The 120,123-nt window shown below is 41.7% G+C and overlaps 15 protein-coding genes and 1 non-coding gene across 28 annotated transcripts; 10 read left to right on the top strand and 6 right to left on the bottom strand.

The window, feature by feature from the left end:
* The first annotated feature begins 951 nt into the window (after positions 1 to 951).
* Positions 952 to 13,848, top strand: ccdc134 (coiled-coil domain containing 134). Of its 3 annotated transcripts, none has more exons than XM_086170827.1 (7): positions 952 to 1,180; positions 6,235 to 6,365; positions 6,515 to 6,636; positions 8,270 to 8,354; positions 9,206 to 9,387; positions 11,725 to 11,796; positions 12,750 to 13,848. In XM_086170827.1, the coding sequence occupies exons 2-7, from the start codon at positions 6,236 to 6,238 to the stop codon at positions 12,873 to 12,875; spliced, it is 717 nt and encodes a 238-aa protein (XP_086026953.1). In that variant the 5' UTR covers positions 952 to 1,180; position 6,235; the 3' UTR covers positions 12,876 to 13,848. The 3 variants fall into 3 exon arrangements, with proteins under 3 accessions (XP_086026953.1, XP_086026954.1, XP_086026952.1); XM_086170828.1 differs by having other exon boundaries at positions 1,045 to 1,180; positions 6,232 to 6,365; XM_086170826.1 differs by lacking the exon at positions 952 to 1,180 and having other exon boundaries at positions 6,107 to 6,365.
* Positions 13,849 to 13,862: 14 nt separating this feature from the next.
* On the top strand, positions 13,863 to 17,077 carry LOC147220800 (uncharacterized). Of its 3 annotated transcripts, XR_015107962.1 has the most exons (3): positions 13,874 to 14,054; positions 14,578 to 16,520; positions 16,965 to 17,077. XR_015107962.1 is itself a non-coding variant. In XM_086170825.1 (2 exons), exons 1-2 carry the CDS (start codon positions 14,033 to 14,035, stop codon positions 16,398 to 16,400), a joined length of 1,845 nt encoding a protein of 614 aa, XP_086026951.1. In that variant the 5' UTR covers positions 13,863 to 14,032; the 3' UTR covers positions 16,401 to 17,077. The 3 variants fall into 3 exon arrangements, 2 of the variants coding, with proteins under 2 accessions (XP_086026951.1, XP_086026950.1); XM_086170825.1 differs by having other exon boundaries at positions 13,863 to 14,054; positions 14,578 to 17,077; XM_086170824.1 differs by lacking the exons at positions 13,874 to 14,054; positions 16,965 to 17,077 and adding an exon at positions 14,081 to 14,212 and having other exon boundaries at positions 14,578 to 16,723.
* Positions 17,078 to 20,956: 3,879 nt separating this feature from the next.
* Positions 20,957 to 43,090, top strand: srebf2 (sterol regulatory element binding transcription factor 2). Its single transcript, XM_086170509.1, has 20 exons — positions 20,957 to 21,295; positions 25,760 to 26,130; positions 26,900 to 27,092; positions 27,268 to 27,428; positions 28,937 to 29,089; positions 29,457 to 29,738; positions 29,873 to 29,987; positions 30,069 to 30,220; positions 31,188 to 31,392; positions 31,524 to 31,699; positions 34,179 to 34,428; positions 34,595 to 34,764; positions 34,870 to 35,041; positions 36,567 to 36,684; positions 36,764 to 36,873; positions 37,615 to 37,747; positions 38,801 to 38,972; positions 39,580 to 39,756; positions 40,130 to 40,241; positions 41,104 to 43,090. Exons 1-20 carry the CDS (start codon positions 21,196 to 21,198, stop codon positions 41,319 to 41,321), a joined length of 3,540 nt encoding a protein of 1,179 aa, XP_086026635.1. The 5' UTR covers positions 20,957 to 21,195; the 3' UTR covers positions 41,322 to 43,090.
* Positions 43,091 to 43,792: 702 nt separating this feature from the next.
* nol12 (nucleolar protein 12) lies at positions 43,793 to 46,012 on the top strand. Its single transcript, XM_086170698.1, has 6 exons — positions 43,793 to 43,970; positions 44,260 to 44,365; positions 44,484 to 44,532; positions 44,613 to 44,758; positions 44,910 to 45,007; positions 45,608 to 46,012. The coding sequence occupies exons 1-6, from the start codon at positions 43,861 to 43,863 to the stop codon at positions 45,798 to 45,800; spliced, it is 702 nt and encodes a 233-aa protein (XP_086026824.1). The 5' UTR covers positions 43,793 to 43,860; the 3' UTR covers positions 45,801 to 46,012.
* Positions 46,013 to 47,349: 1,337 nt separating this feature from the next.
* LOC147220797 (uncharacterized) lies at positions 47,350 to 52,640 on the top strand (the record flags this gene model as incomplete). The annotated part of the gene is made up of 6 exons (XM_086170109.1): positions 47,350 to 47,601; positions 48,554 to 48,696; positions 48,972 to 49,156; positions 49,567 to 51,598; positions 51,723 to 51,840; positions 52,575 to 52,640. Coding segments are annotated over exons 1-6 (2,796 nt in total), but the record flags the coding sequence as incomplete, so codon positions are not given.
* On the top strand, positions 52,626 to 64,582 carry triobpb (TRIO and F-actin binding protein b). Of its 2 annotated transcripts, none has more exons than XM_086170718.1 (13): positions 52,626 to 52,652; positions 56,403 to 56,459; positions 57,204 to 57,272; positions 57,436 to 57,525; positions 57,632 to 57,741; positions 57,931 to 58,381; positions 59,520 to 59,763; positions 59,850 to 59,961; positions 61,473 to 61,632; positions 61,842 to 61,940; positions 62,288 to 62,374; positions 62,697 to 62,891; positions 63,762 to 64,582. In XM_086170718.1, exons 1-12 carry the CDS (start codon positions 52,641 to 52,643, stop codon positions 62,856 to 62,858), a joined length of 1,653 nt encoding a protein of 550 aa, XP_086026844.1. In that variant the 5' UTR covers positions 52,626 to 52,640; the 3' UTR covers positions 62,859 to 62,891; positions 63,762 to 64,582. The 2 variants fall into 2 exon arrangements, with proteins under 2 accessions (XP_086026844.1, XP_086026845.1); XM_086170719.1 differs by lacking the exon at positions 52,626 to 52,652 and adding an exon at positions 53,071 to 53,991.
* Positions 64,583 to 68,306: 3,724 nt separating this feature from the next.
* ndufa6 (NADH:ubiquinone oxidoreductase subunit A6) lies at positions 68,307 to 69,800 on the top strand. The gene is made up of 3 exons (XM_086170818.1): positions 68,307 to 68,483; positions 69,089 to 69,204; positions 69,586 to 69,800. Exons 1-3 carry the CDS (start codon positions 68,345 to 68,347, stop codon positions 69,715 to 69,717), a joined length of 387 nt encoding a protein of 128 aa, XP_086026944.1. The 5' UTR covers positions 68,307 to 68,344; the 3' UTR covers positions 69,718 to 69,800.
* A 66-nt stretch (positions 69,801 to 69,866) lies between these two features.
* Positions 69,867 to 71,321, bottom strand: smdt1a (single-pass membrane protein with aspartate-rich tail 1a). Of its 8 annotated transcripts, none has more exons than XR_015107961.1 (3): positions 71,114 to 71,319; positions 70,548 to 70,738; positions 70,126 to 70,274 (listed from the first exon to the last, which is right to left on the bottom strand). XR_015107961.1 is itself a non-coding variant. In XM_086170821.1 (3 exons), the coding sequence occupies exons 1-2, from the start codon at positions 71,267 to 71,269 to the stop codon at positions 70,604 to 70,606; spliced, it is 291 nt and encodes a 96-aa protein (XP_086026947.1). In that variant the 5' UTR covers positions 71,270 to 71,321; the 3' UTR covers positions 70,126 to 70,300; positions 70,583 to 70,603. The 8 variants fall into 8 exon arrangements, 3 of the variants coding, with proteins under 3 accessions (XP_086026945.1, XP_086026947.1, XP_086026948.1); XR_015107958.1 differs by having other exon boundaries at positions 70,126 to 70,300; positions 70,527 to 70,738; positions 71,114 to 71,318; XR_015107960.1 differs by having other exon boundaries at positions 70,527 to 70,738; positions 71,114 to 71,318.
* Positions 71,322 to 71,754: 433 nt separating this feature from the next.
* On the bottom strand, positions 71,755 to 81,822 carry fam234b (family with sequence similarity 234 member B). The gene is made up of 13 exons (XM_086170816.1): positions 81,679 to 81,822; positions 79,990 to 80,511; positions 77,809 to 77,922; positions 76,876 to 77,043; positions 76,588 to 76,703; positions 76,189 to 76,339; positions 75,938 to 76,079; positions 74,968 to 75,162; positions 73,759 to 73,837; positions 73,447 to 73,614; positions 73,152 to 73,272; positions 72,755 to 72,981; positions 71,755 to 72,390 (listed from the first exon to the last, which is right to left on the bottom strand). Exons 1-12 carry the CDS (start codon positions 81,713 to 81,715, stop codon positions 72,755 to 72,757), a joined length of 2,040 nt encoding a protein of 679 aa, XP_086026942.1. The 5' UTR covers positions 81,716 to 81,822; the 3' UTR covers positions 71,755 to 72,390.
* A 2,955-nt stretch (positions 81,823 to 84,777) lies between these two features.
* Positions 84,778 to 84,931, bottom strand: LOC147220792 (U12 minor spliceosomal RNA). Its single transcript, XR_015107989.1, has one exon. It is a non-coding gene; the product is annotated as a U12 minor spliceosomal RNA (small nuclear RNA).
* Positions 84,932 to 85,327: 396 nt separating this feature from the next.
* Positions 85,328 to 90,803, top strand: poldip3 (polymerase (DNA-directed), delta interacting protein 3). Its single transcript, XM_086170817.1, has 10 exons — positions 85,328 to 85,484; positions 86,007 to 86,107; positions 86,588 to 87,015; positions 87,117 to 87,161; positions 87,306 to 87,383; positions 87,476 to 87,697; positions 88,711 to 88,788; positions 88,909 to 89,038; positions 89,127 to 89,193; positions 89,724 to 90,803. The coding sequence occupies exons 1-10, from the start codon at positions 85,393 to 85,395 to the stop codon at positions 89,932 to 89,934; spliced, it is 1,452 nt and encodes a 483-aa protein (XP_086026943.1). The 5' UTR covers positions 85,328 to 85,392; the 3' UTR covers positions 89,935 to 90,803.
* Positions 90,804 to 91,511: 708 nt separating this feature from the next.
* On the top strand, positions 91,512 to 94,024 carry rrp7a (ribosomal RNA processing 7 homolog A). Its single transcript, XM_086170700.1, has 7 exons — positions 91,512 to 91,587; positions 91,800 to 91,942; positions 92,666 to 92,791; positions 92,886 to 93,009; positions 93,348 to 93,445; positions 93,516 to 93,723; positions 93,811 to 94,024. The coding sequence occupies exons 1-7, from the start codon at positions 91,524 to 91,526 to the stop codon at positions 93,894 to 93,896; spliced, it is 849 nt and encodes a 282-aa protein (XP_086026826.1). The 5' UTR covers positions 91,512 to 91,523; the 3' UTR covers positions 93,897 to 94,024.
* A 180-nt stretch (positions 94,025 to 94,204) lies between these two features.
* On the bottom strand, positions 94,205 to 101,353 carry LOC147220789 (zona pellucida sperm-binding protein 4-like). Its single transcript, XM_086170668.1, has 13 exons — positions 100,974 to 101,353; positions 99,118 to 99,263; positions 98,903 to 99,027; positions 98,333 to 98,453; positions 98,046 to 98,180; positions 97,689 to 97,861; positions 97,400 to 97,479; positions 97,150 to 97,283; positions 96,874 to 97,057; positions 95,845 to 95,983; positions 95,699 to 95,768; positions 95,496 to 95,630; positions 94,205 to 95,418 (listed from the first exon to the last, which is right to left on the bottom strand). The coding sequence occupies exons 1-13, from the start codon at positions 101,018 to 101,020 to the stop codon at positions 95,315 to 95,317; spliced, it is 1,593 nt and encodes a 530-aa protein (XP_086026794.1). The 5' UTR covers positions 101,021 to 101,353; the 3' UTR covers positions 94,205 to 95,314.
* wbp2nl (WBP2 N-terminal like) lies at positions 100,776 to 105,889 on the top strand. Its single transcript, XM_086170665.1, has 8 exons — positions 100,776 to 100,930; positions 101,349 to 101,457; positions 101,575 to 101,713; positions 102,223 to 102,315; positions 103,420 to 103,617; positions 103,988 to 104,095; positions 104,722 to 104,798; positions 104,924 to 105,889. Exons 1-8 carry the CDS (start codon positions 100,872 to 100,874, stop codon positions 104,978 to 104,980), a joined length of 840 nt encoding a protein of 279 aa, XP_086026791.1. The 5' UTR covers positions 100,776 to 100,871; the 3' UTR covers positions 104,981 to 105,889.
* A 163-nt stretch (positions 105,890 to 106,052) lies between these two features.
* On the bottom strand, positions 106,053 to 113,979 carry LOC147220787 (heme-binding protein 1-like). The gene is made up of 4 exons (XM_086170667.1): positions 113,840 to 113,979; positions 110,526 to 110,664; positions 109,454 to 109,634; positions 106,053 to 107,831 (listed from the first exon to the last, which is right to left on the bottom strand). The coding sequence occupies exons 1-4, from the start codon at positions 113,915 to 113,917 to the stop codon at positions 107,654 to 107,656; spliced, it is 576 nt and encodes a 191-aa protein (XP_086026793.1). The 5' UTR covers positions 113,918 to 113,979; the 3' UTR covers positions 106,053 to 107,653.
* Positions 113,980 to 115,239: 1,260 nt separating this feature from the next.
* On the bottom strand, positions 115,240 to 117,223 carry fmc1 (formation of mitochondrial complex V assembly factor 1). Its single transcript, XM_086170470.1, has 2 exons — positions 117,065 to 117,223; positions 115,240 to 115,787 (listed from the first exon to the last, which is right to left on the bottom strand). Exons 1-2 carry the CDS (start codon positions 117,191 to 117,193, stop codon positions 115,584 to 115,586), a joined length of 333 nt encoding a protein of 110 aa, XP_086026596.1. The 5' UTR covers positions 117,194 to 117,223; the 3' UTR covers positions 115,240 to 115,583.
* Positions 117,224 to 120,123: the final 2,900 nt, after the last annotated feature.

Raw genomic sequence — 120,123 nt, 5'->3', positions numbered from 1 at the left:
CAATCAATTGCCTTTTATCAAATTATGAATTGAAAATGATCCTTTAAGCAGGCCTTGCATGTGTGTGTTTTTGTTGTTTTTTTAATTATGTGCCTGTATGTGTGTGGTTTCACGTTCTGGAATATCAATTTGTGATAGTTGGGAAGATGAAGTCAAACAAGAGATTTGGGTATTTGGATATTACCTTCTTGATATTTGGGTTGAGCACCAGCCCAATCTTATTGAATGAAACAAAAACGAAGATAAGGAGCTGTGGGGACGGACAGAGGCAGTCGTGATTTCAAACAAAGGGTATATTTATAAAAGAGTGTTGATACAAGATCCCCTTGACAGGTTATTAGTTGTCCATTGCCTATCTGTACCCATGCCTTGGTCTGTGTGTGTGTGTGTGTGTGTGTGTGTGTGTGTGTGTGTGTGTGTGTGTGTGTGTGTGTGTGTGTGTGTGTGTTAATATCTTTTTACTTAACTACTACTTTACCTAAATGGATTCAAGGTGTTGCTCCTGCAAACTGAAGATAACTGCAACTATTTATTATAACACAAATATAATATTTAATATGAATATTAAATTCATAGCTGTTACTTTAAACCACATATTTTCAGATATGTTTCCATCCATCAAAGCTGGCAAGACTGAAACTTAAAAGAGGCAGATAACCTTATAACTCTCGATTCTTTTTTTTTTCCGAAGAAAATGAAAGTGACAGGGGAAACTTCAAATGGTCATGAATCGAGTTCGAAACAACTTTCTATAAATATAATACAAATATGCAATTTCAGTATAATATAGTAAGTGTAATTAGTATATAGTTTTATTTAATAATGGATTGCAACCAATTTTAATTGAAATAGCCGTCGGGAACGCTGAGGGGAAACGGAACGTAGCTCTGGTGTCACTGTCTAAATCGTCCGTGCGGAAACAAGCTCCTCCTCCGCGTTGCGCGGCAGTTAGCGCCCATTCGTCCGAAGCGATCCACCCGGCGTGATCGTGGCGGCGGAGGGAAGCGGCAGGGCCGCGTGTCGATCGACCGTGTTTTTGTCACCTGATGATCTGCGTGGTTTCCCCGAGAGTTCCGCCCCCTCCTCGCCGACGGGCGAACCTTTGACGCGCTCCGTGGGGAGAAAATAGGAACCGGTCGCTGTTCTACTTTCCGCGCTGCCGTGCCTCCCCAACCCCACGGTAAGTGATCCGCGAGTTTCGTGCCCGATCTCCGGATCCCAGCCGGTCGGATCTCCGGTACCGGCCAACTGGAGGCGGCTGAGGCGACGGTCGAAACCCGCCGCTCGGACATTCCAGGTTCGCGGCAACTTTTGTGCCGATCATTTCGACGCGTTATTGTGGTCGATCGTTTATTTTACACATCACCAGATAAGATGGAATTGAAGTAAATCAACTTAAAATGGTGTCAAGCGGTGGGTGCCGCTGGTCGGTCCGGAGAGCTGTCGTCATTCAAGGGATCTTTAATTGAGGGTCCACATGACAGCCTTTATTCACACTATCATCAACATCACCATCACGCATGTCCACGGATCTGCCTCTGCATGGATGACGACAGAGAGGGAGGGAGACAGAGATGATGTGTCACTTCTTCAATCGGCCCTTCGGACCCCCTCTCTTCAGGGGCCACAGACTGACGGGTCTCAGAAGCCCCTGCTACCTGATAGTGCCCCCCCCCCTTTTTTTGGTAATTAGGGCGAATAAATCAAACGATTGACCGGCTGGACACTGAAACATCAATTTAATGATTAAAACATTCTGGTTATATTTCAGCTCCTCTTTTTTTTTTCTTTCTAGATTTTCTATTTTTTTTCCCACCATTCAATCTATTTTTGAAGTGGTATATTTACCATTTTATTGATATTCAAATTTTTGGGGGGATTTTGGGGGGATTAACAAGAGAAATATTTGTTGAATTTATTTTCAGGGTATCTTGACGATTAACATGAAAAACATAAATAAAAATAAAAACGAACATTTGAGCAACAGTAGGTTTTACTCACTGATAAATCCCAGGGTTTCATCAGTGCAGGGAAGGATTTCTGGTGTTTAAATTGTTATATATCGGTTTAAGGGAGATCTATTATTTTGTGCCCCTGGGGCTCCTTTCATTCTTCATCTCTCTGTCCTCTGTGCTCTATTTTCTCTGTTTTTCCTCTTTTAAATGAACACCATTGAAGCGGCTCGGCTCCAGTTCTGTGTGAGGATGATTATCTGTTGGACTGCAGGGTCCAGGGGCTTCTTTCAGATGTTTCTCAGGACAGACCCCTCATCCAACCAGAATGTAAAATCATGCAGGGGCTTTTGTGCATGCACATGTATGCGTGTGTGTGTGTGTGTGTATAGCCTACAGCAGGACCAGGTGTGAGTGCTGTCACGGCATCAGATGGCAGAGCATCATATTTCCTGCGGCTCATCTCCATCATCGTAATCTGATCCAAGTCTATTGAAAAGTCAAAACGGGATTTCCTTTTAGTAACGATCCAGATTTCTTTAAATGGATGTTCTGGTCAGTTGGGGATTTCAGTCAAACGGTTCAGGGATGCATTGAGACTCATTTTCTATCACAGATTCCACATTAGAGGTGATTAATCCCGCGTCTAACGTCCATATAGTAGAGCTTTTTCAAACCTTCGTCTCGTTGCACTCAGGTGTTGGCAGCTGCTCTCTGGCTGCTGTGACGTCAAATTGTGGCAACGATTTGATGTGTTTGGACTTTAAATATGTTGTTAGAGCCTCATGATTTAACTAATCGTATGAAAGACAAGCTTTCTTCTTTTTTACCTCCTCGGCTCTGGTCTGGAAATACTGAGACTTTTTCCGAGCACAAGCTATTTAATGCAGCTTTTCTCAGAAAGCCTGCAAAGGGAACTGAGGAAGGTTCTCCGAAACCTCAAATGGGCCCCAAAGGGTGATTGTCTTCACTCAGGTAGCTTGAAAAGCACATTTTTCTGCTGATGTTAGAAAAATAGGTCTAGTTTTCCAATAAAAGGTTTCGATGAGCGCGGGGGACTCTTCTAAAAAGACAAAGTCGCCGCTGTAATCGAGTTTGTCCACTTACTTTTCGATTCGGTCATGACAGGCTGATCTGCTGAGACTGGAACCTGTGGATACGGGCCAGGGTATATTGCAGCTTTGTATAGTAAATGTAATATATTTCAGAAACCATCACTGGTGCTGCAAGATGAGCTTCCAGGTGTGTTTCAGAAACTCATATTTTTTCAAACTTGTATATAACGTCAAAACTGCAGGCACGCCTGGTGTCCACATCTTAAGCTACAAATACATCAGAGGACTTTGAAAAGATCTGGAAAAGATCATCTCACACCTGCTCACATCTAAAGACGAGTTTTTAGTCGCAGCCGAGTCTCAGATTGAGATTTTACAGAGACTATGATTCTTACAGGGTGATTTATGACAAGTCTACAACTTGATTATTTCAGCATATTTTTTTCCCACCATGCAACGTTTTCATTGCTCAACTATTCAGTCCATCGCTTTTCCTTCTCCATCGCGATGTGATACGTTGAAGAGTTGACGTTGTGCAAGCCGGGCTGTTCCGCCCACAGCTCCACCATCCGCTCCTCTTTCTGGACGCTCTGTATTGATCGGGACATCTTTTACGGTTTCCTGTTTATCCATATCATCAACAAATACCGTCTCAGCTGCCAATTCCACTCTGGTGATTATTTGTCTACCAGGTTTCCTGTTTCCGGTTTTGTTGGAGCTTATCTATTAGTTGTTGAGTGCGTAACTACATGTAAAGACTGAAAGATTTGTTAAATATTGTCGTAAGGCCAAGACCTTATAGTGAGCGACTGAGATGACGGGTGCGTGCTGCGACTCCAGCAGAACTCCAGTAAAACTCCTAAAATTTCCCTCCAACCTTCAGTTTTTGGTCTGCGATTGTGGATAATCATAGAATGTAAGCCGAGCATTAGTCTAGGCGGAAGTTAGATGGTTCTTTTCGTAAACACAAGACGTGAAAACACTGACTTTATCCGATGAACTTTAACACGTAGATTATGGGAAACTATTGCGGCTGAAACGGCAGATTCAGGCCGCTGCCATTTACTGGCAAAGAACAGCTGATTCTCTGTTGGAAACGCGGAAACATTTCTGATCCGAGCGTGGGTTTGACACACTGATCAATACTGTTCGGGTATTTTGAGAAAGCAACAGAGGAAATTCTCATCGTGGTGTTGAAATTTCATATAATAAAATCCGCTATAGCGTTAGCAGTACTTCAAGGTGGGGGGGTACAATCGATGGGAACGAGTTTCTTTAATTATGAATTAAAACCCCGTCAGTGTTCCTGACAAAACCGATTGATCTCTCAACATCCAAAGGATCCTCAGCTCCGTCAGAGTCGAACGCCGGAAGAAAGAGACTGCAGCTTAAGATGTAAAAAAAAAAAAAAAAAAAAAAAGTTTTGTTCATCTGCTCATTTTCATCAGAAACCCTATTTTCATGAATGCGATGGGACAAGTGCAGCAAATTTTTGCTTTTTCTGGTCAAGGGTTCATTTCCAACCGCCTGCTCGGTGCTTTGAGGGGGCTGTGCTGCTGCAGAGGAGCTTACAATCTGTTTCATATCGTGTCATTCTGACTCGAAAGTTCGCCCCCTCAGAAAATGCAGATGTCCGGAAGCCGGTCGACGGAGGGGAACGCGGTTGGTAATCGTAGTGTAAAACTTCCCCGGACTGACCTTTTAAATTTTTAAAATCACCTTTTAAAACACACAGCTTGTGTTTCACTCGGCTGATTTGATCATTTGCAGAAAGAAATAAAAGAAACAGTCTGACTTCCATCTTCATGTTAAAACAACTTCTTGGTAGACTACATTTTTTAATCTAAAACTATAATTTCAAAAAAAATGTTTTGAAACATTTGCCTGTGAATATTGAGTGTGAAACTTCCAACACAGCACAGTAGCACTTCCTTCTGTCAAAAGCGAGAAGGCCTTTCTGTTAGGAGTCTCCCATGTTCTCTACGTTGCTGCAATGGTTTTCCTCTGAGTTCTCCGCTTTCCTCCCAAACGTGCTGGAGATTCGTCACGGACAGTAAATTGCCCGGAGTGCCCCCCCTCAGTGCAGGATAAAGAGTATATATAATGAATGAATGAGTGAAAACTCCCCGCACTGTTCGATAATCTATCGACGCAGGACAAAAAAGCCTCCGGCGCACTCTGGTGTTCTGGGGTCGCGATATAACTGCTGCGAAGCGCCGATCTGTTTTTCAAGATCGGGCCGAGTCGTGGTGTTGGATTCTTGATGTTCAGCTCTAACCTTAGGGAGCTACTCGTGTGGTTCAGTCCATCGCCCCAAACAGCCAAAGCCTCACCGGTTAAAGATGCTCTTGACGTTTCTCAATTACTGAAGATGATAATGCGGAAGGACAGTCTTCACGAGTCTCAAACCAGTTCAAGATTTCCTTGAATCGTTAGACGCGATGCATGTTGTCACTTTGCTGAATGCTGTTAAATATCTTGCTGTGGTGCTATAATACCCCCCCCCCCCCCCCCGCTCACTCCCCGCTACCCTCTGCAACCTCCTGCATCCCTTTCCCCTCGACACCCCCACCAGCCTCCCACCCCGGTGTCGTCACTCTCTTAATGCACTGACTGAGCACTTGCTAAATTATGCAGGAATTATGCAAATTGTCTTGTAAGTTTTCATTAACATAGCCCCCTCCTTCAGCCGCCCCCCTCTTCAGTCCTTGATAATGTTTTCTTGAAAATTTAGATTTCATTAAATATTCATTTGATGAGGCCCTATTTTTAGCCGTCATTTCTTTTTTTTTTTTTTTTTCCCTTACTTTCATATCTTGAATCCGAAAGACCCGCAGGGGAAGGAAGGTGCAACTGAGGGAATATTTTGAAGGTGGTGTGGACGAAGGGACGGAGGGAGAGATGACGCTAGAAGAGAGAGTCTGGAATAGAGACTTTGGATTTAGAAAGTGCCAGACATCAGAATATTTCTCTGACAGGACCACTTCAGATCTGCTGTGTCTTAGTGTCCAGTTGTGTGTCTGTTTTTCTATAAAAAAAAAAAATAGAAAAGGCCTTCACGAATAATCGTTTTTTAAAGGAAAAAGAATGTGTCCAATATGGCCGCCAGCTGTGTCTGCTGGAGAAACTCCGTCCACTTTCTGTCTTTAAATAAATTTACAACGCTGGGATCTGCCGATTTTTGGTTTGATGGACTGGTGCTTGACCTGCCTGTGTTTGCTCAGTAGAATGCCTCTCTGCTGCCTCCTGCTGACCATGCGGAGTGTGTGTGCTGTTGCCCTGGCGCTCACCGCCGCTGCCCTCGGCTGGGCCGACACCGATGCGCATCGACCGAGGCACGACTCCAACCTGGAGATCTGTATCCTTCTGAGACCAGCGTGAGGAGCTGCTGCCACTGTATGTCTATGTGTGCGTGTATGTGTGTGTGTGTGTGTGTGTGTGTGTGTGTGTGTGAAAGGATTGATGACCCACCTGCAGAGCGTGTGTTTCCTCCTGACCTCCGTTCAGATAAGCGGTTGTTTGAGACCAAGAGGAAAGATCAGCTGAACGCGCTGAAGAACTTGGTGGAGCTGAACGACATCAACCAGCAGTACAAGATAATAGACATCATGCTGAAAGGACTTTTCAAGGTAGGGTATGTGTGTGTTTGTGTGTGTGCATATGTATTGGTAGATGGAACAGCTGTAGTTCTTTTTCAGAGCTGAACGTTCTTGTACTTCCTGCACACCAAAGAACAAGAAGCTTAGCAGCCGAAGGGAGAATCAAAGACTTCAAATCCAGTGATTACATTCATCGGCATGTTTCCTCACATTCATTTGAATGTTAATTTACTGTCGGTAGCTCGGTGTGTGTGTGTGTGTTTGTGTGTGCGTGGGTATATTCGCCGGCTTGGCTCCCAAGCACCTTTGGTTCACCGGAGCGCAGTCATGAGTGCGTCTGTGGGCTCTGCCGGCCTTCGCTGGTTGAAATCCGCTGTCAGCATTTCTAAGGTGCTCTGTGTTCGGCGCCTCCGACCGTAAACCCTCCCCGTCTTCCTCTAGAAAGACATTTCAACACATGTTGGGACACAAGGCTGTGGATAGCCGAGCCCACACCCCTCTCGCCATCGCCAGCATTTCATAAAAGTCAATTTTGAGTGATTTTGGGGGGGGAAAGTTGATTTAAGTGTGAAATAAGTATAAATAATGAATAGGGAATAAAAGCATATATGTATGTGTGTGTGCGTGTGTGTGTGTGATGGCATCTCTTGGATCAGGCAAATGTCTGTCTTGACAGAGGTCTAGAAGACGTTCTTAAGTTAAATGAATGAAAATGTTTCTGTGAGCCGGTCCAGGGCTGATAAAAGAAATTCAGAGTCCGTTCAATCTGTTGCGGGAATCCAGTGTAGAGACTTAAAGTGAGTGTGACGCATCAGGAGCTGAGCTGGAGAATTTGTTTATGGTTTCTTTGACGGGGAAGGAGAGCAGCGCTGTGGTTTGAAAGGGTCTATTAATCTCTGTTGCTCAGAGAGAGAGACGCACTCGCCTCGGAGATTTTTCCTCTAATGATGAAAATCTGTTTTTTGCCTCACCTTGGCACCCAAGACTCCAAATCAAGAAACGTGATCAAAGAAACAGTAATTCCAAGACCTCCTCTCTTTGGAGGCGAAGTGAATGTCGGCGTTTTTTAAATGGCAGTCAGCTTCTCTCTGACGCACCCAACTCGCAATAAGAGCTTCATATCAAAAAACAGATCTCCAACCTTACAGTGTCTGTAGTTTTACTGTGGAAGAGGCGCCATCTCTCCTGATGACAGCGGCGAGTGACAGAATGTACAAATCAAAAAAAGCAATAAATTGATCCTTGAGCCTCCTGACGGGGTCATTCATCGATTTGAAAGATCCATAAGATAATGAGTTAAAGCAGTTCCTCAAAGGCTGACACTCTAGATCTCCATCTCAACATTGAGAACCATAATGTGTGCAGAATGACTCATCTGCTTCACTAAAATTTGTAAAGCGCAGAAGAATCGTTAGACTAAGTAATCATGAACCGACTTAAAATATCTTGAGTTTCAGAGAGGATGTAAGGTATGTGTTTGAAAATGCTGACAGAAAGTGTGATGTTTTTGGTTTTGAATGTCACCAAGTTGCAAGAACGGAGGCAGCCATTCTATTTGCGTATTCATGATACGGGCCCGTGTCGCTTTAATAACTCAACCTCTATTTGCAGCATATGGTGACAAATCAATCACCTGGTAACCGAGTGTTTTGTCTCTTTGAAGGTTCTGGAAGACTCCAGGCAAATCTTGGTTGCCGCAAACATGCAGCCCGACGACCCGTTCCCTCTAGATGATAAAATCAAAGAAGGTCTGCTTCACTTTCACCACCTCGGCTCTTTTGTCGTCCGTCTTCTTTATGTGGCCGTTAATCGAAGGCCCTTCATGGAGACTTTAGCACTACCTAGTGGCTACGGTGCAGATTGCAGCTTCTTCCAGCTCCCCTCTTGGAAGGGGCGTCAGGTTCCCTTCGGGGTCATCCACCCCTGAGAGGTGTTCGTCGACATTCTGTTTCTCAGACGATTCGAGACACTTTCGACCAGCTCTTACTCAGAGCTCGGTCTGTAAGAGGCAAATAAAGAAACGTCCTTGCCGAGATAAATGTATTTTCAGCAAGGACATAATTCAGCATGATGTTCCCACTGAAGTTGTACAACAGGAGACAGATGTCTGGAGGCTGCCTTCTGCTTAGCCTTCGCTTTTATTAATGAAAGGTCTGATTTAATAGAAATGCCAAAATAATCAAATTGCAGTCCTAATTTGAAGCACAAGTGAATTCATTTTGATCAGCTTGACTGGCGAGATGGAAAACAACAATCACTGCATTTTGTGAATTGAAGATAAGGGAACTGAATTGCTTAAGAAGTAACTACATTGTAATACAGGGATTACGCGGAGTATACAATCATTTTATGAAACGTCCAACTTTAAAAATGCATGTCAAGTTGCGGGGACCTGCAAGCGTGCTCGTCGTCCGTATCAGCTGAGGGGTAGAATAAACCAAATCACGCTTGTTGAATAAAAAGTAATAAATCAGCCCACAATCTTCTACCTCCCTCCTTCATCTTCATCACCTCCTGTTTGAGGCTTTTCCTAGCAGGATCTTTGTTTTTCCATCCGCTCTGATCCTCCACCCTCCTCCATGTCCGTGAATCCTTGCAGCGTACTCCCACGTGGTGGAGAACACGGCGTTCTTTGGCGACGTGGCATTGCGTTTCCCCCGTATCGTCCACCACTACTACGACCGGAACACGGACTGGGGCGGCCTGCTGCGCTGGGGCCTGCATTTCTGCAACCAGACGGGGGTCTTCACTGGAGGAGCCCACCAACATGTGCTCACGCTGGTAAGTCTGGAGAATCTTTGACCTCCACACACACTCACACACACACACACACACACAAACCAGGTGGGGCAGTCACCATATCTTCTACCTTTGAAAATATTGAAATCGCTACCCTTGACTGGGAGATTTTCTGTGTTTCTTTCTATTATTGTTGACAATTTTCAAAATGTGGGCTTTTAAATTTGAAGATCCCTGGAGATTTCCTCCAAGTAGAAAGTAAATATATGGCCCAAAGGATGTTCTTTGACTGGTGTTGAGTTTAAGTTTCACAACCTTGAAAATTAAGATTATTCACGTCCTTTTTATGGTCACCGTGTACGCGCGGCAGTTTTATACAAGCAGTTGTTCCTGGCTGTATTTTAAATTGACTGAACCGAGCGAAATGTTAATGATCCATTAAGTTTTTATCGAAAAATGTAGTTTCAGAACCTTGTAGCCAAAACTGGTCACGATGAAAAAAAAAAATGACATTAAAAGTTTGTTTTTTTTTAATTCATACTGTTTTCCACCATCCGTAAGATTCTTTACTTGCATTGCATAAATGAATATTCATTACCTTCATGGATTTTAATTATTGTTGGAAATGGAGAATAAGCTAAATTATTGCCCATACAGTAAATGCCAATGAGACAATTCAAGAGAGACATTTCACATCCAGGACCAGGTCATTTATTTTCAGCAACCTTGAATTTATACTTGCAATGGGAACTTCAAAAAGATTTATTAGACACTTACTCCCTGGGTACCATAGAGACAAAAAGAAGTCCCCTTCATACAACTGTAATAACATAATATGTTTAAAAGGTGAATCTGGTCAGTGTCACTCTTCCCTACAGGTAGAAGAAATTTACTGGAAAATCATATAAATAAAAACATGAAAGTGAATGAGTTAGTCAATGGTTGGATGAATGGATATATATATAAAAGGGAAATGAAGAATGAATCTTACTTATTCATCACCAGTGACTGCTACTTTAATAAATAGCCACTTTAATATATATATATATGTATATCATAGCATGCTTGCAGTAATCATTAAAGTGATTACTTTAATATATATATATATATATATTATTGGCTATTTATTAAAGTAGCTGTCACTGGTGATGAATAAGTAAGATCCATTCTTCATTTTCCTGACGGTGACCTTTTAAACACACAGTAAGGTGGAATAAGAAATAGTGAATAATTATTCCAGTTAATCATTAATTTTAGACCATACACACACACACACACACACACACACACACACACCACTGAACCATTGCACCTACTTTCACTATCTTCAAATAAGTTTGACAAAAAGGATCCACCAATGGAGCAAAGAGGGACAGAAATTAAAAAAAAATAAGCCATGCATGTGTTTAGAAGCAACTTGGGAAGATGGTGGTGCATTGAAACCTGATGATAGCTTATTAATTAATATAACCGCATTCAGGAGTTTATCATTATTGTAGAGGATTTTCACTTTTGCGGTATTTCTCGAATTTTTCCTGATGGGATCAAGGGAATTATCCTATTATTATTATTATCACTATTATTCTGGTTTTGACATTGATGCTTCCTGTTTATATAGGGAAATCATAAATGTGGGCATGTCTTCATCTTTTTTGTTCATTCACCATTAGAAGCTCCAGATGGCCCACAAACATACCAAAGCAGCAGTGTGTTGATGTGTTTGAGCAGCTTTTCAAAGTTCATGTGAATGGCAAGTGCTTTTACACATTTTGTGCGCCGGCTGCAGGCCACCTGTTCAAGCTTGGCAAGGAGATGATGCTCTGGAGTGAGTTACTATGACAACAGAATAGACCTGAAAACTCAAGCTGCATCTGACAATGTCCTCTAAGTCAATACTCAGTCCTCGGTCAGTTCAGTGTCCTAATTCCTTCTTAATTCACACGCTGCAGAAATACCAAAGCGAGGAATGTAAAAATGTAAAAAATGTAATTTTTAAGCTTCCCTCTGATGTTTTGAATGCTTTTGATTTTTCTTTCCTGCCACGATATTCTTCGAGTTGCCCATCAGTCCCACTGGCCAGTAGAATACTGTTCAAATGAGATAAAGCGCAAGAAATACAAATCCTTGATATGAATTGTTTTTCGCAAAACCTCAATAAAAGTATAAAAGGAATCAATCTTTCACCACTCCGTATTTCTGGCGATAACTGAAATGTCAAGTGGTTTTAATGGAATGTCACAGGTTAAAGATGACATTTTTCTTTACTGATGTGAATGTGGCTTAGGATGCCTTCAGGTACTTGGCATTTTACCCTCTTGTGACCTGAAATAATTGTCTCTCCTTTTCCCCTCCCACCTGTCTTCTCCTCTCGTCTGTCAGATGTCACAGGAACTAGGAATAACTGAAAAATCCCCAGACTTTATAAACCCATACCGCACAGAGAGAGACGATGTGAGTAAGACGTTGCCGCCTTCTCTACTTTATCATCATCATCCTGCATATTATGTGACTCTGGTTACTGTTATAAAGCTCTGCCAGCCCCCCTGTTGTCTCCCGGTAACCATGACAACACACTGGCGCCGTGTTCAGAATTGATTCAGTTTAACTAAATATAAGAAACCCTGGTCCCTCTGTGCCTGATCTCAATATGCCAATCATTATGTGGCTTACTGACCGGGAGCTTCTCACGTCTCTGCAAAACACTACACCGACAATGGTTGCACAGATGTGCATGTATGTGTGTGTGCGTGCGTGTGTTCGTTGTGTCTCCTGGCATCTTACATAACCTGAAGCAAAAATAAAAATGCATAGCTGTGGGTCTGTTAGCACAGGTTTCCCACATGGCTTTTATATATTCATGTACAACTTTATGTTATGGTAATACAGACATTTATTTTAACTTAAAAAGAACTAAACTCAAGAACAATTGGTGCTGCAATTTGAAGCCAGTTCTGCAAAGTCATACGAAAATGGCTCAAATGAAATAGAAGTAATTCAGGGTTTGTAAAGTAGAGAAATTCACATCGGCACTGGAATCAATATTTCTAATGATAGGAAGTCCTTTTAACTCTCCTAACGTCTTACAGCATTACAGCAACACACACACACACACACACACACACACATTCTGGCATGTATTTGTTTCTTGCCTGTTGTGGGAGCAAATCTCCAAAGTCAGCACTGCAGGTCTCCCTCATTAACAGCAACATCCAGGTGTTCGGTCAGCCATTTTTTATTTACAGAACACTTTTCATGAGATGCCCGGGGGGGCAGGGTGAGTTTGGGGGGGCTGATGAATCGACAAATTGAAATGACTGCAGGGTTCTTCCAACAGACAGGACAGCTGTGATCAGCTAAGTGTTGATCGAAAATGATGCCCTCTCACAATTTCTAACATGTTTCAGGTGCTTCACACTGCAGAGGCTTTTCAGAAAATCCTGAGGGAGGAGGAAAAGAAGAGGAGGAAGGAAGAGAAAAGGAAAGAAATCCGCAAAGGCCCTCGCATCTCGCGCTCTCGCACCGAACTATAGCCTTTCCCTCGGAGCGGAGAAGCGGGAGAAAGGACAGATGAAGTTCAGCACGGAGAGCTCGATTCATAGACTCTGAGCAGGGACACAAACGCTGTCCTCGTACGGCATTTGGAACGTCTGGTGCTGAACAGAGATTCAGCGAGGAACATGACGGGACACCGATATCGTGGACAAGTGTCTGTTTCTGGAAAAGGACTGGATCCCTGTTCTCCCATCGTGATTCATGACAGATAATGTCAGGGAGCTTTTTTTGATAATTTAGGGATTGGTCTATGATTACTTATAGCCTATTTAGTTAGCTTCAAAACTTTCCAAAAAATTCCCAATGTGCTGTGTTTGGTCTAAATTGAATGTGTCTGAAACATTGACGCTGTATATTTTTGGGTTGCCAAATATACATTTGACTTCACCAACATTAATGTGTCAAGGTTCCGATTAGGTCGCAGTGGAAATCATATATATCACACACGCACACACCATGAAGCCGTTCAACACTGTACAAACAGAAGAGCAGTTTAACTGAACGATTGTACTATTGGTCTATTTAAATAAAACTTACAGGAGAAAATGAATCTTCATTTTAGATATTTAGAACTTCCCATTGAAAGCATTATGTTCTTACACCAGTCCGTTGTTGTTTCACTATGTAACCAAAAAGAAATATATCCAATTGAGAAAAGCAAAAGTGTCATTTCTAAAATACAGTATGTGGCTCTCAACATTCCTGCTACTTTTTCAGTTTTTGTTTTTTTTTTGAATGTCCTGATTTTTAATTTTGAAGCTTTATGTTTTTTTTTTCCGGTGAAACAGAACCTATGTAATGGTTTACTTCTGGATTTGGAATTGATGTGATTTTGAAAATGTATTAGGACTGTTATTAAATTAAACATATAATGAGAGAAAATATTTGCTGCAGAATGAAAAAGCCATTTTATTAACTAATTAATGAAATAAAGCGAGAAAACCTCTAAAACTGTGCGTGTGTTTCCTCCAGTCGCCGGCAGGGGGGAGGACGTCTCCCAAACTCGACGGCTCATATTTTCCGTTTTAGTTTACTCCCGAGTTTAAATTTAAGTTTCCCCGAATTTCATTTCGAAATTGGATCCTATCAAAACTTGACCGCCGGAAAAATATTGTTTTTTGACTTACCGCAAGAAATGTCGAACAACACAGAATCAAGTAACTTTTCACTCTTCCTGCTTTGACTTGACGCGAAGTGCGACGCTGTTAGCTGTTATGCTAATGTTTAATCAAACCGTTCGAGATTGCAATTCAGTATTTCTTGTGAAAAATTCATATCCTCGCTTGTTGTCCGCCGTCACCAACTGAACTTCGGTGTAAGCTATTATTCACCGCTATTTATTCTGTAAATAACCGTTAGTTACTGAGGCTCGTCTGCCGTGGCTAATAGCTCAGTTGTGCGGCTAACGTTTTTGGTGGTTGTAAATGTGTCTTATCATGTTATGACATATGACACTTTTAATGACATTTCTATCGTTAAATCATTTGATTTGATTCATGTGTTCTTCGAAAGCTCAATTAAATTTAAACGGAATATATTAGAGGTCTGCTGACCTTAATTAACTTGTGACGTTTCTGGAAAACCACACTGTCATTACAGAGCAGAATTGCTTTTTTAAATCATGGTTATTTTCATTTCAGCTGATGTCTAACTCGGTCTCTCCCTTTGTTGTTTTTTCAGCCAGTAAGATGGAGAAAACAAAGCTGGTTGATGGAGAGGAAGAGGAGGATTTTCAGTCCAGTTGGAGTGAAGAAATTCGACTGGTCCTGGTTGGAAAGACTGGATCTGGCAAGAGCGCATCTGGAAACACCATCTTGGGACGAAAGCATTTCCTGTCACATATCAGTGCCAGCTCTGTCACCCGATTTTGCGAGCAAGGAAGCGCTGAGCTGATAGAGGAAGAGGAGATGGCTGGCCAGTGTTTCCCCCAGATGAGAATGAGGAGAGTTGGGGTGGTGGACATGCCAGGGTTCGGGGATACTCGCCTGAGCGTGGAGCAGACTCATGCAGAGCTCGCCAAATGTGTGGCTCTCTCTGCTCCCGGACCACATGCTTTTCTCCTGACGGTACCCATCAGTCGTTACACAAATTATGAAAACAAGGCCGTCTGTGAATTAAGCAAAATATTTGGGGAGAGTGCGATACGTCATCATACAGTGGTTCTTTTTACTCGGGGTGATGAACTTGAGGGCATGGAGATTGAAGAGTATCTGAGGAAAACTGCGCCCCCTGAGCTTAACAATCTGATTGACAGGTGTGGAGGCAGGTACCACATCTTCAACAACAAAGACCCCGGTAACTTGACTCAGGTCAGAGAGCTCATGACAAAGGTGGACAAGATCGTGATGCGCACACATCCAGGGTTTTATACCAATACCATGTTTATGGAGGCTGAGGCTACTATCAGGGAGGAGGAAGAGAGGATAGTGAGGGAACGTGGGCACGCAGATGGTGAAGAACAAAACAGAAACAGCGTCGGAGTCGAGGAACATGCCCAACTTTCGAAGAGAAGGAAGTGTGACTTGGAAATGGATGAAAACGAGATCAGTAGAAGAGCATCTCAGAGGCTTAAGAAAGGGGAACAGGAAGGAGGAAATAAAGCGGGCATTCTGGTAGAGAAGCGGACTGAGGAGAGTATAGGCGATGCCTTTAGTCTTAGGAGGCGGTTAAAGGTTAGGCGCAGAAGCAGCACCATCGCCAGGCAACAAGCTGTCCGCACATTCTCCCAGCGAATTAGGAGAGAGGTTGCACTCTCAGAGAAGGTGCTGGAAAGGATTAAAATCTTGGTGGCAGCTGGAGCCACAGGTCTGGCAGTGGGGGCCATATTTGGAGCAGCTGCCCCTTTTGCAGCGGCAGCAGGAGCGTCTCTTGTGGGAAACTCTGTGGGTTTTGCTGCCACTCAGCTAAGTGGAATATCTGCTGCAGGAGGTGCAGGTGTAGGGAAGGCTGTGGGGGCCATAGTTGCCTCCACATCAGGGAAAGCTGCTCTCGGGGCAGCAACCGGGGGACTGTTGGGTGGTTCTATAGGGATGGTTGCTGGTGCTGAGGCTACCAGTCCTGGGGAGGGAGCACTGGAGGCCCTTGAGCACGTAAGCATCATAGGAGCCTCTGCTGCAGGGATTGCCACCGGAGTAGGTGGCATCATGGGGGCTGGAGCAGCACTAGGCGCCACTCTGGAGGGGGTGGCATTGAGCACATCAGCCCTTAGTGGAGCTGAGGCTGCAGCCATTGGTGCAAATGTCTCAGCAGCGGCTGGTTCAGTGTGCAAGACAAGTCCTGGTGTTGTGTCAGGGGCCTACAGCGGTATATCTGACCCCAGTGGAACTGTCACAACACGTATCCTGACTGCAGTAGCTGAGATTGGTAAGGCAGCAGCAGGGATCGCCTTGGCTGGCAGTATGGTGGTAAAAGTTGTTAAGAAAAAAGTCAGATCTGGCAGCAGAACAACAGGAACAAGTTACTCTGAGAAGAAATCTTATGAGATCTACTGGAATAATAAATAAATTTCCTTATCAAGACACAAAAGCTGTTCCCAAAAAATGCTATGTCCCTCAATAGGACGTACTGTGTCACACAAAACGACATAAAACAAAGAAATGCCAGCACTTAAAATTCAGTAATCCCTCATAGTGAAATTTGTGAATCTGGTATGATGAGTGGTGGACACATGTGCGGAGCACAAGTTATATTTCCTGTTTCCATGCATTGACATTTTTGTTAGCACTATTTCAGTGGCTCTGCAGCCCTGATCGGAGGACTTAGGTATTTTGAACTAGGGGACTTTTTTAGTTATTCTATGTATCTAGAAAAAAAAACAAATATAAAACCATTTCTGGTCTGCTTTCAAGCAATTGTGTATGAAGCATTTCATATTTATATTTCTGTGATCTTCACTAAGAATGCAATATTTTCAACTGCAGGAAGTACTTTATTCTATGATGCATCATTCCACTGTGTTGTTTTGTTGTCTTGGCAGAGTTCAATATTTATTTGATTACAAAACTGTTAACTCAAAATGAGGAAGTATTTTTAATTAGATCCCCAACAGTGGATTATCATTGTCCTACATACTACAGTTGAGTATCAGCATTCTTATTTGAATTCAAATGTAGCAACAGTTCATTTTTTGTTTCATTTTACTGCAGATGATTAAGAAAATAAAGGCTTAATTTGTCCTTCACAGTGTATTAGTCCTAATTTCTTCAAAATAATAACACACCACCACCTCTAACAATATTTGAATAATGAAGATTACTGCTAATCCACTGCGCTGTATTAAATGTGAATTGAGTACATATTTTAATTGTATTAATGTTTAGACAGCTATAACAGCAGAATGATATATTGAGTAATATATTTCTTAATAAATGTTTAAAGCAGAAATACATATTTTTACCTTAGTTTACACTTGCAGAAAATCTTGACATCAATTATTTAACTGTGAGGTGCATGATGGTTTTGATTCTTTTCCATGAAAGAATTACTTTATTTAAGAATTACTTTGTTTTCTTCCAGTGCACACCTTAAACAATCTATGAGTGGATTTTGAGCTGTTTCCCCTTGACTCAAAGTCCAATATCTGCCTGCGCATTGATTTTCTGTCTTTGAGGAGCACGACCTCTGATATTTCAGATATTTCGAAAAATAATCCTTGTTACTGTAGCATGACAACCTAACTGACTACTTTCAAATGGAATCAAAATCAGCTCAAATGGTCGAGCATGTTTTTGCACATACAAGGAATTTGACTCCAGCTTCAATACTTTTTAATAAGTAATAACGTGTAAGAACAACAACAACAACTGTACAAGAGAAGGGGACAACTTCCTTCTGCTGTTAAAACTGTAACACTATAAATATTAATATTAACATGTCTTACAAATGGAATTTGTAAGACATAGGGATTTTAGTGTATTTTGATTGATGTTTGCCATGGAAAATTTATTTTGTATGAGTTCAGTGGACAGCACTTTTTGGGATTTCTGATTACAACACACGGGGAATATTATCAGCATCTCTATTAAAGTTACAACAGCTTTATGTGAAACAATGCCGATAATTAGAAGTGTCCACACTGACTCATTTACCCATTTCGGTTGTCTAGTTCTTAACCCTCATGTTGTGTTCATTTTGTGTTATGCAACTTGGTTTTGGATTTCCCAGGCACAAATTACAATCCCACTAAGAGTCACCATATAAATAGTATTGATTCCCATTATCACAAACTTGTTATCTTGGATTTTTAATTAACTTAAGGTCTTGTGAATCTTATATACTTCAAGTGTATAAGATCAGTGTGTGACGTTCTAAAAATCAATTATTTTGAGGATAAGAAATAATCTGATGACACATGACACACTGTTTATTACCTTAGTACTTTGGGTCAAAGTTATCAAGGACATTTGCTTTAAAACCATTTAAATTTTGAATATAGTCACAACAAGTAACCCATAGTGCTCCCGGTCCAAAGTGACCAGGGATATTTTAATTGTGTACCAAAGAAATTATCCTAAAACTGCACTTGACATTTTCACAATATTCCAAGGTCTTCATTAAATAACGAGTGTACGTTCATGCACATGGTGGATAATATGCACAGGTTGTCGCGGGTCTCTTGTAAATATATGCATTGTATTCATGGCGTGTTTTGCTTGGTCTGACATCTCTTAGTGCACACAGACTGCACCGCTTCCTCTTATCCCCTCTCTTTCTTATAGCAAGTGATCTTGCTTCTTGCTCCTGGATCTCTGTTGGTTGCCTCTAAACCAATGGTTCTTAACCTTGTTGGAGGTACTGAACCCCACCTGTTTTACATGCGCATTCACCGAACCCTTCTTTATTGGATCGAGGATCGTTTCGTTGATGGGTACAAAGAACAGGCAGAGTAGCCTTTTCATCGAATCTGGCTCCCTTAACCTTGAATTCAGCAAGCGCTATGTTCTTGTAGTTCCCATCTCCATGCAGCTGAAGGAAGCCTTCCCTAGTTTTGCCGGTGCTGGACTAGAATTGTTCATCTTGTCTTTGCAAATCATGCAGTTAGGACATCGATTCCAATCACGTTCCGTCATACATGTGAATCCGTATTGTACATATTCTTCCGACCACTTTCTTTTTTTGCCCGACATAATTAGTATGAAGGGATTAAAATATTAAGAAAGAAATCACATGACGTACCATCACGACAGTCACAAGTTACTACAACTGAGCGCGCCAAAATGCCTGCAGCACGGATAGGCCAAGCTATGTAGCGTGATCACCTGCAGCCAGTGATGTCATCACCAATGTCTGTCTTGACCTCTGCCGAACCCCCGAGACTGACCCACCGAACCCCTGGGGTTCGATCGAACCCAGGTTAAGAACCACTGCTCTAAACACAAATTTTGAGGAAAAACTTCCCTAACCTGTGTGGCAAGTAAGGCGGGAGGCAGCTCGGGCTTTTCTTTTTTGATCGTCCCTGAGATGATCATTTTTTTGGGCGCAGCTCTTAAGCCAAAGCGTAGGAGGTGAGCAACTTATCACATGTTATGTCGTGTCCCTTGAGACCTGCAGTCATCTCTAGAACCACACGCTCCCCCCGGTTCTTTTCAAGAATACCGTCTGCAGGTTTTCTAGTACAGACCTGCATTTTTGAGGCATAACTTGTCATGGCATCACATGTTGCCCATATTTTTTGCCATATTTAAATGGCTTGCGAGGCATATACTGCTAGAAATGGCTGCAGCCTGCATCCACTGTGACATTTGGACTTGGGTTACAGATGAGAGGCAGTTTGTCTTGTTGACGACGGCCTGGTCTTGTATCCTGGATGTCAAAACGAAGCACCTCCATGACAACATGCGGAACTTTTGGAGTGACGTGGTGACCTGAAAACATTGTCCAAACTCTGCAACCCACAAACTGTTGGTGGATTTGTTTCTGGATCTGTACACACCAGCCAAATCAAAACACCCATGTCTGTGTTGGTGTTTGTCTGGGTCAGCAAGTTCCAATTGCCTTTGTGAACTAATTTCCCCTCCCAAGTGGGATTATCTTGATGACATTTTCAGCTGAAAGCCTACTTTGATTCTTACATGGGGATGCAGACCACTATATGTTCCCATGCTTTGACTTAAGTACAACACCAGCCTCAGCATGGTTTTCCTCTTCATCACCGGGTTCCTCCTCATCAGTTATTCCTTGGTCTAGATTATATTGAGTGTCATCTTCAGTTTCTGACACTTCTCCTCAAATCAATCCTCACTGTGTTTTTCCTGGCCTACTCCCTCCTTGTCAGTGTGGTGACCATCAAATATGTATTCAAGAACCTCACTTAAAGTATATCAACCTGTCATGGTGCTGCCACACAATGGACTGTGAGCAAAGCCTCAAAGTTGTATATACCTAAACTACCGGAAAACTTCAGTGTTCTTGAAACAATGTTACAATTTTCTTTGAGAACTGTCAAAACAAGTGTTGTTTCTGCAACTGACTCGACTGAGCAGAGGTTCCTGCAGTGGTTGCAGCGACCAAGGGTGTGTGTGTGTGTGTGTGTGTGTATGTGTATGTGTATGTGTGTGTGTGTGTGTGTGTGTGTGTTTGCGCGCGTCCGTGCATGTATGCTTTTATATGTACTTGCATGCACGCGCGTGTCCATCTGACAAATTAAGATGCACCCGAGTTCTGTGTTTACACTAAATGTTGCCTCCCCCCATTCATTTCGAATGACCTGACATTTTTGACCTTACATTAAGTGTATAATAGTTAAAAAAAACTCGAAAAAATTGTATTCAAATCAATGCAAGTAATTTAGTGTATTATAATCTTATTTGACAATGTGAAAGACCATTTTCAGAGATAAAACTTTTAACAATACACGGGACACTGGACGGGCCACAGACCGCCGCTCACATCAAGAAGCAGGGGCGCGGTTTATTCAAATGACACACAAGCTTCTGATGGATGACGCACGATCAGACCACGACCGGAGCCGCCTTCTCATTGGATAACGATGACTGGTCTCATGACAACAACACCTAGGTTTGAGCCAATCACAGCGCGGTTCGGCCCTGCGTGTCTGTTTGTGAAAGACGTAATCTGCGTAACACAAGATGGCGTCGTCTTAAGGGTATATCGGTGGAAATGAATATATCGTTATAGTCCGCCTCCTTCGAGGCTCCGGTGTGCCGTCAGGGTCGTACCGGAAAATAATAATCCGTCTGTTTAGTTTGATGTCAGAGGCGTTTCTGGACGGACTGGAAACGTTTCAGTGTATTTCCTATCTCGTGAGTCTCCGCTGACAGCCGGAGGGACAAACCATTGATGGACAGGATGGAAACCGGAGAGTATGTGTCTTCAATGGAGAACGTGGACCCCACTTTGGCGGAATTGGGGGACGAATTTACCCTGGGAGACATCGACGGTGAGTTGGATCGCCGGAGTCCACGCCGTCCGCGATGACTCTCGGATTCCTTACAGTGATGTTGGCCTGTCACTGACGCCTGGGATGCTGGTCCTGCGGGACAGAAGACACTCAGCTGACCTGTATCAGCGATGTGTTTCCACTCTTTAGGGTTCAGGAGGTTATATGAGTCGTTCTTCTCAACAGTTCATTTTTTTCATTGTGATATGACATTTTATAAATATTACAGCCCTGAAAAAATTAAACCGGGTAATGCAGTAAAGCAGTGTTTCCAAGTAAGTCAGGTCAGAAAGTTTTGAAAACGCAACTATAAACAAGTTTCATGTGTAATTTTATTCTTACGTATTTGCAGTAATATTCAGGAATAACTTTATATTTTGGTGGTTGTTGTTGTTAGTGTTGTTGTTGTTGCAAAGTCGCTCGTTGTTAATTGCAGTGACATTGAACGTTCTTATTTTTATGTCAAATGTGGCTAAAACAAAAATTAATTAATGGAACAGTCACATTTAAGGATATGAGCCTTCATGTTTGGACGAAGATTTATGTAATACCCAGTCTCATTGGCTGCTGATCAACTTTATATATATATATATATATATGTGTGTGTGTGTGTGTGTGTGTGAGTAATCTCAAGCAAAGCTAGGTCTTTTAAGCTGTTCTTTTTTAAAAAGAAAAGTCATTGTTATTGCAATACAACTGGCATTCCATGCCAATCAGTGTTAACTGTTCACAATAAATGTCAAATGTAATTTACTTTTTCTGTGCATCACAGGTTAAAGTCTGGTTAGTTTTTACTCATCAGACTCTGCACATTTAAACTGAGGAGAACTAAAACATATTCATCACAGTTGACCATGCAATTCTCAAAAGCCAGACATGGAGTGTTGCAAAATATGTTTATCACTTGTTCAGTTGCATATCTACAACCTGTGTCAATGCAGTAAAGGAAATCTTTCAACTTGTTTCCAAGAAAATTATTTCGGATTGGACTGCAAACTTTGTGGTACAATTTGTCCACACTGCAGGCGGGCCGTGGACACACAGCATTACTTGTACACTGTCCCGGTTATCAAAACAAGCTTGATGATTTGGCAGACAGTGAAAAGACAGGGCTTTTGACAGAACACTAGCCAGTGCAGAGTCACCAGATTTATATTAGACTGGAATTTTACCGAATACTAAGTCACCAGACTGGCTTGGTGTGTGCACTAGTTTGTGTGTGTGTGTGTGTGTGTGTCTGTGTCTGTGTGTTTGTGTGTGTGTGTGTGTGTGTGTGTGTGAGCGCGCGCGTGCGTACATAAACACATATGACATCATAGTTATTCTAGAGGACAAAATTAATATTAGATTTTTTTTTCTTGTTGCTTCCAATGGTAAGCAATAAGTACATGAATAACACAATCAAACAGCTGATAAGGTATTCCATAAAACTTCACCTGGTTTTACTATCTGACACAAGTGGTCCTTTAGGCAGAATGGACAGAAAGCTTTTCTACCACCTGACCACCCCTTTCCAGCCACAGTCATGTAATCCCTCTTAGTCATTGTGTCAAAACAGAGGAATGTACTGTGTGTCTGTTGTGAGAGGCAGAGAGGTGACATCTGAAAGTGGACTGATTAATTTTCATTCATGCTGCAACACACACCCAGTTCTCACAAAATTGTCAGCCCATGGAATTAAATGGTCCTGCAAAGAAACTCAAAACAACGGAACCATATAAAGCAGTGTTGGGCAGTACAGCATGATATATGTATTGCATATAAGATTGGAAAAATTATATTTTAGAATTTTATGTGTGTGTGTACACACACTCACACACACAAACACACACACACACACACACACATATATATATATATATATATATATATATATATATATATATAAAGATGTTTAACTAATGTATGGCTTTCCGAGTTGTGCAGTGGCCTTGTTGCAATGTCCGCAGGAGAAGCATAATAGACATTGAATGAATGCATTATACCGGATTAAAACAGAGCTTAAGAATTAAATGCATGCAAAATCTTGAACTACTTTAATTTTAGAAATAGTTACTTCAATTTAGCTCAGATAAGTTTGTTCAGTGTAGTGACCCTTGAGTCCAGTGTTTAAATAATCAGGTCAAATCTGACGATTGTTGTCAAAAGCCCTTTTCACAGAGGTGATGGAGAAAGTTCCCTGTGTTTCCATAAAACAGCGTTTTAAATGTAGCAGTTCCTCTGCTGCATTTTCTTCAGGTCTATTTCCAGCTTCTAATACTTCCGCTGCCAATTTCTATTTTTTAAGTATTCTCCAAGGCTTTATCAGCTGCTCACACATGTATAACTTGAAGCTACTGAATCATATGTAGTTGGCATATTGGACTCATTTAATAAATAGACAATTATTAAGAGTAACAGATGTTCCTGTAAAAATGAAAAAAAATTATTTCATAGTGGTTTACTTAATTATAGATAGATGCTGGTGGTAATTATTTTCTTTAAAAGGAAGGGTCACTAGTCAGATACCGAGGCATATGTTTTCATTGTAGAAAAGAAGATGGACTGTTGGGCCTAATACATCTGTCAAGGGCAGATCCCAAAAGATAAGCAACCTTTGTTCCTCCATTTGTCCTTGAGTGCAAGGTCTAGGAGGCCCTTTATAAGGTGTCATGCACTTGACCATAAATTCATGCAGAACATTCCCACTCTTCCAATTACTCCCCCTAGCAACTGCTACTCCAGTTACATAACCTATTTTCTTTGCGCTCAGAGGTCCAGGAAACTGTCCCCCTGCGGGGACGGATTTACCCTTTGTGTTAGCTTGTCTGAGGCTCTAGGGACCCAGAGCTTCTTTGTCTTGCTTGTCCTGAACTGTCTGCCCCCCCATGGATGAGCCCCAATACACGGCTTTGAGTTTCTGCCTGCATGAATGTATATGTCAGCTCAGGCTTGTAAATGTGTCTGAGCATAACGGACTGGAAGTGAAGAGTCATCAATGTTAATTTGAGGCTTCTACATTAGGGAGAATTTAACATATTCTAATCTGGAGTTTGTTGCCCTTCTTAATGCTACTGTGAGCACCAGCTGTGCTCCAGATTACTAGAAGCATATGTCTTACCATCTTTTCCCAAATTTCCAAGAAGGCAATATCCGTATTTCCTAATCTGGGCCATAAGTTATCCTTGGGTGTATTCATATTTTTCGTTTTGTTTTTTTCCGTATTGAGGAAAGATGCTGCTAAATATATCAATGAAAAAGGGAATGGCACTAGCCATTGCTATCAGTGTATAAACATGTTGTTGCTACTTACTGGCTCTAATTGATGCCTAAATAATACTGGGCCCTTTACATAAGTTTTTTTTTGTCAGTCAATATCCCTGTTTACATACTACTACTACCACTACTAATAATAATAATAATAATAATGATGATAAAAATAAAATTGGCTGTTTGCCCAGTAAGATTCCAGTTAAATTTTGAAACAAAGTGAGCCCTCTCATATCATCTTTCCATTTTTAACGTAATTGTTAATTACTTGTAATTTGTCACAAACTATCCACATAAACATAAAGTAAAATTCATGTTTTTTAAATTTTTTCATGGGTTACAAATGGTATATTGGATGTTTACCACCAATTCACCAATTTGCTACAGTCGTCTTGATTTGATTGGTATCTTGTGTCTCAGCTTAGAAATTCACGTGTGTTTGGTGTGCTCAGGGATTTCTGTTGTTTAGTGGGACCAAGTTCAAGGTTGCAGGGTTTGTTCAGTGAAACTTTGTTGACCCTCATCTACTATGATCATTGATAAGGATCAGTTATCGCGTCTTCAAACCTGTGTCCCAGCTGTTGAAAATCTCTTAAGGTAGAAATTCTCATCTGACTATGAAAGACCATGAGTGGCCTCTTTTAGAGTTTTCATCTTGCTGTTCTTTTCCATAACAGTTTTCTGTTAAGATTTTATTATTTTTTTAAAAAGGATGGTACTGAAAAGAGTTGAATTTGAGGTTTTTTTTTTGTTCTTTCAAAATGGCTCTTATTTTTACAACTTGGGGAGAAGGACAAGGTTAATATACAAATATGTGCGTATTAGTGTAGTCTGCAGACTGATTTATGACCAGAACAGTAGCTCTGACTTTTGGGTATGTGCACATCCCAAGGCCATCCTTATCCACTTGGCAGCGTCTGGAGTGAAGTTTCAGGTAAAGAGGTTATAAAGACACATGGGAAGGCAATGCAAAGTTTATTACCCATGTTACTGCCAATCTGTAGGTTTTAGTCAGACTCTGTCTTCAAGAGCTCAGAGTAAATGTTAGCAACTGCTGATTGATTAACATGATGTGCTTAACAACATTTATGAAAGAAGATACTAAAAAAAACACTTTTTCATGCTATAAATATCAGTTGCACAATTTTTTGCAGATAATTGCTCATGATTTGTTTGGGTTTTTGTCATGGACATCTTATTTTTTGAACTCCACAGAGATGTTGCAATTTGTGAGCAACCAGGTTGGAGACTTCCCAGACTTGTTTGAGGACCAGATGACAACAGCAGGCTCTCTACAGAGTGCCAGTGTCAACGCCACCCCTCGACCCACCACCCAGAGTCCTCAAACTCCTCAGACACCCACCCCCATTGCCCACCAGAGCCCTAGTGGTAGCCTTTCTGCCCCCCAGACCCTGTCTCCCCAGTCTCTGCCCCTTACCCCTCCCCTCACTCCTGCCCAGACACCCTCCACTGTGTCTTCAGGGCAACAGCAGGTGACCCGTAGCCCGCCCCTCCTCCAGCCACGACCACAGGTGGTCCAGCCCATCCAGCCTCAGCCCCAGCAGACGGCACAGCCTACCATTCAGGTGTGTGATAGAAGTACATAACAAAGTATCACCAAGTGATTAACTAGTCCTGTTGATCCTGTTTTAATTACAACTCATTCCTTTAATCAAATTCTGAATTTCAATAGATTGTGGTGTTTTTTGATCTCATGTTTTTTATCACCTCATGCAGCTTTTCACTCCTCCAGTTGTCAGTCATGATCCGCTTTTCGGTTTCTTTAGCTTTAGAGGTTTTTAGAAAATTTGCATTCAAAGTATCCCACATTAAAAAAACATTCTTTGGTGAAACCTGATTGAATGCAGCCACATGTTTGCCTCAATGTTGTAAGCTCAGACCTGGACAATTGTGCTGACAGGGAAATTCTTTTTGACAAAAGATGCTCATGACTTTAGATTTAACATCTGAGCTGACTGGGAGTGTCATTAAAAAAAACACACTGCCATTGAACCACAAAGGGTTGCTTAAATCACCAAAACGTATTATTTCATTAAAAAAGTGATTTAGCATTGTGTGGCATGCCTAAAATTTTACTTTGTTAAATTGAATCTGCTTCCTCTTCTTGTGGATGCGGCGTAGCTTCATCCCCTTCGACATCAGTAAAGGCTTGGGGTACTGTAAAGAGTAATATGAAGTAGAATCATGTGTAAATACATATGTATATTTCAGTGAGATATATATTTCAGTGAGCTGGTATCATAAGCTAGGCCTACCCTTTTTTTACAACAGTAACAAATAAAATGTAGAGAAAAATACTGCGACTGGGATTTAACTTGTTGTATTTTCATGTAGATGCACACCCAAGGTATCGCAGTGCAGACCCAGAGCTTCCCTGTTCACACTCTGGTACAGACCCACAGCCAGACGCCCCTTCCCATCCAGACCCAGGCAGCCCAAACTGTGATGATTGCCTCCAATGGCGGCCAGTCACGTTTCATCCAAAACCCAGTCATCTGCCACCAGAGCCCAGCTCCTGGTTTCCAAGGTAATGTGAAAATAACTAGAATGCCTTAGTTGAAACAGTTAATTGATTTATACTTTGATGCTGAGTTAGGTATAAAGCTGTACCTGCAATCTCACAGAGAAGCCAGGAAACCCAGAAACAGCACTCAAACATATTCCTAATTTGACTATTCATTATCTGTCTTTTCGTACCATAGTGCTTCAACCGCAAATGCAGAGCATCATGACATCGCCGCAACTCCAACCCGTGACCATTCAGCACCAGCGTGTTCTGACCCCAACTGGCCAGACCATACAGACTCTATCCACAGCACCTGCTGCAGTCCACACTATGCAACAGCAAGTGCAACAAGTACCTGTGAGTGGCATTTTAGTCAGTTTTTTTTCCCCCCACCAAGGTTCAGAAGTGTCATTTAACATTGTTCCAATCAACAGATGACACAGTTTTAAGGCTAATATATATAAACATATTATTCATTGTCTATCCACTTGCACTCAGGGTCACAGTTGGACCACAGCCAATCCTTGGGGTCATTTGGTGGGAGACGGGTTTTAACCTGGACAGGGCACCAGCCGATCACAGTATTGTGATCGAGTAAATCAATGAGTATTAATGAATATTAACATTTCTATAAAGTTTTATCCAAGTTGCCCTAGCAATCAGCTCCGAAACAATTTTTTTGAGGAAAGTTGAAGTTAAATGGCCAGGAAGATCATAATAACTAGTTGTGTAACAGGTCATGTATTAATCCAAGACAGCTATTGTATATGAATGTATTGCATGTAGTCATCCAAAGAATATATTTGGCCAGGGCAACAATTTCACACACAGCATAGCCTATGGAGGCTTTTTTCCCCATAGTCATTAAACACAAAGGTAGTTGGAGAGAAAGGTGCAGCAAAGCAGGAAGGAAATAATGCGATTATTAGTGTCACTGGAGCAGGCAGAACTGCTTCATTCAGAGCAACTGTGTGGCAATACTTGGTTTTAAATGGATGACTGTATCATTAAATAGTGTTGTTAGGCAGGTATCCATAATTTGATTTGGAACATGCTGAATATTCTAATATAGCACTGCTAGTCAGCATCATCCTGGTAACCTGGATAAAGCAAAAGAAATAATGAGGCCAACAACAACTTTTAGCTGTCATCCAGTCTCTATATGTGTGAACAGATGAGTTCAAAGATATACAGCATCTCCCTGTACAGCAGTCAAGCTCGGCCACAGGCCTCGTTACACAGTTCCATTATGTGCAAACACAAGCAAGAGAGCTTCCTAGGCAGTGAACTACAGAGGCTTCAGTCAAACACCAGCTGTTTCACTAACAACGGATGTCATATAATGAATTATGAATTTTATTGCTCCCTATTTTCATAGTGGTGTTTCTCAAGAAGTCAGTGAAAATGCTAGATGATACTGCAACGTCATTGCAAGTTTTGAGTGTTGCATGTAATTGATACTTTTATAGATGCCTTTCAAGTTCATTGCCCAATATACTTTATTGTGTCCCATTTTTTATCAGCATAGAAAATTATAAGTCATTCATGAGAGTGTGTTCGCTTTTTACTGCTGAGTCAACTGTAGGCTCTACCAACTGACGCCGGGGTAGCTCAGTGACACAACATAGAACAGCTTAACTTGAATTATGGTCTATCCCTGTTCAATATAACAATCTAGCATCAGGTACTTTAGATATTTACCACCCTCATACAAGTATTACTCTACAATCGAGACAAATGCCCACCCACAAATGCCCACACTTGTGTTTCATTACCCTTACTCCATTAACAACCCATTGGGTCTTGTAAATATGGTTTTCAATCCAGGTAAAGCCTCTTACTGACTTTGTATTTCTTTCCATTAGGTTCTAGTCCAACAACCTCAGATCCTGAAAACAGATTCTTTGGTTCTGACGACACTCAAACCGGATGGCACCCAGGTTCTCTCCACAATGCAGAGCCCAACTGGGATCACCACCTTAACCACGCCCATCCAGAACACAGCTCTACAGGTCCCGGTAAACAACCAGTTTTAAATTTGGTGTTGCTTGTTAATTCTTTCCCTGCCAGTGCGGTGCTTATAGACACTAACAAGTTTGACTGAAGTGAATAAAAAATATTCAGTCATAAGAAAATTTTTACATAACATATGTCAGCTACTTCTTCTGGACCCCAAAAAGCATTCAACCTGAATTTCCATCTGATCTGGTTTAACCAGCACTTGAATTCAAGTAGCTGCCATCCTCACAATGTAACACTGATGGAAGGAGAATCTCGTTGCTGGTCAGGGATGGTTTTGTCATAAAGAGCAGAAAATGTCTTCAGCATTATGTTCAGCAAGGTTGTCAGGTTTATTCTATGTCCTATGTCCGATTGTGTCCTCAGACGCTGATGAGCAGCAACATCTTGACCACTGTCCCTGTTGTAATGGGAGGCGGGGACAAGTTGCCAATCAAGCAGCTACAACCAGGCTCCGCCAACTGCACAAATGGAACCAGGTCCAGTATAGAGCAGGGCCAGATGACTGCAGGGGTCGTAGCTCCAGGTGGGCTGGTGAAGGAGGGTGAGAGGCGGACCACCCACAACATCATTGAGAAGCGTTACCGTTCATCGATCAACGACAAGATTGTGGAGCTCAGAGACCTGGTTATGGGCAACGATGCAAAGGTTTGTGTCTGTTTTTAACTTTTGAGAATTACTCACCTTTTGTTTGACTGGATTACTTTAATGTCAAATGTGTTGGAGTGTCACGTTGGAATGGCATATCCTTAACATTATCCTCTTTATATATTTTTCTGCAGATGCATAAGTCAGGAGTGTTAAGGAAGGCCATTGACTATATCAAGTATCTGCAGCAGGTAAACCACAAACTGCGACAGGAGAACCTTGCCCTGAAGATGGCAAACCAGAAGAACAGTAAGTTTGACACACTGCCAAATACTGCATACACAGTTTTACGAACCACACATTTTTATTGAGTCTCCTTCACCCTTTCAGAACCAGTGACACTGTCTGAGGATGTTGAGATGAAACAGGAAATAGTGATGATGTCGCCGCCTGCCTCAGACTCTGGTTCTGGTTCCCCTCACCAGTTCTCTCCTTACTGTGTGGACTCAGAGCCGGGCAGCCCCTTACTGGATCATGATCAGGTAAATTACTACTAAAATATGTTCCATTTTCATCTTGTTCACTTATTTTCAAGCTGCCTGACTCAATAACTGTACCAAATTATTCAATAATGTCTAAAATATAAACTCAAAGCTAATTTCTCTAGAATGGGCACATATTCAAAGAAAGATTAGCCAAACACTTGGAAATACAAAGAATAATACCTGTGTACACATCTACCCCAAAACCCATGGTTTATTGAACTTTTATTCCTATGATGTAAACAAAATATTCAACTATATTACTAGATGCTGTAACTGTAAGTATTATGTAATGTCCAGATAATTGTACCTGAGAAAAAAAAGCCTCAATAGTTTGTTTCACAGTAAAATTTCCATCAGTGAATAAGAATGAGCTGTTAAGCAAGAGCCATATTGTACAAATGTATTGGAATCTGAATGTCAAAGTATGTCTGGGCATATTTAATTTATAATTGTTTTCCATTCAGTTTTTGCTTTTGATTAGTGTAAAATAAATAATATAAGTAGCTGAACTCTTAGCCATTCTGTATCCATCTTCATTCCCTTCACTTATATATTTATCTTATAAAAACAGAAATAAACTCAACAATGGCAAATTATACTTCCACTGTGTACATCATATATATCTTTATCTACATAAGACTAAGAAAAAAAGAAAGCATTGATGGAATATATGCAGTAATCCAATATTACGTCCAAATATTACAAGGCTAACCAATTCATATTGACTCACTGCCAGAAATAAATCAGAAATAATCCTAGCTCAATCATCCTTTAAATGTTTTGCAACAATTGAAATAATGGAAGTGATACATTTTCAAATATATGTGATGATTCGTATATAATTGGATTAGCTGTGACTGATCACTGTTATGTGATCTTTGTAAAGTACAGAGCAGAATCACTATGAAAAGCTTATTTAACCTTTTATTTATCCCTGTTCTCTTTCTTCTTCTTACTCTTTCAGGTGAAGAGTGAGCCAGACTCTCCCTCCTCTGTTGGAGTTATGGATCGCTCTCGTCTGCTTCTCTGCGCCTTGACCTTTTTCTGTCTGTCCTTAAATCCGCTCCCCGCTCTCTTGGACTCTGAGTCTTCAGGGAGCCCAAGTCTCTCTCCGGGCCACAGGCCGTCTAGAACACTGTTTTGGTTCGCAAGTCCCACACAGGACTTCAGTGAGTGTCAAGATGCAACTGAAACCATAGAAATAAGTCTTACGTTTGTCTCTTTTTCTGTGATTCAAAAGAGACCTATTGTGTCAAACATGTTGTGACTGGCCTTCTTGTGATTCATGGTCTATCTCTAGCATCCTGGCTGCGATGTCTGTTGCCATGGGTGATGGTCTGGGTGCTGAGTGGGGTGGGTGCAGTATGGGGTTGTGTCAGGGTCCTCTACCTGTGGGAGCCTGTTACACCCCTTCATTCCCCAAAATCTGTTTCTTTTTGGAGGCAACGCAAACAAGCTGACCTGCAACTGAACAGAGTGAGTACATTTCACGTTGTAATGTATCAGAAAGAGCCAGAGGAGAGTTTGATTTCTCACTGATGCTTTCATTCATGAACGGAAAGAATCAAAGAAATTCAAAGCAAATGAGTTTGAAAATAGGGGTCATTTTTCTAAATGTAGAGAATTTCAACCGTGCCTGTACTTGAACCTGATAAACGAAAGCTGGGAAGGCTCTGTAGGATTACATTCCGCCAGAACTACTATTTTCCTCTGAATGCTCCCCTTATGCATTTGCCTAAATGGGAGCGGCACCAATTGCTTTTCAGGGCTCCTCAGTACTTGGAATGAGTTTTAGCCTCAAAATCACTGTTCATGCCAGTCATGCCATGTCAACTTAATTACCAATAAAAATTTCTAAGCGGTTAGTCAATCCAATTTGCTGTTATAAACATACCACAGAAACTAAACAAAAAGTTGTTTATTTGATTTTATTACCTGGGGGGTAGCCAACTATTTTTATGTAACATCTTTCTACGTGTAGGTCCGAAAAAAAGTGGGAGATTCAGATTAGTAATTTTGTCTTCGTTAAAATACCAGAGCCGGTAAAAAGCTCCACAAATCAGCACATCTACACCAGCAGTGTATTAGCCTTTTGCAATTTGTCTGCTTTTATGCACTGACCATAGCAGGTGTATCTGCCAGTCTTTATAAATGATTGTCAAACATTACAGTTGAGTTCTCAAAGGAGGGATATTGAGTTTGGTTTTGTGACACCACATTTAAGATGCAATTTGCACTTTTCTTTCAACTTCCCATCAAGTTAATTCTTTTAACACTGTTTACATTTCTTTGCAATAATATGCTTATACTGCAGTAAGGAGAGAACTGGTGAGGGTAACCAGAACCGGATTAAGCAATAATATGCTTGTAATCTATTCTTGTCGAAATCTGCTTGTCATGACCACCCTTCGACTTAGAATTTATTGTTTTAATTTTTTTCATCTGATCGAGCTTCACTGTGGACAGCAAAATAAGAATTTCACTTTACAAGGAAATGCATTTCCAGACTGTACATATTACAATAAACACTTTGAATCTTCAGTCTTCAGACATAAAGTTAACGATCAGCACTGCTTTATTTTGGTTAATGATGCATTTTAACTACCGTAGACGGCTGATGCCTCAATATTCACGAATCTAAAATTCATCATCATATGGCATTCAATGACTTTTTTATGTATGCTATGAATCTCATTGCGCAAAACACTACCAGAGCATAATCCATTACACAGTAATAAAATTATGATAGAAACACTTTCCTGTTGTTGGGCCGGGTGATGTCACTCCTAATCCATTTCATCTCTGAATTAGTAGTTAGTTCAAGACTATCATTCTAGTACCTTTTATAAAGTTGTTCCTGCATTTTACTCCCACGTGTTTATTAAAGCAAAACTGTTCATGTGTTCATTTTTATAAGACTAATTGATAACTTTTCTTTTTTTTTAATCTACACACCACTTTGATTAAAGGAAGGATAATAGTTAGTTGGTTGGGTAGGTGTTTGTTGAGATGGTTTGGATATGTACAGAGGAGAGCTTGTGAATACATCAGTAGAGGGTTGCTGAGGTTGGAACTCTCAAGGCAGGGGTCTGAGAGAAAAACCAAAGAGGAGATTTTTTGGATGTGGTAATCAAGGGCATGGAGTTAATTGGTGTGAGAGAATAGGATGCAGAGGAGAGGGATAGACGGAAGTGGTTGATGCACTTCGGCGACACCCTGAAGGATGCAGCTGTAAGGACAAGAGGAAGAAGATGAATGTTAGTTGTACTGGATGGAGGCAGGAGACTGGATACAAGTAAATTATATCATAAACATTCAGTCGATAGAGAAGTCCATTTTGATACATTTTTCAGTTGGGCCCGCAGTTTCAGCAGCATCAGCTGAATTACCATCAAGAATCACCTGTGCTGCTAATGGCAAGTTAGTGTACAGCCTTGTTTTCACACTGCTGTCATGATTTCAACACAAACTATATCACCACAGTTCCTGCAAAATATACCAGCAAAATGACACAAGAGTGCCAAGTGAAATAGGTAAATCTTCCGTCAGCCCTGCTGTGTAATATGTGGTGGGAGCAACAGTGTCAGTAGGTAGCCACGTTTTGGTTTTTTTTCTGTACTCAAAAAAGAAGTGCCAATTGCGTTGCTGTTTTTGCTGGTCTGGCAGAAATTTTGAATATGTTTTTATAGCAAACTGTAGCAATATTTCAGCCAAGTCTTTTTGAATAAGCGAAGTATTCACCCGCTCTGGAAAGATAGACTTCTGCCTATTTCATTATTGTCATTAAAGTTTGATTTGTTTTGGTTCTTTTGGTCTTCTTGGTTTTACTCTGAACTTCTTAGTAATCTGAATGTATGAAAAACATTTGATGAAAGTATATATTTTATTTACTTTCCCTCCATATTTGCCTCATCATCTTTCGTGTACAATGGCTCCTGTTTCCTCTGTTCTGCAGGGAGATTACACTGCCGCCATGTCCAGTTTAGAGACCTGCCTTTCGATCTTGACCCGAGCGCTCCCCTCCACCAAACTAGACCTTATCTGCTCACTGTCCTGGAACGTGATTCGCTATTGCTTGCATCGGCCAACTCCTCTGGGCTGGCTGGTCCACCAGGTTGGTGGAAGACATGAAGGGGAAGAGGCTAGGACTAGTGCGAAGGATGCAGCACTGGTTTATCATCGGCTGAGCCAGCTGCAACTAACAGGTGAGTGTTAAGAATAAAGTGTCCCGAGTTTGATGTAACATACAGCAGTTAAAAAGTGACTTTTTCAACAGTATTATATAACTTTGGCTTCCCAAAAATATTACATTATCATAACCAATCTCTTCAATCACATGAAGGTGATAGAATTTTTGCCTTTTTGCTGTAGGAAAGTTGCCACAACGTAGCAGTTTGTGGGCGTTGGCTCTGTCTCTGAGCGCCGTTAACCTCAGTGAGAGCGCACAAGGCAAGATGGCTCCTATCCAGCTTGCCCAGATCTACGTGACTGCAGCAACAGCCCTCCGCACGGTGTTAGGCCATCACTTATCTTGCCTGCCTGTATGTCACTTCCATTGTTCATTCATTGTCGTTCACCACTGGCTGATGATTAACTTACTCGGCCCTTTAGCGTCAGTGTCTTACCCCTCTCTTTCTGTCTCTTAGGGTTACCTACTTAGTTGTGCTGAGAGTGTTGCCCAGCAGTCAGAGTCAAAGCAGATTCCTGACTGCCTTCGCTGGCTCTTCACCCCATTAGGCAAGCAGTTTTTCCTGAGCTGCGATTGGTCAGTGAAGTCTGAGACCAGTGACGGGCTATATACCTCTAAGAGAGACCCAGGTATGCCATCAGGAGCTGGTTCATGAAGCTGAGATGTCTTTTTGAACAATTGTTCTTTCAAGGTCAATTTACCCTCTTGTTGTTCTTCACCATTTTTCAAAACCTGCAATTATTCCAACTTGTCAAGGTCAACAGAGGTTTCCGCTTGTTTCCTCTAACACTACATTTTCTTTCATAAATGAGAGAAATTTCACTACTATGTGCTGAATTAGTAGAGACAGGAACATTCTAGTGATAGATAGAAATATCACAGTCATCATCTAGAATGTTGCCAAGGACACTGCTCCTATCTGTTCAATGCAACCACTAATCTGCTTTTTATCAAGTACATTTTTCAAAGGACACTCAAGTATTAGTTATAAATTGTGTTTATCATAGTCAGAGCTATTTCAGATATTTTCTATAACCTCAAATCTTGTTTTTCTTGATGGGTGTATGATGTCTTGCAGTTTGTTTTTCTGGATTTACTAGGTATTGGTCAAAGATTTTTTTGTCTGTTTTGCAGTGACCTTTTCCTCCCGGAGTGTTTCCAAGGAGGGTCACTGCTAGCTTTAAATAGTTTATTTTTTTCCATCTTAAGTGCGGCTGCTTTAGGGTTTCAAGGCTGCATAATTCAGGTTTTTGAAAGATGATGGTATTATTATTAGTCTTTCAGGCACACAGTTCATCATATGTGTGTGTCTGTAAATGTTTTGGAACAAATCACCATGGTAGTAAACTGAAATAGACATAAAGACTCTTCCTTTAACCGTTGATCCAAAATTAAGATGACTGGAAACATGATGAAGCTTGAAGAGATTTTTTTATGGGAGCATTTTAAAATAGAATATTTTGGCTTCTTTATCGATCAAAACAAAATAGGCAATTAAACTATCCATGGATTGAAGCTTGTTTATCACATACTTATTGTCATAGAAACCTGACTCCCATGAGCAGCATTTGTTTTTTGCTAGGTACAAGGTCCCTGCAGTAAGTCCACTTGCATTTATTCTCCTTGTATCTAGATGTAGAAAGTTTTATTTAAATATTTGACATGATACTTTTGTATTTCATGAAAATATGGACGCAAACCTAATTGTTGTACATTATTAATAATAATAATAATACATACGATTTGTATAGCGCTTTTCACGGTACACAAAGACGCTTTACAAGTTGACGACAGAAAAACATAGAACATAAACATTGTGAATACTGTATTCCCTGCACCGGTTCAACTCAGCCTTTACCTGGGACCACTATAGAACCTGACTAGACTTATTTGATTTAACCTGGAAACAGCTGCCCGCCGTAGTAAAGCAATGTTTCTCCCACCTGTGTGTACAAATGTGTTTACACGTACCTAAACAAACAAAAATCAACACATTTCAACCGCACCCTTATCTGGAATTGGTACTACAGCTTAAGTTTCTCATGGATCGTTTGTTACATAAGACCTCCGTCCTATTTAGAGCTGAGCATCCTTGGAAAAATGACTCCTTTTCTCCTTGACACTTCCTCTCTGTCCCCCTTTTTATCCTTCCAGCGGACCCAATTGCGCAGCTGCACCGCTGCTTCTGCAGAAAGCTTTTGGAGCGAGCTGTTCACACCCTCATCCAGCCTCAGAGTGACTCTGAAGCCGGCAAATGCAAGAACAGCAGCGGGTATGATGGGATAGAGGCACAGCTGCCGGCACACTGAGTGAATATACTCATGATCAGTAAAACTTTTCACTTATTTCAGAGAGTTCTCAGGCGCCCTGGATTTCCTCCAGTTGTTGAATAGCTGCACAGAGGAATCTCCTTCTCCTCCACCTCCCTTCTCTACTCCTCCCAATCACACAACCACACCAGGTATGGGTGACTCTGCACAACCACACCTGATCACACAATCAGCAAATTGCAGCAAACCTTAATTTGATTTAAATGGGACTTCTCGCTCTCTGTTTTTTGTATTTTTTTTATGAGGAACAACCACATAATTATCTGATTTATTGTCAGCATGATGAGATTTTCTCATATCCTGTGGTACAATTAAGGTCTTGGGATGAACTTTTTTATTGGATTATCAGAGATGACTTGATCACTTGAGACCTATTTATTTGCAAAAATTATTAGCTTGCAATAGATATGAATGAAACAACAATCCTTTCTGGCAAGTTTTACTCTTCATTACTGGTCTAATTCACTCTGTCCTGTACATTCATTTAAACAGTCGCGTGAAAGAGTCGCCATTAACAGTCGCAGTCATGCTGTTTTATAGTGATTGATATTTTGTAATTCAAGTTTTCAGAGAAACAAATTATATCATCATGATCCTCCTCATTTAAAGTTACTCTGTGAGGAACACGTGTCACCTGCTTATAGTTAAACAGCCACTCTGGTTTGTCCTGTAACCTTTTCAAATTCAGGTCCATGATAGAAACCGTATGAGCCAATACTCCTTGGTAGTGCATAATATGCTGTCACTCAACCACAGTTGCACTTGTATGAAAATAAATGTACCATTTCTCATCAGAAACATGAACCACCAAGCTGCTCTGTCGACCGTATTTGATAACTTTCTACATAACTGTACTCTGACCTGTTTATCAGTGGTAGACCCAGTCAACCGTTGGTGGGCCCTGGTCCTGAAGGCAACTGTCTATTGGCTGCAGGGGGATGATCTCACAGTGAAGTCACTGTTGGCAGAAGCAGAAAGAATGCCAAGGGCTCTGCACAGCCATGAGTAAGTGATGATATTGGGATTTTAAGCTGTAATCTTGAGTTTTAACTCTTTAATGTGGAACTGCTTTATTCATCACAACCTCAAACATTACACAGTCATGTTAAATGTAAAATTTGTGTTTTTTTTTCTATGAAAAATCATTTATTACAGTCTGTTGAAAAGTTAGGATTCTTAATACTTGCTTAATATAGCATTTCTGATTACAACTTGTTGCTGTTTTAGCATCATAATTGTTGAGTATGATCTGCAATGACAAGTCTCAAGACTGTGTTCACCAGGAAATCGCAGGGATTTGCTTATTTTGTTTCACGAGGAATGATTGCTTTTATGATCTGCACTGACAAGTCTCAAGACTGTGTTCACCAGGAAATCACAGGGATTTGCTTATTTTGTTTCATGAGGAATGATTGCTTTTTATCACATACTGTACAATTTTGAACTTACATTTTATCAGACCTGCATTGGATCCACACAGCCCAAAACAATTCCACTCAAAGTTTCAGCAGGTTTCAGTTTCACCCTCTTGTCTTGTTTTTCTTTTTGATAAAGACTACAATACTGGAAAATAGAGGGTCTGTGGAAGTTCTTGTTAAGTGTTCTATTTGCCTGGAAATGCATCAGAAATTAGCAGCTCTGTCCATTTGAGTTCAAGCCTCGTCTTTTCATTTTAAGCAATGATGGATGTCAGTCTACAGATGATTGTTATTTTTCCATTTAAAAACCATTAAAGGATATTGATAATTTGCTGCTATGTGGGCTACAGTGCTTTGGATTTATGGTGACATTTAATCAGATAGGAAACTGAAGGAAATAACAAATTAAGACACCATGGTTTGAGATGATTTTCTAAATATTCTGTGTTTTCATCATGTCACCTTAACAAGACTGAAGCTTTAACCGAGTTGACACAGTAGAGATTACATTGAAGTATTATAAAACTAAAAAAGTGTCAAACATGGATGGACCTTCTGATCCCCTAGGATGAAAAATATCACACTCCTATTAAATCCTCCCACTTCCTGTCTGATCCCTCTGCCCCTCCCTCTGTTCTAGCCACCCTCTGCCCAAGGCTGTGCTCCTGCTTTGCAAGGCTGTTCAGATGAGTCTGTCACCACTGAAAGGCGAAGGGCTGATAGCCTGCCTGTCACACTCGGACCGAGCTAGCAGTTACTTGCGCTCCAGCATCAGTGTGCCGCTCACCCAGTTTGAGAGTTGGCAGAACAAGGTAGGGAAATATCCCCCCTCTGAACCACCCAATCACAGACAACACCACCTTTCTAAGCTCACTTAGGGGTGGGCTTTCCTCACTAACTCCCCAAAAACCCGCTGTTAGATCATGTTCTCTTGTACTAAATCCATGCACACACTCTGGCAGACGCAGCATATGGAGGCTTGGCGGGCTGATGGGGCTGTGTGTGTGTGTGTGCAGGAGGTGGCTGTGGTGCATTGTAGTTGCATTGCATGATCTTGAAGCTGAGTGCAATGTATCTGTAGTGCAGTACAGAGGCCTCCCTGATCTGCACGCCGCCACCTCACAATCACCACATGTCAGTCTGGCAGGGGTTTTTTTTTTTTTTTGGTTTGTTTCCTTTTGTGTTTGGAAACAAGCTGCTATATCAGGCCTTGAGATTCTTTGAGGCAATGCTCAGAGATGAGAATCTAAAAAGTCCTTTACTGTAAAGAAGTAATACTTAGAATAAATGTATTTATCATATTGAAACTAGAATATGTAATAACCTCCCATCTCAGAATATAAATCAGTGCAGACAGGAGAAGTTAAACAGTCAAAAGAATTTAAAATGTTAAATGTTTCTCACATTAATTTTTCCAAGGGGATGGAGCTCCTGGTCTGTGACCTTCTGTTGACTTTGAGGACCAGTTTGTGGCAGCGGGGAGGCACCAGTAACGGAGAGCCAGGACCAGCACCGGGTTCCCAGTTGGCAGGATTCCAGAGGGACCTGAGTTCGCTCAGAAAGCTCTCACAGTCCAACAGACAGGCACAACACAAGGTCAGATAAGTGTGTGTCCTGTGTCTGCCCGCAATGTTCTTTCTGGTATTGATGACATTGAAATGTTAGCTTTGTAATCAGCAGGAACAAGGCCAAGGAAAAGACCCAAGTCTCCTGTTGGACTTTTTTTTTTTTTGTGAGGTTGGACACGTCTTGTGTTCGACAGTTGAAGTTGTAAAAGAAAATTTGCTAATTCATCCTATTTTTCATGAAGTGGAGGGAAGAGGCAATGTATGTTAAGAATACTAACCAGATAATTTTATTTTTTTCCCATGCCTTTTCCTCATATTCATGAAAACCGAACGACAAAGCTACAGTGTTAACGCCTCATGAACTTATCAGTAGTTTGAGACACTGTGTCTTTGCCTTCTAGGTATTTCTGCATGAGACTACAGTGAGACTGATGGCTGGAGCGAGTCCAACTAGGACTCACCAGCTGCTGGAACACAACCTTCGGAGGAGGACCCACTGTTCCTTCACTGCCGGTATCCCCAGAAGCTCACATACACATTTCTACACTAAATATTTCATCACATGAGCTGGGGCTATGATGAAATGTCCCTCATCTGTTGTAGTGTTGAGAATTAGCAAAAAACTTTCGTGACATCTAAATATAATCAGCTATAATGACACTTCCTTTATTTACATAATAATCATTAGATATCCTTTATTAATCCCTGTGGAGAAATTCGTTCTCTGCAACTAACCCATCTTGGGCGAACCATGAGCAGTAGGCTGCCGTCAACCAGCGCCAAGGGAGCAGTCAGGGGTTCAGTGTCTTGCTCAACAACACTTCGACACACTAGGAGGAGCCAGGAATCGAATCAGGAATGTTCGATTCCAAAGACAATTGCTCTACCTCCTGCGCCACACCCTACCCAATTTGTGTGTTTAATCATTTATTTAGGCTTTTTCATTTTAAAAGTATAAATAAATGACAGCAAAGTTCATTTCTTAGAAGACTCTTATACATCCTGTCCTGCAAAGTCTTGTTCTGGCTCAAACTCAAAAAGTTAGGTTCAGTGACGAACACTTCTGTGATGTCTGTCTTTGGCAGGAGACCAGCTGTAAAATGTAAGGCAAAGATAAAAACTGAGATTTTTGCCCCTGTTTCTATGTTGTTATTTTGCTCAGTCATAGTTCTTATTTGCCATCGTATCACACAGGTGTGATAACTTAGTTCACCTTGAATAGCAGCCCATCACTGCTGGTCCTACAGTCTTTTTTAATGAAAGAATTCCTCCCTGTATCCCTTGAGGGCAGCAGCACAACCCTAAACTCCCACAGATGCGATCTAAAGGCGGTGGGCGCTAATCTGCACTGTTCTTCCTCTCCCCGTTCTCTTAGAAGGTGAATGCGTCCTGGGTGAAAGGGAGAGGGCTCACGCTATCCTGCTGGCCTGCCGCCACCTCCCCATGCCCTTGCTGACCCCACCGGGGCACCGTGCTCGACTGCTTGCTGAAGCCAAACGCACCCTGGAGCGCGTGGGTGACCGCCGATCCCTTCAGGACTGTCAGCAGATCCTGTTGCGCCTCAGTGGAGGAACAACCATCGCTGCATCTTGAAGTTACGGCAAAACAGATACACATAAAGTAAACTTCTAATGATGCACTTGCAGAGAATCATCATTCACATTGGACATTTCTAAGAGCCAAGCATTTATTCCCTGTTGATCGACGACCATGACCATAGAGACTTTTACTGTCTACCCCACTTTCATCTGCTGATTGTTTCCTTGTTCATGATGGTAACAAACACCACAAAATTACCAAAGGATAAACCACCTGCTCCTCTGGTACTTAGTGACATCGGTGCAACAGATCCCCTTCTGGCCATTAATGGCACCATGTCGGTCCACTGCTTCGAAATTAACGTTTGCTGCTGAACAAGGAACTTGAGGTTAAACATGTCCCCTCATAGAAAAGGAACGTTGTCTGACAAAAAATCAGTCCAAACGTTCACTTATTAGTCGCAGGACAGCAAACTGTACAATCATCACTGAGAAGGAATTTCATGTCTTCTAAAGGTTGGGGGTCCCATGAAGGGCATCAAAGTTAAATTTGAACATTTAAACATTTTAAGATCACACAGACTCAGGTCTGTTTCACTTCACTAAGCTGTAGGATTGAGACTTGCACACTGGCTCACTTCGAACCCTTTGATTCTGGGCCGTGTCTCTTCTGAACTACCTCATAAACAGCACATTCTACCACGGAGCTGAACAGGATTTATCCAGCACCGCCTCCATTATTCTGAATTGGAGTCAAATGACCATTTAAAGTGCAGCAAAACATTTGTGAGCGTAATGGATGCAGAAGCACACACACACACACACACACACACAGACTTACTGATATTGGAGTAATGGTTTCATGACATGGCAACAGTCAGACATTCTCATAGAAAGAAATACATTTTAGATATTAAATAAAACAGTTAGATTGTAAATAGATTGTAAATAGGCAGATCAACAAAGGTCTTAAACAGAATGTGCTCACCTGCCACTGGAAGGGAGATGCAATGATGCTCTGACCCAGAGGGTGATTTAATTTGTCTCCCTGTCTTTTAAGACTGCCTTCATACTAAACATGGTAAAGGGACTGATGGTGGGGAGCTACTTGTATCTGAAAATACTTCTGTCCACATATGATGTAAAAATCTTGGGAGCAGAATGAGCTCGATGTTGATGTAAAGGAAATATTTTTATTAAGCTCCATCATTACAGAGGTTGAGAATCTGGTTGAAATCTTTGTCCACTCTTGCTTTTTATTTGTAATTGTTGATCGACACGTGACATGGAATGTCTGTCATTGCTTATATATTTTGTTTTGCTCTGATTTTCTTATTTAATGGTTGTATAAACTTTTTTTGGGAGGAGGAAGGGAAATGAGTTTGTTCTCCATTCATGTTGTTTTGTATCTGTAGCAGCAGCAGGAAGGTCATATAACCGTCAGGAAGATACTAATTTTTTTTTTGCTTTTTCATTATTTTATTTTTATTTTCATTCTTCTTTTTTTTTCAATTTTAAGGTTGCAACATCTTGTCATTTATTTGCTGTGTTTTTAATTATCAAATAGGCTTTTAGACTTTTCCCAAGAGTCCCTTGCAGGTCAACCCACAGTCATGTAACCTCAGTTGAGACTGCTACCTGACCGCTACAAGTGCACAAAAAAGTAATTGTTCGGCTGAATATGTTGCCATTACTGTCATTATCTGTATTTTCTTTTTTTGTTTTTTATTTTCCAGTTTGTCTTCTGCTCATGAGGTGTTTCTTGTCCAGATTTCTGTGTTTATTCTGATGTCTGTTTTTTTTTTAATAAAACAACACTTGACAGTGATAATAATCTTTGTAAAATTATTTTTTGCTACTTTTGGATGTAACCTCTCATGTCATAGACACACAGACACAACATCTGCCTAAACCTGACCCACCTGTCGAGAACAAAAACATCATTTAACATTTACTTCCTCCATCAATATTGGACTTTGATTTGTTTGGCGTCCAGAACAGATCCTTCCAGAAGCTAATTTCACTCTTTGCTGAATAAATTGGTGGATGTTTGCTAAAATGTTCCTAATATTGACTTTATAAGTCGGCATGATAGTCAGTCCAGACGTCAATTTAGCATGTTTTATTGGCTGGCAGTTTTGAAAATTAAATCCCACCTATTTCATGTGATCAGAAGACACTATCCTGAACCAAAATGTTATTTCCGAGAAAATAAATTTCAGCACAATTTTATGTGCGGCTGATTCTTCAATTTTGATTATACATTAACATTTATCTGTACATATGAAAAGTTACAATTTAATATGTAAATATGTTACAATTTAATATGTTGCATGTAAAAAGACCATCATGTCTTTTTGTATGTCGGGATTCCCAAAAAATGAGAGCGTGTGGAATTGTGGGTACGTTTTTCGAGCGTGTTTTTTTTTTTATTATTAATGATGCTTATTGATCATTTGTTTATTTATTACCCTTTACGTTTGGGCGGATCGTTTGACGCCTCGCATGTTTCCAGTCGGACGACTTTACAGGAAGTACCCCTTCGAGGACACGGAAAAACAACACCGGTAGACAGAAAAACTCACGTGTATAACATGAAAAACAGAAAAAAAACCAACAATGTACCTAGAAATGGTAAATTCAAGCCAGGATCGAAAAAGAGAGAAAACAAATGCATCGTTACGTTTAATGATGAGGACAGGCAGTAAGTGTCACTTGCTAAAATCCCTTTTTATTAAATTATTTTAGCTGTTAGCTTAAATGTTGTTTGCTTTCGAGTTGTTTTGCTAAAACTCTACGAGCCCTGTGAGAAAAGAATCATCGTGTTTTTTCCTTGTTGTTCATCGAAAAAGCATATATTTTTTGATGAATTTGAATTTTGTCTGTTTTTACAACAAGTGTAATTTGGACATTCAGGCGAGTGTAAACACGCTAAACACACACAGACACACACACACACACACTTATGTGCTGGTTCTTGTCGCTCCCTGCAGGGAATTCCTCACTGGTTTCCACAAGAGGAAGGTGGAAAGGAGGAAAGCAGCAGTTGCTGAAATTAAAAAGAAAATAAAGGAGGAGCAAGCCAGAGTCAGAGAAGAGGTAAGTGTCAGCAAGATAAAATATTGTGATAGTTATGTAATTTTCTTCCATACAGGCGTATCATAGTCAAAAGCTCTTCGTCATGGACAAAAAAATATAAGCCCATCTTTACTTTCAGAGACACAAGGAATATCTGAAGATGTTGAAGGAACGGGAAGAAGCCCTTAGTGAGTCAAAGGTCATGTTGAGAATAGTTTTACGATTCATTTTGAGAATTTGATTCCGTTTTCATTCGCTTGATCCTCAGATGAAAGTGAAGATGATCTGGAAGATGTGATAACTGTCAAAACCGAGTCTATGCAGTTTGATCACCCAAATCACACCGTCACCGTGACAACCATTAGCGAGCTTGACCTCAGTAGGTCTCACCTTCTCGGACCCGAACCGAAGCAGGTGAGAAACCTAGACGCCTGTTTGTTTGCCTTGCTCTCTGTGTCCTCCATTATTCACAATTATAAATGTGTGCTCCAATGTGGGCAGTAAGTCCAGGGTAAAAATTGAATCTGCAATAACTAGAAAAAAAATATACAATTTTTTCCTTAAGGTCACTGAGGAGATTGAAGATGAGGAAGAGGGGGTTGAAGAGAGAGAGAACACAAAAGCGATGCCCAAAAAAGCTGGGAATCCAATAATGACCAAAAAGTAAGTGGTTCATCCTCCAGGTCCTTCAAGATATATTTTACATTAATGTGTTTGAACACCCATCATTGTGACAGTCTACTGTCCTGTAACAAAAAAAAATGGATACAATGATTGTCACCATAGTGATATGATGATGCTGATTTACAAAACATGACCTCCTCTGTTGTGTTTGTATGTCACACAACAAAAGTCAAACTTGGTTAACACTTTTATTCATTTACCTGTTTATTTTTAGATTTTATTTCCTTGTCACCATATCTTTGGAAATCAGATGAATGTCTCCACTCGAAGGAGTATGAACGTTTTGGAATGTGAACCTTATAGTGAATATGTTCAAGACCTGCCATTTTGATTGCATCATTCCATGGTGCAGGTCAGCTAAAGTGAGATGACATTTCTTGAACATTTAACCTGTTTTGTTAAATGTCCTTTGAGCCTGGGTCATTCATTGTGTGCCAGAATTCGCCCGAAAGAACCCCAAATATTTCATCCACCTCTACACAGATTTTACTGCATTATTCAGTTTTCATTTATTTGCCACTCATCTAACTATACCTGCATAAACTCCCACACCCACCATCTCTCTCTGTGACGGCGCAGGATCCGCTCCCTGACGTCCATGCTCAGCGCTTACACCAGCAAGCGGAAAAGGAAAGGGAAGCAGGAAGGCCGAAGAGGACGTGGGTTTCAGATAGAAAAGAGACCTGCTGTCAGCGAGAGGAAATTCATCCCTATGAAGACCAGCAAACAGCAGAGACGTCGACAGACTGGGAGAAAAAATGCTTGTGACTGAAAGAGAGCCGGATATAAAATATCCGCCTTACATGTTTAGAAAATTTTCATTCTTGTGTCGGAAACCTGGCGTTGAAGAAACGGAGGTGCTTTGCTTTGTTTATGTAAACTAGTTGTTGGTCTGTTTTCATTTTGTATAAACCAGCTGTACTGTATGAACCCATATAACAAATGTTTTGTATAGTGTTTTTTGCGGATTAAAGATTCACCCCACTTTTACATGTATAGTTTTTTTCTGTTATCTGAAAAGTAGCCAGAAGTTTAGGTTAGAGTCCTCTGCAGCATCAGCCCAGGTCTGTTCACTTCGCTCCGTTATGCTCCATGACAACATGACAAGCTCTACATTAGGCAGCCGGTGGATCTAACCTATGTCCGTCCCTCCACCCCGCCCCCAACCTTTTATTTATTTACGTTAACCTGACCCAGCATGTGCCAGCTGTCACAAGAACGAGCACCTCTTTCGCTTTCTAAAGCCCATGATATTTAATACAGTCACTCAGAGGACGGAGGGGCTGGAAACTGGCTCCATTTTGGCTCAAGGTGAGTGTTCCCCTCAGAACCTCTAGCATGTGTGATGGAGCCCCAATGGCTGTCATAGACACCTCTGTTTCACTCATTGTCAGGTCAGCCAATCAGTGACCAGAGAAGGTCCCTGCTCTGTGGAATGAGGACTCCGAGCAAGAGGCATGTGCATGCTGGGGGGTCGTACAGTGGGAGCATCTCTTCTCAGGTAATTCTCATCATTTCTGTCTATTTTCTGAGGACCCATGACAATTTCATTCTATTTTTCTATCCCATGTTCATGAATTCTTTATTCACACCTGGGGTGTGTGTGTGTGAGTGTTACAGATGTCCCCAGCTTCCAGGACAGTCTCTTCAGATGAAACTGTTAAAAGTCTCTGATTTACATTCAACCTGAGCTCCTTCTGTGCTTCCCAGCAACCTTTACCAGGTTGGATCATATTTTGATTTGTAAAGAACTTGAATGGTGCTGCTTCATCTTATCTGTAATATTTTTCACACTGGTTTGTATAACTTTGATGATTTAGGCACTTTTGGCTTACCTTATGTGACTGATGGATCTTCTGAATCATTAACTAAAAATTGTCAGTTGTTTCTTGGTTATAGTTATTATTATCATTATTATAGTTCCTTTTGATAGACTATGAATATAGTGTAGTGAGAGGTGTAAAACAGGTGGCAATAATAGATACTCTGTGTGTTAAATGCAAGCCACTTGTAATATATACGATTTTACTTTCGGTTTCAGAAAGATGACATTTAGAAATAATGTATCTTTTATTTCCCCTTGATAATTTGTATTACAAATGCAGAATAATTTGATGAATGATACTCGAAAAGTTGCTTTACATATGAATTCCATGGAGTCTTTTTTTTCCTAAACATCAAATATATTTAAATAGCCTCCGTTTGAAACCCCACTTGTGCATGTGTTACACAACCATTTTGAATGAGATGTTAAATGTTTTTATTCCCTCTAACAGCTATAATAATGCAATGAGACCCGCCGGACCCCCTTCAGAGCCACCATGCACGTCTCCGGCGACGACCCCGTGTGTCCCAAGTTCCAGCCCAACATCTTCGACCCGTCTCGCTGTCATGACTGCCTGCGTCAGAGGCACCTCCACATGGGCCCAGGGGGGGGCACTGAGGAGACGGCCCGGCCGAAACCCACGGCAGACGCCTGGACAGGGGCAAAAAAAGGAGCGTGGCAAGGAAACAAAGGAGGACCGCTGATGCCCATCCCATCCCCGGGCGAGGACAGAGACACCAGCAGCATGGTGAGGGAAGATGACACACAGAGGGGGGAGGAGAGAGCAGCTAGGAAGCTAGGTTGGGAAGAGGAGAAGTTGAAGTCAGCATGGAGACGTGAAGCCCAAACACTCCTACCGGCTGGAAAATAAAGCTCTTCTGTTTTGATGAAAGAACACGTCACAACCTCCGGTGTCGTCATGAGTCACAACTGACGAAGGTCCCCGAGTTAACACTGTCAAAGCCTTAAACACAGTTAAGGTGATCTATGAGCCTTCAGTCTGGACTCATTTATAAAAGGTCAGTGACAGAGGATGAGAGGTAACGACGAGGAACAAGCCATTATAAATTAACAAAGCTGGATCGCTTACTGCCGTCTTGGGAATGACCTGTAACATGAGATGTCCTGAAACACAAGGGGTTAAAAAAAGTGACAGCTCAACTGCTGTGTTTTTTGCTGCTGCCACCTTGATGTGACTGCAGTCTCGGTGGGGGCAAGAGAGTCTGGATCATATTGAGCATATATAGTTATTACTATCTATTTACATTTCAACAACCTCCTACGAATTGGGCGTAAAAAGCGTTGATATTTACTTGACAATTAAGTCACACAACAAGATATGCTTATCAGAATCAATTACCAGAGAAGGATTTATGTTGAAAAAAAAATGGATGAAATATTAATGAGGATGGCCATAGCCGGGTCATGTTACAGAGGTGTAACCCTAACACAGCAGCGCGTCCTTGGGGCCAGACACTCTTCGACAAACCCTCGACTGATGGCGAGCGAGCAGGAGAGGGAGAGATCAAGCTACTTTTCAAGTAAAATTCCTGCACGAGTCTTCACAGATTGCGTGCCATTAGAGGCCCGACCGACGTTTACCTTTTGTTTGTCGGTTGATTGGGCAGCACTCCTCCGTCCCGTCGTGCCCGCTGACATGTTGTGATTTGCCTGTGCGCATTACTTTGTCATCCTATTAGGACGACTCTGACCGGCTGTCTTTGGTGAGCAGCTACTGCAACGTCCTTGGAGGCTCTCCGCGTTTGGAGGAAAGCTCTTTGTGCATCCTGAGCCCTGACTGTGAGCTGTATATCTGCGACAGTGACGGCGACAGCACGGACAGGTAAGGGTGAGGTGTTGGGGGGGTGAACTTGAGAGGTTTCAGAAAATGACATATCTATTTTGTCAATTTCTAAAGAGCAAACTGATTTTGGAGAATTTTGGGCTGTCCGGGGGCTCGATTAGTCAAAACAGGTTACATAAGTGTCAATTCCCAGAGTCGTGTCTTGGTTCCCTGAGATCTTTGTTATCGCTCTGATTTTAATGCTCTCTCTCTCCTCTCCTCTCTCCACCCATGTTCCCGATCTTCTCTTCTTCTGTTCTCATTGTCCAAAATAGCTGTGCAAACCCAAGAGACGACCGAGAATTTAGCGGCTCTGTCAGTTCAGAGGAGGAATATTCACCGATCCGTTGTCATCCGCTGAAACGCAGGATGACCCGTCTTGACCCTCCCCGCCACCGGCCCAACCCCAGGGCCTGGATGGACGACGCCCGGAGCAGAGACACCTTCAGCAGGCGTTCAGGTACATAAAAACTCGCCCGTTATATTGTTAAGTGCCCTAATAGAGTGATAAAGAAAATCCTTGGTAGGGTGAAGAGTTGGAAATGGTGTTCAGTTACTCATTTTTTGAGACCCGACCATTTATTTAACAGTCAGTTGTAATGATGAGCAAAATCTCACAGAACTGTAGACCGAACTGTGAGTAAACCTATGGCTTATTGCAGATGACCAGTCCTTATCCGGTTTCAGCCGAAGGTGTTTCTTTACTTAGGCGTTCTATTTGACGTGCGTGGCGGAGGTGTCTCTGAGCAATCATCAGTAAGACAATATACTCTGCTTCACTTCAGGAAATGTGCAGTAGCTTCTCCGGTTAGATGACGCCCCCTTCCCTATTTCTATTTCTGTCAAAGTGTGATTCTTCTCTTCTTCTAGAGTTTAAAGAGTGCAGAGACAAGCGTGAAAGTGGCCACCACTTCTCCTCTGTCCGCTCCTTTCACGAGAACGCCGTACTCTCTCCGTTCCGTCACTTCGAGAGAGGACATCCCATCTACAGCAGTGCAAACGTTGAGCCCAAAGACACCGTTCCCTTCAGAAACCCCAACCTCGGCGTTGCCTCTGAAAGGCAGATACCAGAGGATCGAAATGAGGACTTGCCTGAGGAGATCTTGCCACCTGACCCCTTTGACATGGCTGTGGAGGTTGAAGCTCAAATCGGCCCTCGTTCTCCGAGCCCTACGCCGTTTAAGATCGCAGAGTCACTGGCTTCAACTGGGCCAAAAGGACTCAGCGGCTCACACGGCTCTGGCTTTCACACCGCTCCCTTCGGGCAATCCAGACCGATGGAAGCTTCAAGGCAGGGCTCCCCTCGGCAGTCTCGCTGTTCTTCTCCCTCTCGAGGGAACTCGACCTTCAGATCAAGCAACCTCACTGCTTCCCCGGGCTGGCAGAACTTCGGCCGTACTCGAGGGATGGACCCGGGATCCAGGGAATCCCTGCATGGAAAACATGTGCGACACAATGAACCAAAAACGCTGACAAGAAACTTCAGATCATTTGCCGATTCAGTCAAATCCCAATCAAGTGCAATTTCAGACTTCAGGAGCACCTTGCGGAAAACAACAATGAGTGACTCTTTAAGTGGGAGCAGGAGAGCATCCCCTGCAGGGAGGGAATGCACCGCCCCGGGTACGATTTCTCTTCGAAAAGCTGACGTCAGCAGCAGTTTATCACATGGAGGACTCAGCGGTCGATCGTCCTCTCCTTCGACGAGACCTTCAGGCGTTCACCTTGATCGTCGCAGATCTTCCCCGCCAACAAGAAATCAGAGCTCGTTTAGCCGCTCCTCACTTCGTCAATCAGAGTCTCTGGTGTCCTTGAATGGACAGACTCATCACGGACGCTGTGGCTCTCCGATAAGAGAAGGCTATGATATTGAAAGCCAGGCTCTCCTGAGAAACGCGACAACTAGAAATGGACTAAACAATCAAGAAGATGAAAACCCCATCGTCACGAGACCGAACTACAGCACACCGAGTCAGGCCAACCGTCGCGAGACTCGGCCGGCTGCTGTCGGAAGCAGCCGAGGTCTCGAGGGCCGGTCAGCATCTCCTACGAGTAGGAATTATGAAACTAGTAACCGATATCTTAGAAAAACATGTGCCTCGGGTTCACTTAGCGGCTGTGGTCCTAAAAGTCGTCCTTCCTCTCCTTTACGAAGAACTAATGAAGCTCCAACTCAGTCTCCGCTACACAAGTCTGAGGCTCGGAGCTGGGTCGGAGGCGGAGAGGGTCACGGCTCTTTGTCGTCGAGGAAAAACTACTCTGACAATTGCTCGCCTCGGAGGACAGAATTGAGCGTCTCTCTGAGCAGAAAGAATCCCAGCAGCCGTAACTCCTCCCCCTCTGGAAAAGCCACCAGAGACCCACCAGGATACTCCATCCTCAAACATGCCACCAGTGGAGATCTCAGCTGCTCCCTTCAAAGAAAAAACACTTGGAATGAGTCTAAATCTGATCCCTCTCACTCACAAAGCCAGAATCATTCCCGCCATGGCACTTCATTATCTCACGCTGGTCCAGCCTGTAGGAAGACAGCACATGGCAGCAGATCAGCTTCGGTCACCATGGAAATGCCCAGGAGCCCAGGCCGTACCCGGTCTCGGGAGAGGAGACACGGTGTCGAGGATCGCTGCACCTCCCCTTATGACAGAGGTACCTCCCGTCAGATTCGGGGTTCGCCTCCTCCCCCTCATCAAATCCTGACTCAGAGGCATACCTCCTCTCAAAGCTCACTGGACTCCTCTGAGTCCGGCCAGCTGTCAGCATCGCGGAATGGAGAGGAGTATGCCACGTTAGCCGATCCGCCAAAAGTCAAGTCAACGCAGAAGAGGGAGGGCCCGGAGCACGACGGGCATCAGAAGGATCAGCGGCAACTTCGGAAGCAGGAACTTTTTAAACCAGCCAGGTTTGACCCTCTTCATTGTGCATTCGTACAGTAAGATGTGCAGGGGTGAGCTGAAGGCATCAAATGGCTGGCTTTGCTTTGTCAAATCAATAAGGTAGCACTGATCCTCTTTGTGTTGTTTCAGCCATTCTCTAAGCAAACATCCCTCCAGAGACTGGGAGGAAGCAGGGGAGGCGGAAAGGGGGTGGACCTGCAGCAGCAGCGGGTTTCTGTCTCGGGTGCAATCCCCCCTCCCGTTACAGGTGGGCGAGCGAAACTCAGATGTTTAACAGAGAGTTTCTATCACTTTTTTCAAGCAAACAAAAACAGTGTGACATTATCTGCTTCTGTGTGTCTGATATGATTTTATAGACATGAGTGTCAGTTTTACATGTTTTATAAAATGTAGATGATTTTATAGCTGCTGGATGCATGCCGTTTGTACAATCACGATGAAGTCAGATCTCAGGGTTTTAGGGAGAACATTAGGCCCAGAATGGTTTTAAATATTTGCCATGTCAAGTCACACTCATCGGCCTACGCCTTCATATCATATTTATATTTTTCTTAATGGAAGTGAAAACAGTGCTCTGTCTTCTTCACGTATATTGTTTATAAAAGTCAAACACCAGATTTCATTTGGCGATACAAGAAGAAAAGCATGCCTTTTACAGGAGGGGCTTTTAAACAGACTCGGCAGATTTAAAATCTAAATCCACATTTCATTCCAGAACAATTTGACAAATATGCTAAACATTACATGAACGAGTAAAATCAGGAACATTCCTGCTTTTTTTTTTTCTGCAGAAGGATGTGGCTGTGTGCAGAGCTGTCTGCAGCTTATTTAGAACAATATAATCCATTAAGCACTTCAGCATGAGGCGGTTTGCGTTTTCATGAACAGGTTCACGCTGAACCATTTCTTCCACATAGCTTGGACCGGAAAAATACATTCGGGTGTGAGAGCTTGGATGTTTCCTCTGTGTTTCCTCCTCAGAAGTCTGCCAACCCCATGGCAGATGAAGGCGCCAGTTGGAGAAGAAATCCTCACAGATCAGAGTCCATGCAGGAGCAGGTATGAAAAACCAGCTGATCGGGCTGCTGTGTGAGATCTTTGTGTTTCCGTGTCGGGCGAAAAGAGCGCGTCCAGGACACAAATCCTCCAACGGTATAGTATTTCCTGTTGATTCGGTCATCCACAGGGCGACAGGATGAATACCTTCAGAGGTTGAGATATTCGTGCCAAATTAAACCTGGCAGTGGTTCCTTCTTTGCTTGCTGTGCCCTGACAAGAAAATGACCCAAACCCAAAACAAAGTCCTCGGCAGGACGACTAATATTCAGTGACAGGCTCTGACATGGACTGATGGGTGGGTTTAATTCCTCCCAATAACTGCAAAAACAGAAAAACATTTTCATTAGATTTGTCATCTTTATTGCCAGATAAAGATTACACGATTTTCAGTATTCCGGGCTCTGATGCCTCCCTTCTGCCTTGTTCTCAGTAGATTTATAAAGATGAATCGGTTTACCATCCTTCTCCACTGCTGTTTGTCACACACGCTTGTGCGGCCTTCACACACATCCTGCCTGTAACTTTAGTACTGATCTGACGTCTGAAAACCCTGCACTTTGGCAATTCTGCTGTAACTTCTGCATGTCGGTGTGCATCCGTAGATTTCACCTTCACCCCGCAAGGCATTTCATCAGACCGAACTGTCAGATGTGTGCTGGGGCATGTGGTGAAATTCCTGAACTGAAACCAATAGCTACAAGAGGGGATTTTAGTGTGTGTGTGTGTGTGTGTGTGTATGGGGGTGGGGTAAATATATTCAGGGAAGAAATACAGATTTGTAGTTGCAATTGAATGCATGTATTCTTCTTCGGTGGTGTTTGTGACACTTTTTTTTTTTTTACCGGTATTTATTTCCGGGAAGCCCGGCACCCCCCGCCTCTCCCCGCTCGGCCGCCGGAGTTTCCCGGATGAAGGCTTCTACACCCCCGCCTGGGGGTGGAGCTCGGACCCGGAGCTGAACCAAACTGAAGCGACCAAAGCGGCGGGTTTGTTTTCTCACACAACCTCCGTGGACCCGCCCAGGAAGTGGAAGAGAGAGAGAGAAAGAGAGAGAGACTAACTTTTCATAAAGTTGGAATATTACCCGCCACGGACACGTCGGTTCCGGGTTCCGGAGGTTCTGCGGCGGATGAAAACCGACGTCCGGATGAATGACGGGCTTTTTTATCCTAATCCACGTAGCTTCGGTGGCCTGTGGTACGGTTGGCCTTTTGGCGGAGAACTTTAACCGGAACCCAACGGAAGGCGTGTGTGAGAGGGAAAGGAGTGTGTTTGCATGAAGTCTCGGTATTTTTCTTCGGTTCTTCCTTTCGAGCGAACGGAGCCCGTTATCATGACGGTAAGTGAAAGCCGAGGAGCGCGTCGCTTTTCCGGCGTGTCACGTCTCCCTCCGCGCCGGGCTCAGTCCGGTGTAGAAACTAGTCCCTCTTTGTCCGCTCAGGTAGTTTATGTACTGTATTTTCCCCGGTAACCTGAATCACAACAGGGGCCTAGCAACTCACCGTGCTTGTGTAACGTCCCCCCTGTGGTCGTCTTCACCGGCTGGTACTGTAACGCCCTTCTCTTTCCCTTCCCGGTCCCGGTGGCCTGCAGTGCTGCTCGGTCAGTAGGGTTGTGTGAATTCTTGCAAGAAGTCTATACACGTGTTGTTTGTTGACAAACAAGTAAACAGCTTGAGGATGTTTATATTGACACACGACTGCGGCCCGGTTCGGTGATCCGGTCGGAGGAGAGGGCCGTCCTTGCTGGAACAGGCCCGGGTGAAGGTGTGTCCCGTCAAAATGAGGGGGGAGTGAGTTGACTCACCAACTTGACCCTTTTCCTTTTCATGACCTTTCTAAACAACGTCAAACTCTCAGGATAAAGCACACAGCCTTCAAACGTGAATTTCCATTTTCTCTGGAAAGGTCAAATAGCATGTGGCGCAGCGGTTGGCGCCTGGCCTAACAGCAAAAAGGTGCCTGATTTGATTCTGGTGGTCTGTGTGTGAGTGTCCCGCTGGTTGTCTGGTTTCCTTCCGCGGACCAAAAACTCTCAGCAGGTTAACTGGTGACCTTAAATTTACATGCATTTATGAGATTGAACTGTGGGCCTTTTTATGTGCGTGTGCGACTGGCGATCGGTCTCAGGTGAACCCGCTCCTATTGCCCGATGACAGCTTGGACAGCCTCCAGCAGCCCTGCGACCCTCTTTACAAAAACAGTTCTTGCATTTCTTGTAAACAGCTCTTGTTCAGGTGACATGCTTTTGAGCATTTGGATTTAATCTGCACGTTGTGTCAGAGGCTCATGGTTTATTTGTGTTTCAGATTGTGTTAGATACTGTTTCTGTCAATAGATGATTGGAATGGTTTCTTTTGTATTTATAATTGACTAACATTCAGCAGGCCTCTCAAAAAGGCAGATATTGCTTATCACATTTGAGTGGTTTGGTTGAGTCAATTATTGGCAAAAGGCAAGGAACTACAAGTCCTCAGACTAATTCGTCAGACTGACGGCATCATTGCATTGCCACACACCGAGACAGACAGCTGTGGTTTTTAATCAAGAGAATAGTGGAGTTCAGGACTGATATACAGGTGTATGAAGGTGGAAACATAATCACTAAGGAGCTGGAAAAGGAGAGATGTAACGGGTGAGATGAAGGCTGCAGACAGATTTCTGGATGAGGAATGTTCTGAAGGGAGATAAGGAAAGCCAGGAATGTGCAGTGGAAAAGGTTGGCTAATCTGAATGAGGGATCACCTCATCTTGAGGTGCCTGCCGCATGTTTTTCCCTTCCTGTCATCCTGTCAAATCCAGGATTGACCTGATCTTAGAAAGCATTTTGGTGGGAAATGTTCGTTTCAACATCCCGCCGTGTCTTTACCATAGGAGCAAAAAGTTGCGCCGCATCCAGACAGTTGCGTGTTAATTCCGTTACGCTTATTCATAATCTCTAACACCACAGATTGATCCTGGCGTGTACCGTAAGCAATTCTCCACCCCAAGCGTGAGTTGAAATAGCAGTGTCTGGTTTCTAGGTGACAGAAACGATAGAGGGTGAGGAGTCATGACTAACGCGACCGAATCAGGATGCAACGCCGGTGTCCGAGTCTTTGTTCTGGTTCATTGTGCTGCTCGTGATTACCAAGCAGCTGGAAGAGAGTCAGCAGTTTCAATGGTTCAGAGGTTTGTACTCCAGGTTGAGGGGATGCAAATGGGAAAAAAAATATGCCTTGAACAAGTAGTCTCACTGTGACAGCTGTGTTCCTCTTTGCAAATTATCTCATTTTCCATCGTTCTCTCATTATACAAAGCACAATCTTAGCAAACAGGCACTTAACAATTCACATCAAGAGATGCCAGCAGGGCTGGGATGTGTGTAAGTGTCAGGTAAGTCCAGATGTGTGTCAGGTGGTGCAGAAAAGATGGATTAAAAAGCTCTGCAGGGTTAGTTAGTCTGTAAATCCAGGATCAGTGCGCCTCCTGCACTGCTGTCACCAGCGAACTCCTGCTGTAGAACCCAGATGTTCCTTCAGGCTCCGGAGTCTTACCACACTCAGGACTATGAAGGTTGAATGAAACGACAGGCTGGTACTAGTTTTTCCTTTAAATGATCCCTCTAAGAATGTGCTGGTCTAAATCCTTATCTTTTGTTTGAGATCTGACAGTTCTTTACATGGGTTGGAATAAAGGAGGGATAATGTATGTATTTATTCATTAACCTTTTTTTTTTGGCAAATATTCTCTGTTTCTCTCTGCTCTGCAGCCCGACCTCCTCAACTTCAAGAAGGGATGGATGTCAAAATTGGACGAGAGCGGAGAGGTAAAGAGGCACGAAGCAGATCAACCAGAGCTCACTCCCACCTTGGCTCCCCCAGCTAACTTCACCCCATATGTAGTGATAGAATCCGTCTGACCCGAGTGATGCGTGGCAGTGACTTGACTGACCCTTTCAGTCAAATCTTGTGCACTTTATATTGTTTACGCCAACCAAAGTTATGGGTGTGACATCTTCCTCTGGACCACACAACCCACATCTGATCCGACTTCACTTTGTGACTTCACATGCCTCATAGCAGCTGCAGTTGTGCGCAAGTGCTTATGTGGAAATCCTCGTGTTCATGCTATCATCTTTATCGATTATCCATTGAATATTTTCTCATGTCTATTGCCGCTGCCATCACGATGGTGATTTTTATTGTAGAATAATTTACGATAAATGTTCATTCCTTTGTTCAAATAGAAGCAGTTACCACTTTTACTCAGTTAGCAAACTGAATCTTTAGAGGTCCAGCGTCAAGTGTCCTCGAACTACATGTCCTTAAAGCTTTCCATTATTGCTTCTAATAAACTCTAATAGCTCTACACCTCAATGTCCATTTGTCAATGTTTTCTCTGTTCTGCTTTTAAAGCTTGTTATGAATAAGTGAAGAGACAATTATATTCAATGATAACAAGTCTTAAGTCTACTAGTGGTTCACGCTGACCTGCTGTGACACTGTCTCTCTGTGTTTACACTTAAGATTTGTTTGTCTTTGACTAACTGATCCAGTTTGTATTTATTTAGTGGAAGAAACATTGGTTTGTTTTGAGTGACGCCGGACTCAAGTACTACAGAGACTCCAGTGCAGAGGAGGTACGCTTAGCCTTTTTTCATAGATACTTGTGATGTACTGTTTCAAGTGTTTGAGTGTTGTTATTTTATTAAAGAAGTGCATAACATTCAGACATCATCGTCAGTAAGGTAGGTCAAATCCTGAAGAGAAATATAAGCTGTTGCTCATGTGTTTCCTGTGCAGAAGGATGACTTGGATGGCGAGATCGACCTTAAATCCTGCGTTAACGTGTCTGAGTTTGACGTGGAGAAGAACTATGGCTTTCAGATTCAGGTCAGTCTTTGTCCTCTGAGGTGTCTCCCTAGGTCTCCTTCCTTATCAGTACTTCTCATCTCATTTCTTCATGTTTCCTCAACCTGCTTTTTCTTTTCTTCCCCAGACACGTGAGGCTGTATTCACACTTTCTGCCATGACAGCCGGTATCCGGAGGAATTGGATCGAAGTTTTAAAGAAGTGTATTCGACCTAGCAGTTCTCCAGACCTTACACAGTAGGTACACTGTCAGGATCAATGTTAGTCTAGAGGTTCATCAATTCTGGGATTTTTGTTTTCTAAATTCCTAAATTTTATGCAGGTCACATGTTGCCAATTAGTTTGACATCCATTTTTGGTTATTTGTTCAGTGGTTCACATCTTTTTGGGTTAACAGTATTTACTCTCAATCTCAACGCTTTTCAGATTACCTGACAGCAGCAGCGACAAAGAAAACTCCAGTTCCCGCTTTCTCCTCTCCTCGCGCCGCTCCTCACAACGTCATGCTAATGCTCAGCCTGACGTTCCGGCTTCCATCCCTAAGACTCAGCGTAGGTTCGAGTACGTAGAGCTGTCCCCGGTTCCTGCTTCGTCTCGCCCCCTCCCGGTCAATCAGAGGGAGGCGGGGGAGGGGCAGGGCAGAGAGCACAGCCCGTGGCAGGAGGACAGGACCAGAAATACCGGCAGCAGCCAGTGGGACGCTCTGCTGTCCAGGAAGGGCACTGGCATCGGGACGAATCAAAGGCCCCACATGGAGGAGGAAATCGAGAAGAAGTGGGCCGAGTTTGAACGCATGCCCTTAAAGGAGATGAGCTCCTTACCAACGACTGGCTCGCGACTTTCTAGCCATTCGGCCAATGAGGCGCTGCAGAGGGAGGTAGTGCGTGGAGTTGATTTTCCAATTTGCATATTAGATAAAGTGCAAATTAACCCTTCATCTGCCTCAGATGAAGTCAATGTTTCTTTCAGCCCTCTAACACCAAGTCTTCCGTCTATACTCAGATGCTCAGCAGTGTTTCCCTTCACAGATTGAGATAAATAGTAGAAATTGGTGAAATGGGGGAAGAACTGCTGTAACAGCTGTTTGTTTTGATGTGTTTGTTTGGTTTGGCCTGACCTCTCTGTCAAAAGGTCCACACATGATACAGAGCCACTCAGTTCAGTCTCTTATTGTGCCTTTCTTATCAGTGTTGGAAAAGGAACACCTCTATGAATTTTGATCTTCAAATACAATTCATTGGATTTTTCATAGCTGAAGCTTTGAGAATACTAGCATCACTTTGGTGGGGATTGGTGCTTTTTGTCATGTGTTGATCATTTTGCTGAAAGTTGGGTTGCCGTGATTTTCTACTTTCACCACATTTCATGTCATGGACACCAAATTGAAAAAGAAAAACAAGTCTGACTGAGATGTCACTGACGCTGAGTGACTGCAGTCCTCTTCAGCTCCCAATTTTCTATCAAAAATCTTTTAAAACTTGTTTCTAGTAAATAGTGAAAGAATCACATATTTTCACATATCTTATTTTTTTAAAATGTATTTCAAGTTGTGCTAAAAGTTAGTCGAACAAACTAATGTAAGAAACTGAAAAATATGTTCATCATCGATAATAATGATAATAATGATGATGATGATAACCAATATATTTACAGAGGTCTTTCCATAAAAGTGCTGTACAAGATTTACAGTTGCACTGAATATTTAAATATTCAGCAATATTTACTGAATATTTAAATATTTACTAAATATTTATTTTAACTTTATTAACTATGGCCTAAGACACCCTTCTGTTTAATTCTGATACTGATTGAATTTGATTGTAAGCCACACAGTTTCTTTCTGCTACAAGCCTTGTTGGTTAGAGAGCAACAGCTAAGTTATTGTTACTACAGGTCAGGGTTTCACACCCAACAGCAGCTCTTGAGCTGTTCTGTCCTGTCAATCTCATGAAACTGTCCTTTCCATCAACTTCTCTCTCTCAAGGGGCTTTACCTCCATCTTTGTCTCCGATCAGGTGGCGTCACTGAGGCAGAAGCTTGAGCAACTACAGCATGAGAGTGGGGAAGGGGGAGGTGGCGGGGGAGGAGTGCGGGGTCGCTGTGGTCCTGAAGCCCCCTGCGGCCGCAGCCTGGTGGCCATGGAGCGTGCACATCGACAAGCGCTGGAGCAGCTGCAGAAGCAACATGAGCGCCAGTTCCATGACTTGGAGCTAGAGAGAGACAGGCTGCTGCTGGAGGAGACGCAGGACACGGCTCGAGGTCAGGAAGCGAGGGGAATGTCGCTGTACTGTCCTCGCATCACCAAAATCCTGTTCAACGCTGACACCTTTGTCTCCCTGTGCCAGTGATGGAGGCTTTAAAAAAGAAACACAGAGAAGAAATGGAGAGAGAATTGGAGAAAGTGAAGAGACTGAGTAGTGGAGGGATGGATATACAGACTTTTCAAGCACAGCAACAGTAAGGAACTACATTTTGCTGTTTTCCACAGGGAATGCTAATCTCATGCTGTTTCCTTCTCACTGGTATAGCTCCCGCTGAGCTACCTGATCAGAACCACTAACTATACAATTAAACAAGAAAAATAACTCCTGTTCAGAACACTGAACAACAAATATCTGTTGATATAAATACGAAAAATAACCTTGCTCTTCATGAGACATTACTTAAAGAGATAATAAAGGAAAATCATTTGAGATCACAGAAAATGATGCAGTATTAGTAACTCCAGGCTTAATAATACAGATTTTTTTCTCACTCACACAAATAAAATTGGCCATGGTCAGCATTAATGCTGGATTTGTGATTCAGTGTAATATCATCACAGTTCCATCAAGTAATGCTAAATGTCAAAGCACTCTTGAGCAGGAGGTGAAACGAAATGGCGAATAGTGATATCCCGGACATTGCATCAAATATTTTACTCTCAATAAACTTGATAAGATGTTAGATGACAGCTACAGTTTTATGGACTTTCAGATCTGTGGAGAGCAACATGGAACAACAAAAATAAGTTTGTCATAAAAAAATGTTGAATTTTGCGCCCTCACCATCAATGAATAGCTTTTCAACAACTTTTCTTGAAATCTCCCTTTGACAAGCTCCCTGTTAAACTTGTAAAATGACTGCACATTTCCCTCCACGTCACTGATTCTTCTTCACAATTTCAAAACATTCCCTAAAAATAACTCGCACCGGCCTCCGTCAGTCGTGGCAACTGTTGGCACTTCTGTCAAGCCAGAGCAGTTTGACCAAAAATGGATTTTTGGTTTGCAGACGAGGCAGGCCCTTCACCACAGCGGGCCCTGGCTTCTGTCAGGCACTTGAGGAATGTAGGAGAATCTGGCTGTGAATCAGATCGGGCAGTAATCTCCACAAAGCCTTTGACTCAATGCCGTCTCAGCTGCTGCCACTGGAACCTGCATTTTAGGACTTATCTTTTTCACTTATCTTGCAGTTCTTACTCTGTGCATTCTCTTCCTTATTTTTGTGATTAACGGTCATGAGCAGTAGAAGTGGCAGAACGACTGCAGAAAGATGGAGAAAATATAAAAACAAGCCCTTTACTTTTCAGCACATTATCACAACTATATCTACATATTGTATAATATCATTCCGAAAATGCTTTTAAAGTAAGGTGGTGGTGCAGAACGGGATTAAGAAACTTCCCAAAGAGAATGTTGGGATTTGTAAACTCAGCCTTAAACTGGATTATTTTATAAAACAAACGCATGTTCATTTCCAGGGTAACATTGAAGTAATCTAAACATTGATGACTGTAAGATTTATGGTCTCATACCTGCTCTCCACTCTATGCTATCAAGCTGTCAGAAGGTTGTCTGAAGGGCACTCGTTTATTAAAGCTTTTCTTACACGTTGATCAATTTCACGATGAACGTGTTATGATTTGGACGACAGCTTGAGTGCGACGTGACATGAACGCACCGTTGGTTACTTTTGTGTGTCTGTAGGGCGGAGAGTCAGGCGCTGCAGCGAGAGCTGGCCGGCCTGTCGGAGCGATACTCTCAGAAATGTCTGGAGCTGAACCGAGCCAAGCAGAGCATCTCTGAGAGAGAGCGGGAGATCAGTCGCAAGGAGAGAGATCTGGAGCAGCTGAGGAAAGACAACAAGGTTTGCTCACCAAAAATTTGACAAGTTTGTGGACAACAACAGAATTGATAGATTTGACAGAGATCATTTTGAAAAGTAGAACGATATTTTTTATTTTAGACAATTTTATGAGGTGGCTGTATTTATCACCTTGATGCTTCGTGTTGTTATGTAGAGTCCAGTCACAACACTGTTTTTAGAAATCCTGAAATCAAACATTTTCTCCCCAGGATTTAAAGGTCCGTTTAAAGGAGGAGATCAGCCGAATCCGATTGGAAACCGCAGATCTGAACTCTGAAGACAAGGACAGGACGTTCTGTGAATTAGAGGTGTGTATGAGAGGAGATGTGGTCTAGATTAGACTGTCACACCTATTGTTTTGTTCTCAAAGAATTGCTGCAAGGGATCTAGTTCAGGATTCTTCAGTGTTGTAAAAGAACTGGCATCACAACGTAGTTTCAAGCAAGCTTTTCTTTTGCAGGATACAAAGAGAATGTTAAAAAGATTATTTGACTAAAGAACACGTTTATTTGCTGTTTAAATTTGGTATGAAATCTTTATGAGCCCAACATTGACTTTGTTTCATTGGTTATCTTACCGTCATCAGTTGTAGATTTGATTGTGGGTAGGGTTTTTTCGGGGGGTAATGTTTGAAAATTTACTGTTTCTCTCCAAGGTCCTGCTCAGAGTAAAAGAAAATGAGATTGAGTATTTACACAAAGAGATCGGCTGTCTAAGGAACGAGCTGCAGTTTCTTAACACGGTAATGTGTGTGTTCGTACATTTATATGTGTCGATGTTAATGCAAGTTCCCTTAGACAGATATACACGTGACTTTTCTAAGGAATGATTATCCCCATATTAAGTAAGAGTTAAGTATCTTAAAGACTGCAAGCTGTCAGTAAACGGAGTGGATTAATTTTCCATGATGGTTAAGTATTGCAGAGAAGATTTTCCAGGTATTTGATGGAATTGAGCATTACGTTGGATCTATTCATTTTAATCCAAGGAGGAGAATATAAATATAAATATTAAATATAAAGGAAAATGTTGCCTCTGGTTTTCAAGTGGTTCTCCCTTTGCAGGAGAAAGAGCTGGCCGGCGAGCGATACACAGAGCTGCACGATGAGCTGGGCCGAATGAGGGGCCAGAAGGAGCGGGAGGTCCAGAGTCTAAAGGAGCACCTGAAGCTGGCGATGGCTGCTCTACAGGAGGGGCAGAAGCTGGGCAACAGCCTGGAACACTGAGGGGCCGACAGACTCCAGCGGTTGGAGTGACGGGTGAGGAAGGATGGATGGGGCCAGAATGCAAAGTCACGAAAACACAGAGACCTTTTTGACAAATTCTTCTTTTTCTCAGCTTTGCAAGAGAACTAAAGATTCTAATAAAAAACACAGACACACAGACACACACACACACACACACACACCAGGGGTCTTATTTATAACAACAAAATGGTTGTTTTTAAGGGCGTGTTTGGAACCGAACATTCCTGGTTCGATTCCTGGCTCCTCCTAGCGCGTCGAAATGTTGTTGAGCAAGACACTGAACCCCCTAACTGCTCCCCTGGCGCTGGTGGACGGCAGCCTACTGCTCATGGTTCATCCATGATGGGTTAATTGCAGAGAATGAATTTCCCCATGAGGATTAATAAAGGATAAATCACAGTTATTATTATTATTATCAAATTTGTACAAACTTGATAAGACACCATGTACTTCTATGGGTAAATTCTGACTGTCATTTTATCAAGTGATACAGCTGGTGAACTTGTAATTGTGATGACTATAAGGCAGCACAGCGACTCTTAAGTCGTCTCGGCACAGGGACTGAATTCCTGCACCATCTAGAAAATGCAGACATGTCATCTCTGAATTGATGGGTTATTTGAAAGAGCGTTGGCTATTTTTGTCCACAAGTCTCTTATCGAGAGCTTCAGTTATATGCAAACAACCGTGTTATATGCAAACTCCAGGAAAATAAGTCAGCTGGTCACGAGAGCCTTCACACAACAAACAAGCAGCGTTAAATTGTCATCATCATCATCATCAAATTGCAATACATCTGAAAAGTTTGGTCAGTGGATTTCCTATATGGGGTTCTTGACTATGATCTAGACCTGACCTTTTTTTAAATTTGTGCTGTTGCAGACCTGTCTGCAACCTGGTGACTGAATCAAAGAATGAACCATGAAGAGGCAGTTGGACACGGATGATTCTGGCTGTGTGACAATAGTGCCTTAGTTTCTAATCGGTCCGCCAATAAGCAGCATAGAATAGCTGTTAGCAGGTTTCATTACACTGGGCCTCACCGTATATAAAACTGCACTTTTCATTTGTTATTGTAACTTTTAGTGATTGAGAGTAGAAGCATGTTTGAGTGATCATTTGGTCCAAAAACTGGAACATTTTTTTCATTTTCAGGTATTGTGGGTAATACTGTACCAGAAACAGTCAATTTTTATGTTGTGAATCCTGTTTGCTAGACAACAAAATGCTTCACTTCGAGTTGGAGCTTTTTCATTTTTACCTGGAAACATTTGTGCGGTTGTGTTTGTAAGGACTTTTAAAAAGATGCTTGGATTATTGCGATCGCCAGACTTTGTAAGTACAAGCAAGTGGGAGTTTGATCAGTGATCATGTTTCGACAAATTCAGCATCAACTTTCTTTTCTTGCATCAGTGGTTGAAAGCTGACCCTCATCAGAATTTTAAACAGTGATTGAAAACTAGATTTCTTTAAAAACCAAACATTGAACCTCCTGATTTGTACAGGCCCGACTACCGTCACCATGATGAATAACAGGTGTTTGCATTAATGAGCCAATTTTTTTTTATTGACCGTATGTATTGTGATAAAATGACTTATCTACCTTCCTTTTGGAAAAAAAAAATATTTAATGTACTGTAGATCCTTGTATGTTGTAAATAATTCACTTTTGCAATTAATAAAATGAGGTTTACAGAAAAAAATTGGACGGTATTCAGTTTGGTCTCTCACACACCCACACACACACATACTGATCACTACTTCTGTATGTACACCAAAATGATAGGATTTATTGTTATAGTTTTTGTTGTCTTTAAAAACATATTGCCTGTATTTTGCAAGACCCTTCAAGCCATACTGGTGTAAGGCAGCCACGAGACATTAAATAATCTGATACAAATCAGCCGCAGACAGTCCAGAAGGTCTCCAGTGGATCTTCAGCTATCCTGTATCCGACACAAAGTGGATTTTTTTTGGAGGCTTGTTGATGAATAACAAAGAATGGTCAGAACAGTCTTTGGATGTTTATTTTGAAGCCTCAAAAGGTGCAAGTTAGGCAGAGCACAGACTAATCTGCAGGAGAGTACAAAGAGCAGACAGAGAGACAGGTTTTTAAGCATAGAGAGGAGGCACCATCTTGAAGGACGCAGTCAGGAGATGTGTTTGGTTTCATGGTGGTCCCACAGTAAGAGAGGGGGTGCCATCTTGAAGGACACGTTCCATCAGTCAGGAGATGTGATTACTTGTTTTTTTGTATGAGACTGAGAAGGACACATTGTTTGGAAGACAGACAGTTAATCAAGCAAGGACACCTTCAAGGGTGAGTACCTGCTATTGTTTTGACTTATCCCCCCCCCCTTCCAAATGGAGACATAGGCTCAGATAATAAGCATAGTTACCCACAGAACAGTAAAGTCAGAGAGTTACATGAAATATTTCCACAGCGCTCCCCCTTTTGATCATTCTGTGATCAACTGTAATACTACAGACACAGTAAGCATTTTTTTTTCTTCTCTGAAAATACAATCCCTTTTGGGATTTGAGTATTTACTTCCTTAATTCACCGTTGGAAATTACACTGTTTAACTTTTGTCATCAGAGTTTGGGCGCTAGTCTGGTCTGCTATTAGGAAGAGTTTTTCTAGTAATCTGCAGCTATTTGGAAATAGTATTTTGGAGTTTTGACATATGTGACCTAGGAATGTCACCAGTGATTTTACAAATTGGAGTTCAGAGAGACTGGCTTTGTGCCCTTCTTCAGTTCGAGTTTTAATTCTTATTCTTTCTGAAATTTGGGATTTGAGAAAGAATGGTGTAAAGATTTGGAACTTTTGAGGTTCCGGCCTGGACTGCAGCATTTACTGCTTGTAAATCCTGGACGAATTTCCATTCGTATTTCCTTGACTGGGAACACATGAGTAGAAACAGGTGAGTCTGGACAGGGTCTAATTACTCCTGCATTGGGAAGGAATTGGAACACCGGCTTGATTTCATCGATTGCTTCAGGTTTAAGAGGGTATTGGGGTATTGCAATCAGAACGTGACGTTATGAGCTTATGAGTGCTACAGATTGTATAACGCAAACATCATATTCGTGAGCTGCCCATAGACCTTGGGGAGCACTCTTCAGGCATTCCGCGAGGTCAGATATTGAATTCGAAACCACCTTGAGGTGGTTGTGGCTGCTGATTGGGGAGGATTTGAACCATGGTCAGGTGTGCCTTGTGTCTTTGCGTCGCTTCTCTTCCTGTTTCTTCTTTTCCACATGTTATTTTTGGGCGTGGGCGGCATAGCGGTGGAGGTCCTCAAGCTTGGCTCTGTCAGTGTCGATGCAGGTCCTGTTCACTTCTTGTGAGGTGTCTGGCAGAAGGTGTTGCAGAGGTATGTATGCCACAGTTCTCTTTGAACACTTCATACAGTCTCTGGTAGTTCTCTGTCACTCTTTCTGCTTACAATCAGCAATTTTGACCATGTTCACTGATTTAGGACATTTTTTCCTTGAAACAATTGCACAGGGTGGTGTTGACGCTCCTGCTTCTCTTTCCTCCTCATCTGCCGAAGGAAGTGGGGCTGACGGAGGCAGCTGTTGGTCAGGGTTGGAAGGGGGCGGACGTGTGCTGAGAAGAGGACACTTCGCTCCTGTTAGAGAGGGAAACAAGCGAGAGGGCTGGCTTTTATCTGTTTTCTTTTCCCATTCCCTCCTTTTCTGTTTCCCCTTTTCTTCACCCGTTTGAACTATCTATACTTCACATTTCTGAAGTTGCTTTGTCTGTGTAGGATCACATTCAGTTTTCCACATTTTCCAGAATTCCGCACGCCTTTTATTGCATTGCAAGTCTTTAAGTCTTCTTCAAGTTTTTTTTTTAATGTTTGTTTCCAACTGCGCTTATTGTGTTTGACTGAATGACTTCAGCATTTCCCTATGCTGCAACTCCCTTGCTCTGACTGACCCTTCCTCATGATGACAAAGTTCACTAAATCCGCCTCCCCACTTTGTCTTGAAGGTGTTCACCAAACATTGTTTCTATTGCTGATCCTGCCAGGCACAATAAGGAAGTTATGGCCACCAATATAAGACTCTCGGGAGGGGAGCCACCCTCATTACTGTCACTGTGTCTTTCACTTTCAACATTGTCTTCTAGCAGTTACTTTTAGACACAGATTTCTTTGTGGATATGCCTTCGTCTTGGGTACAAGGAAGTAAAAACCCCAGCAGTGAACATTTTTTTATTACTTTCTTTTCACTTTATCTATCTATCTATTTTTTTTTTGTTTGTTTATTTGATTATCCTACCTCAGATAGTCAAAGATATGACTATCCTACCTCATACAGTCATTAATATGACTTTCCTACATTAGCCCCATAATGTTGGATACAAATTTTATCTTAATCTTGGACAAACTATGGTCCTCTAATTTTAGAAATAATGCGTCTCACCGGATCAGAGGTGACTATTTTGAGTTCGTTGGATAGACGGGAAGTTGATCGGTTCGGACGTCGGTCATTTCTTTCTGTAATTCGCTTTTAGTTGAGGTAGAGGAGAATTGTCAATCCTGGTGATCAGCCACCGAACGGTCCAGGTGGTCCCCAACGGATCTTCAGCTATCCCACTACTGACACCAAATTGTTGTGGAATTTTTTGGAGCCTTCTCTAAGAAATTTTGTGAAGAACAATGAATGGCCTTTGGATGCTTAATTCGAGGCCTCAGAAGGGACAAATCATGCAGAGCACAGAGTAGTCTGCAGGTGAATATGAAGACAACACGGTGAGACAGGGTTTTTAATTATAGAGAGGAGGCACCATCTTGAAGGATGCTGACAGGAGATGTGTTTGGTTTCATGGTGGTCCTGCGGTAAGAGAGGAGGTGCCATCTTGAAGGATGCGTTCCATCAAGTCAGGAGATGTGATTACTTGATTTTTCATGTAAGACAGACAGTTGATCAGGGAAGGACACCTCCTTCAAGGCTGAGTACCTGCTATTGTGTTGACTTATCGTTCTCCCCCGCTTCGAATGGAGACTTGGGTTCAGATTTCAAGTATAGTTTCCCACAGAACAGCAAAGTTACTGAGTTTCATAAATTATTTCCACAACGCCACCACCAACAGTAATATACCCCATATTGCTGTTACACGTGGAGAGAAAATTCTCAACAGATTAATATATTTTATGTGTGAACACTTAAAAAGGTAAAAAAGGTTACAAAGCATTGGGCAAAAGTAATAAAGGTACTCATGAGGATCTACAGTAGATTAACAAAGTGTGATTAAACAAATATAAGTCTGAAATAATTGAAATTCGGTCATGATTATTTTATTAAGGGGATCGCAAGCTGAGTTACATGTTGTGGAACGCGTGCATTTCGCGAGTATGCCCTGCACTGACGCTAAGTGACCACTAGGTGGCGCTCCAAGCTTTGACCGGAAGTAGAATCACTAACACCGGAAATAGCGAAGGGGTGTCAACATGGCGTCTTCTGCAGCGACCCGATCAGCGGCTGCTGCCACGAAAGTTGTCAAACCAATATTTAGTCGGGACCTGGATGAAGCTAAGCGCAGGGTACGGGAGTTGTACCGGGCCTGGTACCGGGAGGTTCCTCACACAGGTGTGTGGCTCCGATGTGCCGTTACAAGGCTTTTGGAAACACCGGGCGTCAAGGTCGAGTGTATCTGAACAATCAGCGCTAGTCTTCAGACAAACTTAAAGACAACAACAGTATATTTCCCCACTTTCATATTCCTGAGTAATGATGAACTTCTAAACAATAATTTATATGCGTACAGCTTTAGTTCAAAAATGCTTTTTTATGTCGTTTGCTAATGACGAGCTAACGCTCTTACCTAGTGTGGTAATCAATATTCGTTTGTAAAACCAGCATTAAATTGGAGGATTTTTTTTGTTTAAGGTTTATCTTTTCACCAGTTGCATAATGCTGCACATCCGCTTGAAACACATTTTATATTGTGTTGAATTTTCAGAAATAATGTGGAGGAATACTTAGTGATACATATTCTGGTCTTGCTCTCACTTTTTTTGAGAAATACAAAACATGACAAAAGACCCTCAGCGTTTAACCTGATTTCTTTTCTGCATTTTTAGGAAAGAAATTCTGTTAATACTCAAAACCCCATTCTAAAAAGAAGTATACTTCGGGTTGTTTGATCACAACATAGGTTGACTTGACCTGTAACTTGGGTCCTTTGTCTGCAGTTTCACTATTTCAGCTGGACATCACAATGCAGCAGGGGAGAGACAAAGTGAGGGAGATGTTTGACAAAAACAAGCACGTCTCTGACCCACGCGTGATCGACATGTTAGTCATTAAGGTAAGTCAGCCACCTCTAATGTCATCATTATATCCTGCTAAATCACAAAGTGGAGTGGGTGCATGCTTAGTGATGTAAAAGTTGGGATATATTGAAATTGAGTCATGAAAATCAAGATTCTAGAGGTGAGAACTGGAGGATTAGAGATGATGATTTGAAGTAAATGTATAACATTGCATTTTGTCAATATTATTATAGATCTACATTTTAATAATCATCCAAAAACGCAGTGTTACACTTCCTCCTCTTGCTGTGTAAGTGTTAAATATGCAGTGAAAGTATGAGGTGTAGTGGGAGCAGCATTTCATTCCTGTTGCTGTTTACTCCATTTTTGTCTGGCATTTCAATTTCATTTTTTACTACATTTCATTAAATCCTCAGGGGAAGATGGAACTTCAGGAAACAATCAATGTCTGGAAGCAAAAGACACACATTATGCGCTACTTTCACGAGACCGAGGAACCTCGTCCTGCTGACTTCCTGTCCAAATTCTACCATGGTCATGATCCCTGAACTGTTTCACGACATCCATAACTTTTTACTTGTACTATTTGACCAGTATTCCCTCTTACTGTAAATACAGATATACTAAAATACTTACGATTGTCTTTTTTCCGTTGTCATGGTTGTTTGGCTGGTTTAATCTTTTATTTGCATTTAAGAAAGATTTGTGGGATTATTTTTCTTGATGTAATGATGGATGAATTTAGATGGAAAAATATTTTTTTATGGAAATGGAAATGTTCAGCTTTTAATTGACGGTTGGTTCATTTTGACTTGGGCGGGAAAGACAGGAGTCACAAAAGTGCTCTCTTCCAGTGGGTCATTTTTTTTTTGTTTTGCTTTGTGAAGCTGTTTTATACCAATAACAGCAACTTCACTCACATGTGTGTGTGATTTTACAAATGTGATCCCTCTTTATTAAGATGCAAACACATGCCAGAACAGAACAATACAAAACATCCTGAGACGTCCCCCTGTGAGTGTGGACAACAGTAACAATCCCCAGAGCGAGTGCAGGAAAAACACCAAGGACATGCCGATGAACCTCCAGGTTAAGGCCGCTCCAACTGTGGATGTGACAGAACCAGATAATCTGTGAAGGAGGGGAAAGTGTCATGTTTTGTTTGTTGTTTTTAATCTTTCAAACTGAATTCCAATTTGAGTAACACTGTGATGTGACCCTCTCCGTGTAACACATGGAACAAATTCAGATTAACCTGTTTTTTTTTGTTGTTGTGCACCAAGATCCTTGCCTGAAGGGTCAAATGCAGTGTCAGAAACGACTTCTAGTGTTTCATCAGACCAGAGATGGAACTTACACCGCACTCAAACCCACTCACCAGCCAGCTTCATGAGTGGGTGTGGTCGGTGGTACCTGACTTTATCCCCCCCTCCCTCAGTCATCGTCATCGTCCTCAGGGACGAAGATGTCGTGCTCCTCCAGCAGCGCAGCGAAGTTCTTGCTGATCCGAGTGCCCACGTAGAGGAAGGGGACCACGACCAGGGCGATCCGGAAGAGTCCGAAGGGGGTCTGCTCCCCCCCAGCCAGCAGGAAACAACCAAGTCAGTTTGTCACTCACTTTCTGCAAAGGAGCTCTGAGTGTTTTAAACCGATATTTGTTTTCATACTGCCCGTTACTGTCCTCATTAATGAAGTTATTATCACCTTATTGATAAAAATCAACTTTTTTTGTTGTCTTCAAGGTAATGATCTTGAAAGTTTAAGACTATGAAGTAGTTACAAGACTGGTGACTATACTATTAAACGTCTGAAAATTAAAAAAAGTCCCTCCCATCCTCTCAGCTGGAGCTCTATATTCAGAGAACAAGCTCAGAAATGTCTGATTTCCCACCCTTGGTTCCCCATCCTTCTGCTCTCGGTTCGAGTCCTGCAGTTTACACTCACCTTCCTAGGTTTGGGGAGGATCGCCCCGGAGCCGGTGACCACGGCGGCCCGGCACGGAGTCACCGGCCTTCCCGACCCCCCGGGCCGGACCAGCGGCGAGACTCGGCCGAAGCCGAGCGCCGACAACCCACCCAAACGAGCGAGGGCCGACGCCATGTTGATGACCGTTTTTTGCAAACAGCAATGCGGAAAACGGCTCCCAACCGGCGGAGCGCCGAAGACAAGGGTTCGCAACAGCGCCCCCCAGCGGATCTGGAGCTAAGACTACTTCCAATACTGAAATCACTGTCCTGCTCATGTTGAAGTTTTTGCCCCCAAACACTTCAACATTTAGACCATCGTTGTCTTTAATTAAGATCTGATACATTTATTATATTTTTTATATGTATGCATCACAACCAACTGGTGAATTAATCTGCATCACCTGACAGATGATGGGAAATAGAAGTCCAATGGAATCCTTTTTTTTTTTTGCAGTGTGTTGCCCTTCACTTCAGTCATATTTTTCCGATGCATTTTTTTTTGACCTTAGTGAAGGATGTTTAAAAAAAAAAACACACCTTGTGGTGCAAATTTTTTTCATATTGATCTTGCAGCACTGATAGAAATATTAAAATAAAAGACACAAGAGTCACATTTAATTCATGTTCGTACTTGTAATATATGAAGTTGCAGTTTAGAATGAAATACAATGCTTAGCAGCTATGAATTCTGTGAAAACAAATGATTGATTTTAAAACAATAAAATATGACAGGATTCAACACAAAATATCAAATAAATACTATACAGCATTAAATATTTACACTATTAAACTAGGTGATGGATAAGTGGCTCTTGTCAAGGAGTGAGTGATCTGAGTGCCACATGAATAAGCTGATCACGGAGGATTGCATCATGGATGAATATTGTAAACACATTTTCACATTCTTTATTCAAAGTTATTGTGCTTCACTGCCAGTAACAACAATTTGTTCCTCTCCTCTCGTTGTGTCCAAATAATTATAATTTAAAATTAATCTTGTCCCTTAATGAATGTTTGAAAAAAACATCCTTTCTTTAGACCGGATATAAATAAAGGTCACTATCTACAAATAAACATTTTACAGTTATAGAACATCAATTTTTCAAGCAACAAAATAAGTTAACTATGAAACCAACAAGAAGTTTCAAAGAAAATGTTTCCTCAGTGCAGAATGCTCCACAGCTTCGGCCCTTTTACCTTCAAGCGACTCCCTTATGTTTAAGATCCTCCAGTGATGGGGGTTGGCGGGCCACACTGACAGAAACAACATTAAGGACATTTTTTATTATCAAAAAATCTTCATGACATGAATTGTGTAAACATCATTGAGAAAATCATGATTCATGAAATCATGATTTTTTTTGGTGTTTATTTCTAGTTCCTGAGCACGGTGAGTATTTCATCTATGGTTAAGACAAACTGAGTCACAGTTCCACGCGGGGGATACTGGCTACCATGTTCATATAGAATTGTACACCAGGTAGAACTTGCACAAAGAGAGGGTTGGACCTCAACACTGGGGCCCAGGAGGACGCGGTGTAATACTTAGTCCGGAACATGTGAACCTCCTCTGTGTTCCTGTATATGTTAAGAGAGTATATAGTAATATCTTTCTTACCTAATGTTTGAATGTCAGGCAACTGAAGAATTTGTTGACCTCTGACATGTTGGGTTTATCAGCTGCCTTTGTCGTGTTTCGATCTCCTAGTCTGACTATTCGCCCTTTGCTGAGAGCGGCTCGGAGGCTCATGCTCTTGACTATCCGAGCTCCAGGTTCTGAATGAGGTCTGGGCCGTGAGGACACCGTGATGTAAGAAGCGTCTTTCTGATGATCTTGGTAGCTCACTGTCAGAAAGGGAGACGAAAACAGAATACAGAACGTGGTTATTACATCATCTGTTAACCCATTTCTGATATGACACCGTGGGTGTCATGTGATATCGAAGGTTACCCAGCGTTATTGCCATCTTGTTTTATTTGGAATCCTTAAGAAACAAAATGTTGGTAACTTCTACCTGAAGAGGCGACTGTCGTGTCAGTGGTGCTCGAGAGCTCGGCCAGGACTGTGGGATGGACAGGGTGCAACAGATACAGCTTTCTGATGAGTGGGTCTGCTGCAGCAACACCTGGGGCCACCTACACAATTCATATGGATAACTTTTTTCAATCAAATATTTCATCACAGCTGAGGGAGGAACCAAAAAACAATAGTTTCAAATCTATCGACACACAGCTGATATAGGGCTGCGGTTTGTTTGCAGAGAAATATAGTGACTTGTCTCAGCACACTTTTTGCTCAGGCTGACTCACTGATGCCTTGGTGGTGATATTTTGGTCACGGATTGGCTCGCCAGCCCAAAAAATAAAAGCGGAAAGGCCGTTGGAAGTTGTGATGGCTGCACTTTCCAAAACAAGACGAGGACAGACAAACTCTGCGGTCCAGAGAAGGTATCCTTTTGCCCCGTCAATAACCTGAGCCTGGAAAAACAGTTGCAGGAAGAAAGTAAAACGGTCATATTAGAAGAAACCTAAACATCGGTAAATTATCAGGGATAGACAAGAAATAGATTTCCTGAATTTTTGTGCGGTGTGGGAGAGAATTCAAGAGAATTGCTGAATTACTGTCATTATGCCGTTTGATGAGTGCTGGATGAAGAGATCAAGAATCCCATCGTTGTTGAAGTGGCCGGGGGCTGGTTGGCTGCAAGACCAAACGAAATGTTTCAGGGACTTTTGGCTGCAGAGTTTTCTTGTCAGAATCTATTTTAGATAATGACTCTGGTATTTACACTCAGGACTGGTTGGTGCCACATCTGAAATCCTAAGTAAAAAGCTCCTTTCCTAAATACAGATGTTTGTTGCTGTATTTGTTTAGGAATAGGATGTTAGATAACCTGCGGAAAAATTTAAATTAATGTCCCATCATCAAGATGAAGGCTTAATTTATCCTTATTCAGGCTATTTCTTGCAAAGTAGACAATTTGCTGTTCTTTCTTTTGACCTTGTTAATCTGTTGTGTGCAAAAACAATAATTTCTTCTGGTAAATTTGAGAGAGGTTAATTTTGCAGCCACTCAATGCAAGTAAATGTTCTTCATTGTGGTCAAGAAAACAACTTCACTGTGGCTCCAAATGGGCTATAAGACATCAGAATATCAAACCTCCAAACAGCTTTTAATATTGTTCTCAATGTTCTAAAAATCATTCGGAGTTCATGCTTTTTACTTTGTGTTAAACCGTTTTAAAGTTTAAATGAGAAAAATTTGATTTTGCTCCCTGTTTCTGAGCCAGCTCTTAAAATTTTGAGAAAATTTCCCTCAGTTTCTTCTTATTCCCATACATTTCTACTTTCATTGAATATAGAATGTAAAATCTAATCAAATGTACTAGTAATCCTGAACTGAACTGACAGTCCAATTCTAAATTAACCTGCTGCATGTCTTAAAAAGACCACAAGAGGAGACACGAGAACGCAGGCAGCCACTGAGAGAGGCAGCCTCCGTCGGCCACTGGATTCACATCAGCAGCCTTATTTCTGTGAGGTGAGAGTTATTATAAATTATTTTTGATTCCCTTTTTAGAGTCCATTTGTGACTAATTGATGTAGCTTATTGGGAGCCGTTTGCTGATGACTCGAGATGACCTGCTTCAAGGCAACCTGTCTTGTTAATTTCTATTGTGGTACAAAAAACAAGTGTACAAATATATGACCCCTTACCCCATATTTAAAGCTATATTTTTATCATTTCTTTCTCTTCTGAATAATATGATGCTAAAGAGTTGACGTTGCCCTCAAAACATTTACTACCAGCGGGAGACTAAAAGCTGTTACCTGTGGATGGGTGCTGAGTTAAAGGTCCATTCTTTGTGTATGTCTCTCTGTCTCAGGATGGACAGTTTGCTTAAGCCGTACACTAACATCCAGTCACTTCTGGTGGCGTTCAGGTTGGAAGCGGTGTCCAAGCTGTTATAGCTGCTGCTAAAACCAGTGAAAAGGGGAAGCAGGAACTCCACCTGTTCAGATCCCCTGGAATGATGGAACAAAGTTACTTTAATAACTCTTTCAAAAGGCACAGAATGGTAAAAAATGGATTAGAAAGAATTGCAATTAAAACTAATCTGAAGTTGCAATCAAAAAGATGTTATTGACTAATGTATTCTGTGTTTGAGGGATTCTAAAAGGCATTTTAGAAGTTGTATCTTGACTAAAAAAATCTAGTTGTTCTTCAGTCTCTTTTATTGGGTTTACATATGACATGTTTTCTTTAAATCCTTTGGGGAAAAAAATGCATACATGAACATAAAAATTGACTAGAGATGTGTGTGCATCTAAAATAAGTATTGTAATGGTTTTCCCTGAATCAAGAAATCCACACTTGAAATAATCATTTTGAATGATAGTTAAGTCTGCAGTGGTTGGGGATATTCATTATTATGGCTCTTAAATTTGTTGATGTGGCTAGAAATGTTTAATCTGTTTTGATTTTTAGTGTCACGCACTCACTATTTCTTTTGAAAATTATGAAGAGAGGCAAGTTTGCTTACTTGTTCTTAAAATTCTTTATATCATTCTTTATGACTATGTGTTGAAGCCCAGAGAAGACTATTGGAATCTAAAATAATCTATTTAAAGTGTATAAATGGAAATGTATTCTTAAATGGTTTTGCACTCTACTTTGGAGGGGTCACCACATAAATAAACTCATACTTGTGCATCGGTCACAGGCTATCACAGGCTACAGCTAATGAAGGTTACTAATGATCCAGAAAGTGTCCATGTGGCATAAACCCTGGCAGAGTACCTGTAAATGTGAATAAATGAGGAGGTATTGTTTTTCTTCAGTCCCTCCCAGCCTGGATCTTTCCGCTGAAGTGCTTGAGTTACTGGCAACTTTCCAGTGGCATTGATGTAGAGATCACGTAGAGAAATAGCAGCAACATTACCTGGGTTAACACAGTGGAAGAATGTTGATCTGAATTTTTGTACACAACATACTAGAGCTGACATGATTGCTGAAAGTTGCCCATCCATATTGCTAAGGTGCCTCTTTACCCAGTCCAAACAGGATGTAGAATGCCCCTTGTTGTGTTTCGTGCAGTAAAGGACCAATCAGCTTTCCCTGTCCAGTGAGGTTGAAAGGTACAGGCTGTCCAAGCTTTGCTCCGGTCAAACCAGACATCAACGTCAGGGATAGATCCAAAGCCTAAAAGGTTGGATGAGAAAACAAACAATAACCATCATATTCTTCCCTTTGCGTGTGATTAAAATAAGCGCATGTTAAAAATCCTAAAAGTGGTTCTTTTTCAGGAGTCAAGACACACTCCAGTGCAAATAGCTGACACGAAGCTTGCTTGTGTGCGTGCTTGCAGCTGTGTGTGTGTGTGTGTGTGTGTGTGTGTGTGTGTGTGTGTGTGTGTGTGTGTGTGTGTGTAGGAAGACACGTGTTCTTACCTCATTAGCTGGAAGGGTTGCGATGAGGAGATCTGGTACCGAGTCGCCCTGCAGATCTGGAAGTAACACTGCCTGAGATTCAATGTTCTTGAGCAGGACCAGCCACAGGTTGTCACCTGAGAAAGAGAACCCAGTATGTTGTGTTTTCCTTGCTGCAACAATAAATTGCTGTTGCCAGACAAAGGTGGAACCTATTTGCTCAAATGCAGCAAGAACCTTTTCTACACATTGCCACCGAATCCTTATGGACAAAGATTGCAAGTGAGAGAAAGAGTATGATTTCCTAACCTGTATTCCCGTTGACAGCCATGAGGACAGATTTCCCAATGAGGAGACACACTGGTGATGGCTGGGAGCTGTACTGGAGTCCACACTGGATGTAGATCACGGACTCTTGCATGACTCTCTTCCACAGCACCTCCCCAGTGGCTGCAGAGAGTGCCACCGCGCTGTAAACTGGGGGTGACAACACCGTATTTAATATTACGCACAGCATGAGGATCAAGGAATACCAATCTAGCAATCATTGAGGTGTGATATTTCCGTTATTATAATCAGTGCTACATGTGAAAAATTACCGACAGTGTCATTTGTGTAGATGCAGTGAGATGACATGAGTAAATTAGGGCTACTGGAAAAAAAAGCTGTTATGTCAGTGTCCATAACATTATCCAAACGCAATTAAAAAGATTAATGTGACATGCTGATTAAATCCAAGAGGCAGAAAATCAGCTCAGGGAGTTTCACAGCCCTGATATTTTGCTCCACTAAAATGAATCAAAATGAATTGTTTGTTAGGTCTGCAGAATGTCATGCTAACAAATTTCAAAAAACTTATTCTGAGAAAGAAATCTGGACCAGATAAGAAAGCTTTGCCCAACTATATGCTAAGGCACATTTATAAGTATATTCTATATCAATATTACACATTCTCAAACAAAAAAAATATCTAAAAATCAGAATGTTGGCTTAATAATACTGATAAAAAAAGCTCTGCAACCTTATCAACTCACTTTATCAGCCGCAGTTTCAGCAATCTGATTTTATTTTCTCCCCTTCTAAAATCAATGTCATTATGAATCCAAAAAAACCCAGGTGACTGGGGACATAGTATGCCTAATTTATGTGAATATGGAAGGGGGCAGGGTTCAATTGGGAAAGGATATGTTAACATCATTAATGGCTAGTAACTAAGACATCAAGTAATTAGAAGACACCTACTTTTGCTTCCTTGTGTGGGGTGAGTTTCATTGGTCCACTCAGTGACACCCAATAATACATCTTCCATTCTGTCACCATCAACATCCCATAATGCCAGTGCAGGGGGAGTTACACCTAGAAGGACAAAAAAAAATGCATAAAATAAGAAGGGCCCAGCCACCGGGATTAAAATCTTATTTCTATCCATGGGAACCACTGAGATCTCCAAATGCAGAAATTAGCCTGAGCTGCTGACAGGATATTTAATCAGACTTGATTGTAATAGATGGGAGCATTCAAGTATTTGAGAAAGTAGCTCTTGTCATACTATAATCCAAGAAAATACTGCATGAAACACTTTGTTTTTAGTATGTATACACTTTATATGCCTATAGAATAAACATATGCGAACATATAAAACACAATAGGTAACTGCTGCAAAAACAAAATTCCTTCTCCCATTTTCTAGCCATTTACATGCATCTCTGTAACTCTCCCGTTTTAAAAACAATGACTTACAAAGTTATTTTTTCAGTCTCATTCTTTTGTTTTCTGGCTTGACTTGATTTTTGAAATGCCTTGTGGAGTTTATCATGGCACTGTTATCAGGAACAATCAATCCCATGATCCTTTTCTACAACACTACAACTACAACAGTGCTCCTTCGTAGAGGATTATTTCCACCCAAACTGCAGAGAAAGATGTTTTTTGTTAAAAATATAGTCTGAACAGCTTCCTATGTTTACTCTTAAACAACCTGAAATATCTGAATATATCACTGTGCAAGTGTGTGGTGAACCAGAGCATATTACGGGAAGTGTGTGTGGAAAGAGTTTGTGTTTAGTAGCAGGCTTTTCTTATTCAGAGTCCCAGGGACGAGACGGGTAGGGCTGAGTTCTTGTTTTGCAAGAGCAACTGACTTCATCAGCAGCCAGCTGTTAAACATACAAAACTGACCAGGAAATCTATGCGCTACGTGCACAGACTGTTGCCATTTGACTGAATCAATCTAACTTTGTGTCGTTCTGCAACAGAACTTTCCGCCAAATTAAAACTCTTAATCCTGTGAAATGCATGCTGAATATGACTCTGGAAAGTGAGCTGAAAAGGAGAAATGCTGACACGTCATATCAACAAAACTGTGTCTCACAGAATCAGGATTGATCTTTCACCCTTTGAATGCAGAAGTCTTTCTGACTTTGTTTAATCCTGTAACCTATTGACTGACTGGGCTAATATTTCATTCAGTCAAAAGTCTGTTCCCTCTATTCAAACATTCCATTCTGAACAAAATGGTTAGACATTTGGGGAGCTTTGTTTGTCACCTAGGAAGTAGAACGCAAATGTAATGAAAAGAATAATCAATTTCACCCCTAAAAAAAAATCAACACTGTTTATTTTCAAAGTATCAGTGTACCTGAAAATGTATATATTATTGACTACTGATCGAATGACATGATCACAGCCAATAAACACAAAGCCCATGGAATTTCCCCCCTCACATCCCACTTTACACATCTTGGTTTAGTTTATGCAGAATTGCTCCCACCTGCATAAAACCAACTGTGCTGGGAGGAGAAAAACTGCATGTTTATTTTGAAAGAAGAAACTTTGTTCTAATCTCCCTTTTCCCTAATATTCCTCTCCTGTTTTTTCTCAAGTACATAATATCTCTTTTTGAATGTTTACTCCAATCTTCATCCTGCATTCTCAGTCCCTGTTGTTGTGGTCATATTATTATCTCAACATTATTTATCTTTTTAACAATGACACAGCGCATGTGGATGATTCTTCCCATTACACTGAAGACTCTAGATTGTCCGTAGCTATAAAATGAGAGTGAAAGTTTGGATGTCTTTATGTGTCACTGTGTTTGACAGGGAGCCGGTTCAGTGTGCCCGACCCCTCACCAGATGGGATTGGCTCCATTCCCTCACTACCCCTCTCAACCATGTGAGCAGGAGGAATTGTATCGATAATGAATGACTGAATTGATGAATGATTGATTGCATCCATCCCCCTGGTTTAGGAGCTCAGGGGCAAACAGAAGTAAAGCATTTCTTTCTACATCTTCTTTCTCAGCCACTAAACATGTCAGCATTTCAGTTAGTATAAAATCCATGTATGTATCACTTGACCACAATCATGCTGAAAATGACATGTTACAACAAAGAGCTATGATAAACATGATTATTGTTTTACCTCCGGCGTCTCCCAGAGCTCTCTCCCACTGCTGCTGTCCTCTCTGGCAAGGAATCAAGAAAGCACAAACCAGCACCAACAACATGGCGCAGACCAGAGGCACCAGGAAAAATGCTGTTCGAAAAGCACTCTTCATCCTTATTCTCTTGACCTCCACATCCAGACCTTGGACCCCGAGCCCGCTGCTACCCAACGTCCCGGGCCCCCCTCTGTCTTCCCCCACCCTGTCTCTAGCTGAGTGATTCCAGTACAGCATGCCTTTCACCTCGTCCCTTCCCTGTTGTGATTTATTTTGGGGTTGCTCTCTCCACTCGTCCTCATCTTCCTGTCCTGCATCTTCAGCCGCGACCAGTCTCCCAGATCTGCCGCTGCCCCACAGCTTTGAGGAGCCTGCGCTGAGACAGCTGTCCCTGCCGAGGCCGTTTCGGGGGTAATTGAGCACAAGATCGTCCTCTTCGCTCTCGTCCTCGCTGTCAGCCTGGGTAAGAGGGTCATACTCCCCCAGCTCTGAGCCCTTCTTCCCTGCAGACACATAGGAAAGACTCAATCCCCCTGTGATGTTTAGACATGAAAAACTATTTGGTGTTGTCACTATGACTGTACAGAAACTCCCACTTGTTATTTTGGCTCTGTTTTAAATTCACATTGAGTCAATGACTTACTTATTTCATATTTCACTGCTATTGTGTAATTCCCTGAATGGGATGGACAGCAGATACACAAGTACTAAGATAGAAATCATCACAATGTCAACATATGAGCTAATTTTATCGAAGGTAAAGACAAATATCCACTAATGGAGTCTTACATTTAGCACACTAGTCACCATTATATGCTATATTGTGAATTGTCGTTTATATATTTCTAATTCATTTAAGGAGAAGCACAAAGACTATTGATGATGTTTAAAAAAAATAAAATGCCATTTTGTTCAGAATGTAACAAGTATTATTATGATTGTTACTTTTGATCAATGTTTTTTTTTTTTTTTTTTGCATTAGGTTTTGAACATCAACATGCAAAGATTGCATTGTGATATCCAAAGGGCAGCAGAAGAACTGGGGTGGCTTGGAAGAGTAATGCTGCCCCAATATTTATGCTAGCAAGGCAAATATTGAAGTTTAATCCACGCTTTAAGCGATTTCAGTCTATCTGTTGTGCGTTATCTCAAGCCTGTTTGAAATACAGACACATTAAGCGTGTATAAACATTCATATAAAACCCACAGGCGCCGATGGTTTAGTGATCTCACACCATACAGACTGCGCATTAATGTTTACTATCTGGTCATTTGAAGCTCACTAGCTAGCAGCACGTTTGCGGTATGATGGACAGTAGTGTCACTGCACAACACACACGCACGCACGCACGCACACACGCACACACGCACGCACGCACACACGCACACACACACACACACACACATACACACACACACACACACACACACACACACACACACACAAACACACGGTCCGTCTCAATTGACCCTTTAAACCACACATATTCTGACATGGGCAGCTAAAAACGGAGTTATTATGCGCGGAAAGATGTGGAGAAATCAGAAATGAATGGACAATATGAGATGGTAAAAGATGCGACAGAGACCCGTCACCGAACCCACGCGTGGAAACGAGGTGAGATCCTTATTTCCTGTAAAATCGTCTGTAACGGATGGAGGATCCTTACCGGGCAGCTTGAGGGCACGGGACAGAGCCGCAGCCATTTCTCCACGGCTCCAAAAGGGTCCACGGCGGAGGCTGACGTCTCTCGGCTCCGGCAGATGAAGGGTTGTAACATGGACTGGATGTGGGTTCCCGGTGCATCCTGGGAGATGGAGTTCTCGGGGATTTCAACGCCAACCTGCACCCCGAGATAACTGGAGGCCGTTGGAACTCGACTGCTGGCGGGATAACGGTTGTCTGAGGGTAAAAAAAACGTGTGTTGTTTGACCTAATTACAATTTTTATATCCATGTGGGAAAACCTAGGTTGTACATAGGCACATCTGTCCATGTGGGACAGAACGATTCATTCAGTAATCGAGATATTAAAAGTCAACGTTAAGACGACTTGAAGTGGTAGTTTAAAAAAAAAAAAGTGATAAGACCAGGACATCCTCTGGAGTCAAGACTGGCTTGATGTTGGCCAAGAAAAAAATCCTCACTAAATATAAAGGAATAAAATTGCATTTGTACTTTCCATAAAACTTTTTTTCAATCTCGGTGAACTGTTTACTTGAGTAATTTTACGCATTACCTTCCCCTCTCTACCTAACAGTTTTATTTGCTGTTGTTGGGTACCGTCACATGTTTATAGAACCCCATTCAAGTTGGCATCCTCTTCAGACACACCCTTCGCATAAGATAGTTTGGGCCTTCATTACACAACATATGGTTTCACTGACTGTTGATAAAATGATTAAGATACATTGCACAGTGCAATGTATCTTGATCATTTCCTCGACCTACTCATATGTTGTCTCATCATTGTGACTGCAGGGGTGAAGTACTTTCATCCTCTCAACATCACAACGAAGGAACAGCAAGGGCTGAAGAAGCTTGTTGGATAACTGTGTTCTAGGTGGGGAATGAAAATGTGTGTTTGTCTAGTCCACCGTGCTCTGTCTTGTTTGATTCTGCTCCTATATCGAGTTGCCGTGCTGAGGCCAGTGAGTTTAACAATCAGGCTGATGGTGGACTGTCCAAAACTGAAAATAGTGACCCAAGTTGGAGAGCAGAGTACACCTTCTATATTGCGTTCCTACTGATAAGTAAATAGTGGATGGATGCAGTGTGTGAAGGAGGTATTCATTTTTCCTGAATGAAATCACAAGGGCCAGGGGCTGCATGTAATGGAGGCACACTGGAGTGACATAGCACCAATGATGGTGATTTTGAGTCACACAAGGACAGCTGTTGCAGTCTGATGAACCATTATTCCATCAACTTGTTGTACGTCCATCCTGCTCAGTGCCGTGCCCTCTTGTGTCAGTGTGAGGGCTTGACAGGGAAATAGGCCTGCCTATATATTTCTTAGATTTTCCTGCTGGAAAGAGCATAACATTTGCTTGAGAAGTTATAAGTGATGGCCTCTGGGGTTATATACTTGGTAATTTTTGTGTATTTAGCTACTTTTGACCTTTTCTGTTTTTCTGAATAATTGGAATCATTCAACCAAGTTAGCAACACTTCCTAAATTAGTAATCATGTGATTTGGGTTAGTGACACTGTTGTTGTTATTGCAGTGTAGTTGTAGGACTCTAAAGACTTGAGTACAAAATAGCCCTTAGAGTAAAATTATTCCAACTGGTTTACTAGAACTGATGCTCAAGACCTTTTGATTAATTTGACAGTTGGTTTTATGAGACGATGAGAGGGTTGAATGTGGCACAGAAACATGGCCGGTTTCTTCCACACGGGGGAGACAATTACCTTACATATTACATATTGATGTTCGTGAACCGAATGATTGAAATGTCCAGCAATAACAAAAACTGCCTCCAGAGGTCCTTCCAGCAGTGTTCTAACTGCTGCATTCTGTACTTGCATGTTGTGATGAAGGATGTGATTACAACGACTTCCAGCCACGAAAAAAACCCAAGTTATAGAACAGCAAAAAGTAATGGTATTATGTGTGCACCAAACTCTGTTGACAGAGTTGACACAGATGCACAAGCACCGAGCCCTCTTTCCTGGAGTCAGCTGTTTCAGCCAGCAATTACATTGTAGGCCCAGTAGGGGAAATCAGTGTGGATCCACTTCTCAGTGAAAATCAGAACATTCGAGTTGATCATATCAACAAGTGTAATGTTTTTATAATGTGAACTGTTGAATCTATTGTTCATAATGCAGTAATTATTTACACTCAAATATCTGTTTATTAGATACATTTATGAGAACTTCATAGAACTTTAATTATTTAGTTGTTTACCTCTGTTTGCTGATTGTTGGTTTTGGAACTGCACACTTCTACATTTAGAAAAAAACGCCATTAGGATCTGCCTCTTCCATTCCCCTGTCAGAATTGGAAAATTGGATTTTTAGACGTACAATACTTTGTAAGTCCTTAGATATCACACATAATTGGATAATTCTCTTAATTTTAATTACGAGGCGGCTAACTGTGTTGTTAGTAAAACCATAATTCTTTATTCAATTGTTGGCAATACCCATGTGAAAATAAAACATGAACATTCTAATAAAAGATGAATGCCATTCTAAGCTCCTTTCCATAAAACACCGATTCGAATTTAGGTTCCGTACAAGAGGACAACCATGGCAGCTCATTTCATATTAGCCGGTTTTATATTTCACATTTCTACCGAAAGATATCACACGCAGTCCAATGATCTTCCTTCATTTCAAATTGACAGCCGATGCATTGATCCACTTGGAGGGCAGTCATGTGACCCGGAAGTATCACCGCATTGGTTCAGAACTCCCCGCGTCATCTTCACATACGGATATGTAGTTATGACGTTATTCACTGAAACCCAAGTAGTTTTCATGACATGGTATTAACAGTAAATGGAGTGATCATTTGACGAGGGACAAACGCTCAATTTCCGACTTTACCTACCAACCTTGCTTCCACTATCACTCAATTTAGAGAGAGAAAGGCTCAAATACATGTATACCCGCATTTCAGTTGGATGTTTTGTGAGTTTCCAAGATGAGGAAGATAACATTCACTAGTACTAATGTGTTTCACTAGGGCCCATTTTCTTAAATACCTCAATAAGCCAGGAAACTAAGAATATTTTATATGCATACAATAGTGGGGGGTCGGGGAAGATCCGAGTCCAGCAAAGCATCTCGCGAAGTAAGCGAGTCACTAGAGCCGGCAGACCTTTGCCCTTTCAAAAATTCTTCTCGTAAGTTGTACGAGGATGCGGACGTCACTCCGCATCGTTATTTTCCTTACTCATCAGTTTAAGGCATGCCGAGCGCTGAGTCGAGGGCTTCTTTATCAACAATGGCCACTGCCTCTCAGTTGGAGTACCAGAATCACAGTCTCATAATAAATGTACATGCAAGTTTTTAACATCACTTGCGTTAAAAGTTAACACAAGGTTTTTAGTGACAAATGCTCAACTATGATTGATACATCACTTGTCATTCACAATCGTCTCTTATTTACTGTCCCATTTCAACGCAAAGGATTATGGGTTAGCGTGTACGCTTTACGTATAATGTCACGAGCAATCTATCAAGGAGTTATTTCGTTGTTACGGCGCAATCGTCGCACACTCCACAATATCAGCAACAAGACCGCAGTTGAACGGGAATCACTTTATTACAACATACTGTTTTAAATGTCTTCCAGCTCCTGCATTCTCGCAGCCATTTCATTTGAGTCCATTCGGCTTCCATAACTTGAGCTAAAAGGTTCCCTTTCACGCATGCGCATTGAGTCAGGCGAGAAAATGGCAGACGTCTCTCTGGATGAGGTGATACGACAGCGCGGTATCAACGCTAAGGCGCCCGTTAAACGGTAAGAGTCTTTTTTCCAATCAAAATGTCTACAATATGGTCGTGGCAAGTTTTAGCATTTTCAAGGGAATAACCAGTAGTGCTAGCTTTGGTTTTCCAGCTTGAAAACGCAAGCTGTCGTGAGCCCAATTGAGCCTGTAGCGATTTTAGCCTAGACGTTTGGCTAACTTGTTAGCATCTGGTTCACGTCGGGCCTTTATAAGCGAGGTTCTATACAATGTTAGTCATTTGACGTTATTATTAAAATTCAGGCAATCAGTGTGTATTATTTTAGTGGTTGCTTTGATGGCACTTCAGATATTGGTTGTATTTATCGTAGTCAGATAATTGCAATGACAACTTAATCGCTCACAAGCTAACTTTTAGCTTAGCCGGACATGGTATTTATGTGGGCTGCAGCTCGACGTGTGGATACGTCTCATTGGTGGTTTACATTTGTTCAACTGTAAAACCAAGAATCAACCCAGACTGTGAAAAAAAGCTATAATTTTTCATTTTTGAACACGAATATTTTTATTCGTAGTCCAATGTTCGGACGAGGTGCCGGGGGGATCGGTAGGAGTTTTGACGCTCGGCAGAAGATCGGGATCAATGATGCTAGACAGAGACTTGGAGGAGGAATAGGTAAGACACACAAAAATTCTCGTAATAAACCTATTCCACGAATCAACTTAGGCCTTCGCTCTGAGTGAGACAAGACTGATGTAACTGCTAAATTGCGATATGTGTGGTTTGACTGTTATCTTGTGTTTAAACAAAAGCTAAATATGTTTATTGCCACTGTTCTAACACAATTCCTTAATGATACGAAGGACCTCCTCTTTGTTACTTTACTAATCCAAAAGTCAAATCCCAAGCCCTTGAGCTTACGCTTGTTTTTTTAAATTTATTTATTTTTATTTAAGTAGTGCATGAAAACACTCAAGTAATGCAGAATACGAACAGACTTTGTACAAATTTTCTCCTTTGAAGTTGGACACATTTCTGAAATATTTGAGCTTACATCACGAAGGCCCAGGCTAATTGAAAATACTATTTTTATATGGGCAAAGTAATGTAGTGTATAGGCATGTAGTGAATTTTGTACTTCCTGCTTCCCCTAAGGTTTTCAAGTGAAAGATGCCAGAGAAAAGCTGGGTCAGAAAGATGCCCGCTTTAAAATCCGTGGCAGAGGAGGTGCAGGAGGAGTGCAGGATGCTCGACAGATGATCAACTCACGCAAACAGGGACAGAATCTGTTCACTATACCGGTTCAGACCATACAAAAAACTTCAGCTACACACCAGTTACAGAGCCAGTCACTTGTGCCGCAGATGCAGATACATGGAAACAACAATTTTGCTGGTGTAAATACAAGACCGTTTTCCTCCAGTGTTCAAGGACTGAATATTAGGGATGGCTCAATGTCACTGTTGAACAATAACAAAAGAATGGTGGATGCTCGTGACCGTTTGAGCCTAAAGAGGAGCATTGGAGGGACACAGACACAAGCAGCTGCTGCAACGCCTTTTAAAATAACAAAGACCATCCAGGTGAGGGGACAGTGAATTGTGTTATATGTAGAAGATTGATGTTGCTACTGTCAACACTGGCTGATTTATTTACTTCTTTCCTGCATGTGTTGTGTTTACAGCAGCGTCCAGTAGGAATGTTAGGAGGAATGCGTGGAACCACACAGGTAAATTTGTCTTTTGAGTGTTTTAAGTATGAAATATCTTATTTGTAATTTGACAGATGTATTAATCAGTAAGAAGAGTGGCTTCCTATATTTTGTTTCCAACACTAAATTATGCCTTGAAACAAACTGTCGTGTCTCACTCAGCCTGTCTCAGATGAGCATGATGGAACCCTCAACAAACAAATAAAGATCACCACTGCTAACAATATGCTACAGTCACGGGTAAGACCCCTGGTTCAGCAACTGCATAGATAAATAATCACACCCCCTATACCTTGTCGTAAATTAAATCCTGTTTCCCTCTTTTGACACAGTCTGGTACAGCTGGATCTACATTTTCCATGTCTGCTCCAATCACCAAGGTTGTGAAAAATGATGCTTACACTGCCCCCCGTCCTCCTGTCCCTGTTGCTCCCACGCGGCCAAATGCTGGTGTGGCAGCCACACGATCCTCTGCTGCAGCTGTGCAGCCAGTCTCCAGGACTCTTCAGCAAAACACAGCAGAAACAAGCACAACACCCATAACTCCCTCTCAAGTAAGTACTTATGTTTATTGGCCTGTTAATTTTATTTTCTCAGTACGAGTTTTGCCTGGAAAAGTAATAGGTCAGCTCTGACAGACTTGAGCTTCCTGAGTTGCCAATAAAAATGTTGCAAAGAGTTATGGGATACAGCAAGACACTATGATTTCTTTTCCCTCTACAACCTGTTATTTATTTGGTTTTGTTTTTGTTTTGTTTTTTAGCCGAATGAAATGTGCAGTTCAGCAAAATGTGAACGTGTCAACATTTTCTGTTTTCATTCAAAGTTTTAATCAAAATGTTCAACCCAGCGTTATTAGTTTTGCCAGACAGCAGCTTCTTCTGCCTCGTCATGTTAAATAATTACAGTGATGTTGACACATTTCACATCCACTTGAGGAACACAGGTGACACTCAGTGCTGAGGGATCTTTAGGCCATCTAACCAAGAGCTGCAGTTATTGCTGAGATGCCTAATTTTCTAAAGGTCTCCACCCTGAGGACCTCTGTACTTATTTGACCAGTTCTGACAAACAAGGTCAATTCTTTGGTGTCACTACACGTGAGGAAAGGAACATTCGGTTTGGATGACACAAATTTTGAAATGTCCTCTCTGGTTTAGGTTAGACCTTTAGAAGGCAAACTTTGATGCTATTGATAGCCTTTGTTTAATGTGCATTGTTGAGTCAGTCAGTCATCATCTTCCACCCTCTTAGAGGGAAAGTTACTGGAGGACAGCATTCCAATTTCATTCAGGCCAAGTGTCCTCCCTTACATAACTAAGAATTGAAAAAAGATAAATGTATTTCCCATTGTGCCATTTCTTTGACTTTCACTATGGCTATATAGAAGACACATTCACCGTAGGATGGCGACTACAAGTTAGCTGTTCCAATGATTTTATTATATGGAAAGATTAAACCAACAATCTACGAGGAAGAAGTTTTTTTTTATGCAAATTAACATTATCACCAGTTTGATTTACCCTTCATTTTGTATTTCTGATCTTGGGACATTCTGTTTCTCTAGCCTGCTTTCAGTCCTTTGGAGGGAACAAAAATCACAGTGAACAACCTTCATCCACGGGTCACAGAGGAAGACATAGTTGTGAGTAAATCCCAGCTTCCAATTAGCAGTTTCTATTTTGTGTTCTTATTATGTGTATTTTCTACTGTAGCCATTTTGACTTTGTCACTGTCTGTGATTCACAACCATTTTGCTCCATAGGAACTGTTCTGTGTGTGTGGTGCCTTGAAGCGAGCACGTCTGGTGAAGGTGGGTGTCGCTGAAGTGGTGTTTGTTCGTAAAGAGGACGCTGTGAGTGCTTACAGGAAGTACAACAATCGCTGCCTGGATGGTGAGTGGTATTGGCAAGGACACATCGAGTCATTATGTTTAATGCAAAGATGAGTTTGAGTTACCATACTTTGATGTTCCACCTACAGGCCAGCCAATGAAGTGTAACCTTCATATTCATGGAAATGTCATCACTTCTGATCAGCCAATTCTATTGTAAGTTGGTCTACAGAGCTTCTTCCTTTTTTTCTCAAATAAAATGACCTGTAAACACTTGCACAATCAGATCACTACAGTTAAGGTCCACATTTACCAGCTAATTTGCTGTGACAGTATGTCTTTGAATGACAGATTTCCTTCTATGAATAAGGGTGGAGCATAACGTTAAGTTTTCAAACATGAATCCAAACAAACAGAAGTCCATGTCTGAAAAATTCCTTTGCTCTGAATGGATGGAAATCTTGATACTCCGTTCATTAGAATTAGCTATTCATGTAGATGTTGGTCCTGTCCTGACAGACAGTTGCCATTTTCTCCTGTAATTAAAGGTTTTTCATGACATATAATAGGATCAAGAAAAATTTACATTTTAGAGATGGGATTGATCTACAGGTCTGTCTTTTATTACTGTTTCCCAGATGTTTCATCCTTCATCATTGGGGGGGAAATTGTTTGTGAATTTACAGCCCTGACTGCCTTCCTTATTTTATTTAGCTTGACTGCAAATTATGTTCTTATTCCTCTAGGAGGCTCAGTGACACCCCGGGTGCAGGCAGCGGAGCAAAGAAAGATGGTCTTCCTTCCTCCCGTACCACCGGGCAGCGGGCCTCCAGTCAGCCCACCCCAGAAGTGGACCCCCAGACCATCCTTAAAGCTCTGTTCAAGTCCACCACACAGTCCAGCTCCACCACGGAGCCCCCAAGCTCACAGGCCACTGCCTTTCGCATCAAGATTTAACTTGTAGAAATCGCTGATTCTTGACCACATAGTCAGTGTTCATCTCCAAAGCATTAAACATACACACTTACACTCTCCTATTCGGCTAATTTTTACACATTTGATATATGACTACTCTGAATGCAAAATGAATGAAGTAAAGCATACTGGATTTTCTTTTTGTGGTATCCTCTTGTCACTTTGTCCCAGAAATGGACCAGAAGAAACAGTTTGATGTGATATTTTAATCAAGTATGGAAGGAACTGTCAGCTCCAATAAGGTTATATACCTATCCTTCCTGTGAAGTGGCAATGCATTTGGATAGGTTGTTTTTTTTAGAATTCCACTTTACCTTTGTTAATCTCTACGACCAAAAACAGCAGGACTGGCTGACGGGGAGCAGCGTGGTCCAACGGAATAGGCGCTCTGCTCTGATCAAGTTAAGATGTCTAGAACTTGGTTTGCATGTCTAAGTGTGTCAGAACATCAAATATTGTATCAAACCAAAAACAGGCAGGTTGATGTTGAAATAAATTTGCAGTTATACTTGACAGTGGATTTGTCTTGGTGGTCAGAAGCTGTTCAGGTGTCTTTGTTTCCAGAATAACTGGATTCGTTCTGTGAGTGAATCGGTGACAGGCCAAACATTTAAACTGTTGTAAGACAGTTCCCCAAACACACATTGCTGTTTAGTTTCCCCTTTCATGTGACATCTTGTCTACTGTTAGTGGCTGGTTTTACTTAGTCGTCCTGTTTTAATTCTTTCTAGTATCCATTACAGGAAACTTGTTTTGTACCTTAAATCCTTTTTTTTTCTTTCTCTTGCTATGTATGTCAAGAAGAGACTAGAACTGTCTGAAATGTTGCCATTAAATATTTAGCTTTGTAATTATTGTTTTGAGATTTATTTCCTGAGATTTTACTGTTTTTGCATGCTCTATTTAATATTTTGGGAATCTGTAGAAGTGGACAAATAAGTTCCACTAGCCTGTAATAACTGGGGTAATTGATCACGTTTTGATGTCTTACTGAAACTTAGTTTGAGAATAAGGAAAAATTAAGTTGTTTTTTTTTTGTAGGCGTCAGACTGGCCAACCCCGTATTTTACTTATCGAGCCATCCAGTGACGTCATGATTATGCGTTTACTTTGCTGAACATATACGAAACTGCAGCAGCTTTTATAACAGCCAGGAAAATGTCATAGGCATCACTCATGGTCATTGATATTCCTTTTTTTCAAGAAAGTCACAACTCGAAATAAAGCCTCAACATTCGTCATTAATACTGCGGGAATTAGGGCCGAAGCTTGAGGACAATAACAAGGGGACACACGCGCCCCTCAAAAGCATGTGACTTGCAAACTCGAAGGCGGAAGTAGCTTCTCCCTTCCGCCGCCCAGAAATGTCCCCTTCGGATTAAATAGAAAAGATCATAAAATAACATTGAAATCCATCATTTTCTTTCAATTACTCAAAATTACAAGAAAAAAAATCATAAAGGCTGAGAAACTGAGTTTTGTTGATATCACATAGAATCTGTTTTTAATTAAAGCGAAATAAAAACGGAAAATAAATTGTTTGCTTCCGGTGTATAAAAGGTCATATCAAGATGGCGCCGTCCAGACGAAGCCATGCTAGTAGCAAAGCTTGTATCATTCCAGGAGGATTTACAGGTAATAAAAAAGTATTTCTTGAATATGTCTTTAACTATCTCGCTTGTAATGCAATTGTAACCGGAATAACTCTTTTCTTCGGTTATCATTGGTAAAAATGGATTAATCGGGTCATCGTCATCATCCTGCACTGTGAGCCCCTGTAGTATAAGATAATGGCAATGAGGATCGTAATATATTGGAATTTAGTAGCCATTCTCTGTGTTTTGTAGCTCTGTCCTTACAGTTTGATCCCGACAGCGGCGCCCAACATAAATTGTATGTTAAGGAACACAAAGTGAGAGCGGAAAAAACAACAAACAGACCGCTGGATAGGACCCTGTTTGTCCTCAACGTACCTCCATACTGCCCAAAGGTAACGTACGACTAATATTTCTTACATAATGGAAGATTTGGGTCGTTGTTTGATTCCGACAGAATGTTTCCACGATGGAAGCCACCAAAGTGGTCAGTGATGAAGTATCGTGTAATTACGATTTGATCGGGTTTTTTGGGTGGTGGTACTTTTTCTCGCTCGCTCGCTCTATCTCTATCCATCTCTAAACAAAACAAAGCAGTGGTGCGTAGTCTTGCCATCCCCTTACTTGTAAAATGAAAATCATACCGGAGTTTAATGAAATACTGCCTGTGTTGCGATCCGTGTTTTATCTCCGAACTTCACTTTCTGTGGGTGCATTTTGAATGATGGACATATTGAGTGACGACATTACAAGCATTTAGGTGACTGATTTAATTGCATGTTGGTTTGTTGCAATACTGTTCTTGCCATGGTCAGTGCCCCCTGTTTCAACGTCTGTTTGAATGCGATAATAGATTGAAAAGGTCTGAAAGTAGTTTGCTGTACTGTTATAATTGGTATGGGTATTTTTCACCAAGGCAGTAATTTCTCAGATAAATAGATGGTTTTGACTGTTTGTTTTGTGCTCCCATAAGGTCCTCTGGGGAAGTTCATTTCACCTCCTCAAGGGGGCGTAAAGTAGTCGCTCAGATATTCAGATATATATCTAAACTGTTTCTCAAGTAATAATGTCATTCTAAATCCCTAGCTGTTTTTTTTTCTTGTGTATGTGTTTTTCAGGCTATTCTCAGACAATTGTTCTCACAATTTGGCAACATTCAGTCGGTGGAATTAAGGGACAACCCAGGCTCCTCTCAGGAATCTGAACCGAAGTTATCAAAGTTCTTCTTGCCAGCCGAGAAGCAGGTTTGCCTACACTGACATTTACCTGTTGTACAACTGTGGGAAGCTATTTAGTCTTCTTTTTATCAACTTATTTTCCATTTTGATTTTCTCCCAGGGTTTCAAAGTTGGCTACATTGTCTTTCAAAATGCTTCCAGTATCAAAGCAGCTAAATCCCACTCTTATGATGAGCCACTGGTCATCAGCACAGAAGAGAGTCCTGTGAGGACTGGCATACAGAGTGAGTGACTTGCCATTATGCATTATTATACTATATTTATCCCTTTTTGGAAATTCCTTTCTGCATTTAACCCATCATGGATGAACCATGACCAGTCGGCGGTCATCTAGCAGTGCCAGGGGAGCTGTTTGGGGTTCAGTGTCTCTCGGGAATCAAACCAGGAATGTTCAGTTCCAAGGATGATCGTTTAACACTCTGCACAATGCCGCCCCTAGATACTGTAAATTAACAAAAGTTGAAAAGTAAAACAATTCAATGTGAGGGAGTAATTCTTCAGCATATTCATTCTAAGAACTAATATCCTTCATTACCTTTCTTTTTTTTTTTTTTACTCCCAGAATGGATTCAGCAGTACAAAGAGTCGTTTATCCAGCCCGGCAAACTGCAGCAAATTGTCGACTCCTTCATGAAAGATTATGACACGAGGAAAGCAGAGGTGAGACTCAATAATCAGTCGCTGACTGAGGTTGGACCAGAGCTTGTGAGTTTAGCTTTGTTTTTAATAGGAAGCACAGCGGCTGAGGGAGGAGGATGAGAAGCAAAAAGAAGATGAAGAGGGTTGGGTGAAAGTCACAAGGAGGCAAAAGGGCACCAAGGCCCGCCCCAACAGTGAGGCAGCCAACAAGAGGACTCTACAGAAGGAGATAAGAAAGAAGAAGAGGAAGGAGCTCCTAAACTTCTACAGCTGGCAGCACAAAAACACACAGAAAGAACGTAAGTTGCTGCAATTAAAACCCTCACTTACCCTCACTTTACATCTTTTAATTCCTTTTAATTGCTCCTTTTTTCTTTTTTTTTTAGATATTGCCGAACTACGGAAGAAGTTTGAAGAGGATAAACAGAGAATCAGTCTGTTGAGGGCTCAGAGAAAGTTCAAACCTTACTGATTCAATTTCCTTAGTTTATCTCAGCATTTTGTTATTATAAATGAGCATATTGCCGTTTTAATAAAGTTTATTTGCTTGAAGACGCTGATCTCATTGTCTGCTACAAGATCTGTGTCACCTACTTAGGCGGCTGCTGGATCTCAAAGTAGAAAGTAGACTCACACAACTTACAATTCCTGTCTTTTATTGTATCATCAAAAATTTCTAATGAAATTCTGGGTTACGTTTCATACATGAGGTATTAACCTACATCTTTGGTCTTACATCTACAGGTCTTAATTACAGAATGAACCAAAATTACTTCATACATAACGGCCTTATGTGTTTGTCTTAACAAGGGCTGTTTTGTGTTGCTCAGACTCTGTGTCCATGATACACCCGTGCATTCCATCACACATTACATGTGTAACAGATGTCAAAGTTCTTCCCCTTGAGAGATGTGATGGGAATGTAGACATTTTAGCACCTCATGATGGCCATGTCAGATTTAGGCCCAGATGCTCCCTGGTTCATTTTTCAGAGTCATGTTTTTCCTGCTCTTCCTTCCTGTTGTAATTAGATTGTTCGTTGTTAAAACTGATTTTGCGCCTTTGCATCGTTGCCCCTAAATACCACGAAGTTACATTTCGATGGCCTAGTGGTGAATATTGGTTCATTTTGAGAAAGCCTTATACCTAATTTTTCACCCCTGAATTCTGACTTTCATCCCAAATGCCCAATTTCCAAAAGTACATCAGTTCTTGTTTGATTTACCACACCATTTCAAGAGCCCGTTTCCCCCAAAATATATTTATTCACATTGAAGTGTATGTTAAGAAAATTAGGTCACTTTTTAAAACAAGAAGAACTTCAGAAAACCAAATTAGTTTGAAGAAACAGCTTGCAAATAAGTCAAACTCCTTAGTGTCTAATTAAATATTAATTAGTTTCAGCTGCTACTGAAGGAAGTCTGAACATTTCCCTGCCTTCGGTTTACTTTAGCTGTGTACAACAGTAGGCTTAAAACAGAAGACAGAAACTGAATTTATTAAAAAATAAAACTGACATTTATCGAAGATGTACCAAGAGCAAGTTGGTGGCAAAGATGCCTGAAGGATTACAAAAAGATATACATAAATAAAATCCTAAAACAAACAAACAAAAAAAACCTATAAAAAGGTGAGCAGATCTGTCCATGTTTTCACTTGAAAGGTGACATTCGGCCAGAGTTTAAAAATGACAGATGTTTTACATCTACCTTTTTGATGTGAATTGAATTTGGAAAAAAAATACAGTGGAGAGGGAAAATAATTGGAATTTTAGGAAACAATTTACAGTTACGTAAAAAAAAAAAAAACAAAAGCGCTACAGTCCTGGGTGGTTGAGAATATTAGAACATAACAAACAATGATTATGGAATTGCTTTAATGCTAATTTTGTCAACTTTTAGAAGCCATCCAGCCCTTGGTGGCCAGGGCTAACAGCAGGATTACCAGCAAGGTGGCTCCAAGACCACATAGGGCGTATGCGGCCACCTGGTATACTGAGGACGAGAACCATCTCCTGGTTAATGGTCGAGTGGTTCATCACATCATCCTGGGACTATGGTTCTAGTCCTACCTTTGTTCTTCAGAACACATGCTTTCTCCTCTGCTTCTATTATATCTGGCTCCAGCTGCAGGGGCCCAAAGGACACTAGCTGGACAGAGTGGGACAGCGGAGCGGCTTCTCTTCTCCACCTCTTGCTCTCAGATGCTGTGGGAGGCAAAGCTTGAACACCTCAATTTCTAAGCGGCCTGAAGCATGACAGGTGAGATACTCACAGACAAGAGTGCAACGCTGCAAACAGTCCACATCCTCAGTGCAGATGTCTACCCAGCAGAAGAAGAAGACCTGGAAAGGACAGTGTTCAGAAACCGGTAGGAGCAGTATTCCACTCTGAATTTGAGAATCCATTTGCTAAACATACTTCTTCTGCACTTGCATGACCTTTCTCCAAGAAGGCAAAGGTTTTCACGTCAAACCTCCTGACTTGGGAGTTTGAAGAGATTTTCCCATTGTTGTCCACAGGGACGGAGCTACTCATGTCATCCAGAGGGTTTGGACATCTATTTGGAGATAGGTGGGGAAAAAAAACAAAAAACAAACTTGCTATCCTTTTCTTCACTTATTTCTCTGTACATCTGGATCCCTTTCTTTACATCTTAACCCCTACAAGAGATGCAAGCGGAAGATCCAAGCAGTAATTAGTTTTGAAAATGAGACCTCAGTTCTTTAGAGTATCACTTAAAAGATGAATTCAAATAAAGCACAAAGCTGGATCAGCCATCTGTCATATTCATGCTCAGACAAGTAGAACAGGGTTTTTGACATCCTTGAAAATCACTTCAGATGAAATTTGGTGGCTGGAGTAATCTATGAATAAATGGCATGCAGAAATATATCCCATTTATCTAGCAGGTTGCAAGAGCACCTTCTGGTCTATTAATGAAAATGAAAGCTGTTTAATTGGGTGGCATTCAACAACATAAAATGACGTGTCAGTGAGGCCGGGCCGAGGGCCTGATGAGATGTCACATGAACAGTAGTAAATATAGTTGGCTGACATTTCATCTAATTTTTCCTGCAGGGACTACTTTTAGTTACAGCAACGTAAACCTTATGCAGCTCTGTGTGCATCTGTGTGTGTCTTTATGAATTTTGTTTTAGCACTGGACGTATAGTTGAGTTGAGTATTGTCGTAATCCCTGCTCCATTCATCATCAAAGCTTCAACTCATTCTCTTGTGGCTACACATCAATTGACAGTGACCATTTCTTCCCTGTGCACCTCATTCATGCCCTTCCTCGATCCCTCTATGGACATGATTCGCTGCTATTCAACATGTGTATATGTGTTTTCTGGAATAATTCTGCTGTTACATACAAAAAGGTGGATAAAACTGGACAGGAAAGAAAATCTGCAATCGATGGTCAGAGCTAATCAACTCCAAGGTTACCCATCATAGAGCAGCGTCCACACGGAGTGTCTTGACGCAGGATAGGCGAAGCAGTCCCGTACATGCAGGGACAGTGTGTTGTCCGGTGACGGCTCGGTGATTGACACCTCCACGTAGATCGCTTCCCGCAACGGCAGCATCAGGGGAAGCTGGTTCTCCGGAAAGAAAGATGTGAAGGAGGGATCTAGATCAACAAACAACCAGGAATACAGCAAAAAGGTGATGTTGACCCCTCGCTCTGCTTTGAAAAGAATGACATGGCTCTCTGTTTATTACCTGTGGCTATTCTCATCTGCATTTTGATGGTTCCTGTGGCGATAACAGGTGGCGGGTTGGTGGCTGAGTACAAGGACCGTACCTGTGCCACGTGCTTCACATCTTGTGCCTCGTATTCACACTGGACCCGAAGGCTAATAAGCAAACCAACGAAAAAAAAAACAAAAAACGATAAATGTCAAAGGTTGATGTGTTTTTGGTGCCGATCATTACGCTCCGTATCATCAGCGCCAGGCATAATTTAACTTGCCTAAAATCCGAATGATCGTTCACATTTCCAGCGGGCAGCTCCTCCACCTCCAGCTCAAATACCTGCACGTCTCTGTTCGTCTGAAAGCCAGGTGAGAGGAAAGAATTCATCTTCAGCTGCAAAACTTTAAAGTTTGAGATTTCATTAGGGGAAACATTTCAGGTGAGCTTTAACTGAGCCTCAAAATGCCTCATTGTAAAATGTCCTGGAATTAAATTACAAATGTATGGTCTTTTTGGAGATTATTTTTAACTAATCTTTCTGATATCTTTAAATATAAAAATATCACCTTCATTTCTACACCACAGTCCATGACATGGATCATAAAGATGGCCGTATCCTTGGTAGTGATTGACGGGACGCACTGTGGGTGACCTTTGATTATGAGGTCTCCTGGATTGATTGGTTGGTCTGTGTTTGAAGTTTCCACTGAGAACACAAAATGTCCATCCAAAGAGCAGGCTGGAAGAAGGTACAGGTAGTAATAATGTTGAGAGGATGTAAGGATGATCAAGCAGTTTAAACTTTTATCAGGAAGCGTATCAAATAAGTCACTTCACACCCAAATAAATTAAGATGAAAAGGATTTTAATTTGCAGTTTTATCTAGATGGTTGGAGAAAAAAATAGACTTGTGTCAAACTTACTATTAAGTCTGTAGTAACATGTTAAATCACTCGGGTCGTAGCAGCATCCTAGCTTAAGGCAGGCATCGCCAGATATCTTTACGTGGCCACAATCAATTCTCTGGTTCCTCGGAGTGTCACAGCTCCCAGGAAGTGCTGGAAAAAAAACTTTGTGTTTAGACTTCTAAGTGGACGCAATGGTCATGTCAACGGTCATGTTCACATCTGCATAAAAATAAACTCCAAAAGGGGAAAAAAACTATCAAAATGCTACTTGGTGCAAAAAAAAATTCAAACAAAAAACTCACATATGGTTTCAAGGCCTGTCTTCTTGCTGGATTTCTTTATTAGAGGACAACTGATGTTGACCCTGAACCAGTGATCCTCTCCTGTCAGCTGCGCCTGCAGAGGGACCACCACCATGTTGCCCTGGTGATCAGAGAATGTTGCTGAGTTGCAATTTCACACACAAACCCTCCTGTCAGTCTGGCAAAAAAAACCAACAAAAAACATGATGCTGAAGTACAACATTGATTTCCAATTTACAGGTTAAATAGAGTTTACCTCAAATGGAAGCGGGAACGACAGCTCATAGTGTCATTTCTGTAGGGGTAGCTTACAATTTGAAGTAGATTTTACTAGCAAAAATGCCAAAAAGGGTTATTTATCCTCCTTAATTTAATTCCCAATGTGACCAGACTCTGAAAAGGGATTTTTTTTTCACTAAAACAGAGTTTCATAACTGTGCAATCACTAGTATTTGAATGTTCACGTCACAAAGAATGAACATATCTACAACGTGCTTTAAAAGAATATTCAGTCTTTCTATCATTACTTTTGGATTGAGAGAAAAGTGTTGTTTTTTTTTTTCTTCTTACTTCAACCCGAGCGTAGCAGCTGTCAGGTCTGCTGAAGAAGGACAAACCCTGGTTCTTCTCTTTCCTCATTTTGACCCCACAGGGGCCCTCGGATGGAGGCACCGGCACCAGAGCGCCGGTTTTATCTGAAGCAACAGCACACGGTATGCGAGAGTAAAAAAAAAAATGATAATAATAAAATTGTGCTGAAGATGATGTGAAACCTTCGATCTCACCTCGAACACGGATGTTACTTTTGACATGCGAACCGAACACGGCCCTCAGCCCCCGGGAGGAGCAGCTCACCGCGGGCGTGATGAGCTGCAAGCTCCGCTCGGTTGTTTTCCCCTTCCGATCACAAAGGTATCCTTGAAAAGCAACACTGAAAAGCAACAAGAGCAAAGAATATTTTGTCGGGTTCCTCATTTCTTAATCGGTTCGGATGGACCCCCCTAGACAAGTTTAGACGTCTGACGGGACACGGCGTGGGTGTGGACGAGGTCATGTGACAGCTGTTAATTAGTGTTAATCAGATGAAGCCTGCAGAGAGCCGGACCTGAGCGCCGTTTCGTCCACCCACTAAAGGTGCGAACAAGACGATCCACCCCCTCATCACATCGTTTACCCCCGTTATTATTGCAAAGGTCGGCGTTAAATTAATTCTTGTCGTGCTGTGTCCAAGCACGACCTAATGTTTCCCCGGGCAGCCATGAAAGAAACCATTGCATAACTCACAGGACTTGCCAACATCACCCTTCGTCCGTCCGTCCGCCCCCCATGGCAACAGCTGTACCCATCCAATAATTACATAATCAAGCTTAAACCTTAAATGACTGCTGTTTTCTGGGTTTTGGAGATTATTATTCAAAGCGTGTAATTAGTCATGGGATTGTGCTCTTATCGCCGTGGTGCATTTTAAAGATAGAAACAAACGCGTGGTTGATGTAAATTGAATTTGGCTCCCTCGGCAGGGGCTGGAAGGTTCTCCGGCTCATTTGAAAGTTCTGCAGGTAACATTGTGTTGTTGTTTTTTGTTTTTATTACCCCTGACATATGTCCTGCCACATGATATGAATAAAAAAAAATGTCTTTAATTAATGAGAATAAATTAAATCATGAAACAAAAATTTGTATTGCATTAGTGACAAGGGGTTAAATACGTGTTACAAATCCTTCAATAACACAGGGATCGAATAAGATAGACATTTTGCAGGATATTTACCAGGTCTTAACAGAAATATTGACAAGAAACAAATTTGATGTTTTGATAAGATGTAGCTATTGCGACACATTTAAATGTTATTTTTATTATTTATTTATTTGGCCGTGACAAAATGTGTGTGTCTGTGTGTATTGTTTTGTCCTCTTCGTTTCATGTAGAAATGTTGTCAAACGTGTCATGTTAATTCACTTTAATTGGAATATATCTTGACATATTATACTTCGCTGAATGTCACTATTCTGTGTGCAGTTACACACTTTTTTTTATAACTTTAAGGTTTTATTGAGTGATCTTGACTGTGAGCCTCATTTCTCACAGTTAATGTTTGCATTAAAATGTAACATTGCCGTAGAAGTTGCAACACGAGAAAAGTTGTTAGAAATCTTGTGACCTTGAATTAATTAAATATGAATAAAGTTATCATTTACTTATTAATGTTTTTAATGATCACGTTTCCATAGCAACGGCATGTAATGACGTTGTTATTGGTGGGGTATGAACATCTTCTTGTCCAGTTGGTAGCGGTAGGACTTGTACACTTTAGTGTTCAAATTCGTTAGAATCATTTCAACAAAATGATTTGTTCAAAAGACTCGTTCAATCGCTCACGGGACTGACCTTACTCGAGCAGTGAACTGGTCGTTCAGTGAATCGATTCGGTTTTCAAATCGATGCCTTGCGTTTTTTGAACGTTCGTTCGCGAGCGATACAACGCTTTTTAGTATAACTTCAGCGCGGACGGCAAGAAGCGGACAACGTCGTCGAGCCATGGCTTTGAATCAAAACCACAGTCAAAACGGTGGCTTTTTGATTAACAACGGAGAATGGTATTTCTTACATGTTTATATTACGTGTTTTTAATCAACTAACCTGTATCTCTTTAGGGCGTGTTTACTCCCAACTTCACTGTGCGTCATCGACTGCTAGCTTAGCACACACGGGCCGAGTTAGCATCGCTACGCTCTATTGCAGCCATCCACGTCACTGTTTATTCTTAGTACGCATAAGTGTTTTCTTGATATATTTAATTTAGTGTAAAGGCCAAGTCTTGAGCTGTTATTGCGTGGAGTCAAGAATGTGTTGAAATCCAAACAGGAAGTAGCGGTCATTCGCGGCTGGATGACAACATGCCAGCGCATCAGAAATACCGTCACGCAATCTTATCCCATTGCCTTCCCAGAACCGTAGTGCTGTAGTAGTGTGTTTTTTTTCTCTTAAAACCTGCATTTGCTTTTCGTCTTCTAGCGTGGTAATACAGTGTCCGAATGTGGAGCTCACGTTCAGTGACGTCATCTGCAAGACCGACCTGCTTAAGGGGACCAAGAAGGGCACGGTGTACCTCACGCCATACAGGGTACTGTTCAAATACTTAAGAGTCCTACTGATGTCTCGGTTGTTGTGTTGGATCAGTTTAATCTCCATACACCACTATTTAATTGTCTATAAACTCCTGTCTTGTCCACCGGCCCAGCTGGTGTTTGTATCCAGTTACAGAGATGATTGCTTGGGTTCGGCTATGTTTCCCTACAACCTGATGAAGAACTGCAGCATTCAGCAGCCGGTCTTGGGAGCCAACTACATAAAGGGAACAGTGACAGCTCTGCCTGGTGGTGGGTCGCCTATTGCTTCTACTTTTTATGGGACAGTCCGTGACAAAGTATATAGTAAACTATTTTGTCATGCTGGGACTGCAGTTTTCTATCCAGGTTACTTTTTTGATATTCCTTTGCTCTTTGAAAACATCAGATTAATCAGCCTGCTGGTCAAAAAGTAATTATAAATGGATTACCAGTGTCTTGTGACTGGCAAAGTGGCATAAAACTTGCATTTAAAAAGCTCAACAACAAGGAATGTCATGACTAACCAGGCCACGGGTTCCTGAAAGAAACTTTGTTGTTGAGCTTATTTTCTGTCTTTTAAAGACCTCTTTTTGAGATGGGAGACACTCCTGTGCTCTGAGAGACCATGGTTCATCAGAGCTGTTTAGATGCACCAAAAATATGACAATCACTGGACCGTGATAGCGTTTTTAATGAAGCAACTACATTTAGCCCCTGTTCAAGCTAGAAAACAAAAGCAAAGCTTTATCTAACAGTGCTAAACATGCATGACTCTTCAGGAGGCTGGGAGGGCCAGGCTGGATTCAAGATGTCGTTCCGGAATGGAGGCGCTATAGAACTGGGACGGCACCTCTTCAAACTGGCCACAAATGGTTTGTTGTTTTCCTTAATCACCCACCAGTATAGGGATAATCATAAATGAAATGGCTCTTTTGTGTAGTAGTAAGTGAATTACACGCATAGGCGAAATGAGCGCGCATCAGCAACAACTCTTTTGTTGACATTTTATCTCCCAGTGTGACAGAGCACTTTGTAGCTTCTGATTGTTTGAATCAGAGAATACTGTAAAGGATTGACATTTTTAAGGCTAGACTAAGCTCATTTATTATAATTCAGTATTCATCCATCCATACCGCTTATCATGCACTCAGGGTTGCAGGGGGGTGGGAACCTATCTGGCTGTCGATGGGCAAGAGGCGACACGCTTGGGCTGGTTGCCTGTCGATCACAGGGACACATAGAGACAAACAAACTCTCTGAAAGAGCTTTACAGCCATTCCAATGTACATATTACCTAATTATGTTAACCATTATCATTTTTGGCAAAATTGTGGTGCAGTGGTGAGTGCTCACAGCAAGAAGGTTCCTGGTTCAGTTCCATCTGGGACCTTTTTATGTGGATTTTGTCAGTGTCTCTGGTTACCTCGGACATTCCACAGAACATGCATTAGCTTCATTGAATACTCTTAATTGCCCAGAGGGGAGTCTGTGGTTGTATGTCTTTATGCGGTCCTGCGATCGACTGGTAACTGGTCCAGGGAGTGTCCCGCCTCTAGCCCAAAGACAGCTTGAATTGGCTCAGTGCCACTGTGGCCCTGAGTGTAGGATAAGCAGTATAGACAATAGATATAAACTTCATGCCTTTATCAGTCGTTGAAACTATTTTGTATCCGTCGTAAGGTTTTCATGAAAAATATTTGTGTAAGGTTCTTTCAGTGCTTGCTTATTTGTAATATGTTAATTTAATGTTGTATTTGTGAAAATTCAACCATTAAATATAACCATAGATGTTTGCTTGCATTGGGTTTGATATTGATGCTCTTCTTTGTTCTTCTTTGATGACCATGATTGCATCTGTATGCTCTGACTAGATGAGTATGTGCCTCAGATTTTAGATTGTCATTGTTTTCTGAATTCTGCTTTTGTACAAAAATCCTTAATCTATTTATTGTGAGGTATTTGTGTCTTTGTTCCAGCTTGTCGTGCTGCTCCCACTTACACTGGTGCATCATCATATGGTTACCCATCACCTGGAATGATGAACAACATAAGACCACCTCAACCTACTCCCCATGGCTATGGCTATTTACCTCCACCCAACCAGAATAGGTTCTTTCAGCCCGCTCCTCCTCCAGCTGGCAATGTTGGCCACACCTACCCAACAGCTGCTGCAGGTGATTAATGTAGTCACTTGTGAATTACACATTACTTTTGTCCCATTGTTGATTCCGAGAGGGGTCCTGGTGGCAGCAAATTGTCAACCCAAGTCTCTGCTCCCAGCAATGCACTCTATCTTCTTTGGTGACCCCAGGATGTTCCTAGGCCAGGCGGGATAAATAATCTCACCTGTACCCGATGATGGACCAACGAGCCCTCCAATGGGAGGAGCCTTGGAGGCATCCTGCAAGATGCCCTAAACACCTCAATTGTCTCACAGCTTGACTCTTTTTCTCAACCCTGATGTCTGTGCTCCTCTCTCCATTGCTAAAGCTAGCTTCAGCAACTAACAGAACATCTCTTTTCCATCTTTGTATCATATGTCAGGAATGTATCCAGCTAGCTTCAACTATGTTCCCTCACCTCCTCCATATCCTGGGGTACCACAAAATTGGACACCAAATCCCCAGAACTGGACCGTGTCCCCTCCTCCAGGTCTGAATATGTCTCGCTTCTTATTTTTACTCTTAGTGTTTCTGCGTCACTGCACCCGTCACATTTGATCTGTCTGCCCTTAAAGTGATTCACTTTGAAGGATGTCACCAAATCAGAGACAGTGATGTCTCATCATGGCACACATTAAATCTCCATATATGTCTGTCTTCAGTGAATTGTGGTGATAGCATTCTGTCCAGCAAATGCACTGAGCTTGACTCACTCATCGCTATCAAGTTTTCCCTGTCCGAATTTATATTCAAAGTTCTTAACAAAATAAAGTGAGCCTAAAATGTGAAAGTGTCTCAATGCAAACTTGGTAAATAAGTGACTTTCTCAGATATATATGTGTGTGAATGAGTCACTGAAACCCGGTGATTCCCTGCTGGGGTCACTGAGCTGAAATGTCAGTTTGGCCCTTTGTTTAAGAAGAGCTTGAGTTGGAAACTAGACTCTGTGGCTCCTCAGGGCTAGCGAATTTTGTCTGGGCAACAGGAGCTGCCAGTTGTTGTTCCTTATGACTAATCCGGTGTTTCAGTTTTCCACAATATTAACGTCTGTTCCTTATTATGTTCAGCAGTCAAACAATGTATTTACCCGTCTGTCATGTCCCATTTCATGCTCAGGTAACTCCAAGGCAGCTGAGGCAGCAAGCAGTGCATTTTACAAACCTTGCAACCCCCACAATGTCTACATTCCAATGGTAAGAAGTTTGTCTGCTCTCTAATTTCCACTGGTATGACCAGATGATCTTTCTTATAATGTGCACATTATTATCATTATTATTATTATTTAGTATTATTAATTTTTTTTTTGTCTCCCACAAAGGAGCGTCCTCCACCATACGCTCCTGAGTACGCTTATCCTGGCAAGAAAAACAATTGAGGTTCAGACATGATGAAACTCCGACTATTCCTGTTTATCTGAAATGTTTTGGTGTGACGAAGAGGTGCTGATGATGACCCATTGAAGATGGGTCACAAGAGGCAAAGAAAAAAAACAACAACAAATATTAGAGTTCAAAGATATCAGGGATTATATTCACCAATATATTCGTTATATTTTAGATACTGAGAGTTTGAAAAGCCAAAAATTTTCTAGTTTGACTGCAGTTCTTACCGTTCTTAACAGTCTCATCTATCAGTGTTTTTGCAGTCACACTAGTTTTGTCATTGCCTGTCTAAATTCCCTCCTTTTGTTAGTAAAACATTCAACAGTTTACCATTGTAATCCTGCTCTGCACCAGTTATAGGAATTTACTGATATATGATTCCATTCATTATATGACTTAAGCTTCAGTTTATTGCAGTTCAATTCACATTCAAGTGCATTTTGACATAGAAAGGCGATGTACGGCCTGAAAAGTGGAACAGAAAGGTTTTGTACAAGTCTAGGTATGTGCAATATATATATATATATATATACATAGTTTTTTTTTTTTTTCATTTTTAAGACTGTCAGAAGTGACACACTGTGGGAAACTGAGTAACCTGGTGCTCCTGTAGCTTGTATTGTATTCATGTATGCAGAAACCAGAGCTCTTAGTGAGGTTACACCAGTGTGGGGTTACAGCCCATCAGAGACCATTTATTTCTGATTTAATGGAGGTTTGGTGCCAGCAGGCTTTGTAACATCCCTCTGCCGTCATTCAGCCGTGTTTAGAGAAGGATTTGCACACAGTTGTTGCGGATGGATAATTTTTTTGGTTTGCTTTGATTTTCAAATGTTTAATCTGTTCTTGCAGAATGTTGTATTTCTACTAAAATTCAATAAATATCATTTATTGATTTATAATGAGCTCTATTTGTCTGATCTTGAGAATTTCAATACTTTTGCATTGTCTTTTCTGTCTGGCAGTTTGTCATTTACATGATACCCGAGGGTCACGTACGTGATCTATAGTCATTATTGTCATTCCTTGGCCTCGATTAAGCTAATCTGAATGTATAGATTATTATTTTATTTTTGAGTTTTCTTTATCGTACAGTTTCATTTGTCTCCGGTATCAGATAACAGTTTGTCTGGTTAGTTCATAATTTCTACAAGAAACAATGACAGATTAATATTCGAACAGAGTTTTGACTGGTTTATGTGCTGATGACATTTCACAAGAATACACCCTGAACAGGTTCCAAGGATTATTTTATGAAACAATCAAACTATTAGTCACATAACATCATACTATAAAGGTGCATCACAAAACAACTTCAGGCATTGGAGTAAGTAAAACATTTTTCATGCATTAAAATACAATATTCATGACACACAAATCCACATGTAATCAGTTTATAATCTCCATATTGTCTATAATTGTCGACAATTTGCAAGTCAACTTCCACTCCAGTTATTCAAAAAGACTCATTTTATGGTTCTACTGCTCATCCTTACTTAGAAGGAGCTGTGTTTCTAACAACAATCACGGATCTAGTGTATATTCACGTTTCTCTGGTGCTGCCACTATGTTGTGAACTAAACTTCAGTAAAAGGGCAAACAGCTCTCAGGGAACGTTAAAATATTAATCTAACACGGGATGAAGGGGATTCGAAAAGTAAACACCATCTAATACAATTCTTCTTAAATAATATTGATTTCTCATTGTTTTTTTGTTTTTGCCCAGCTCAGTCCTGCAATAAATCTCCACTCACCTTCCAAGGAAATGGCAGCCAACCACTTGAGCAAAAGGTTATACAAATGAACTCTCTTGGCACTGACAGATTCTGTCCTCGCTGTACCATGGTTTGTTGTAGCTGCAGATTTTATTTTTCTCTTGCAAATAAGAACTTTAATTTAAACAAAGCAGAAAAGGCTGCTGCGCCAACACTGAATTAACTTTTGAACTTAAGTTGGTTCCATTATCAAATATGTAATCTTTCAGCAGGGGTCACGGGGCAGTTTCAGGCCCTCAGTCCTATTTCTAAGGAATATTGCATCTTAGTAATTTTAGGACAGAGAAAATACAAGCAAGGTAGTATTTCACTGTTACTTTTGTCAACACAATATTATGTACATGTTTTTTTCCACTGTAATAGTTTAGTAAAATTAGTATAAAATGGTCATACCACTAAAATTCTTCTGCATCTAAATATATATAGTTTTGACGGCTTTAAGGGGGGCAGGAAACAATATGTGCCACATTTTTTTGAAGCAGAAACCTTAAAATCACAGACACTTACAGGGAGTGGATGGACTACAGGTCAAGGAAGAGTTTTTGGATGGGAACCTTTTGACTGCTTGCATTTTCACAAGAAGACATTTCTATTGAATACTGCCTTGTTTGTGGTTTTGTAGTCATACAGCTCACTAGGTGTCGCTGAAATGACAAGCTCCTAGGGCTGTGGGTCTGAAACTGCAGTTTGTGGGACTTCAGAAACATGAGCCTCACTGCATGATGACTAGCAAATGATCAGGTTGGTAAAGGCCACAGGGGGTTATTGTCACCATGTTCTATCCTTAGCTACCTTTCCCAGTTAAACACTCTTGAGGGCTGTCAGCAGTAAAAGGTTGATGCTTCATAAAGAATTATTCACAAGACCAAATTCCAGTCTGACTGAAAGCTCTTACGGCTCGTCTTGTAGAAACCACACCTCGTTGCGGCGTCCGTAAGGCTTGAGCGGTGGGTCATAGCTACAGCAGAAGTACTGCTTGCGTTGGAAAGGCGCCGTCTCACCCAGAGTGCGTGTCAAACGCAAGGCCTCAGCTCGGTATTCACTTTCCCCCGCAAAGCCTCCAAATTGCCTATGAAGAAATAGATAATTAAGAATCACTTGAAATGCAAATTATTGTTTAATTGTTCGTCTGAAGAACTGAAGAAGCCTCTGAGATGAATCGAGGGGTGAAAAGTTAAGAAATTCAAGTCCAGTTGCCACGGCAAGAAGATTTCCTCAGGAATTCACCATGACCTGGATGACTAAGAACCTCCACAGACATTGTTTAATTACCGGGGATTCTGTGGACATATTACCAAATGCAATCTCTTAACGCCAATGTATCAAGTTCAATGAAGGTGCACCATATTACAATACTGAAGAGTCTATTAAAAGTGACCTGTACTTGGAGGCTGATGTGGCACAAGCAAGGATCAAGTGAAGAGCAATATGAGAAAATGCTGCCAAGCAGGTACCAATCTGGCACAGACTATTTGAGGTAAATAGAAGCAGGGTTATTTCTTCAGGTGAGGAGTGTGCTCGAAGTGTGCGCTGATGTCGTCCTAAGGACAGTGGCACTAATAACCAGTTCCACCTCCAGTGGAATAGGACCCTGTTGTTCGTAGAATGTGGAGAAAGAGTGAGGGAATGCAAACCCAAAGAGGGGTTTTCTAGAGTCCAGATGGTTTTGGTTGATTTGTAGTGAAAATCAATTCAATACACGTATTAATAAAACACTCATATCTGCCAATGCAAAAAGACTACATTCTATCAAATATGGTTGAACTGGTCACAGAGACATTCAGGTTTTCCTTAAATCCCAGCCAACAATAGCATATTCACGCGTCCCTAAGATTAGATAGCTGTAGCCGTGTTGTAGCTGTGGCTGGCTTTTGGGGTCAAGCCTGCTGGCCCACTTCAGACTTGAAGATTTTGCTAGTTTTTCTTTGAATTCACATGCAGCTTCATTTTCAGCAGATGTTTTGTGACTCTTGGCGCTCAGCCCTACTTGGATGCGAACTTCTGATTTCCGATGAACGTTTCAGGTGCAGTTCGTGTGATCGTTGACTCCTGCATCATTAGCGTTCATGGAGGCCAAGAGTTTAAAGCTCTATTTTCTGTATCTGCAAAATTTCATGTCGGATTGAAAATTCTCCAAGGTGGAGTTTGTGGATCTGGATCAACCTGTAAATACTGATAGCAAGGCTACAACTGAGCGCCAGCGAGCCGCTATGGTTGTGATTCTTGTGATGTTTCATTGCCTCTGTTGTCGTGTTGGTGCTACACTGATGCTTGTTGACTGTTGTACATTGCTGTGTATCTGACCATTTTATTGTTGCGCTTTGCCTCGATCAAACCTAACTGTCTGTGATATTGGCAGCTTTGCGTGACCACCTCAATCCACTCCAATAATGTGACTCAAGAGAAAGGCAAACAAAACAGGTCTGCAGAGAGACTTTAACCTTTAAACTTATCTTCAGGCTCATTCAGCTCCATCCTCACTGGCCTTGCACTTTGTTTTTGGGTGATACTTAAAATGCACTGGTATGAAGGACACATACTCCTTCTGGTACTTTTAGGAGCAGGACTATTTCTATTACATAAAAAAAAAGCAACCTACTTTTGTGAACTTGACATTGCAGCCCGTAATCCGGGTAATGCCCTTTTACCGAAAAACATTTTTTTAATATACTCCGTCAACACGACACCTACAGGGCGTAAACAGTCATGCCCGGCCTATCCTCAATCTTGATGGCGCCATCGGAGGGAACAGGGGGGCTTTGCTGGTAGACGGAGGGGATGCGGATGGCGACCACCAAACGGCGTGACAGAACGCCATCATTCCGTGGGTACACTGTGATGATGATGGGCGCTGCGGTCCCCATGGCTTCACCTGATTGGATGAAGTTAGTTAGAGAGTCAGTTCAAAAGCATTGTAACAGTAGAGAATACATTCTCCCCATTGTTTGGAAAGATTATATCATAACATAAAGCACTCATGTAAATTGGATGGATTAAAAAATAGACGATATCACAGACGAAATTGCAATTTAATTCCGGAAGTTCGTTCTGGATGACTCCGCTAAATCCAGTCCTTTTGTTTAAAATTAACCATTTTAGCCTCAAGATGACAGTGGGTTTTCAGTCCTTTAACACTTTGCAAGGGTAATGGAAATTTAAACATAGAACTTGCACATGACCTCGCTCTTGATGAGTCATAATGGAAACCATAATATTTCATCAAGGTTAACGCCAGCTTTTGAGCTGTCATTGAATTAAATGATAATTTTAAAGTTGACATCGTTTGTATAACAGTTGCATGGATTGTTAAAAAAAAAAAAACAACCTCGAAACAAAACTAAAAAAAGAGTAGTTTTCACCCGGAACTTCAGGTGCTGGGGTTATTTTTCTATGCGGTCCTCAAAATGCTACATCTAAGAGTTTAGGTTTTTGAATGAATCTCAAGGTAGCTTTAACAATACTTGTTTAATTCACCATGAGGCAGGGCTTCTGAACTCAGACATATGTTTCTCTGACCTTGCCTGTTCATTCATTCAGCTTCAGGGCTTCCTAAGACAGGCCAGTGCATTATGTAAGAAAAAAAATGGAAAAATGTGTATTCACAAATACATATAAAGCCTTCTTGAATAAGCAAACCATATAAAGACACAAGGAATAAAAGTAATTGGTAGATTAGAATTTTTTGTTATTTCTAAAGAGGCATGTCATCACCGTAGGTCTTAAAACAACAGTAAAGATATTTTAGCGGATAATGAAGTTTTACCATGTTCGTTGCTCCCCCCGATGTACATGAGCAGCTTCCTCACCAGCTCCCCCGTCACCTGGTCAAAGGTCCGACCCTCGGAAGAAACCACAGCGTATTTGGTGGCTTCGTAGCGCCTGACCTCAAAGCTCACACCATCCTTGGAGGGGAAAAAAAAAAAAAACAACAACCAACAACAGTCAGCCAACCACAGCCATGCACTGCAGCATGAACACATGCAGCCATTTCTTTTCTGGACAGATGAACACAAATACAGCAGTTTTTTTTTCTCTCCGGACTGAGCGCCGCGGAGATGCTGATCTGAGACATCATTCACCTCTGACCGACTGAAAATCGGCTCCAGCCTTGAACTGGAGGAGTGTGTGTGTGTGTGTGTGTGTGTGTGTGTGTGGATTGAATCGGAGCAGCCACATGATTAGATGCAGATAACGCAAATTTTACAGTGATTTGACTTAATTCTTGCTGCTCTGCGAGGTTTAGTCAGAGAATAATGGCCCAGAGATACAAACTCTTACATAACAGTTCAGGGGCAAATGCACACGTGCAGAACCCCCCCACTCTTCTTCCACCCCTACGGTTTGGGGTTAATAAGATGCAACAGTTTCGAATTAAACATGATTGAGTGAAGTTCAGAGTGTTGACCTACAACTGCTCAACATGATCTAAGGCGGCATGTTTGTTGCAGAGTCGATGGTGAAGCTGCTTCATCCAGTTACGCTGTTTGAAAGTGGTCACAACACACTGGATATATATTTTTTTTTCATACGCTTGAGCCTCGAATCTGACTGATAATTGAAAGCGTAACCCCTTCAAAAATTACTAAGAAAAAATAAAGGAGAGAAACTACAGTAAAGATCGAAAATATGTGTAAGGAATTTTAATGTTTAATTGCTGGATGTCTCTAATGTGGCAATGTGCTTTCAGGGTATAGGAAAACCTTGACATTTAAAGATTCAACTCCTGAAACAAGAGGAAATATTAACACTAACAAAAGGTGGACTCGTAGTTGAAAAATTCAATTTTAAAATTTGCATTTTTCTGTGTGGAACAAATGCGTGTTTCTGTTTTTTTCTGGAAGGGGATTTTAAACTCTCCTCAGATTGTCCCTAACATCCATGCAGCCAAATGATGCAACCAAATTGTTTTTTTTTTTATAGCTCAAATGGTTATGCATCTTGTTTTTGTGAAGCTCATCGGTGACTCGTGCACAAGCTCTGACAGGGTAATTATACAGGTTCTTCTCTGTGCTGTTTGTTAGAAGGACTATTAGCACCCTTCACTGGCAAAAAAACCAAGAAAGTACAAGTTGACTTAGTTAAAGAGTGCAATTAATTTTCCTGCCATGTGTCTGGGTCATTACAAAGTGATAATTACTCTGAACGAAGCACACAGAGGTGATAGAATCACTTAGACTGTTTAAAGACCCTTTCGAATTTCTGTTGAAATTCTTCATCCACAACATCAAACTACATCATAGGTGTCTCTGCTGTTTGGACAGGTGTGTCTCCTGTCTGTATGTATTGTGTGTCAGTGTTAATTATGCGTGTCAGGTGTCGGGATGCACTCCACCGATTGGGTGACCAGCTCTGATTTCAGTCAGCTTGTAAAATGGGAGTCAGATCTTCAGATTTGATGAGGCTGTTAATTGACTTTTTTCAATGGACACAGTTTGAAGTAGTGTGTGTGTGTGTTTGTGTGCAGCGGATGGAGGTGGGGGGCAATAAATGTGTAGGGCTTATTTGATTTAAAGCTCAGTTGGACAGGAAATCCTCTGAAAGTAACACACTAGCTGTTATTTAATGTAAACAGTGGACATGCACATATGTAGATTTGCAGGATTTTTAGGCTGTGCATTGCGGGTAATAATTACTAGAGAAAACCGATCATCGGAAAAGGTTGCTGCTATCAGCAGATTTCATGTGCATATGACTGAGTGTAGACAGAGGGTGGTGATGGGGGGGGAGGATTCCTCCTCCGTCACTTTGGTTTCTGTGTCACCATCCTCATCAGAGATGGATAGTGTATCAGTATGTGGCCAACCCCGGCTTAGGGTTTTGACCGCAGATGCGCCTGATCTTGTCCAGCAGGGTCAGATGGCCCCTCTCGTGTAAGTAGATGGTTTTCTCTGTTGAAGTCAGAGGGAAGATTTCGACCCGTTAAAGAACAAGTTTCTCATCTCGGTGTGTTTTTTTAGCACCGAGCATCAGACACACAGGGCCCAACAGGGGCTCCTCTTCTGGGGGCCTCTATCTGAGTCCCCAAACTGTCTTTTGTTTACCAACACCTGAATAAACTCTGTGTTATATTTGGACAAAATAGCAGTTTATTCATCAACAATCACATTTATCGTGAGGAAAATCTGATTTGGTAGTCGGTGGTTATCCGGAGGTGATTTCAAACATTGCTTCAAATGACTGTACAAAGAATACATATTGGTATTTTCTGAATTTGTTTGTATAAAATGTATCTTGTGGATATCATGAAATTTGTGAAGGTGTTTATTCGTGATCAGGGCCCAATTTCCTTCACTTTTGGGGTATTTTTCTGCAGATCTGCATTTGTGTATTTCTTCTTGCTGCTCCGCAGGACATTTCCCACCCACATCTTTCCTCGGGTTGATGCTGCTGATTTCCAAGTGATTTGATGGGGAAAAGTGAGGAATTAAAAGGCTCATCCTGGTATAAAATGCAGGACTTTTCAGAATGTTTTTTTTTTCAGAAATGAATTCACTGAGTATGCCATTGCAAAAATCTATAATTGTTCATATTTAATTTTCTTTAATGCTCAGTCTTTTTGCAGGATAGATGGCCTCCTAAATTATCCAAAGATATTCAGGTTTGTTTCTGTTCTAATTTTTAAATCATTTATCACGATTTTTTTAAAATAATTTCAAGCATATTTTTACATCCCTGGGTCGCTGTGGCTGTCTTTCAGGTAATTTTCCAGGAAATTTACATCTGATCTTTTGGGTTAGATGAGATAAGTGAAGCAGAAGCGGGTGAAGATGGGTTTATGGACATTGCCAAGAAAATTCTAAAAGTCCAATCAGAAAAATCAAACATAAATAACCGTTGGATCACTGGATCATATCCTTATGCCTGAATATTTATGTGTACATGTTTTTATTTTGTTTTTTTGGGGTAGTTGGATGGGGTGCGTTCGGTAATCCCATTTCAAACCCAGTAGGTTATTGATTGTGGCCCCTTACAGGTGATCGGCTGTCAATCACGTGATCGGCAGACCGAATAGTGACGGAAATTGTCGAGCGGAGGCCGAACTTCGCCCGAGTCCGAACCGACACCGGGACTTCTTACCTTCGTCTCGCTGCTCAGCAGTTTATATTCCGTCTCTTCGGTGTTTCCGAAGAGAGAGTTCTTGATCATCCCGAACATGACGCCCCCTCCTCCTCCTGCCCGGGGTTACCGGTTGACCGAAGTTTGAGGCGAGGAGCCCGATTCGTCGAGCGTCAGAACCCAGAACACCGACGAACCGTCGGTGCTCCAGCGGTGCCCAGATGTTCTCCAGACAGAACTTTCCGGGGAAAATGTGTCCCTTTCCCTTCCGGCGTCTCTCTGCTCAACAGATGTTTCTGCGGGGCTGCAGGGGACCGGACTGGACTGGACCGGCCGGACCCTCCCGTCCGACCGGAGCCCTGACCACACGCCTCCTCGGTGACGCCGGAGCGTCTCCGCCCCCCGAGCCGGTGCACCACCTCCATCCCTCACCTCCTCCTTTTTCCTCCATCCATCATCCTCTCATCCCTCCTTTCCCGCCCTGCCCTCTATTATCCCCACTTCCTCTCTTCTCTGACTGGAAGCTTCCAGACCCAGAACCAGAACCCCTCTCTCCCCATGATGTTTATTTGGATTTAATTCTGAAATTCTGCTGTTTGTTCTTCATTTAGACCCAATTTCCTGGTTTGTCAGGATGCATCGGGCTGTCATTGACTACATGCGTGTACGCGCTCCCCCCCTGTGTCACTGTGAGCATCCTGGCTTCAGGGTGAGTCTATTTAAATTCTCACTGAAGGCAAAGTTAGTCATGGGGGAGGGAGGTATACAAAGTTGGAAGGTTGGAAAAACAGAATGAAGATGTTTGCATGAGCTGTCTGTTTGACTCAGGCGACTTTCCTAGTTTACTAGTACGACTCAGTCCTTTTACTCGTAAATCCAAAATATGTCTGTTTCACTAGATGACCTGAGGGAAACATCAGGCTTCCTGTCAGTACAGTATCTGGTCCAGCCGGCCCATTCGACTGGGCTCGATAGATGTGTCACATCCTCAAACCAAGACCTTATTTAGTTTTTTGATGTGAGAAAATCCTGCTTGTTCTGTCTCACGATTAACATTAGCGGTGAGATCGGACGTCTTTCAAACTTTCATCTATGATGTGGAAAAAATATTCAGGATTTTTAGTGACGATCAATGCTTGGACAAAACCTGAATCAGTCAGATGATTAGGATGCTGTTATTGTGTAATTAAATGTAGAATATGACATTTTCAATGGATCCAAACAAGCAGTAACAAAGAAGAAGCAAAGAACTTGATTTGACCTCACTTCATGAATAAATGGAAAAAATGACACGCCTCAATAAACCTATTTAGTTTGTGAACAAGATGGATGTTTAGTGATAAAAAGGTAGTTAATATTAATTTCCAATCAAAGTTAATGTTTTTCCCATGTCTGTTTTGGAAAAAAAAAAAAAAAAAGACTCCAAACAATGCTTTATTTTACTTTCAGAGACAACAAAGTTTTTGAAACTTCCTTTGAAACATTAAGGAAGAGTGACAAGACTCAAACAAAAAAAACACAATACCTTAAGTGTCAAATGGGGTTGGGTAGCAGCTTCATATTTCTGCAGCAGCTTTAAAAAAACTGAAATCACATGATTGCTGCATTTCCATTGCCCTGGAACACAGTTAAAAAAAAAAAAACAACAACCACTGACTTCCCTGCCAGCTTATGGTGACACTCCCTCAGACAGCGGCTCTGCTGTGCACAGCCGTACGAAACAGTCAGGGAAAAAAGTCCTTATAATTTGCGTCCTTTATATATCTTACTTCTCCCAGCCTTTGCCGCCCGGCTGGGTGGGCAATCTGAGGCCTACCAGGTGAGCTACTTCGTCCGGACTTCGCTCCCCCTTGCTGTGATAAATGTTGTGCAGGACCAGGTGGTTCCTGGTGGAAGCCAGCAAACAGAGGTACGTATGTGAGGCGTGCAGCGCCTCCTGCTGGGCACGGCAGTATCTTTCCCCCGTGACCTGAGGAGAAGGTGAACTGAGTGTAAATTTCATACAACTCAAGGTGAGACGTGGTTAGACTGCTTTCAATGCAATGCGCGAATACTATGGAAAAAAAGACTAAATGAATGTCAACAAAGAGATACCTAAAAACCACAATATGGTGGAGCAAAAACAACATGAATCTGAAAATGATGCCGACGAATCCATGCCTTTTCACCACAGTGTTGTTTTTCTCTTCTAACAGTGTGGACAGTTAGCACTCGGCCCAGACCCTATGGAGTTTGACATGTACATCCAAATGTCCTCAGGGCTTTAGTAAGCAAACACAAACACACTATGACAAGCTCGAGTCCCTCCAAGCTGTTGTGCATCATTGACTGCACATGAATTCACCCACAGCCTTGGTTCTCCCATGCATGAATAATGAAAGCTGTAAGCATATATGCCTAATAACACTACTGCTTTATTTCAATTGTCAGCTAACCTGGGATTACAGAACCTATTAGAGACAAAATTACCTCAAGGATGGTAAATTAATGTCATTTGTCTAATCACACAGTCTGCGTCAAAGTCCCACTTGACTTATAGGCTTGCAGGACAATGACCACAGTAAAAGACTTGCACAAGTTGATCTGATCATTTTCATGGTTTTATCCTAGAATGAAATTAGCAAAAAAAAAAAAACAAAACAAAAAAAAAACAACCTATAAAGTTTTATTATACGTTTAAACTGGGCCTTACTTTCATCCCAATTAACCCGTGACACTCCGTGTAAGTATAGTTAGCACGTCAGTGGCGCTTGAGGTAACATTAGCCACAGGGACGTCATTAATGGAAGGAAAGTCAATTTTCAGTCACACATGTTTCACAGCTGGTCTTCTGACGATAATTACTGAAAACTACTGGACACCTGATGACAATCACATCCCGGGTGAACCACCTGAGGAGGAAGCACGACCCAAGAGCAGGCTCCCTTCACGAAAACAATTCCCCATCTGCCTCAGTTTATTTAACTCCAAATTAGCTTAGCTAAAACTAGCCATAAAAACTCATGTCCTTCAACCGTTGTTGTGAAGGTCACACATAACGAAGATAACAATAAGAGCACCCTGACTTCTCTGTAAGCTAATTGTTAGTTTTTTTTTCATTTGCGGCTGACTCATAAAACAAATTGACGTATACAGAAAAGTGACTAGAATTCTAGCGGTGTCAGGTCAAGTTAGCTAACTTGACGCTAGTAACCATGTTTACCTCCACCGAGCTATGCGGTGAAATACAAATAGAGACAAACTCGCCTTGTTTTTGCGAAACTGATCCATAACATGGCTGTACGCGAGGGACTGTTTGTAGTTTTGTCCCTGGAGTAGCCGCAATTCCTTAAGTATTCCTCTGCAAACTCGTAGGGGAGACGCTGTCGCTGCCATATCTGATGGTGATGGAAGAAAGTCGATCCAGAGCCGCTCAATCAAACCTCGTGTACTCGATTTCGGTGTCCTCCACGGGGCGGCGGTGTGCTCCTCTCGCAAGTACAGGACATGCATAATCTTCCAAGCTTTCAGTCCCCCCCCCTCCGTGTTTGTGTTAAGTAACAAACATTGGCAGAGATTAATGCAAATGTTGCACCCGATTGCAAATTAGTTTAGCTGATTTATGCGTTTGCCGTTCAGTGCTAATGTTTTTAAGCCTCCATCATCAATACCTTTTGTATATCTTACGTACCTTAGTTGAAATATTCTTCATTTAGTACAAATACCAATGCTCAGATCTTAAACTATGATCTGGTGTTATGGATTAGGAGTGCTAAGCAAAGGTATAAAGGTGAGAAATGTAGCATATGCAAAGTATACCAGTGGAAGTGCTTAGTATGCAGTGGGCCTGAAAGTCTTATTTATAATTGATTTGTCCCTACTTGATACTCAGATATTGTAGCTTCAGGCTGAGGTGAAACACATTTCGGTCACTCATTATCCTGTTTGCAAGTTCATCCGTCCATTCTCAGTGCAGTGAGGAGCTCAGCGGTCAAGGAGCTTTGTCCAATCAAAGCTGACACTGGGTGAGAATTGGAGTTTAACCCGGACGGTTCGACAGTCTGTCACAGACTTTCAACTTCAGTGAATTCACATTCACACCAAGAGACAGTCCAGAGCCCTCATTCATCTTAATCGCTTGCTTTTGGACCAAAGATGGAGACCCCAAACCTACCCGCAGGAAGGTGAGTGTGTTAACCCCTGTACCCTGCACTATGTCGCTGGCACATTGCCGACAGACCTCTTCATGAGTATGAAGAAAGTGTAACCTCACTCAAAACTCAGCAGATATTGTTGTACCTACTTTTTCTTTTTGCCTGCAGCTTAGTGAAGGGATTTAATTCCCAGCATTACTCAACTAACTTTACACCTGACTGCATGTTTAATCAGCCAGAGAAATTGGGAAAAAAATACAAATCTAAATTGTAGTTTTGAATTAGCATGGGAAAACTGAACAGCTGTGTGAAGAGATCAATATTTACCCCTGAAATATTGTGGAGTTCATCGTTTAATTACAGGCCTGCAGTTTGGCAAAACAATCTTAGCACTGCACTCATACCAAATCTGTTTTTAACAGCAGCAGTACTAGTTGCTGTTAAAACAAGTACTCTAACAGTACTTGAACAAATGTACATGGCTAGTGGCTCTTTCTTACCCTCCAGAGTGAGCGGTATATTTTCACGTGCGTGTGCCTGTCTGTTTGCTGCTGATGTTACACAAATGTTCCAGACAAATTTCTATCAATCTTGGTAAAGGCTGTAAAACAGGCCAAGGTAGAGCACCTTTCAGCAGAGATGTTCAAATTGGGCTTTGAAAGTGGGTCAAGGAAGCACTTGGTTTTGTTGGATCCATCCAGGAACATTTCCTTAATCTTGGAATCCCAACAATGACTGTAGTAACATTTCATTCCCTATTGCCTGTTGAGATTTTTTTATTCACGTCTTTATGTCTTTCTATGGAGAAAAGCTGGATCTTCATGACTCCTTTTAAATGGTCATTGGAGTGAATTTGATAATCCTTCCCGATGGATGAATCAACAGAAGATACTGGGAAGATTTTGAAGTTTTGTGATCATATATCATGCAGGAACTGTTAGCAACCCTCTGCATCCTTCACTATTTATAACATGGAACAAAACTACACTACTACCACCACGCTATTGGATGTGAGAACACCTTTGATTCTGACACTTTGCAGCAGTCATCTGTCGCCATAGCAACACAGAGTTCAGCTGTGGGTAAAATGCATAGGAAAGGAAAGGGTCAGTTGGTTATCACAACAGCATAGATATAATCCAAAAGTCCTTGAATGTTTTAATGGATGATGTGTGTGATAATTGTGAGTACTGCCTAATAACTTGGACATATTGTCGACGTCAACCACATTGAATTGTGTGTAATAAAGACATACTGTTCACATAGAGGGGCATATTGATGCAGTGAGTTACACCTCCCACAGTTGTGAGATATTTAAATTGATTCGGATGTCGGAGTTAGTTTTTGTTCCCATTTTGTGGTGGCATTTCATCCATTTTCTGTGGATGGACTGCCGCCCTTTTCGCTTTTAATAGAGTATTATCCACATTCTATCATTGATTTGGGATGCAGATATGAAGCGTGTTGTGTTTTCCTTTGGCCAACTAGGGCAATGATGTATTTTGGCTCTTCAAATGAAGTAGGGGTAAGTGGTTGTTGTACCCTGATATTAAAATTTCTTATATGGATAGAACAGGCTTAGGATGTTAAATCATAGCACTTTAAGCCAGCCCTTGTAAGATTATTTAAATCTGTTTTGCCTTACTCACCCTTCTGGTCACCCAATGTGGACCACCTTTAGACCGTCATCCAGTCCTGTGTATGGAACCACTGATATTGGGCAGTATGACTCGTCCCAGGACCAGATTATTTTTGCCGTGACTGGTGACCAGTGTTTCCAGTAATATGAGCCTGAGTATTGAGAGTATTGATGATTGACTGTAGGGGGAGCCACTATCTTATCAGTCTGAAACACAGGTTTGGTTCCTAGACATTTGTTGCCCCCCCCCTTCTCACACTCTTTCAATGAATACTAATGCAGCGAGCGGGCCCACCTCCCTTCCTCACATTTTTTTCTCAGGGATGGGCGGGAGAGGGGAGACAGTATCCTTGCTCAGGAGGCACGCAGTGCTGGATGAGCAGCAGCATCAATGCCTTTTTTTCCTGCTGCTGTGTGTTGCTGCTGCAACAATGTCTTACCTGTGTGAGTACCACCAGATTCCAGAGAAGAGTTGAGGGACAAGGAAGGACATTTGCGCTTGCTTTTTGTCATCTGGATGGGATGTCTTTTTT

This window comes from Fistularia commersonii, chromosome 23 (genome assembly GCF_037954325.1).
Source record: "Fistularia commersonii isolate RoL2024-O1a breed Wild chromosome 23, RoL_Fcom_v1.0, whole genome shotgun sequence".
Taxonomy (NCBI): domain Eukaryota; kingdom Metazoa; phylum Chordata; class Actinopteri; order Syngnathiformes; family Fistulariidae; genus Fistularia; species Fistularia commersonii.
This window is presented reverse-complemented; position numbering and strand designations above follow the sequence as displayed.

Coding starts and splice junctions, on each gene's coding strand:
- ccdc134 (XM_086170826.1), top strand. CDS start 6,197: ATGGACTGGTGCTTGACCTGCCTGTGTTTGCTCAGTAGAATGCCTCTC. Junction 6,366..6,514: donor CGACTCCAACCTGGAGATCT/GTATCCTTCTGA, acceptor ACCTCCGTTCAG/ATAAGCGGTTGTTTGAGACC. Junction 6,637..8,269: donor TGCTGAAAGGACTTTTCAAG/GTAGGGTATGTG, acceptor GTCTCTTTGAAG/GTTCTGGAAGACTCCAGGCA.
- LOC147220800 (XM_086170825.1), top strand. CDS start 14,033: ATGTCGAACAACACAGAATCAA. Junction 14,055..14,577: donor GTCGAACAACACAGAATCAA/GTAACTTTTCAC, acceptor TTGTTTTTTCAG/CCAGTAAGATGGAGAAAACA.
- srebf2 (XM_086170509.1), top strand. CDS start 21,196: ATGGACAGGATGGAAACCGGAGAGTATGTGTCTTCAATGGAGAACGTG. Junction 27,429..28,936: donor AGCAAGTGCAACAAGTACCT/GTGAGTGGCATT, acceptor TCTTTCCATTAG/GTTCTAGTCCAACAACCTCA. Junction 30,221..31,187: donor CCTTACTGGATCATGATCAG/GTAAATTACTAC, acceptor TTACTCTTTCAG/GTGAAGAGTGAGCCAGACTC.
- nol12 (XM_086170698.1), top strand. CDS start 43,861: ATGAAAAACAGAAAAAAAACCAACAATGTACCTAGAAATGGTAAATTC. Junction 44,366..44,483: donor AAGCCAGAGTCAGAGAAGAG/GTAAGTGTCAGC, acceptor CTTTACTTTCAG/AGACACAAGGAATATCTGAA. Junction 45,008..45,607: donor AATCCAATAATGACCAAAAA/GTAAGTGGTTCA, acceptor GTGACGGCGCAG/GATCCGCTCCCTGACGTCCA.
- triobpb (XM_086170719.1), top strand. CDS start 53,929: ATGAAGTCTCGGTATTTTTCTTCGGTTCTTCCTTTCGAGCGAACGGAG. Junction 57,526..57,631: donor ACTATGGCTTTCAGATTCAG/GTCAGTCTTTGT, acceptor TTTCTTCCCCAG/ACACGTGAGGCTGTATTCAC. Junction 57,742..57,930: donor AGTTCTCCAGACCTTACACA/GTAGGTACACTG, acceptor AACGCTTTTCAG/ATTACCTGACAGCAGCAGCG.
- ndufa6 (XM_086170818.1), top strand. CDS start 68,345: ATGGCGTCTTCTGCAGCGACCCGATCAGCGGCTGCTGCCACGAAAGTT. Junction 68,484..69,088: donor CCGGGAGGTTCCTCACACAG/GTGTGTGGCTCC, acceptor CTTTGTCTGCAG/TTTCACTATTTCAGCTGGAC. Junction 69,205..69,585: donor TCGACATGTTAGTCATTAAG/GTAAGTCAGCCA, acceptor TTAAATCCTCAG/GGGAAGATGGAACTTCAGGA.
- smdt1a (XM_086170821.1), bottom strand. CDS start 71,269: ATGGCGTCGGCCCTCGCTCGTTTGGGTGGGTTGTCGGCGCTCGGCTTC. Junction 70,739..71,113: donor TCCTCCCCAAACCTAGGAAG/GTGAGTGTAAAC, acceptor GGGGGGGAGCAG/ACCCCCTTCGGACTCTTCCG.
- fam234b (XM_086170816.1), bottom strand. CDS start 81,715: ATGGCTGCGGCTCTGTCCCGTGCCCTCAAGCTGCCCG. Junction 77,923..79,989: donor AGCTCTGGGAGACGCCGGAG/GTAAAACAATAA, acceptor TTGTCCTTCTAG/GTGTAACTCCCCCTGCACTG. Junction 72,982..73,151: donor CACGACAGTCGCCTCTTCAG/GTAGAAGTTACC, acceptor CCTTTCTGACAG/TGAGCTACCAAGATCATCAG.
- poldip3 (XM_086170817.1), top strand. CDS start 85,393: ATGCGCATTGAGTCAGGCGAGAAAATGGCAGACGTCTCTCTGGATGAG. Junction 86,108..86,587: donor GAGACTTGGAGGAGGAATAG/GTAAGACACACA, acceptor GCTTCCCCTAAG/GTTTTCAAGTGAAAGATGCC. Junction 88,789..88,908: donor TCACAGAGGAAGACATAGTT/GTGAGTAAATCC, acceptor TTTGCTCCATAG/GAACTGTTCTGTGTGTGTGG.
- rrp7a (XM_086170700.1), top strand. CDS start 91,524: ATGGCGCCGTCCAGACGAAGCCATGCTAGTAGCAAAGCTTGTATCATT. Junction 91,943..92,665: donor TACCTCCATACTGCCCAAAG/GTAACGTACGAC, acceptor TGTGTTTTTCAG/GCTATTCTCAGACAATTGTT. Junction 93,724..93,810: donor CAAAAACACACAGAAAGAAC/GTAAGTTGCTGC, acceptor TTTTTTTTTTAG/ATATTGCCGAACTACGGAAG.
- wbp2nl (XM_086170665.1), top strand. CDS start 100,872: ATGGCTTTGAATCAAAACCACAGTCAAAACGGTGGCTTTTTGATTAAC. Junction 101,714..102,222: donor AGTGACAGCTCTGCCTGGTG/GTGGGTCGCCTA, acceptor ATGACTCTTCAG/GAGGCTGGGAGGGCCAGGCT. Junction 104,096..104,721: donor GACCGTGTCCCCTCCTCCAG/GTCTGAATATGT, acceptor TTTCATGCTCAG/GTAACTCCAAGGCAGCTGAG.
- LOC147220789 (XM_086170668.1), bottom strand. CDS start 101,020: ATGACGCACAGTGAAGTTGGGAGTAAACACGCCCTAAAGAGATACAG. Junction 98,454..98,902: donor GCTGCTACGCTCGGGTTGAA/GTAAGAAGAAAA, acceptor TCTGATCACCAG/GGCAACATGGTGGTGGTCCC. Junction 97,284..97,399: donor AACGATCATTCGGATTTTAG/GCAAGTTAAATT, acceptor TTTGCTTATTAG/CCTTCGGGTCCAGTGTGAAT.
- LOC147220787 (XM_086170667.1), bottom strand. CDS start 113,917: ATGTTCGGGATGATCAAGAACTCTCTCTTCGGAAACACCGAAGAGACG. Junction 109,635..110,525: donor CGGGGGGAGCAACGAACATG/GTAAAACTTCAT, acceptor TCATCCAATCAG/GTGAAGCCATGGGGACCGCA. Junction 107,832..109,453: donor GGCATGACTGTTTACGCCCT/GTAGGTGTCGTG, acceptor ATTTCTTCATAG/GCAATTTGGAGGCTTTGCGG.
- fmc1 (XM_086170470.1), bottom strand. CDS start 117,193: ATGGCAGCGACAGCGTCTCCCCTACGAGTTTGCAGAGGAATACTTAAG. Junction 115,788..117,064: donor ATCAGTTTCGCAAAAACAAG/GCGAGTTTGTCT, acceptor CCTTCTCCTCAG/GTCACGGGGGAAAGATACTG.